The sequence below is a fragment of the Artemia sp. Qi Xiang Cuo genome, chromosome 3, assembly GCF_049724085.1.
Source record: "Artemia sp. Qi Xiang Cuo chromosome 3, ASM4972408v1, whole genome shotgun sequence".
Classification (NCBI taxonomy): Eukaryota; Metazoa; Arthropoda; class Branchiopoda; order Anostraca; family Artemiidae; genus Artemia; species Artemia sp. Qi Xiang Cuo.
In genome coordinates, this window is record NC_142796.1 from 71,957,037 (window position 1) to 72,101,215 (window position 144,179).

At 35.9% G+C, this 144,179-nt stretch overlaps 2 protein-coding genes and 1 pseudogene across 3 annotated transcripts in view; 2 read left to right on the forward strand and 1 right to left on the reverse strand.

The window, feature by feature from the left end:
- Window positions 1-5,804: 5,804 nt before the first annotated feature.
- LOC148954496 (pescadillo homolog) lies at window positions 5,805-87,976 on the forward strand. Its single transcript, XM_089086549.1, has 10 exons — window positions 5,805-5,933; window positions 27,149-27,382; window positions 30,124-30,233; window positions 35,886-36,147; window positions 40,461-40,599; window positions 46,845-46,984; window positions 52,301-52,566; window positions 66,505-66,698; window positions 74,980-75,095; window positions 87,702-87,976. The coding sequence occupies exons 1-10, from the start codon at window positions 5,910-5,912 to the stop codon at window positions 87,939-87,941; spliced, it is 1,725 nt and encodes a 574-aa protein (XP_088942675.1). The 5' UTR covers window positions 5,805-5,909; the 3' UTR covers window positions 87,942-87,976.
- Window positions 87,977-102,624: 14,648 nt separating this feature from the next.
- Window positions 102,625-103,464, forward strand: LOC148954497 (general transcription factor IIE subunit 2 pseudogene; annotated as a pseudogene).
- A 5,867-nt stretch (window positions 103,465-109,331) lies between these two features.
- Window positions 109,332-144,179, reverse strand: part of clu (clustered mitochondria protein homolog) — an 84,988-nt gene continuing 50,140 nt past the window's right edge. For both annotated transcript variants that reach the window (XM_089086551.1, XM_089086550.1), the window contains exons 11-20: window positions 140,855-141,063; window positions 137,137-137,343; window positions 134,568-134,706; window positions 132,102-132,294; window positions 130,827-130,956; window positions 128,178-128,450; window positions 122,224-122,349; window positions 120,000-120,215; window positions 118,709-118,917; window positions 109,332-111,338 (exon numbers count right to left, since the gene is read on the reverse strand). In XM_089086551.1, the coding sequence (XP_088942677.1) occupies window positions 111,200-111,338; window positions 118,709-118,917; window positions 120,000-120,215; window positions 122,224-122,349; window positions 128,178-128,450; window positions 130,827-130,956; window positions 132,102-132,294; window positions 134,568-134,706; window positions 137,137-137,343; window positions 140,855-141,063 (1,841 nt within the window). In that variant the 3' untranslated portion in view covers window positions 109,332-111,199. The remainder of the gene's footprint in view (window positions 111,339-118,708; window positions 118,918-119,999; window positions 120,216-122,223; window positions 122,350-128,177; window positions 128,451-130,826; window positions 130,957-132,101; window positions 132,295-134,567; window positions 134,707-137,136; window positions 137,344-140,854; window positions 141,064-144,179) is intronic.

The window sequence follows — 144,179 nt, forward strand, 5'->3', positions numbered from 1 at the left end:
TTAAGAAAAAAAAGTAAGGGAGGACGTGATCGAGCGAGTGAGAATAGAGGTCCTCATTCGTGCCATGTCCAGTCCCAAATTTTTCTTTTTTGTTTTTGCAGACCCATGCGGCTGCAAAAGACATATTTCTTAAGCGGTATGAACACGCATAGACAATAAAGATTTGCAAATTTATAGTAAATCAAGACCTCTCATACAAACCATATTGCCTACCTCGCAAATAGTAGTATAATAGAAAGGTAAATGTTAAAGTAGATGAGCGTTAATAATATTTAAAATGTATTGAATATTGAATATGTGCCAAATGCACATATATGCGTGAATGCTCATAGTCGCCTAGCATTTTTCTGATGAGTACCTTGCTTACATGATAGTAATCTAATGATTGCGGTAACATGCATGAAAGCATGAAATCTGCCCTTATTTTTTTTAGCGTTGCGTTTAACTGTACCTGTACTAAATTGATGTTATTAATACCACTAATCATGACTATTATTTCAAAACATTGTCAGCGCAGAATATTATGAAAACCGTATGTTGTTGTTATATATGTGTTAACTTATGTAATTTTAAAGAGCATATGATTCTGCCCAGATATTTATATTCTAGGAAGCAAAGTATTCAGTGCAGATTAATTATGGTGTACCAGCATGCAACACGGATACAACCCAGTAGCATCTACTTTCATCATTCATCAACCACCGACAAGTACTCACCAAGGAAATATCTAAAGACGATATCCTGATCACCAACCCAAATCACAAAAACCTTGTACCAGGTAATTTTATCTCAAGCAATGTCGGCAACTAAGGACCCTATACAGATATGCCTGAATTAATAATTACCTAGAGAACCGCCTCGACCTGTCATGTCGTAAAACTGCATAAATAACCGTCAAATCCTTAGACGGCAACGGCCTTAAGATTTAATGTTTAAAACACCAAGAATAAACGTAGAGTCAATCCCTCAAGGACTATATATTTTAAGCCCCATATCAGAGACAATATGCTAACCAAGAAAAAAAAGTTTAAGTTTTGACTATCCAAATATTGTCAGATGTCACAAAACCAAACCATCCTCCATGAGATGAAGAACCAATCATAATCAATTTTGTGGGAAACAAACTGTACGTGCTAAAGTTCTTTTTTTCAAAATGAAGTGTTCAGAGAAGAGAACCAAACAGCTATTACTGTTTTCATCACTGTTCTCCATGTTAAGCCCTCAATAATCATGAATTATTGAACTGAAAAATCAAAGACAATGCGTCGAACAAAGGCACGTATATCAAGTGGCAATCATGCCCAAGTCAATGCAAATATCCTAAGGCAGCCCATAGTTCAAATAAAAAATGGATTGAACGTGAAAAATTTACTGGAATCACAGACTGTACGAGCAGTTGATTTTCCCGGACAAACCGTGTCCAAGAAGAGATACCCAGCTAGCGACCAAGATACCCATTTCATGTAATCGATTCCCCAAGGGTTACGTACCTAGTATACATTTCAACGAATCTACAACATTAACCCCTCATATATGACGTAAGGAACCACGCACGGACAATTTTGTGCATACAGTCATACTTGTGAACAACATAAGCACTTATTCCAGAGAACGAATGACAGAAAGCAAAACACCAAGAAGACAAACCATGAACAATTAGCCAACCTAGTAATTAAGTGAACGGAAGCCTACTGTAAGAGTGAAAACGTATTTGAGTAATATAGACACGTAGAATGATGAAGTAAGTGTGAAATCTTATATATCTAGCTAATAACTTTAATGAACAAAAAGAGTTTTTCATAAAATATGAAAATCAGTGTAAATTACATAAGCTCAGTGTTGCAATCAGACATTAATATCAGAATCTATTAATGTGTCAAACTTTTTCTTGCAAATTATTTTAATTTCAGTGTGTTAAAAATTTAGATGCAGTTAGATGTTTTAGACGTAGTTAGATGTTTTTGAAGTCAAATACCTATCCTACCAATATAGCGTCAGGTGGAAGTATAAACTAGCATTAGAAGTAGCAAACATGTACCACGTTAAATAATCAAGCAATTACAAAAGCGGAACTTAACTAGTTGGAGCCATGTAAAAGTATTAGAACGTCAGGTGAAGGAATTTTAATATTAGGTGAAGGAACAATAATATAATCGTAACTATATAACGTCAGGTGCAAGTATAAATTAGCATTAGAAGTAGCAAGCATGTACCACGTTAAGTAATAGAGCAATTATTAACGCCGAACATAGATTAGTTAAAACTAAGTAGAATTATTAGCACATCAGATTAAGGAATAAAAATTTAATCGTGTCATTATAGCGTAAGGTGAAAGTATAGTCGAGTATTAGAAATACAAAATGTACCAATTCCAGTGATAAGATAATAGTGTCAGGTGAAGGTAAACTTAGTGTTAAGTGGAGGAAATAATATTACCTTTTTAATCATATAACTTAATATAGAAACTCTTTGGCCCCTTCGCCAAATCGAGTGAGTAGCCCATAAACTTTAAAAGTGATGTTGTCACATTTATAGTCTAGTAGATCAATCATGTATATAAAACAAAAAAAAATATATTAATATTATCAAAGTACTAATTCAAGTAATTAGTACAAAATAAATTCTTTTGAATAAAAAAAAAAAAAAAAAAAAATCGAATTCAAAAGTGGGAGAGAGCATACAACGATGAGGACATCGTTAAAAGTGGGATGGATGATATGTAATGGGATCGATTCTCAAACAATAGACATCAAAATTCCCCAATTAAAGTTACCCCAATAAAGTAACATCACCCAAGAATATGAATCCGAAAATTCTAGTAACCTACAAATCAAACAAATATCAATCCTTCAATTTAAAATACTGAAATAAACGTAGCTAATTAAACAAAAAATCTTTCCCACAGAAAATGTAACTGGTAAATCCGACTCCCCGTCTCCAAAGTATCCAATAAATATTAGCTTGACCAAATCTTATACGACAGGTGACTAACACCTGTGTTCGAATAATAAGAGCTTGAAAATACCAAACTGACAAGAAATTAAGATTTACAATACAAAAAAGTAGTCACTCGAGATGCAAAATATATTTGCTTAAGCTAATTGCATTGTTCTGGAGACTAAATTTAAAACCAGGTATCTTAATGCAATTAAATTGTACTATCCTTTACCAATTTTCAAAGAAATAAAATATAAGTCTTCTGAAAATTAAGCGACACCCTGCTGGGAAAATGTTATAATATAAAACTTTGTTCGTTCTAAAAAATTCCAAAGTGATATCTTAAAAGTCATAAATTAAGCGACACCTGCTAGCAAAATATTGCAGTGTAGAATTCTTAATTGTTAGAAAAATTCCAGATTGATATCTTAAAAGTCATAAACTTTAATTAAACCCAAGTAGCTCATTGGTGAAAGCCCGTCCAATAGTAATGTAGGACAAATAGTACAGCCAATAAGGACTGAAAAAATATACTTTTAGCAACGCCTAAACGTAACCTCCGGCAAGATTGCAGAGGATAGATAGTTTAGACTTACCAAATTTGAGTCAGTCTTAGTTTGAGTTCAGTTTGAGTCTTACACCAGTCTTCTAGCAGTTTTTTTTGATCAGTCTTTTACCATGATTGTGTTGTAATAAACTTTTGTAGTGTACAAACTCTGAGTGATTTCGTCTCAGTGCAATTTGTTATTTTGTTGATACAACCAAGAACTCTGCGACTATAATGTAAGTAACAATAAATGAATTACTATTTTATTTTATTCTCTTGCGTTAATATTTCTCAAGCTCGTTAGTCCTCGTGGCTCCACCCGCTCCTAAGGGAAACTGAAACTCATCAATCTGATTTCGACTCAGTATGGTCGTTAATATAAGCTCCCTACACGCATTCCCAGATTAAGCTCCCCACTCTAGAAGATCAGCCTCCACTCAGGTAACCTACTCGCGGACCGCTAACCAAGAGCCTAACTAAATTTACTATTGAATAAATTAATCGGAAACTCTCAATTGAGAAACCTCAAAAAGGGATATCAGACTTAATCGTTTTGAAACCCCCCCCCAATCGAATTTGCTTTAACTAACCAAGCTCTGCGATTGTAATTTTTAAAGGAAACCCCCCAACACACGATGAAATTTCTAACTTAATACCATCTACCGGTCCTCAAGCATTGCTGATACATCCTCTTAATAACCTATATCGGCATAGTGTGTTTCGATTTATTTCAACACAGTTACAATATTTCCCACAAGTTTCGCCTTAATACCCTTAGCAGTAGGAGTACAGTTAATAGTAGTAGTATTAATTTTAAGTAGTAGTAGTAGCAGTAATAGTAGCATTAGTTGTAGGAGTAGGAGCATTAGTATTATGATGCAAATATTGTCTTTTGGTTAGTTCAATATCCCCCACAACAAGCGTGTAAGTTTTAATTTCACACACGAAACTGTTCCTAAGATATTGCTGTTGTTCCCTTTAGCATACGGATAGTAGGCTGTCATCCGTACAGCAGGAATGCTCTCTGAAAATTTCACCTTCATAGGTTGTGGATTTTGATCTGGCCATAACACTGCGTGTATTCATTTAATGCTGGTTCTACAGTTACTGTAACTAATGAATCTAATGGCATTAAGTTTAAACCTTTAGGGAACGTTTAGGAGGAGTTTCAATTAAACGAAAAACCTATATACATGCAGGTATTAAAAAAACATAGGCAGCGGTGCTCTATCATAGCTAGTAGTATGATTGATATTTAAAAGGAGTTAATTTGATTGAAAATTAAAAGTTCTTGTGCCCTCTTAAGAGTCAAACGGGATTGGAGGGTAATCAGCCGTCTTCTTTAGCTCATAGTTTCCCAGACACTTCCAATCAAAATTTTAAGATAGCCATTTTGTTCAGAATAGCTGAATGGTCTGGTAACTATACCTTTAGGATTATTCGGTAGGTCAACCCTCCCCAGTTATGTAATTTGCCCATTATGGTTAAAAACTATATGTTACTGTAAAATTGAATCAAAACACACTTTTGTATGCTGGTTGCCAATAAGACATCTCAGCAATATACCAAGAACGACTCAGGATATTAAGTTCAAATTTTGGGGGCTACTTCTATTACTACTTCTGCTCTTAAAATGTTACTAAATCAAAAGATTGTAGGTGTGTCCAGCAGTGAAAGAGCACAAATATAATTTTTTAGGAATGGTATTAACTTTTATTTATCATTATTTATCATATAGCAAGCCAAACTATGCATTCTTAAAAGAAAACCTGAAAGATTCAAACCGTTATTTTCTTTTTCCCTGAAAAAGACTATGTCATAAAACGAACAGAAACTAATTAAAAAAAACTTTTTCCACCTAATAAGTTTTTTCAAAAAAAGTAAAGAACTCCATTAAACCAAAAAAGAACAGTCGTGTTGCTTGGGAATGCCGCGCTAATCACTAAATCAGGTAGTAAACTCGATCTAAGGTTAAATACGAATGTGAGACCATTAGAAGACAAGTACCGCGAGGGAAAGTTGAAAAGAACTCTGAAGAGCGAGTTAAACATTGCGTGAAATCCCCCAGGGGTTTAAAACGGAAGAGCTCTTGAAGTTCGAGCCATTTTAGGGATCATCGTTGCGGGTGGCGAGTGCTGATGTGATCGCTAAGGGCAGCCTCAGCTGTTCTCTGGTCATGTTGGTCATACACGTTGCTCACGGCATTGAGCTTACAAATAAGCAATGTACGAAAATAACCATAATTATTGCACAAGGGATTATTGATTTTAAAAATAAAAATTTTAAAAAATTAAAAATTTAATTTGCTGCAATTTTTTTAGCTTTGATCACAGTATACATTTTACATAGAGTAGTATTGTATTATTTTTGTATATTTTAAAGATCACTAATTTCAAAATCTTCTAAACCACGTGCAAGCTACAAAATGGGGAACAAAAGGCTTAGGAAGGTAAATATTTATTAGAGAAGAGTTTAGACGTTTGATTAAAGTTTAAACCGGTGAATTTAACATAAGATACTTTTCGTTTCCTTTTGTTCTTAATCATAGGAAAGTATCTTAAACTTGAATTCTGCTGTGCAGGCATAGGCATGCCTACTATAGGCTAAAGGTTATTTTATGACCTGGAAAGCAAAATGAAAATAAATGTGGTAAAATTCTACTTTAGTTACTTTTGGCTATCTTGGAAAGGGGTTGGGTTAGGAAAATGAAACTTTCAGGGATGGGTCTAAACGCTAAATTTCTACCAAATCATATTATTGAGTTAGGAATAAAGTAAATACACCATTTGATGCCTTTTTTATGCTGATTATGAATATAATAATTATTTCTATTGGAAATGAATTTCAGCCCTCCCCCCTATATATGCCAATTCAGGGTTAGGTTAGGTTGTAGAAATAGGATATACTCTGTATTGGCATATATAGGGGGGGCTGAAATTCATTTCCAATAGAAATTATTACTAGCCTATATTTGTAATCAGCATAAAAAAGGCATTGGGTGGTATATTCACTTTATGCATAAGTCAATAATAGCCTATGATTTGGTAGAAATTTACCGGCTAAAGTATGTCCTGGGAAGGTATTTTGAAGGGCCTACCTCTACCTCCTTCTCCCTCTAGAGGGTCTAGAGGCAATTAATGGGTTCTGTCCTATGCTGATGGCTGCAGGAAGCAAAAGCTCAGCTTTTAAATGAACATACATATCACACAGTGATGCCAAAAAACCAGGAACAACACCTCTAAGACCCATATCAAGTATTATACCTTCACATATCAACAAATCAAAGGCAAGTCTGATATCATGGGATGCTAGTGCATGCCAAACTATCATGGGATGATAGTTTATATATTATTGACTTACAAATAAAGTAAACATACCACTTGATGCCTTTTTTATGCTCTTTCCAAATATAGTAATCATTTTGGTCACAAACAAATTTTACTCCCACCCCTATACATACCAATTCAGGATATATATTTGCACATTAAGGGTAGGGTGGGTTAAAGTTAAAACTTGCCTCTCATTTATATCAGAAATAAACTTTACCACCATGCCCCCCCTGTAATGTGCAAATATATATTCTGAATTGGTATATATATATAGGAGGGGGGGGGGGGTAAAATTCATTTGCAACCGGAATGATTACTATATTTGGAAAGAGCATAAAAAAGGCATCAAGTGGTATGTTTACTTTATTTGTAAGTCAATAATATAAACTACCAAATATTTACCCTTTGTGTTACTAAAGTAAAGCCTTGGAACATATATATTCTGCTCAAATAAGGTAGGTCTATATGAAAACAGTTGGCTACCAGTTTATGCTACAGTTAGGCCTATTCAGAAGGAAACACTAACCTACAATTTAGAAAAATCCCAAAATAGCCTACTTATTTAGACTATATCATTCCTAAAAGCACATAACTTTACTTTACCCCTACCTCTTAATATAGCCCAGGTTATAGGCCTATGTTTTCTTTGTATATTGTCATAGGCTACATCACTCTTCCTTAAATAAATTTAGCCTAATGACAAAGAAGGAATATTGACAAAATCCATAATTTAATAAATGCATAGCCTAGAGAGTACATACAATTGCATGTTAAGGAGAGAGAGGTGATGCTAATACAGTAAAGTGAAATTCTTTTAGGAATGATATAAGGTAGTATTTTAAAATTCTTTAAAAGTTATTTTCAGAATTGTATAGTGTTTTCTTTTGAGTAGGCCTAACTATAAACTAGTTGGCTACCTTAAACCTTAAATTACCCTAAACTGCAGCCAGGAGCAATCTAAGGATTTCTCCTTGTAGAGCTCCAGAATGATGACTTGAGCTGTATTCAAAGTTCTTTAGTGACCACATTCTGTTGCATGATAAGTATCATCCCAATTGACTTTACACTCTCTAGAGGACCACTCAGCATAATGCAGGGAGAGTATTAGCCCTCAATAACTTATAGGCTAAATTGGCATCCCCTCTATTTATCCTGTATACAAGTGTAGAGAGATTCAGCTTTGATAGTCTTGCATGGCAGAAAAGCTCCCACATGCTAGATACCACTTTGTTGGCATGTCTATGTACATCTTCAAGAACATATATGCCTTTTTTAAGATATAGGGAGGCAAGAGACATTCCAACTTCAAGCTTAGGATGCACAAGTCCCTTATATAGAAGACTGATGACTTTAGGGGAACAAGTAAAAATAGTATGCTTAAACAGTCCCATAGTTGAACTAGCCCCAGCAGCAGATCTCTTAGCATGAGTGCAGAATTTTAGTAAATTATCAATAGTGACATCAAGATCCTACTTATTATTTACAGAGGAGAGCAGGTGGCCTAAGAAAAAACAAGAGCAAAAGGGATTCAGTTTGATCCTTGTTGCTTGAATGATATGGCACTTGGCAACATTGAGTTCAAGAAGCCAAGCCTCAGCCCATTGACCAAGCAGTTGAAGATTATTTTGTAGAAGAGCATAATCTTCACAGGACAAGGCTGGCCCAAGAAGCTTCAGGTCATCTGCATAAAGAATTGCTTTACTGCTGATAATCAAAGGAGCATCATTGATGAAGATATTAAATATTGTAGGATCCAAAACACTTCCCTGAGGAGCTCTACTCAAAACATGTGTAGAGGAAGAAAGAATATGATTACCAGAGTCATCAAATAACTGAACACATTGAGATTGCAGAATAGAAAATCAAGAATCCAGAGCAGGGGTTTCTCTTTAAGCATGACTGCACATAATTTAATTGCAAATTGCTTGTGATGAACTTTGTCAAAAGCTTTAGAAAAGTCAAGCAGAATCATGTCAGCAGGCACCCCCATATCATACAACTTGGTGGTGTGATCATATAGTTCAAGGAGAATGGTGTCAACAGATCTTCCTGAACAAAAGCCATGTTGTGAACTGTGTAACACATTATTTGCATCAAGTTGTTTAACAACTGCAGAATTAATTATTCTTTCAAGAACCTTAATAACTGCTGATGTCATGCTAATGAATTGATAATTTTCAGTAAGGTCCTTTCTACCTTTTTAAAAAATATTGGAATGATATGTGCAGTTTTCCATTCCAGAGGTAGTCTGGAAAGATTTAATGATAACTTGAACAGCAGGAAAAGAGGTTGACACAAAACTGTTCAATATGCATGTATGATACATGAGTGAATGCTGATTTATTCAGTTTGAGGGATGTAAGTTCCTTTAGAACTAATGTATCAGTAACCAGAATTGGTTCCATCCAATGGTTATGAAATTTCCTTTATTTGTACTTAGGAGTAAAGTTAAGGTCCAAACTGGATCTTTCCTGCTCTGTGTCAAAGATTGTAAAATTTCATCACAGTGTTAAGGCCCAATGATACACTGTTAGAAAGGTCTGCTGGATAAATACAATTTAAGCCCATTTGATAACATTGACCACAAGGTAGATATGGCCCAGGATGACCATGCCCAGTTCTTTAAAGCTGCTACCACCACACAACAGCAACTTCAGATAGAGTGTGCAAGATGGTTGGTATGATAAGGGGCATTAGTGAGCATTTAAATAGGAAGGACAGTCACTTGTGTCTTTGTTACTGGGGTATTCCATTCCTTGTAAGTCTGGACTTGAAGAATGCACATGTGGCAACAATCACCATTTCATCTTAAAGATTATATTTCAATCATGTATGTCAGCTATGCACTTTATGACATTCCTTTGAACTCACTCAATTAGGCTAGTATCAATCCTGTATAAAAAGGAAGTGAGACATGCACCAAAGTCCTAAACAGGCCTGACAACAGCCTTATAGAGCCATAGAAAGTTTTTATAGGAGCTGCTACCTATGGTGATTTGAGGAGACTAAGACTTGAATTTGCTCTTCAGACTGCTTGTTGCCAGTGGCCTTGGAACTTCAGTTGTTCATCTGTCAGCATTCCTAGATCTCTGTCTTCAGGACTTGTCTTTAGTACTGAGTTTGAGAGTGAATTGAGATCAGACATGTTTTACTGGTGATTAGATAAAAAAAAGAAGTTTTGTCAGCTGAAAGCAACATTAAAACTTAAAACAAACAGAAATTATTATGTATATGAGTGGTTGCCCCTTCCTCAACACCTTGCTCTTCAATCTAAGTTTTTTAGTGCTTTTAAAAAGTTTCTTATTGTTCTAATAGAATGCCATAATTAAATGAGTTGTTCTTAAAGAACTGGGACAAAATTTAAACTTTAGCATAAAGAGCAAGGTGTTGAGGAGGGGGCTTCATATACGTAATAATTTCTGTTTGTTTTAAGTTTTAATGTTGTTCCTTACTTTCAGTTGTAAATACCAGTTTTTTCTATTCACTTTCAAATTGATTTTTAAAGAATGCCAGGAAATCTGGCTCCCTCCCCATGGAAATATTCTCTGGACAATTCAATCCCAGTGAAAATTTATCCCAGACAATTACCCTTAACATCTCTATGCATAAAATGGAGTTGGCAAAGAGAAAGCAAGACATATAAAAATAATTTTGTATAGGACTGGAAACTTCCAGTCCCCATGGAATTTTGTATAGGAATGCTCACTCCCTGGAAACTTCCCTCCCCATGGAAAATTCTATTTGTTGAACCCCCCCGCCCCCAACAGAAAATTTAACCTCCCCCACCCAAAAATATATGCAGTCTTTCCAATAACAAATACTATATGTAAAAAATTGGCAAAATTTATGACTTAAAGACCTTTCCCCAGGGGTTGTGGTGGTCATGTTCCAAAGGCATAGTTATTAGGCCTATTATCTATGCTGAACAAAATGGTTATCTCAAAATTTTGATTGGACAATTTTGTGAAAAAAAAGGATGTTAGAGGGGACCTAGTTACCCTCCAGTCTTTTTGTTCACTTAAAAAAGGCTAGACTTTTAATTTCCAGTTGTATGAGCCCTCTCCCAATATTCTAGGACCTCTGGGTAAATACAATCACCTCTGAAAAAAAAGAACAAATTAACAGACATCCATGATCTTTCTTCTGGCAAAAATGCAAAATTCAACATTTTTGCAGATGGAGCTTGTGACAAAACTTTTATTTGCTTACTCACTTTATGGATGTAATTAATCACACATTTTTTTTTGCTTAAGCTTAATGCCTTTTTTCTTGGTTTCTTTGTTAGGTAGACTATTATTGCTCTACTGAAGGGACAGGGCTGGAGGGGTTAAGTGAAGTATTGCAATGTGTGGAATAAGATCAGTCAATATTAATCACATGTTCATGTTTCATTCTATTTAACCAGATATCTGCATTACTTCAAAATGACATGATGCTCTAGACTGTGTTAAGAACAAGATGCTGGTTTAAAAAGGATGCAAAATGAAAAAGAATGGCAAATATATTATTTAAGTCAGTATCTAGCCTTGGTATAGGAGGGGCATAAATATCATGGTAGCAGTCACTGTATTTGGAATGGAATGAATGTTGAATGGGGAATTAAATGGTATTACTATTTTGCTATTGCAGTATTTCCTTAAGGAGACTCCATAGACAAGGTCTTTACCAAATTTGTAAGCTAATAGACAAATATACTACTTGATACACCCTTTAATATCTTTCCAGGAGGCAGAAGATATATGAAATTAGGTGAGATAATAGCCTACTCTTTCATAGTCACCACAATAGTGCTGCCTAAGTAAAGACTGAATTGAGCTCTGTGTATTTTTTTTCACACAGGCACTTTGTATTAATGGAGTTGTTGTATAACTTCAGAGGGGGCTCATTTGAATAGAAATTGAAGTTCTAGAGCCCTTTTGAAGAGTCAAAAAGATTAGAAGAGGAAAGGGGGGCATGTTTGACCCCCTGATGTCCAAAAAGGCAAAGGGTATCAAGGTTAAGCTTTCAAGAAATGTTGGAACTAAATCAAAACACACAATATTTATGATGGCTGTCAAAATGGGTATCTCAGGAGTGGCTTAGGGTATTAAGTTAGAACTTTCAGGGAATGGCAAGGGTGATCAATTGACAAAAAGGCAATACATGCATGCTGTTACTACTACTACTGCTATCACTAGTACTACTTCTAAGGCTTCAGATATCAAGGTAAAAATGTTAGGGAATACTGAGAGTAAAGTTAAACTAAATGAAAATACACTATGTGGTTACAGGTTGTCATCAAGATGTCTCTGCAATATCTTAAGAACAGCTTAAAGTATCAAGTTGAAACTTCCAGGGCCTAATGGGGGGATGTTCAACTGACCAAAAGGCAATATCTAAATACAACTTCTGCTTCTACTGTTACTTCTAAGGCCAAGAATATTAAGATGAAAGATTCAGAGGATATTGAGGGGGAAATTGATGTAAATCAAAACACAGTGTGCATGCAGGCTGTCAAAAGGGTGTTTCAGCAGCATCTAAGGAACAGCTTAGAGTATTAAGTTGAAACTTCCAGGGTATGTTGTGAGGGATGATGAACTAACAAAAAGGAATGTGTATGCTACTACTACTGCTGCTGCTACTACATCTACTACTAAAGCTAAGGGTATTAAGGTCAAAATTTCAGTGAATGTTAAACTAAATTAGAACTCTATATGCATATAGGATGTCAAAAGGATAGATGAGCAATGTCCTAGGAACTGCTTATAGTATTAAGTTGAAACTTTCAGGGTATGTTGAGGGAGATTCTAAAAAACTAAAAGGTTTTATGTATGTCCTGTTATTATAGCTACTACTACTGAGGCTAAGGTTATTAAACTGGAACTTCCAGGGTATGGTAAACTGACCAAAATGCACTATTTGCATGCTACTAAAACTACCACTGCCACAACTACTACCACTACTATTGCTATTACAAAAACTACTACTGCTGCTAATACTACTAAAAGTAAGGGTATTTATGTGAAAATTTTAGGAAATGTTGAGAGGATGCTGAGCTAAATCAAAACACACTATGTGAATGTAAGTTGTCAAAAGGGTGTATTAGCAATATCTTAGGAACAGCTTAGAGGACTAAGTTGATACTTTCATGGTATGTTGAACTAACAAAAAGGCAGTATTTGCATAATGTCACTTCTAAGGCTAATGGTATTAAAAGGAATGTTGAAGGTTAGTTTGAACAAAGTCAAAACACACTGTGTGCATGCATATTGTCCAAAGAATGTATTAGAAATATCTCAGGAAGTGTTTTGAGTAATAAGTTGAAACTTTCAGAACATGTTGAGGGAGATGTTGGACTAACTGAAAGATGTTATTGCATGCTATTATTACTGCTTCCACTGCTAGTCTACTTCTTCTTATTGTAAGGGTATTAAGTTGATATTTTCTGGAATTATTGAAGGGGGTGTTAAAATAAACAAAAGGCAGTGCATGAATTTTTGCTACTACTGCTTCTACTAGTACTAAAACTATTCTGAGGCTAAGGGTATTAAGGTGAAACTTTCAGGAAAATTTAGGGGACTGTTGACCTAAATCCAAATACAATACGAGAATGCAGCTTGTCAAAACTGCATATCAAGGATATCCCAGGAGCAGCTTAGGTTATTAAGTTGGAAGTTACAGGGCATGTTAAGAGGGATGTTGAACTAACCCAAAGGCACTATCTGAATACTACTACTACAACTGCTACTAATTTTATTATTACTGCTACCACTACTGCTGAAGCAGTGGGTATTAAGGTGAAACTTTCAGGTAATCTTGAACTAAATTTATACACATTATGTAGATGCAGGCTATTGAAAGGGCATAAAAGCTATATCCCAGGAACAGCTTAGAGCATTAAGCTGAAACTTTCAGTGCACATTGAGTAGGTTATTGAACCATCTCAGTTTAATTTTCAGGCAATGTCAGGGAGGATATTGAATTAGTTAATTTTCTATTATGTCATTTTGATTTAGTCCTGTGGACTAAATCAAATTGGCAGAGCCAACAAGAAAGATAATTCATTTCATTGTAAAAATGATTTTAATTTTTGCTGATTATTTTGAGGTAGAATTAATGTGAGCTGGAAATGTGCTCAGCTTTTGAATTCAGAACTGATCATTTGGTTTGAAACTTGTGGTGATGAGCTTTATGGCTTGTTTCTTTCAGTTCTTATCTTGCACTAAATGGGTTATTTCTAAAAGAGGTGTGCTATTCTTTACACATGTAAGCACCCTTATGTTGAAAGTGCCATGGTGCTGAGGAGCACCATGTCAGGTTGTCTAGTTGTCTCTTGCTCTATGTCATGGAAGGGATTAGACTGTTGACTGTATCTATTTTGGAGTTTAAGTATATATTAGAGACTAGAGGAAGGGACCAGAGTGGTACCGAGGCTCCTCCTTTACTCTCCAAGTGAAGCAACCTAAATTAATTATGTCTAGTTATGGTTTTGTATGTCTAAAAATAATTATGTCTAATTATGGTTTTGTCCTTATAATCAACCAAATTGTCCTTTATAGGAGAAAAAAAACTTCTCTTTGGAATCTTCCTGAAATGTTTCTCTTTTCACATCACTTCAGATCCCCATGCTCAGGGCTGGATTGGGGAAGAAGGCCTTTGGGTATCACCAAATGATGATTTAATATATACTGGATGAGCTTGCTCAGACCTTTGAGCTGTATATTTAAAATATCTTCTCTTGTAGAAGATACCTCAATAATGTAGGAATTACTTCCTGTACAGAACTTGTACCAGCTTCCAAAATATATAACCTTATCAATAATGATAAATTGTTGGAAATTTGAAGAAGATAAGAAACTTACTATTAAATGCTTGTAGTAACAAAATAGAGCTGAACTTTGAAAATAGAAAAAGACAGCACATGCTGCCTGTGTGGTATGGTTTCTTCTCAAGGTCCTGACCAATAGTCACAATTCATCTATGGTCTCAATTGCAGAAGTCCTAGAATCAATGGACTGGGATTAAAACTGAACTCTAGCCAAACATGCAGTTTGTAACCATCTTGGCTGTCTTGTTGAGTTTTACCCTCACTCTAAATTAGTCATATTTTCAGACAGATTAATACAGTGAATGGAGAAACAAGCTTAAATTAATGCTTAGCTTAAAGTAATGGAAAAGGATATTTAACTGATAGCAGGAGCTAAGGGCTAACAATAACTTCAGGGAGGGAATTAAGTTACGAAAAAGACATTTATCTGATATTTAGGATCACAGACCCAAACACCTTCCCCCTAAAATAAATGGTAGCCATCCCACCACACTGGTCAGGACTAGAGCCCAACTAATATGGGTTTCTGGGATCTAATACTGACACCAATGTATCAATATTGTAGTGATACATTACTAATATAATTTGCCAGTAAATATCCCTCCAAAAAAAAACCTAACCTAAAGTTTAAACCCTGTATTTTCTGCCCATATTCAGACTCACCTGGTTCTCCCTGGTATATTACGCACCAAAGAATAACCTCAATAATAGAATGTAATTTCCAAATAATGCAAAAAAGACTTATTTTAAAAAAAATGAGAAAAACAGTTAAACCAATTAAAGTTTTAGTCTGGACTTAAAACTATTTTAAGCTGGTTTAGTTACATAAATACATGAAAATCTGATTGAAAGAAGTGTAAAATATTTTTTGAAATTGATTTATTTGAAACCCAAATTTCAATAACGAGAATTTGTATTTTAATTGTTCACATATTAATGTGACAACTTTACATTCATATGAAAATAGAGTCTGTTCAAAGGCGTGCAACCAAAGCTGTCAATAGATGCAAGAACCTCGACTATCCATCTCGCCTGAAGAAACTACAGCTCCCAACACTCGTCTACAGACAACAGAGATTTGATGTCATCATGGCTTACAAGCTACTGCATGCTGATTCCACATCTCAGAAACCTTTCCAACTTGACAAATCATCCAGGACAAGAGGGCATAGTAAGAAGCTGCTCCAGAAGAGAGCAGACTCCACAACCACTATTTCTCCAATAGAGTAGTGGCCCCCTGGAACAGTCTTCCCAATGCAGGTGTCACTGCTCCCTCTGTTTATGCATTCAAGATCGCCGTTGATAAGAATTGGTCCACCAGACCATGGAAAAAAGAGTGGTACGGTGCCAAACCAATGGCTCCCCATCATCACTGACCAGCAATTCTACAGGATTTTTTCCTTATTTCGCTGGCTAATGCAATTTAAGGTAATATGATATGGTCTCTTACTAACAAATCCAGGCTAGACATACTGGATACAGGAGCAAGGCTAGGGTTTTAAGTTCAGAGGAGGGATTTAAAGAATGTGTCAACAAAATTGTCCAGTATGCCAACAAATGCAGACACAAGCTAAACTTCCAAGGTAAATAGGCAAACATTCCAAGGTGTGGGCATGTGGTGCCAACATCTTGGAACTCCTACCTCCCCATCTTACAAAAACCCCTCCCCCTTAGCTGCACCCCTGACTGGATATAAAAGTATTGGCCAATATTTGATATTTTTTCCAATGTCCAATAATGACACTGATCCACATATCAGCCCCATAATATTGGCCAGCTGATATATTGGTCAGGCCCTAGTCAAGACCCCCAGTGACATAAAAAAACCCCACAAAACACAAAAATACGAACTCCAAAATCTCAATTAAGACTTCCAACCATCGCCCTCTGGCCAATGTCAATGCTACTGGTCCCATCAGCTTGGCTCAGGATCCATTACCATCAATGTGTCTTTAGAACAATTGGAGGCATTTGCTCCAATTGATATATAGAGCCATTTCAACCAGGTTTTAGATTTTTAAGAAGGGAATCTGCAATAATTAATTGTGCTGTTATAGTGATGAGGTTCTCTGGCACAGCTTGAGAGGAATTTATGTATCCACCAACCCACCAGCACAACAGAAACACCACAAAAGAACAAAAGTCACATGTGTTTTGGGTCATGAATCATCCTGTCCTTGCTGCAAAATTGAATTAGGAATTTTGTTGCTCTCGAATTTACATTTGAGAGAAGCAAAAATAGGCTTCTGGCATATGGGATGATACCTGGTGTCAAGAGGGACTGGCTGAACTAGTCTCTAACCCAGAATGGTGAAAAACAAATCTACGTTTGAATCAAAACAAGAATCACCCATGGAATAGTTTAAAATTTTCCATGGCCAAAAACACAAAGGTTTGCAGTGTTGATATATAGATAGATAGATGGATAGATAGTTTATTTTAGCCCACCATTAAAAAAAAAACATGATGGAGTATAAGACACAAAAAAGAAAAAAAGGAACAATACGAAAAATGCTACTTCAAGACAGTTAAACTATATACACTACACACACTCATAGCTTGTATATTATGTGCAACAGCAGAAAATCATATAGGTGCTCAAGTGCACCTTTTCTAGCATTACTTTCCTGCTCTGCCACAACGTCACGCGGATCTGGAATTTGATGCTTATTCAAGAGGGACGTAGGGACGTATTCCTCCCGAAAAATGGTATACGTACCAAAAACTTTAAATATTTACATAACGTGGACTGAACTCTTAGCTGCTCTGTTTCAGTAAACCATTCCCAAAGCAGGGAAAGGTATGTGGCAATGACACTGCTCTGTATAGCCTCACCAAAATTTGCTCGTTATACAAATACTTCAGCAGGGCCAGTTTACATTAACGCATTTATAAATTTGACACAAGGGTATCGAGGCAAAGAGTTCTTGTTGTATTTTTATCTTGACTTTGCGGAAGACCTAAATGTTTAAGCGAAGAAGATGGCGACAGATGGCACTAGTTCATTTCGTTTTGAAGAGTTGAAAACCAGAAATTCAGATTTTAGGCCATTAACTTGTAGACCAAAAGCACTGTAACCAGATACAAGCTTATTTAAATTATCCTGCAGTACATTTAAAGAGAAACTCAACATAAGTAAATCATCAGCGTAGCTTATCAGACTCAGGTTACAAAGATCAAGGCTTAGCCCACCAGAAACTCGTTTTCATAACCTTAGAAGTCAAAGTGTTAAAACATTTTGGACTTAAAACATAACCTTGTCGGAGTCCTCTCTTTAGTTTAACTGGTGCACTAAGTCTTTCGAGTCCAAGTTTCACTCTTATATAGCTACTGGAGTACCAGTAGCTGTATAAGAGTGTACCAGTTAATGCCAAATGAAGGTGAAAATACTTTGCTAAAGGAAAATGGTTGGAGGGAATAAATGTTGATACCAATACAGGGTAATAATGGGATTTGGGGCTATAAGTAAAGGTTTTGGGGAAATATGTAGTGACTGGTAATGAGAGAGGATGTCTCCCAAGGACCATAGTTTGGAGAGGCTATGCCTTGGTAAAGGAATCACAACTGGCCTAACAGTTGTAGGTTGAGGGAACTGACTATCATCTCTGACTTCCTGAATGGTCTCCTCCCCAAGAAATTTCTTGTGAAGGGGATCATCTCCTTCATCAATGAGGGTCAAATGCCCGAGAAAGGTCATAGAACAGATCCCAAATTCTTTCCCAATTCAACCTGATGATCATTACTTCTTGACTATTCCAAAACCTGTTTTAGCTCATTTAATTCTTCTTCCCAATTATCTCTTGTTTTCCCCAAGAGGAAGAAGACCTCTTCTTTCCCCATAAGCTCTTTTATCCTCCTGCACTCTGGAGCTAACAAACGTAATTTTTCTGAAATATTACTGTCCACCATTGCAGACAGAATTTTCAAATTATGTTCCTTTTTTTCGTTTTTTTTTCCTCAGTTTTCACCAAGCAAAGCAAATCATCATCAAATGCAAATTGGACTGTAGTATTTGTCATCTTAGACTGAGTTTTTGAATTGTAGTTCTGTTTTGTATATGTTTTCTCTCCTTCAGTTCTCCTTACTTTGTCAAAGAATTAAATAAATTGTTGCTGAATGGGAACTGGATTTTCTCATTTTTTTTTTTTTTATTGAACTTGGGTTTCTTGAGGGAACGCATGCAATCTAAACTTATTTTCAACCTTCTTTGGTACACTAAGTGTCTCATTTTTACAACAATTTGAATTTCAACTAATTTCCATTCAATATTCTGTATGTTTTGTGTAGTTTCACAAAAGCATCAACTGTTCCATTATATGGGCCATAGCACAAGCTGCTGTTTAATGAGTTTTTCTTGTCATTTCTATTAGGGCAATTTCTAGCAAAATGACCTGGAGTACCAAAGTTGTAACAAGTTTGTTCTTGTTGCATTTGATGCATCTTGTCTAATTTTGACATAATGGTCTGTTAACTTTCTAATTTTTTTGCTTGTTTTCGGCTGTTTTTCTTTTAGATATATTCTTAACCCACCAGATGTATTTTCTAGAAATTGTTCCATTGCATTTCGTTCATAATTTTCTTATTTCTTTCTTTTAGCTCCTCAACATCATCTGTTATATTATTTTCCTCTTTTTCTTGTCATTTATGGCCTGGATTCTTTAAATTATTTCAGGATTCTTTACAAGATTCTTATTGGTTCATTTCTTAGTTTTTGACTGAAGTGTTCTGGAAATAAATTCAAATCAATAAATTCTTTTTCTTTCAATTTTTGAAAGTTCCTTGCATAATCCTTCAGCAAAGCTGCAAAGGCAGTTTGCGTTTTGTGGTTTAGATAGGATTATTGCTATCCAGTGTTCTTACAGCAAACACTTCAATTTGGTATTTTTCTCAAAATTCAAGATATAAAGATGTATATCCTCTTTTCCTTCATTGGCTGAAGGCCTACAGTACATATTAAATCTCTTGTAGATGATTCCCAAGGCGCTTGGGAAATTCTTTCCACTAGTCTCATCATTTGTTCATCACTCTGATCCCTTTCTATCCTATCTGTATCCTCCTATCATTCCCTAATCTATCTTTCTTCCCTCAGAATTTGTCTATTTTCCTCGCTTTTTTGGGCCATATCATCCATGATTTGCAAAGAATCTTTTTTTTTATCTGCTACTCGATCCTGAGCGATCCTGAGCGATTTGGGTTTTTATTTCCATAAATTTATCTTATTTCATAATCCGAATCTGTGCATTGCAGGTTTCTTTGCTTAGCATATGAGCTTTATCTATCAGGTGGATCACCCTCATTTTGCTTATCATTGGATGGATGAGTTTGCTTCAGTTTTTGCGTATTTTTATCCATTTCTTTATCTTTATTTGTGTCTCCATAAACGCTGACCTCTGTATACTGTCGGTACCCCAGCTTACTGCCAGGTGCGCTATTCTGCAATCGCACCATTTCTGATTCCCAATCTCTTTCCTTATTTGGATTTTCCATTCCCGGAATATTCAAAGAACTCCTTTTGAATTTGAGGCTTATTTTGGTCTCCTCTCTGTTTTTATTGGAGACCTAGCTATTCTTGAACTTGAAGGGAATTTACCTACTGCATATGAATCTGTCATTTGTGTGCTGATTTGAATCTTGTTTTGTTAACTGATGACTTTTTTCTACGCTTTTTGAAGGCGTTTTGAATAAATGTAAATCTGTGATAGATTTATCCTTTGTGTGTATTGAGGGAAGAAAACTTCCTGTTGAAACTATGGTTAATCTATAACTATCCGCGTTTGGCCTGCACAGTTTCTCTGTTCTCCTAAGGGGGCTAGAAAATGTAATTCTTGTTGGTATGTAAGTCATAAATCCAAACCTTTTCTTATATTGTCAATTTCTGAGAATATTGGGACTAAAGTATCGAATCCTGATATAATTCATCTCAACAAAATTCTGACTGCAAAATAAATTTTATGAATTTTCGATGTGTATATTTCACAGGAAAAAGGCACATATACATTTATTAAGACGCAAAGATCTTTTTTCTAAATTAGTTCAAAAAAACTTTTTCCACAAAATAAGTTTTTCAAAGAAAAGTAAAGAACTCCATTAAACCAAAAATGAGCAAAAAAAAAATAAATCAAATAATCTACCAAGCATGAGACTATCACAAATCAGCATTGATAAATAAATGAAACCCAAAACGAACAGAAATTACAATAAATAACAGAATCAAACTCAAAACGAGCAGAAATTAAATTGAGTAGGTCTCAAAACCCCTATGCCTTCCCAAGGCTAGAACAAAATTTGCACTTTACTGAAAAAATATAAATGTTTTTATTTTTATAACTTTAATAAATCAAATAATATTAACGGGAGATCTTTATTTTTCTTTGAAAAACTTATTTTGTGGAATTTTTTTTTTTTTTTTAACTAATTTCTGTTCGTTTTTTATTGACATAGTCTTTTCAGGGAAAAAGAAAATAATAATTTAAATCTTTTCGTTTTTTTTAAAGACTATAGTTTCGCCTGCTATTTGTATGCTGGAGAAAAATTTTCAGCAATTTAAACAACATACACCCTTTTAAAAATCTGGACACAAATAGTAGTGTTTAATTTAGTTTCATACCTCCTCTAGATGACCTAAAAAAGAAAACATGATACCATTCACAAAAAAATCTGTTTACTTTCTTTTATAGCTTGGATACACTTACGCTATTTTGATTTGGTTAAATTTTTAGAGCCGGAGTAGCCCCGAAAGTTTGAACATAATACCGTAAGTCGTTCTTGGTATACTGCTAAGATGCCTTATTGGGAATTAGCATTAACACAGTGCATTTTGGTTTAATCTTAAGGCAACATTTAGTTTTTAAACATAATGGGCAAATGGGAGGGGGATTAGTTGCCCTCCAGTCACTTTTGACTATTAATTAGGGCATTAGCCCTTTCTATTTTCAATCGAATGAGCCCTTTTCGAAGTTTCTATGACAACTCGTTCGGTATGGAGTGCCTGGTCTAAAAAAATAAATAAATAAAAAATAGTACATTGTACCCACATCAATCTTAACTATCAAAATTTCATGCCTTCCCATCACTTTTGACTATTAAAAAGGGCAGTACCCCTTTCAATTTCCAATCAAATGAGCCCTTTTTGAGTTTCTACGTCAACACTTTCTCTAAACATCTTATATGCCCCAAGGGCGTAAATTACAACACTTGCCATGAGGGCTGTGGGGGGATTGTCATCCTCAGACACGTAGTATCTAAAACCTTAAATTATAGTTATCATAATGCCTATCTCAAAAGTATTGTTTGGATGTGTTTGGGGAAAAGGTGGGCGTAAGAGGGACTCTACTTGCTATCCAATCTGTTTCGACTATTAAAAAAGGCACTGGCCCTTTCAATTTCCAATCAAATGAGCCCTTTTGAGGTTTCTATGACAACGCTTTCAATAAAAATCTTGTATGCCCCAGGGCATAACTTGCAGCCCTTGCCCTGATGGTAAGCGTGAGAGGGGGGTTAATTGCCCTCCAATCACTTCCGACTATTAAAAAGGGCACTAGTTCTTTCAATTTCCAATCAAATGAGCCCTTTTTGAAGTCTCTACAACAACTCTTTCTATAAAACCTTATATGCCCCAGGGCATAACTTACAACCCTTGCCCTGAGGGCTGTGAGGGGTTTGTCATCCTCAAAGACAATTTCCGGACCTTTCAACTAAGTTGAAAAAAATCGCTATCTGAAGATTTTGATTTTATGTGTTTGGGGGTATGGTGGGCGTGAGAGGGGGGTTACTTGCCCTCAAATCACTTTCGATTATTAAAAAGGGCACTAGCCATTTCAATTTCCAATCGAATCCGTTTTTATTCCTTTTTGGATTCCTTTCGGTTCCTTTTTGAAGTTTCTGTAACAACGCTTTCTATAGAAAAAAAAGAACCGTATATGCCCCCAGGACATAACTTACAACCCTTGCCCTGAGGGCCTTGAGGAGAGTGTGGTCCTCAAAAACATCATTTCCGGACTTTTTAACTACGTAAAACAAAATGGCTATCACAAAATTTTGATTGGATCTGTTTGGGGAAATGGTGTGGGTGTGAGAGAGGCGTTAGTTACCCTCTAATCACCTTTAACTTTTAAAAAGGGCACTAGCCCTTCCAATTTTTATTTTAACTAGCCCTTTTTGAAGCGCCTACAACATCAGTATCAGTAAGACCCGTATATGCCCCCATGGCGTAATTTACAACCTTTGTGACGGATACTGTGGGAGGACGTTCATCCTTAGAGATATAATTTAGGGACTTTTCATCCATTTTGAGTGGGAAAGCTGCTTCAAAATGCGGATTAGATATGCCTGCATCAATGGTGGGCGTGTAAGGGGTGTTAGTTGCTCTCCAATCACTTTTGACTATTAAAAAGGGCACTAGCCATTTCAATTTACAATCAAATGAGCCCTTTTTACAGTTTCTATGACAACGCTTTCTATAGAAAACTTATATGCCCCCAGGGCATAACTTACCACCCATGCCCTGAGGACTGTCGAGGGGGGGGGGAGTGTCAGCCTCAAAGACCTGATTTCCCGAATGTTCAAATACGTTGAACACAATGTATGTCTCTAAAACTGTGATTATATGTGCTTGGGGAGATGGCGGCCTTGAGAGGGACGCTAGTTGCCCTCTAATCGCTTTTGACTGTTATAAAGGCCACTAACCCTTTGAATCTCTAATCGAATGAGCCCTTTTTGAAATTTCTATGACAAAGCTTTCTATAAAAATCCTTATATGCCCCCAGGGCATAACTTACAACCCTTGCCCTCAGAGCTGTGGGGGAGTGTCCTCCTCAAAAACATAATTTCTATCTGGAAATCAACTATGCTGAACAAAATGGCTATCTCAAAATTTTTATTGGATGTGTTTGGGGAAATTGTGGGCATGGAAGGGACGTTAGACACCTTCCAATACTTTTCGACTATTAAAAAGGGCACTAGCCATTCCAATTTCCAATCAAATGAGCCCTTTTCCAAGTTTCTACAACAACTCCTTTGATGAGAAATGCCCTGGTCTAAAGAAAAAAAGAAAACAAACAATAATGCATTGTGCCATTGGATGTGTTTGGGGAAAGGGTGGGCATGGAAGGGGTGTTAGTTGCCTTCCAATCACTTTCGACTATTAAAAAGGGCACTAGCACTCTCGATTTCCAACCGAATGAGCCATTTTCCAAGTTTCTATGACAACTCCTGTCATACGAAGTGTTCTGGTCTAAAGGGAAAAAAAATAATGCATTGTGCCAACATCGTTCTTTAATTAGGCAGCGTAATCGCGCTGCCTATGATAAGCACCACTACAATAGGTCAAGAGCAAAGCCTCTATGTTTTGACAATTCGCTATTTCGCCAAAGATCTCAATTCTCCACCCTCAACCAGATGATTTTTGCCAAAACCTCTAATGGGCAGGTTTGTAACCTCGTAATTGGCAGGTTGCCTCAAATGGACAGGCTTCACACCTCTCTGCACAAATGATCATGTAATCTCCCATCTGGTGCATTACAGCCAAAAGACTGGTCTCCACACCTTCCTTCTCAAACTCGTGGCAAATTCCAAATCATTCTTCAAAATAGTGTAAAATCTGAAGATTGTATCAATTAGTCAGTTTTTCTGTTTCTGTCTACTTTTAATCTAAAAAAAAAAAAAAAAAAGATGAATCGCATATCTATTAAGTTGATCCCTTTTTGGCTATGTATATAAATCCTAAGTTTTTGATAGAAAATGCTGTAGTTTGTTATAATGCCTGTTTCCTAGGTTTGGCTAAGCCCTCAAAATTTTTTAATTATTAAGATGGTATTTAGTTTCGTGAATATTTGCATGATTTATATATAATTATAGGCTAAATTGGCCCATATTTTCACAAACGCCTGTTTCAATTGCCCCAACATGGGCTTACAGTGCTTCTGGTCCACTGCCACTGGTATTAGAGGCAAGCAGTGCCACCAGCATTAGAGGCTGGGGGAGGAGGTCACAATGGTACTGAGGCTCCTCCTTTACTTCCTAATCAAAACAACTTAAATAAATTACGTCTAGTTTGGTTATGTCCTTATAATAAACCAAACCTTCCTCTGGGGGTGAAAAAACCTCTTGTGGGAATCTCCCTTAAACGTCTCTCATTTCACATCACTTCAGATCTTCACTTTCGGGGCTGGATTAGAGAAGAATCTCTTTGGGTAGTTTAAGTCCTTTTTTATTTTTACTCTGAGAAAGTGGTGAGCAGAGGCCTTGGCCTCTCGCATTGCATTTTCTTTTTCAGTGGCTGTAAATACTCTTGTTTTTTCTTTTTTTCGAGTCTTTTAATATCTTGCTCTTATATTACCGAACGGTGATCTTATATACGGTACTCGATGAGCTGGCTCGGGCCTTTATGCTGCTTTTCCAAAATATTATCTTTTGTAGAAGATGCCTCAATAGTATAGGAATACCCCCCTATTCCAAACATGTGTCTACTTCCCCAAACCTGTAACGTAGGTGAAAAGGATAAATTATAGGCACTCTGAAAAAGGTAAGAAATCTACTAATAAATGCTTATAGTAACAGAATTGAGTTGAACTTCGAGAAAAAGACACAGTGCTTGCTGCTTCTGGGGGTGGGATCTTCTCAAGGTGCTGACCAATGACTACAATTCACCTCAGGTCTTAATTTTATAAGTCTGAGAATCAACTGATTGTCTGATTGAAAGTGAACTCTAGCCAAACATTCAGTTTGCAGTCATCTCAGCTGTCTGGATGAATTGCCGTCTATTTAAATTTTACTCCCATTTTTAGTAGTCATTTTTTGCGACAGATTAATATGGCGATCACAGAAACGAGCTTAAATTTTTACTTAATTTACAGTTATGGAAAAGATGTTTAATTGATAGCAAAAGCCAAGGGTGAACAATAACTTTGGGGGTGAGTTAAGCTAAGGAAAGGACATTTATCTGATAATTAGAGCCAGGGGCCCAACAGTAGCAGTAAATACTAGAAACCGTATAATTTTCTCAGTTAAGATTTGCAGAATACCAGCCTGTTGGTGGCAGGTGGGATACATATATGTATTTGTAATGAACCGTGTTGTTTATTATTACAGTTTTTGATGCAAGGGTTTAGACTAGAACATATTGTTGGGATATGGAGCATCCTGAATGGTCCATTTTCCCACATTTGCTGCTAGAGGGATTTATTTCTGGTAATTTTTTTTAGCATAACAAATTATCCATGACTTTTATTGGAGCTTGACCTTCTAAGGTTTGTTTCTAATTTTTTGTCATTAATGATATATATATCAAGCTGGTTTGTTTTTCATTATAAGCAGAATTGTTTTGCTGGGGATCAGGTTTTCTCTGTTTCTTTGTTGAGTCCAATAAAATATGTAATTGGAAGGTTTCTTTCTGATGAGTCTAATAGTTCAGTTGTGATTTCTTGTTTTGGTCAAAGATAGATCTATTCTGAAAAATTTGGAATTTGTTGTTTTGATTTTGGATGCTGTTAGTCTTCTGGATTGCTGTATCTGCTCCTGCAAGATTTTGAAAGTGGAGCTCTGCTATGCCCAATTTTCGGAAGCTAAGTGTAAAGTTCACCTCAGCTGCTTTTTTATTTACACTGATTCATCTGCCTAGAGGGTACTCCATTTTTCTCTCTGATGGGTAGCCTAAGTATAAATTAGAACTGTAGAAAACGTTGTACATTTTGAGTTTCTGTTTACTTGGCTTACTTCAGTCTGTTGAATAAAGGAGGGTCTCAGGGTTGGTTTTGAAATTTCTCACCTTAATTTATGTTAGCATTTTTGGGGTACAAAATAAAGACTTGGAGGAGACTTGTGCCCAAGGACTTCACTTTTGGCCCTTCTGTTATACAAATAAGTAATCTCTGTGTGAATATGATTTTAGCAAGGTATGATAGGAAAACTTGTCAATCAAAATAAGTTTTAAGTATGAAGCCTCTGTCTTTATGGGTTATTGACTTAGCTACATCCCAATAATACCATGGGAAGGTGTTTGTATGGATCTTCCTGTACCTTTTTCCCCTTCAGGACGTCAGGATGCTTCTCGTGAACTCGAAAATACTGTTTTCTTGGGAAATAACGCCGTGGTAAACCAATATTCAGCGCAAATAGGGGCATAAGAAGAATTTGAACATCATGTCTTCATTCCTTTCCAGCTTGTAAGGTTGGAAAGATTCTAGGAAACTGGTCCGAATTTGAATCACCTTTCAAATTTAGCTTAAAACTAAGTTTATTAACTCTGATGCGATTGCTGAATTAAGTTTGTTTTTCATAATGGTGAGTAATCTACAAGACATCAAAGGTCCAGAAACGAATGAGTTTTGAACAGCAAGAACACCATGTTTATTTAAACTATGGATTTCTGTCGTCAAAACAATTGTAGCGATTATTTTAGTTTCAATGTTTTAGATGATAGTCATTTTTTTCATGGTCAGCTGTATTTTCGGTTAATTTATTTCAAATGAATAAGAAAAATTGATTGATCAAGCAAAATTCTTGGGTGGTTCATTATTTTCCTTTTTCTAGTATTCTAAAGGTGAAGCAGCACGATTTATCACAAGGACACGAGCGCTAAGGAAGCTCCAGTTATCATTAAACGACTTTCGAAAACTCTGCATTTTGAAAGGGATCTACCCCAGAGAACCAAGAAATCGTGTACGCGCACAAAAGGGGCAGCATGGTGCCAAAACTTTGTACTACATTAAAGATATACGTTTTCTCTCACATGAGCCATTGATGTTGAAATTCAGGGAAATGAAGGTTAGTAATTTTTTTTTTTTTTTTTACATTTCGTCCTTTTCAGCCAACCGTCTAGAGATAAACAGAAAGCAGGTCATCCGTGGTTGGGGTGGGAGGAAGTCATAAAGAAAGATTTAAGGGAAATGGGATTCCTGGGAAGGTGTAAAGACGGAGGCTTTGAATAGATTGGGATGGAGGAGAAGCGTGCGTAGCTGTGTTGGCCTCAGGCAGCTAGGTGCTGTGGTGAGTTGTTAGAAGTAGTAGTAGTTTTCTTATTGAATATTCTTCAAAAGATTAGCACAAAGGATCTTTTTCAGTTACCTTTAAGTGTTCAAGTTCTTCCAGGGAATAACTAAACCCAATGTTACTTTTTTTTGAAGGTGAGAATCACAGAAAATTATGCGACCAACACTTTTATTCAAACAAATGGCTTAAAGTTAGTCTGATATATGCCATAACCTGCATAATATTGGAACGTGGTCAAAAGCAGTGCTTTCCTTTTTATTTGTCTAAAAACAAGTAGTTGAAACGTTGATAAATGGCTCTCTTGAGTGTAATACTGAAGTCTTGTACCCTTGTCAGTGATGAAAGAGACTTCAGAGTGCCTACTCCAGTTTTTTGGCCTTCCGGTTCTCGTGTCTTCTGACCAAATTCAAAGATAGAAGATTTTATTAAGCAGTCAGTCGTCCAGTCTAATGAAAATACTAAAAAAGTCCTCAGAAATTCATCTTGGAGGACAGTCCTACCTGCGTCAACCTAGGACAGTGCACTAAATTACAAGTGGTGTTACAAAGTGGCGTAATTTAATAATAGCATTACATTAAGTTATAGTAATTTAAATGGCGTTATATTATATGAATAAAGCCACCTAAAAGTGTGGCTTAACAGCAGCTGCGTCAATTAGGGAGAATGCCTTTGCCCCTTATATATTTTGCCTTTCCCTCCCCCTAGATTTTAGGGAAGTTTTTTAATTGAGAAATACCTTTTTGGTATTTCAGTTTTAAAAAAAGCAAAATTGCTCTCCCCCATAGATATTGAAAAATACGTGCCCCTAATAATTTTCGAAATTTGACACCACTGCTTTAAAGATAGAATCACTAAGAAGGTAAGGATTTTACACCTTGTTGAAATCAAAGCCATGTGATAATTCATAATCTATAGCCTATAGCTTGGTATCAGAATCTGAGGTTGATACCCCTCCCCCAAATCATTCTGTTTTAATGTACCATAACTTCTTGATTATGGATAACTTAAGGAGTCGACCTTGATTGAGCACTTATAATTATACTTCATAGATAAATTTAGTAGAAAAGTGGACATTTTATTCTTTGTTCAAATTGAATTATGTCATTTTTAATGATTGATATAGTGTGGAAGCCCCAGTTGGGGTTTTAGAGCCGAAGAGTCAGGAAGTGAATGACGTTGCATATATTCTTTACTCACACACATTAAATGAAACTTTGCACTCACCTGATCTTTGGATATGTAACTACTAAACTTATATCAGCTTTCAAAGTTTCTTTTCAATATGGATAATTTAAGGAGTGAACTATGTTGGACCTTACTTGTCCTTCACTGCTTCTTCTTATAGCTTATATTGGTAAAAATCTGCTACACAAAACATACCTTGATCACAGGGAATGTCTTTTCTAGAACTTCTGCAAGAGCAATATAAAAAAGTGCATTTGATATTCTTGATAATATTTCCAATGAATGTTCTTCTAGCAGCATGAAAGTAAATGAAAATAAATCTAAAGCTTTCATTTGCAATTACCTGAACAGTTTTCCATCTTTTTTTTTTACAATTCTTGTATAGTTTCATTCGTTTTCGACTTGATTGGCTTTTAATAATGTTGTCCTTGGTCAAAAAACTTTCTTATCGGGTGCTATTAAGTTTGTTATATATTTTGCAGTTTTTTTTTTATATTGACTCACAAAAAATCACTGCCGTTTATTATTTATCTTTTATCAATATTAGTATATTGTTTTCAATTTCTGTGTTAAATTAACTTTTTTGCAGTAAATCCAAGTTTGATTTCTAGTGAGAAGCATTTTGAGAAGAAAACTTTATCTTACTATATTGTTTGTCTACTTTGTACAGGAATCATAGTAAAGAAAACTCGATGTAGTTCAATAAAAGCAGGAAACTCAATATACACGAGAAAGCCCAAGACAGCTGTAGCCTCTACATAAAAAATGAAATAAAATTAATGCAACCCAGATAGTAAACTCAATACATCAAAACTTCAACACAAAAAGTGTAACACATTAAAACTAAACCCATCAAAAAGTCAACTCGTCCACTTAATAACCTCAGTAAAAATATTGCTAGTTGATCTTACCTTGCCTTACATCCAAATATGTAGATTCAGTTTAATCATTTAACTATATGTAATATATAGTCAAATGATTATATATTTCTGGTAATAGTTAAATGGGTCTTTTCTGGTAATAGTTAAATGGTAATATATTTCTCGGAAGTTGCTTGTTGCATTGGGTGAGGGTTAGGTGGGATTTTTCCTCAAGGGCTTAAACAATAATAAAGTATGTATTGTAGTGAAAGAATTTCTCCTAAATTAATATTTTCAAGATTTCAAAATATTTTCTGTAGTCTTTTCTGAAAGAAATAATGTCTGTACTCTGTGTTCCCCTTCCCACTCAATGAAATCCTGGCTAGAAGTTCTCTCTGTTCTGGTATAAGTGCTCTAGTTTCGGTAAATTTTTGGTCCTGGATTTAAGTGGCTTCATTTCTTTTGTTCCAGATTTTCATCCGGAAGCTTCAACATGCTCTTAACAAGAATAACAAAGAAGCTGCTTTACGCATTGAAGGAAATAGGCCAGTTTTCAAATTAGATCATTTGGTAAAAGAAAGGTTAGAATCCAACTCTTATATTCAAGTTCTAGGATATATGGCAAAGCAAGGCCTTACCCAGAGGGGGGTGTAGGGGCCTTGAACCCCTCCCGAAATGTTTTTGACTAGTAAAACGTAACAAAAATGGATATAACAAATTTTTTGCGTTTATTTTTAGTTTGTGTACCCCCCCCCCCAAACAAAATCTTTGAGTAAAACCCCCTCCGAAAAAAATCCTGGGTATGGCCTTGTGGCCAAGAGCTGGCCTAAGGACTAGCTTACAAGTCTTATAGCGAATGAATTTGTTGTAGTGACCCTACAGTGTTTTCTTATTACCACTGAGGAAAAAAAAATTAGCAAATGAGTGCTACCCATAGAAAACATGGTTTTCTTTGTTGTTCAAGGTTGGGGATTTTAAACCCGCACCAATGTTTAATAACCTTGTAGCCCACCATTAATTCTCCTAAGGTAAACAGAAGACACGTGAGTGCCTCATGGGTAGTAGCAAGGTAGCAACAACATGGAAAATAAAAAAAAATATGATTCCTAAAAATCCAATTTTTTTTTCAATCTATTAAGTAAAGCTTGTTTTTACTGTTCCCAAGTCTTGCCCAGGAAAAGATTTTGTGTAAGACCTGATCTGAGTGTAGAGCTCCAAACAGAAATTCAATCGAACGAATAGGAATAATATGTAAAAGCATAATGTTATTAAAATATAACACCAAAGAAAGTTGTAAATGAGATAATGTAAACCGACAATGGGAGAAACAGACAAAGGGCGTTCATATGTTCTTTAAATGAAAGATTTTCATCTAAAACAGTCCCAAGATACTTAACTGAAGTTTTCTTTTTTAAAATTTGATTTCTACCCAAAACTAAATATTTATTATAAGGCTTAAAGACAATTTGGGAAAATGATGAATCAGTCAGTTAGAACATATGTTTAGTGACATATTAGAACACATGTGAAAATAAGCATGTGTTTATTCCCCTCGTATTAGACAACTATTAAAAATAGCAGCTAAAATAAGGGTGGTAAGGTAAGCAATTTCCCTAACAAAGAACTAAGAAAAGCGAAAAGAAGGTATATTATAAGGGAGATTGCTTTCTTTGAAGATAATTTTTAGGCATCATTTTTGGACTGCCTCTTTTCCCTATGGCTTAGTCTTCGTTGAGTTCCTGGGAGGTGGCCAAATTGGAAGCTTCGAAGAAGAGGTTGGAATGGAAGAAAAACTATCTGACAGTCTCTTTCTTATGGAAATTAGTGCTTCGACGAGTTTAGAGTGACATTTATTCATTTTCAAATTTATCACTTCCCTTTTTAGCTTTGAGTTTCAGAATTTGAAAGCTAATTAAAGTTTTCTATTTTTCTCTTATTTTTGCAAATTTCTTCTCTATATTTGCAGCCTTTTATCTCGGAAGGTGTGGTGCATTATGTACTTTAACAAATTATTGTGTGATCTATCTAATATTATACTGAAAGTGAAATAGCCAACCTTTGGATTTAAAAAAAAAAAGTAGCAATTAAAGAGAAATTCCCGTGCCTTTCAAACTTTTAGCTTTTATGCATCCATAGAAATATGAGTTTTCTAAAACATTCCACCTTTTCTTAATTAAAAAAAGAAGAGAAAACGTTTGATCCCAAGACAGGCGACAGTATAACTTGCCGTAAATACGTTCGGAGACCACACTGGCTGTATATGACGTTTGATGAAAGAGAGGCGAAAAAATGTAAAAATGATTAAGAAAAACAAGAGATCGAGGGGGATTTTCAGCCAGTCAAAAAAAAGAAAAGAAAAATGAAAACAAGTCAGAACAAATGAAAGCCTACTCATAAATTAATGAGCGCTGAGGACTTCTTGGCGGAGCTCGTTGCCGAAATATCTGTTTTTGTCTTTTCGTTTCGTTTTTTTTTACTTTAGGAAAATCACCCTGGCTCTTCTGATTTTCTCAATTGCTTTGAATTTTTTATGATTCTCATCAAAAGTATAGCTTGTACATTCTAAGGATCGCTATTATAATTTTAAGAATAAAAATCTGTTGCATCTCCAATTTAAGTTAACTTCCCCAGCAGGGTGCAGATTGAGTTTTTATCGACGCCTCACGAACGTGTAATTTTTGTTTGAATCTTTTTTTTCGTTTATTTATGTTTAAAATTAACATTTAATGTTAATTTTTATTCCATGTTAAAAAAAGAAATATGTGAATTTGCTGTTTGAACGAAATCAGTCTTTTAACTCTTAACCTTGTTCATGATTGTCATTGAAAACTTCTGAAAACTTACTATTCTATGGCGAAAGTATCTAAAACTTGAATCACAAAAGAAAACAACGACAAAGTTAAACCGGAAAGTCAATGAAAACTATTGTAGTAACAGGGTTGCTATCACGGTCGGTTCCTAAAGTGCTACAATTGCCTAAATTTGCATGCTATACAGTGATGTTTGCTGCTACAGTAAAAGAAATTGACTGTAATAGTGCTTAAATAGTACTTTCCGGTTACAGGTGGTAACCTTGAGCAAGTGTTACACATAATGAAATAGTGCTACAATAGCACTTTCCTGCTACAGGTGGCAATCCTGGATAGTAATGACAACCCTAACCCATAAAGCTTTAGAGGGTGCACCACACTAGAATACCAATTAGGGTGGGTAAATATTTAGTAGTTCCACTCTTCATAAGGAAACATGTTAATAAAAAAATTCTCACTTCATAATCAGCATAATCAGTCAATAGATTAAGAAAGTCAATAGATTTTCTATGTGCTTCAAATTCATTCACCTTTTCTTGATTTTTTTTTTAATATATTAATTCTATACCCTAATAATTGTGAAATTCTGTGCCCTCGTGTTTTTATAAAATTGCGTGCCCTCATGTATGAAACATTCACAATAACAACACCATCTGTATTTTCATGTCATGATGGTTATATTTTAAGAATTGGTGAAGATTTCATTTGAAACAAAGCGCAAAGCAGTAATTGTATTCAGGAGATACAGATAGCGTTGTCATCGCGAATAATAGAAACACGAAGGCACGGAATCATAGGCAGCGCGCTAGCGCTTCCTGAGTAAAGAACGATGTGGCCACAATGTGTTTTTTTTTTTTTTTTTTTTTTCGACAGGCACTTATTATCGAAGGAGTGGTAGTATAAACTTCGAAAAGGGCTCCTTTGATTGGAAATTGAAATGGCTAGTGCCCTTTTTAATAGTCGAAAGTGATTGGAGGGCAACTACCACCCCTTCCACTCCCACCATTTCCCCAAACACATCCAATCAAAAATTTGAGATAGCCATTTTGTTCCACGCAGTTTAAAGTTCAGAAAATTATACCTTATGAAACCTTTGTCGTAGAAACTTCAAAAGGGGTTCATTTAATTGGAAGTTCTAAGGGATGGTGCCCTTCTTAATAAGCAAGGGATTGAATGTAGATTAACCCCCCTATCTTCCTAACCATTCTCCAAAACATCTCGAATTAATATTTTGAGGTTTCTATTCTGTTCAAAGCAGTTTAAACCTTCTGAAATACGGTCCTTGAGGATGAAAGCCCCTCGCCCTCAAAGCCCTCATAAAATGGATTGAAGGTTATGACTCGGGAGCATGAAAGGTTTTTATTGAAAGTAATGTCGTAAGAACATCCTAAGGGACTCATTCTTTTTAAAACTTAAGGGGCTAGTGCCCTTTTAATAGTCGAAAGTGGTTGAAGGGCAAATAATCCCCCTCTCACGCCCACCATTTCCTCAAACACATCCAATCAAAATTTTGAGATATCCATTTTGTTCATCGTAGTCGAAAGTTCTAGAAATTAGGTCTTTTAGGATGATAACCCCATCAGAGCCCTCAGTGCAAGGTTGTAAGTTATGCCCTGGGGACATATAAGGTTTTTAATGATAGAGTTGTCGTAAAAACTTCAAAAGGGGCTCATTCAATTGGAAATTGAGAGGAATAGTGCCTTTTTTAATAGTTGAAAGCGTTTGGAGGTAAACTAACCCCCCTCTCACGCCCACCATTCCCCCAAACACATCCAATCAGAATTTTCAGATAGCCATTTTGTTCAACGTAGTGGAAAGTTCTGGAAATTAGGTCTTTGAGGATGACAACCCCTCCCCCCCCAGCCCTCAGGGCGAGCGTTGTTAGTTAGCACCTGGGGGCATATAAGATTTTTATTGAAAGCGTTGTCGTAGAAACTTCAAAAGTGCTCATTTGATTGGAAATTGAAAGGGCTAGTGCCTTTTTTAATAGTTGAAAGTGGTTGGAAAAAGACTAACGCCCCTCTTACGCCCAGCATTTTCCCAGACACATCCAATCAAAATTTTGAGATAGTCATTTAGTTTAACGTAGTTGAAAGTTCTGGAAATTAGGTCTTAGAGGATGACAACCACCCTCACAGCCCTTATGGTAAGAGTTGTAATTTGTGTCCTGGGGCATATAAGGTGTTTAGAGGAAGAGTTGTATGTGAATATCATAAGGGGTTCATTTGATTGGAATTTGAAAGGCCTTGTGCCCCTTTTTAATAGTCGAAAGTTATTGGAAGGCTTGACGTTTTTATAGTAAAGATCGATGTGGGTATAATGTATTATTTTTTTGTTGTTGTTGTTGTTTAGACCAGGGCACTTTGTATCGAAGGAGTTGTAGGAAATAGCATAAGTGTATCCAAGCTATCATAGAAAGTAAACAGATTTTTTTGCGATTGGTATCAAGTTTTCCATTTCAGGTTAACTAGAGGAGGTATGAAACTAAATTAAACACTACTATTTGTGTCGAGATTTTAAGAGGGTGTATGTTGTTGAAAATTGCTGAAAATTTTTTCCAGCATACAAATAGCAGGCCAAACTATAAATTCTTAAAAAAACGAAAAGATTTAAAGTATTATTTTCTTTTTCTCTGAAAAGACTATGTCAATATAAAACGAACAGAAATTAAAAATTAATAAAAAAAACTTTTTCCACAAAATAAGTTTATTACAGAAAAGCAAAGAACTCTATTAAACAAAAAATGAGCAAAAATAAAATCAAATAATCTACCAAGCTTGAAACTACCACAAATCGGCATCTATGAATAAATAAAACCCAAAACGACCAGAAATTACAATAAATAACCGAGTCAAACTCAAAACGAGCAGAAATTAACATACGTTGGGCGCAAAACCCCGATGCCTTCCCAGTTCCCAAGGCCAGAACAAAATTTGCACTTTACTGAAAAAAAATACAAATGAATGTAAATTGTCAGTTTAATAAAAATATACTGATGTTTAGTAGTCAAAATGGTTATATTATTTGATTTATTAAAGTTATAAATGTAAAACATTCATTTTTTTTCAGTAAAGCCGAAATTACATTGTGGCCTTGGGAAGGCATAGGGCTTTTGAGCCCAACTTCTGTTAATTTCTGCTCGTTTTGAGTTTGACTCTGTTATTTATTGTAATTTCTGTTCGTTTTGGGTTTCATTTATTTGTCGATGCTGATTTGTGGTAGTTTCATGCTTGGTAGATTATTTGATTTTATTTTTGCTCATTCTTCGTTTAATGGAGTTCTTTACTTTTCTTTGAAAAACTTATTTTGTGGAAAAAGTTTTTTAATTAATTCCAGAGAAAAAGGAAACAGTGGAGCCACAAAATATTTAAGAAAACTTAAGAATGTAAAAACAGTTTTAAATTTCCAAACAATTATTTTTAGGTATCCCACATTTCTTGATGCTGTACGAGATTTAGACGACTGTCTTTCTCTTTGTTTTCTCTATGCTTCTTTGCCGAAAGGTAAAGGTGCTCCAGTACAGGTGACATCGATGGCGAGACGGCTTACAACTGAGTTTATGCATTATATCATTGAAGCTAAAGCTTTGAGGAAAGTTTTTATCAGCATCAAAGGAATTTATTATCAGGCTGAAGTTAAAGGACAAATTGTAACTTGGGTGGTTCCTCATAGTCTTGGTTATAAGGTAGGTGTAAATTGTCTATTATATGCAAATTGTCCCAGAACGGATTTTGGGATTTAAAGCTTTGACAAAACTTCAAAAGAAAACAGGCATATTATGTGAACATTACAGGACATTTTGCCGAAAATGGCTAAAAAAAATACTGGAAATTTGGAGAGAATTGTGCCAGAAGCTCCCCGTCTCCTTTTGTACGTGTTTAGTAATATGTCTATTTCATCTGTGATATTGTGGTAAAATTTTTATCAGTAGTTCTCGAAATTAGTTTTTCAAGCCTTGAGGAACGATGGATCTTCCCCCCTCCCCCTAAAAATTGGGTACTTTGTTGAAATGCTGTAAACATAAAACAGTATACATTATATCTAATATTTTTTGTATTTGCCCAAAAAGATCTCCAGAGGGGCTTTTTGTTTAGACAGTATGTATATTATTTTGAGCTTACGTATTGTTGTGATAGGTGCATGGAGATGCAAAATCGTGAAACCCATATAGGCGAATGGTGTCTGGTGCAAGAGTCCTGGTTGTTAACAGTATTTTCCATAGATTGCGGATTTCTTATAAAGTAAGTAATGGGAAGACAAAAATCCAGTTAGAACTCAAAAATCGTCCAAACAGGCCTTTGCTGAATTGATCAATTGGTGTGCTCAGTGGTGGATTTAGCTTGGGGGGGGGGGAGTCGGGTATATAACCCTGTCCCCAGGCCTTTTTTGCAGTTAATTCTTATGCAATTTTTACATACGTATATACAAATCTGAAAAAAAGGTCGTCGACATTTTAGGCAGACTCTTTTCTTTATTAAACTTCAGCACTAAATCAACCTATTTGCATTTTTTCCTCTCCAAGAACGGTATAATGTTTTGAGTCTTTCTTCAAAGTTCTTGGCTATTTCCGTCAAGTGGAAGTATTTTGTTATCTGAATAATACAAAAGATTTACTAATCATAAAACATTCCTTTTATTTAAATTTATCTATAAATGAAAATCCAGGATTAATTTTGAGTCTGAAATAATAAATGGCAGCCATTGCTGACTGAGACAGATTGTCCAAAAATCACAAAAGTTAAAAAGCCATCAAATCATTTTTCAATGTAATATTTTTGTTTTTATTACTTTTTTTGTTTTATAGTTTAAGGAACAGATATTGCTTGAAGAAACGTGGTCAAAGTGCTAGATAGATTAGCTAAATAAATTTGAAGATTTGGTCATGTGACCCTCATGGTGGAATTTTAGATGGTAGCATAATTTTGCAAGGTCAATAGAGCTAGATGGCAGAACAAATTACGAACCATGAGCTTTTTTTTATATACGGAAAAGTTACATCCATATCTCATTTTGAAGACAAATTCAATGTGTCATAAGTCGAAGGTCTTCGACCCAGACTTGGAAAAGGGGTGGTGAAATTTAAGAAAAGGTGGATTTCAGCTAGTCCGTTTTACTGTGAGGGACCTTCCCCTAATTTTTTTTTCCTCTGGTAAGGTATTTCATATCGCATGGAGACAAGTTTTCTTACCCACAAATGTATTGGAAATAAAAGAAATATTGATGAATTACTTCAATTAGCCTAAAATATATATCCGGAGTTAATAACAGGTACAGCAACTAGGAAAAGGGGAAAGATGACCACGGTTCAGGAGCTGAATGTTATTTTTAAGCCTTTTAATTGTCTCAGACTTTTAACCTAAATTAATTCTTTCAGGTTGAACATTAAAACTGAAGTAGTTGTCCCTTCGAAAACCTTTTAAATGGTATGTCTCATGGAAAAAACTCAAAACTTACGATGTATCGAGCCTGGTTGGTTCTATAAAGGAACTGAACGCTTATAAATTTTAAAGTTTGGGCTTTTAAGTATTGTAAATAGTTTATCAAACAGTTTGTGGTAAAAAACTGTAAGTAAGGAGCGACCCAGCTCAATAGTAACCGAAACTCTCAACAAAGGAATTTGGATACTAATAGATATATGAAAAGAATCGAATTTGTATGCTGATTTCAAGAATATAAGTCTCATTAAGTTTAGTCTTACCCATCAAAGGTTACGACCCTGAGAAAATTTGCCTTATTTCCTAAAAAAGGGGGAAACACCCCTAAAATTTGCAGAATCTCAATGAAAATCACACCATCAGATTCAGCGTATCAGAGAACTCTGCTGTTGAGGTTTCAAATTCCCATCTGCAAAAATGTGGAATTTTGTATTTTTTGCCAGAAGAAAGATCACGGAAGCGTGTTTATTTGTTATTGTTTTTTACCAGAGGTCCTAGAATATCGGGAGAGGGCTCATTTGAACGGAAATTAACAGTTCGAGTGCCCTTTTTTAGTGATAAAAAAAAATTGGAGGGCAACTAGGCCCCCTTCCACGCCCTCTTTTTTCTCAAGATCGTCCGATCAAAATTTTGAGACAGCCATTTTGTTCATCATAGGTGAAAGGCCGAATAACTATGCCTTTGGAGACATCATGACCCCCACAGCCCCTGGGGTAAGGGGTAAGTTACAAAATTTGCCCATTTTTTACGTATAGTATTTGTTATTGAGAAGTATGCATATATTTTTCGGGTCGGGGGGAAGAAATTTTCTGCTGGTGGGATTCTCTACGGGGATAATTTCCCACGGGGAGGGAAGTTTCCAAATAGTGAATTTTTTCAGGGGAAATTTTACACTGGAGGAATTTGCCAGAATTCCTTTAATTCATTTTATGTCTTTCTTTCTCTTTACCGACTCGACTTTACGCGTAGAGATGTTAAGGGTAGTTGTCCAGGGTAAATTTTCACCAGGATTGAATTGTCTAGAGGATATATCCGTGAGGATGATACTTCTCCGTGGAGGCAGGGCCAGATTTCTTGGGATTATTTAAAAAACAATAAGAAATTAAATAAAAAAACAGGTTTTTTAAACTGAAATTAAGGAGCAACATTCAAACTCAAAACGAACAGAAATTATTACGTATATGAGGGGGGTTGCTATTACTCAACACCTCGCTTTTTGCACTAAAGTTTGAATTATGCCCCAATTTTTTAAGAACGACTCCTGAAACATTATGTTCGTTTAATTAGAACAAGAACAAGGTTTTTTTTTAAGTACAAAAAAATTTTAGCGTAAAGAGCGAGGTGTTAGGTAGGGCAAGCCCCCTCATATACGTAATAATTTATGATCGTTTTAAGTTTTAATGTTGCTCCTTACTTTCAGTTAAAAAAACTTGTTTTTTTATTTAATTATCTTTTCAGATCTTATGTTATTTGTCATATGTACATGAAGTCAGGCCCTAGTTTGAGAATCCTCATATTTACAAAGATGCAAGTGGTGTTAGACATGATTTTAGAGATATAAACTTTGCTAAGGTTTGCCTCAAATGAGGGGACTAAGTTGGTTATGTCGCTTTTCATAATCATTTCAATATAGATAAACATTAATAAAATTAAAAGACTTATTAGCAAATATTGTTGACCCAGATTTGGAAAGATTTGGAAAAAAACGAGAAAATATAGAAAAAATATATAATTTAAAAATAACCAAGGAAAGGGTGATTTTCAGCCAGAAAAACAAGCAAGCCGAAAAGACAAAAGAAGATATTTTGGAAAGGATCCCCAACTAGCCGCCCATAGCGCTAAGTAAAAGAAGAAAAAAACACTTTTTGAAGTGACCATCAACAAAGCAGAAGAAACACTGAAACAAACAAACAAAAACCAAGCCAGAATAAATTAAATAAACAAATGAAATTGGGCAAGAATTCTCTCCCTAGCGATTAATTTAGCTGGTTTACTGTCCAAGGGGCAAGGGTTTGATCCCTGGCGTAGCCAGTTATTTGGTTTGGGACGCGAGTCAGAGGTGTGACTCTGTAAGCTCGGCCAGAGTCGACCCAACTCTACATGGGTACCTGGAGAAACCTGGGAAAGGTAAGCAGGAAGAGTGTACGAAATCAGAGGATGCCTGCCTACCAGTCCCCTATTGCGCTTCCTAGCTGAGGGCCACGAAACGGAGATCAGCACCACCGGTTTGGACCTTAAGGGTTTAGTGGCGTCATACTTACTAACTTACTTTTTACTGACCAAGTTTTATTAATGCAGTCAAATATTCAGGGTTTAAAATGGAAAAAGAATATTACGCGATTCTGTTTGTATTACGTTATCGCTAATTTGGTTTACAGGAATATTTCCAGTATTTTTAGGTTTTAAAGGGGGGGGGGATGGTAAAACTAAGAAGAAAAAAATGGATTTTCACATAGTCATCTTCCTGGGAGGTATCCCCTTCCTCATTTTTACTTTTTTTTAAAAGAATTTCTAAAAGTATGGTCATAGTATCCTTACTTGTATAACCTTCTTTTGATTTCAGGCCCCAGACAGAGGAGAAGTGGATCTTAGAGTTATGAAAACATTCATGGATTTTTATACATACCTTCTTGGCTTTGTTAATTTTCGTCTTTACCATAGTCTGAATCTTATATATCCTCCAAAGCTCGGCCTATCATATGGTAAGCTAATTATGGTAATATAGTAATATAATTATGGCTAATTATGGTAACATAATATACAATAACTTTAATGTTTATGTTTACGTTCTGGAATGTTTTGGTTTTAAATATGCGATTTTATGAACTTCTACTAACAACTCATCACAGCATCAATCCTCCCGAGGCCAAAGTTGTGCACCCTCCTCCGTCTTCCCTCTATTCCAAGTTTCATCTGTTACTCCCTTTGCTTTAGCTGCTTTTTGTTTAAGGATTCTCTCATCATTTCTCTCAGCCCCTCCATATTTGGAGAAATTCTGCTTTTGTTTGATTTCAGTTGGATTGCCAATGACAGGTAACGATGGTGAAATGTCTACATTATTATAGGAAAAGCATGCTAGACCTACAGGTTTCGATTTTGTTTTCTTTGCCATTCAGGATTGCCAAAAAGTTACCAAAAATATCTCCTAAAAGAAAGTTTTCGTTGAAAAATCTATTTTTGTCAAAAAAAGGAAAAATATAAAGATTTTGCCCTGGTCGTCATTCTTGCTACTCCAACTTAATGGAAATTAATGAGACATCCTCCAGTACTTTTCTCAAGGGGATTGCTCCAATGGTATTTTCTGATTCCTTTTTTTTCAAGTCTTTTTTTTCATTGAGTGTCTCCAAATTCACTATTCATTGTCCAGAAACTTGTAGCAGCCTTGTCGATTTAGCTTTTTTTTGTAACATTGTCAGAAGTTTACAAGTTTTAAAAAGGTGATTGTTTTGTCGCTGAATTCATGGCTCATTAAAAACTAGAAATCTATTTAAGGAGTGTTCAAAAATCAGGATTTTTTTTGAAAAAGGGCACATAACTAACCATGTTTATTTACTCTAGTAAATATTAATAGCAAGAAAAAGTAAGCATACTTTACTGTGTGTCTGTTTACTGAACTAGCGAGAACCTAGTCTCATCTGACAACATGTTTTATCTTATAGCGTGGGTCATCCAATATATGGATTACTAATGACTATTTTTTCAGGATTGTAAAATTTATTAGAAGATAGTTCATTCTTATTTAAGAATAAAACACGAAATCATTCAAATGACTGCCACGGGTGGCTTTAAAGTACCTCATTCGATTAACCCATTTTTTAAGTGAATTTTTAAATGTTTTGTCTCTCATAAAGGACAGCTTGCACTTCACGTTTCAGGACATCGATTATCTTTTTTTTTTTTTTTTTTTTTTTTTTTTTTTTATCCCACCTCCTCTCCTCTTGATGACCTTCAAATTGAACTTTTAGGTTCATCCGATATCTCAGGCTGCTCTTCCCACTTAGGGCACTCCTTCCGTCAAGACTTTAAATTACACTTTTCATATCCTTTTTCATCAACCTCTATTTCCCCTGATATATACTTCACTTTTACCCCCGTTCCCCACAATAAGATTATAAAAAAACAATTAAAATTAAAAAAAATTTACAAAAATAAGAAGGAAATGAAATACTCCACCTTTACAAATAAAAACCAATAGGCAGAATCTTTCATGATCCTTACACTTCATTTGCTTTATCCTTATTACTCATCTTTCATTTATCCTTTGGCTGCTGAATCCTCATTAAAACATTATCATTATCCTACTTTCAATACATCGATTTCAAGGACATCGATTATCTATGGATGGTTAGCGTCACGCCTATCTGGAAGGGCTCCCTGCAGAAATATCCAACAGTGTCAAATCGAAGCTCCGAGACGGCCAATTGACATCGACATTTCGCCTGATTATTCGCTTTCCGAAAGTAGTGCATATAAGAACGATGGCTACGTTGGCTATGTGGTAATTGGGTACATCCTGTTACAGCCAAAGGTCATCCATGTCAGATTCTTCAATTTTTGGAATCTTCAATTTTCAATTTTTGGCTGCATGGTGCCGTCCCCTATTGATGGTACCGTTGGATCGTTACTCGTTTTCGAGGATGGATGGCCCGACGATGTCACAGGACAAAAAGCTACACCAAGCAGATACTCATTGTGGATATATAGTGGCTGTCCAATCCCAAAACAGTATATCTGTATTTTTCAAGATTTTACAGGGACTTACCACGCTTGGAAAAAGGTGCCGTCCCCTACTGATGGTACCGTTGGATCGTTGCTCATTTTCGAGGATGGATGACCCGACGATGTCACAGGGCAAAAAGCTACACCAAGCAGTTACTCATTGTGGACATATAGTGGCTGTCCAATCCCAAAACAGTATATCTGTATTTTTCAAGATTTTACAGGGACTTACCACGCGTGGAAAAAGGTGCCGCCCCTATTGATGATACCGTTGGATCGTTACTCATTTTCGAAGATGGATGGCCGACGATGTCACAGGACAAAAATCTACACCAAGCAGTTACTCATTGTGGACATATAGTGGCTGTCCAATCCCAAAACAGTATATCTGTATTTTTCAAGACTTTGCAGGGACTTACCACGCTTGGAAAAAGGGGCCGTCCCCTATTGATGGTACCGTTGGATCGTTACTCATTTTCGAGGATGGATGACCCGACGATGTCACAGGGCAAAAAGCTACACCAAGCAGTTACTCATTGTGGACATATAGTGGCTGTCCAATCCCAAAACAGTATATCTGTATTTTTCAAGATTTTACAGGGACTTACCACGCGTGGAAAAAGGTGCCGCCCCTATTGATGATACCGTTTGATCGTTACTCATTTTCGAAGATGGATGGCCGACGATGTCACAGGACAAAAAGCTACACCAAGCAGTTACTCATTGTGGACATATAGTGGCTGTCCAATCCCAAAACAGTATATCTGTATTTTTCAAGACTTTGCAGGGACTTACCACGCTTGGAAAAAGGTTCCGTCCCCTATTGATGGTACCGTTGGATCGTTGCTCATTTTCGAGGATGGATGACCCGACGATGTCACAGGGCAAAAAGCTACACCAAGCAGTTACTCATTGTGGACATATAGTGGCTGTCCAATCCCAAAACAGTATATCTGTATTTTTCAAGATTTTACAGGGACTTACCACGCTTGGAAAAAGGTTCCGTCCCCTATTGATGATACCGTTGGATCGTTACTCATTTTCGAGGATGGATGGCCCGACGATGTCACAGGGCAAAAAGCTACACCAAGCAGTTACTCATTGTGGACATATAGTGGCTGTCCAATCCCAAAACAGTATATCTGTATTTTTCAAGATTTTACAGGGACTTACCACGCGTGGAAAAAGGTGCCGCCCCTATTGATGATACCGTTTGATCGTTACTCATTTTCGAAGATGGATGGCCGACGATGTCACAGGACAAAAAGCTACACCAAGCAGTTACTCATTGTGGACATATAGTGGCTGTCCAATCCCAAAACAGTATATCTGTATTTTTCAAGACTTTGCAGGGACTTACCACGCTTGGAAAAAGGTGCCGTCCCCTACTGATGGTACCGTTGGATCGTTACTCATTTTCGACGATGGATGGCCTGACGATGTCACAGGGCAAAAAGCTACACCAAGCAGATACTCATTGTGGACATATAGTGGCTGTCCAATCCCAAAACAGTATATCTGTATTTTTCAAGATTTTACAGGGACTTACCACGCTTGGAAAAAGGTTCCGTCCCCTATTGATGATACCGTTGGATCGTTACTCATTTTCGACGATGGATGGCCCGACGATGTCACAGGGCAAAAAGCTACACCAAGCAGTTACTCATTGTGGACATATAGTGGCTGTCCAATCCCAAAACAATATATCTGTATTTTTCAAGATTTTACAGGGACTTAACACGCTTGGAAAAAGGTGCCGTCCCCTACTGATGGTACCGTTGGATCGTTACTCATTTTCGACGATGGATGGCCTGACGATGTCACAGGGCAAAAAGCTACACCAAGCAGTTACTCATTGTGGACATATAGTGGCTGTCCAATCCCAAAACAGTATATCTGTATTTTTCAAGACTTTGCAGGGACTTACCACGCTTGGAAAAAGGGGCCGTCCCCTATTGATGGTACCGTTGGATCGTTACTCATTTTCGAGGATGGATGGCCCGACGATGTCACAGGGCAAAAAGCTACACCAAGCAGTTACTCATTGTGGACATATAGTGGCTGTCCAATCCCAAAACAATATATCTGTATTTTTCAAGATTTTACAGGGACTTACCACGCTTGGAAAAAGGTTCCGTCCCCTATTGATGGTACCGTTGGATCGTTGCTCATTTTCGAGGATGGATGACCCGACGATGTCACAGGGCAAAAAGCTACACCAAGCAGTTACTCATTGTGGACATATAGTGGCTGTCCAATCCCAAAACAGTATATCTGTATTTTTCAAGATTTTACGGGGACTTACCACGCGTGGAAAAAGGTTCCGTCCCCTATTGATGATACCGTTGGATCGTTACTCATTTTCGAAGATGGATGGCCGACGATGTCACAGGACAAAAATCTACACCAAGCAGTTACTCATTGTGGACATATAGTGGCTGTCCAATCCCAAAACAGTATATCTGTATTTTTCAAGACTTTGCAGGGACTTACCACGCTTGGAAAAAGGGGCCGTCCCCTATTGATGGTACCGTTGGATCGTTGCTCATTTTCGAGGATGGATGACCCGACGATGTCACAGGGCAAAAAGCTACACCAAGCAGTTACTCATTGTGGACATATAGTGGCTGTCCAATCCCAAAACAGTATATCTGTATTTTTCAAGATTTTACAGGGACTTACCACGCGTGGAAAAAGGTGCCGCCCCTATTGATGATACCGTTTGATCGTTACTCATTTTCGAAGATGGATGGCCGACGATGTCACAGGACAAAAAGCTACACCAAGCAGTTACTCATTGTGGACATATAGTGGCTGTCCAATCCCAAAACAGTATATCTGTATTTGTCAAGACTTTGCAGGGACTTACCACGCTTGGAAAAAGGTGCCGTCCCCTATTGATGGTACCGTTGGATCGTTACTCATTTTCGAGGATGGATGGCCCGACGATGTCACAGGGCAAAAAGCTACACCAAGCAGATACTCATTGTGGACATATAGTGGTTGTCCAATCCCAAAACAATATATCTGTATTTTTCAAGATTTTACAGGGACTCACCACGCTTGGAAAAAGGTGGAAATGGATAGAACTTTCCGATGAGTTTTTCATGCTGAATCGCGCAGGATTATTTTTTTCTAAAATACTCTTTGGGACTTTTCATGCGGGTACACATGTTCACCATATGAGACGTAGATGTAAACTTCGGCCAGCCCATTTTCTTCAGATACTTGTTTATTTAAAAAATCAATAGACTGAGACATCAATTACTTTGACAAGGCCTGAACTCAAATCACACTCAAGCATTTCCAGCCGATACCGTTGTAAAAAACATGCTTTTAAAAACTCTGTCAAAGGTAAACATTAATGACGGTGATGACGCAGGTGATGAATATGGTGAAAATTCTTGAATGTGATTGGTCTTTCAGATACATCTTGTGGTCTATTGATTCTTTCAAGCCTTTTGATTATTTCGTCTGATGCACTGTTTTGGATTCGGGAATTCAAGTCGAACAGCAGATACAATGTAAAATTGAACTGTCAATCTACGCAACCATAGGAGATACAGCAACTCATATAAATAAATATCAATTTATTTATAAACTGTTACCGGATTAGAGAGCTGATAGTATGGTCAGTAGTTATGTTGGGGTACTCTTAACCCAGAACGTGAAAGTTTCACTTGATGACATAGCCTCCGAGATTGAAATGCGTTCTGTTGGAATATTCAATTTTGTATGAAAATGCTCCTTGTAACTGTCGTCATTCATAAATTTCAAACATAAAACTAAATTCCTGTCAACTCATGAATGTCATTAATATTTCAAAATCACAATAGTTGGTAGTTTATATTCTATACGTTAGATTGCCCTCTGTGTTTTTTTTTTGCCTGTTTTTGGATGTTTTTTATTCGTCTATATTAGGCCCTTCACAGACCAATTACTGGTAGAATGCGTTGATAATGATAATGAGATAATGATAAAAGATAAAAGAGCCTCGGTGAAAAATGATAATAATGATAAATGATAAAAGATAATTATTAATGATAAAATGATAAAAGAGATAATGCATTGTTGTTTAACAGTTTTAATGATGAAGAGTACACTTGTGAGAGCGTAGGCTCATCTCTGAACATATTTAATCTTCTCTCTGATTTTTCTTGTTTTTTGGCTCTTTTTTTGTGAAAACAAGGATATTTTTATTAATAGTATCCTCTTTTTTACGTCTTAGAAACGGAAAGTAGCAAAAGTGAAAGAACTGCTTTAGACCTTGAGAATGAAACGGTTGCGTCATTGAGTCAACCATTGGCTAAAACACCAGGTTCTCATTCTTCAGAAGAAGAAGAAATTGCTATAGATGATTTTAAATTGGTAAGTCCTATAATTTTCCTAACTCGGTCGTCCAAAATCTAAACATATTACGTGTAATTTATTTGGCTCCTACTTTGATTTACGATATATTTGTATTGGTTCTGTTATATAATATAGCCCCCTGGGCGTGAACCCTCTTAATCCACGCAAGGGGACGAGGATTTGAAGCCAAATTCCTATTTTAATTCTGATATTTCCTTTTTTAAGGAGTTTTCTGAATTTTAGAATTCCAGCAAAAATATTTCATCCTACATAAAAAAAAGTTGATAAAGGGGTAAGAACTGTGGCCTCTGCCTAGACATCCGAAGATTTTTTTTTCAGCCTTGATTGGCTATATTGGAGACACGGATGAACATTAAACTTTTTATAAAACCAAAAGTAATGACGGTCGAGTTTACTTCTCTGTATAATCACCGTGACCCTTGAGGCATTTTGTCATCTGTGAACAAGCTGTATCAGACTATACTCATAAAATATCGCCGTTAATGATTTGAAGTGAGTTTTGATGGTTTTGAAAGGCATGGGACCATACCGCTTGTAGATCTTACGCAAGAAGGACCAATGATCAATGTAGATTGGTATTGTGAGACCTTGAGACGCCTAGAGAGAGCTATTCAAAACAGAAGAAAATGAATGTTGACTTGTGAATTTTTTCTGTTTCATGACAATGTCCATCCTCAGAGTTTCGTGTAACACAGCGACTCTTCGAGCAATTTCATTGCGGCATCACCCATCATTGAGCACCTTTGTACTGAGGGACTCTTATCTTCTTACTGATTTGGAAATGTTGCTTGGGGGGGGGGAGGGCAGCACTCACAAATTTAATAAAATCATTTAGGATGATATATGTTACCGTGAATGTCCAAAATTGATGAATGTCGACTTAACAAATACCAAATACGTCAGTGAAAGATCAAATATTTCATTACATTCTTGTGCATTCGAACCCACATCGGTGTATGTCGACAATCACAAATATGCTCCGGTGAATGTCCAAAAGAGAAGAAAAAACCCCAATTTTCGTTTAACATAAAAGTACCGATTAAGTTCAATTATTATTTAATTTAACACTAATGTTAAAAATAATTTAAAAACCAAGCACTAATGCATAAAATTTAATATTTAGCATTATTATATTTTAAGCAGTGTGTGTTTTGCCCATAGGAGTGTAAATAAAAGTGAAAATATAAGGATCAAATAAACATATAATTATATTTGACAATCAAGACACGTCAAGAGCTTATTACTAACAACAACTCTACTAAGAAAAACTCACTGCATCATACAGCGTTTGACCCCCCACCCCTAATTTCTGCTTGAGAAAAGAGAAGAAAAAACCCCAATTCTTAAAACCCAATCCTTATCTCTAATTGAGATATAAGATAGGAAAAAACCAAATCCTTATCTCTGCTTGGATTCAGTGAGCTTTGTCGGTCTCATGCAAAGGTTGTGTCAAGTCATATGTAAAGTTTGATGGTGACAGCAACGTTTGGTTAAAATTTCCCTTATTTATACAGAATGGATACTGCAGTAAATCATGATCTTTTTTTTTGAAAATTAAAATGCATTAAATGCAGGTACACGAGAAGACAATTGTTTTTATTTTCCTCAAGAAAAGTAGTCTAAAACACTTTCTAAAGTTGTTTCTGCTAAAATTAAGTGCAACACGCCTTTGGATTATAGACGATTAAAACGTTTTGACGTAATAAATATTGCAATCAGAATTCTTGAACGTTTTGACGTTATAATATTGCAATCATATAATGGTAGAGAATTCAGCCATCAAGATCATATCCGCAGTTTGCGCTATGTGAAATTTTTACTACTATTATTTTCTTTTCTCACTAAAAGTGTACTTAGTGTTTTAACGTTCTTAGTCATTCCTCCCAGAAAGAGCGGCGAAAAATCTATCGCGACTAATTTATTGAGAAGAAAATAAAAATCTCAGAAATTCTCAACATTCACCATTTGGGCAAGGTGAATGTCGACATTCTCCGGTGAAAGTCAGAAATTAGGACATTTAACATATATTTCAGACGAACACCAAGTGATTATGTTTTTGTTGACATTCACCGGTGAATGTCGGCATTCACCAGATTTCGGACGTTCAACTATGAAGGGTAACGTTCACGGTTAATCTCTGTAGGAGATACAGTGTCTTAACTGTTGACCGAGGATCTCAAGTTTGCTATATTGTCAAAACAGGAAAGATTTGTATCATGTTGTAGCCTAAAAATAAACAAAAATATGCAAAACTCTCTTAATGCAAAAGCTGGCAATATCCTTAACCCCTCTTAGGCGTTCAGTATCGAATTCCAGGGTTGTAGGCCAACTAACAATTGAACAGTATCGTTTTGTAGAACTCAGAGGCCGTACAATGGAAGGAAATGTACCAAGCCAATAGTTACTACAATACAGCATATTTGGATGAATAAGGGAAAAATATAGGAGGTGTAGGAAAAAATAGAGCGAAAAAAGGCTGAAGTTTTCTCATTATGGGCTACGAGACAAAAATTTTGCCAACCAACTACATGGTACTTGAATGACAAAATGAAAATTATTTTTTGAAAAGCATGAGGGCCATTACCCCCCTTCTGCCACCCCATCCCTATTTGTGCTCCTTGTTTGTTTACTAGTTGGCTTGGTTTGAAATTATTGACATTACAAGGGTGTTTTATATTCTGTGTTGTTGTTTGACAGTTCAGTTTACAATCATCTCATCAAAGTTAATAATAACCTGGTGTAAGGTTTGACGCATTTGTCAGCTCGAAAACATTAAAAAAAAAACTATTTCCTGGTTTTTTGTTTATACTATTTCATAGAAAACTACTAGAAATAGAAAATTAAATCTATTTCTTAGTGTGCTAGTTTTCTTGCTCAGCCTGTAATGTGATTTGGATAAAAATAATTTGATTCACATAGCTCGTTTTATACTCTTTCTTTTTGTTTAACAGTTGCTTTTGTAATCACACGATAATAGTTTCTTACCTATTTGTCTGCGCTAAAATAATCAGAAATGCACTATTTATTTCTTGGTATGGTAGCATACCACCACCTGCACCACACACTGCTGGCCTCCTACCCTGGCCGGCAAAAGCACTAAATTGTCAGGGGATAGTATGAACAATAATAAAATGTATAAAGCAACAATCAATGGCACATCAACCAACAATCAAAACAGTGGAACAGCCAATAAAAAATCTTCAGGTTTTACTAGTTTTTGCTGAAGCTACCATGATATTTGTATACTGTTGTTTTCAAGAATACAATTTCTAGGGGGATCTGTTAGTATAACCGTTTCCACCTTCGAACGAGCTCCAATATACATCATTAGATTGATTAATCGAGAATTTCTTTTGTTGCTCGAAATGATTAAACTGCGAAATTATTGCTAAGAATCAAACCAAGGCTCTCTTTGTCTAACTCTTCAGCGTCTGGTTTAAATGAAGTAAACGCATAAACGAACAAATTGCTGTTCTTTTTAATTCTATCCCGCAGATGGTTGCTGCAGGATGGACATTCTAGGCAATAGAAGGTTTTATTGTGGAATAAGCTTTGTTTCATCCTGCTTTATTGAAACAAAGAGAGAATATCTATGCCAGGGATGTCCACTCTTTTATTATAGTGGGCTGTTTTGTGTGGAATGGAAAATGGAAGTGCTGTTTTGAATGGAAAAGCAGAATAATTCAATGGGCCGTAGATCCTATTAAATTTGGAGAAAGATGGGTACATAAAGAAACAATTAAAAGCCATAAATTTCATCTTTGACAAATAGGAATAAATAACGCACACATAGAAAGAAAACAAAATTTCTTTCTACTAAACAAAGTCAATGAGATTTTTGACTTTGTTTTCATGTTATACATTGTTTCATAGTGTATGATCTACGAAGGCTGTTTAAGTGCGGGATAAATATAAAAAAATTATGAGATGAAATAAAATATTTTTAAATGTTAAAATTTTAATTTTCGGCAATTCTGCTAAAAAATACTACTTGGAGTGAAAGTGACTGTCGGGCAGCACAAAAAGCTCAGGCAGGCCGCAGGTTGGACATCCCACTATGCCATCTACTTCACAGGGTATAAAAGAATGTTTTCCTATATTCCTGAATAGCTGCTGTTTTCCCGACAACAAAATAGGAGCCCGTATGTTTTGGCACGGCCACTACAAGATGAAAAAATTAATTAAAACTTTACGTCGAAGACTAAAAGGAACTCACGAGGTTAAAGACTTTTTTCTAAGTGAGGAAGTCTAAATTTCTTGTGGCGTTAGGGTTTTAAGTAGTATTAAAAAAAGGATATTGGGTCACAGTGGCTTGGGCATTTTTAATCGTAGCCACACAGACCATAAATCCGGTTTGAACTACATGGGTTGTCTTATATGCCTCTCTTAGTAAATAGTTAGACCCCTCTTTTTCATTTTTTTAGTCAGTGGCATAAAAGAAGAGAGAGAGAGAGAGAGAAATTCAATTTTATTTAAAGACCAATATTCACAAAAAAAATCATATCAAACAGACCTACCACGTGAAAATCTATATAGATTTGTGTATCCATACAAATCTATACAGACACGAATGGAGATAGCATTGTAGTCTAGTATACTAGCTATAGTTTTATTATTTTTATAGCCTCATGTTCATCATTTTTCAGTTTGCAATAATGCTATCAGTAATTTTTCTGAATTAAAATTTTCAATCAAATTATCTTTGACGAAGTTTAGCCGTTATTGTACATAGCTGGCAGATAGCAATTTTGTAAGTCTGTCATGTATACCTGTTATTACGTATCTTTCAGGTCGTATTTATTTTTGAGAAAATAAACGAATAAAATTGCTAAGTAACTAAAGTAAATAAATAACTAGTCTGTGAAATTACATAAAATAACTAAACTGCTTCATGAAAATAATTAAGTAACTGAAATAAATAAATTGCACATCATGAGAAAGTGAAATAAATTACTGTTCGTCAAGTTTTATAAATTGAGAATTCCGGAGATTTTAGATCTACGAATTGGAAGGTGTAGAAAGGCAGATACTTCTTGTTCCATAGTATGTGCTTTAATGGCATAATCATAAGCGAACCTGAATGTTCCAAAAATTAATTAGTCTCATTTTTCAATTCAGAATAAAATTATCTTGATTTAGTTTATGTTGCTATTAAAATAAATCAGACATTTTATAGTCTGAAATGTTTTCGCTGACATGAATCGTGAGTTTATTCTAGAATGACCTTAAAAAGTTTGAATTTGAGTTATGTTGTATGAATGACATTATGTTCTATTAATTAAACCCTCTGCATAATATTATATGTTATTATAGAACGGAGACACAGCAAAGCTTGAAGAAATGAAGAAAGAAATTGAATTGACAAAGAAACTTCAGCACTTGTTCGACGGTTTGAAATTTTATGCAAATAGAGAAGTTCCAAGAGAGTCGCTTGTATTTATAATTCGCTCATGTGGCGGCCAAGTTTCCTGGGGCAAAAGTATATATGTAGGTGCCACTTTTGATGAAAGTGACGAAACTGTAACCCATCAAATTGTAGATAGACCTCTAGGAATGATTGGAAAACAATTTATGTCCAGGTAACCACCAAGCTCTTTTTTTCTTTCTTCTTCTTTTTTTATTTTTTTCAATAGAGTCTTGGTGACCTGTTTGAATTCAGTATAATACATGACCTTTGTTGCAAGGTCTTTGGGTTTGTTCAAACCTTTATCAAGAAAATCTCTTCACTAGCTGTCACCAGACTTCTGGTGAGCATAAGTATATATTGGAAACCCATATTATTTTAAAATTTGAAAGGAATGCGCTGTTAATTGTTTCTAAATCTAACAATCGCAAACATGCGCTTTTCAGTGCTTTTATAGTAGTTTCTTCCCTAAGTTCACCGTTTCATCACCTATAATGAAAGCAGATATTGAGCTTGCCTAAACAAAAACGTTATTTCTCAGGTGGCTGTTCCCGTGCAGTAGTACAACTAGAGCTTTTATGTATGGATCATGATAGTGATTATTTTATGATATGACTCAACGTGTTTCTTTTCAGACTAAATTTGGCAGGAATACTATCTGAGTCTCCCCTCAGGGTGCTTTTCCCATTGGTAGAAAGAGGAACTAATCTAATTTCTTTCACAACTAATTTGATAGGAGGATGAAATAACTTTTTTCCGTTTTGTGTTGTTCTGCTAATGGGTTAGGTGTGAAAAGTATTAAATTAAAGAGTTTTTACTTTATTAGAGGATCGGTACCTTGATATCGGGTGATGGAAGACGTATCTCTTTGCTTTATACGTTCCCAGTATGATACTTTTTTGGCTAGTACAGTAAGCAGGATGTAAGTTAAAATCCTTTCGCGAGCCTCAGCATTGGCTGGCCGTCTCAAAGACCAAGGGTTCATTAGCAAATTCTCCCTTGGGACTAGCTATCATCGAAAGCTTTCGAGAACTTTTGGTTTGACTGTGAAATTTGACTGAAAAGACAGTGAAATTTTACTTCCCTTTTGTCGGTGAGTTTGTCAATCGAAGCGGGAGGCACTACTGGGAACTCCCAAAGCGGAAATTCTGAAATCAGAGCACATTTTAAGCAATCTAAATTGATTGCAGGAGATGTTGAATATCCTAACTGCGAAGAAGTAGGCGGCAGCATATATCTCTCAGTTTGATGCTATTAAGAACTTCCGCTAATGTGTAAAATTCTCAGTCTTAAATAAGACGTCACTTTTGCAAAAAGTAGTCTCTTAGGATAAACGAACAACCTGACTGGGAAAGATTGCCTAAATTCCCCCTTTTTAGTAAAAGCCCCTATTAAGTTCCATTTTAGCACAAAATTCACATTTCGGACTAATCATAACGCGTTTGGACTTTGGATGCTGATTGGCTGTAATTTGAAATTCGTGGCTGAATTTTTTGAACTAACAATAGCATATGTGCAAAAGATCCTTAAAAAAAGAACCATAAAAAGACATTTCCAAGAAAAAGTACCATACTTTTACCCTGTCACTTCTGATCGCCTTTTCAATCCCCTTAAGTACTATATCACATTGAAAGAAAAACCAAGCTAGTTCTACTTACTCAAACATTTAAACAAATTGGAGTCCGATGATTGAAGTCCGCTGAGCGGACTCCAAAAAAAAATTGGAGTCCGCTGAGCGGATAATGTTATGGGCCAAGAATGCACTAGAATTATAATCAAGGCATATGTGTTATTATTAGGCATAAACGATTTATTGGCGAGGGGTATAAGGGGGGGGGGGAATTTCAGATGCCTCGTCAATTTCGAGGATGAAAATTTGGGTTAATCTTAAATGGAAAAGCTATTCATCTCACTTCGAAATAGGTTTTCATATATTTCTGAATATGGTTTGTTTTATTTATTGTGGTATTTAGAGATAGCTTCAGAAAACAATAGTACCAGTCCAGCCAAAAAATAAACAACAAGGAAAGACTAAATGGACTGGATCTCTCTTGAAGCCAAGACCAGGTGCATAAGTTATATATATTGTTATTTTAGTTCATGCTCTTTTGGTCCTTAGAGCTCTTCGGAATGTTGGCCCGATTAGAAGGATTATTGATATTCATATGTATTAAAGACTGGGACCAGACAATATATGCTAATAACATAAAAACTGGTAGCCGAGGATCATGGGCGTAGCCAGTATCTTGTCTAGAGGTGGGGGCAGCCATTTCTGTGATGGAGGGACAGGCTGTAAATGCTTCCCGAGGTCCTTTGAACATAAGCTCTTAGAAACTCCTCATTCTATATTTCGCCAAAACCTTGCCATTAATATTTTCCATGTTCCATCTTTCTCACAATACTATAATATAATAGACCCACTGTCCTACTTCCAATTTTCAGAAAATTTAAACACCGTAAAAGCGATTTGGCACAAAGCACATCATAGGCAGCGCGGTCGCGCTGCCTAAGTAAAGAACGATGTTGGCACAATGTATTATTTATTTATTTCTTTTTGTTCTAGACCAGGGCACTGTCGTATCGAAGGAGTTGTCTTAGAAACGTCGAAAAGGGCTCATTCGATAGGAAATTGGAGTGACTTGTGCCCTTTTTAATAGTCGAAAGTGATTGGAAGGCAACTAACACCCCTTCCACGCCCACCATTTCCCCAAAAACATCCAATCTAAATTTTGAGATAGCTATTTTGTTCAACATAGTTAAAAGTCTTGGAAATTAGGCCTTTGAGGATGATAACTCCCTCGGAGCCCTCAGGGCCAGGGTTGTAAGCTATGCCCTGGGGGTATGTAAACTTTTTATAGATAGTGATGTTGTACAAACTTAAAAAAGGGTTCATACGAGTTGAAATCTAAAGGGCTATTGCTCTATTTAATAGTCGAAAGTGATTGAAGGCCAACTAACCCCCCCCCGCATCTCACGCCTACCATTTCCCCAAGCACATCCAATAAAAATTTTTAGTTATCCATTTTCTTCAACGCAGTTGAAAGTTTTGGAAATTAGGTCTTTGAGGGTGATAACCCCCCCCCCCTCACAGCCCTCGGAGTAAGGGTTTTAAGTTGTGTCCTGGGGGCATATAAGATTTTATATTAAGAGTTGCCGTAGAAACTTCAAAAAGGGCTCATTCGATTGGAAATTTAATTGTCCAAAATTTCGATTTAATAGTCAAAAGTGATTGGAGGAAACTAACACCCCTCCCACACCCACCATTTCCACGAAAACATTCAATAAAAATTTTGAGATAGCCATTTTGAGTGCCAATCAACGTAGCTGAAAAGTCACGAAATTGTGTCTTTGAGGATAACAAACAGCAAAATTTACGGAAGAGTTGTAAGTTATGACTTGGGGGCATATAAGCTTTTGCTGAAAATGTTGTCGTGGCAACTTCAAAAAGGGCTTGTTCGATAGGAAACTCAAAACGCAACTTCTATATCTAACAGTCATAATTAGTGGGAGTCTGACTGATAACTCTCTCATGTCCAACAGTCCCCCAAACACATGCAATAAAACTTTTGAGATGGACATTTTGTTGAACGTAGTTGAAAGCTCTGGAAATTAGGTCTTTGCCAGCGTTTTCGTAGAAACTTCCAAAAAGGACTCATTCAATTGGGAAGCCAGAGGTCGATCGCCCTTATGAATAGCCGAACGCGATCGGAGGATGAATGCCCCCCCCCCATACACCTCATTTCCCGAAACCCATACGATAAACATTTTGCTGCAGCAAGTTTGTTGTACTTAGTTGAAGGTTCCAGAAAACATGTCTGTAAGTATTACTACCGCCTCACAGCCCTCAGGGCTAAGGTTGTAATTTATACCCTGGGGATATATAATGTCATATAGAAAGTGCTGTCGTAAAAATTTTAAAATGGGCTCTTTCGATTGAAAATTGAGAGGGCTGGTGCCCTTTTTAATAGTCGTAAGTAATCAGAGGGAGAATCGCCTCACCCCCATCATTTCCCCAAACACTTCCGATCAGCATTTTGATATAGCCATTTTGTTCAACGAGATTGAAAGGTTTAGAAAAAATGTTCTTGAGGGTGACAACCCTCCCCCAACAGCCTACGGGACGAGGGTCGTGAACTACGCCCCTGGGAGATGTAACGTTTTTATAGAAAGCTTTTCTTTAGTAGATTCAAAAGGGATCCGTCCGATTTTAAACTGAGAGGAATATTTCCTTATTTGTTAGTCAAATTCATCAGAGGACCAATGCCCCCCTCCACGCCTATCATTTCCAGAAAGGTCTGGAAATAATGTCTCTGAGGATAGCAAAGCCGACCAGCCCTCAGGGCAAGGGTTGTAAGTTATGGCCTGGGGACATATAGGTTTTTTTTTTATAGAAATTGTGGTCATATAAACTTAGAATGTGGCTCAATGGATTGGTAATCAGACGCTCTAGTGCTGTTTTTAAGAGCAAAGTGATCAGAGGGCAGCTACCCTCTCCCCTTTACACACACGTCATATTATCCCGAAATGCGTCTAATAGAAATTTTGAGATACCTATTCTATTCAAAATAGTCTAAATACCATATAACAAGGATTTTTTGGTTGAAAGAAGTCCCAAAGATTAGGGACAAGGGTTGTAACTTATGCCCAGGGAGTATTAAAGGTTCTTATGGAAGGAGTAGCTGTTTAACTTCAGAAGACGTTAAGTATTTTTCCCTGAAAAAGACTATGTCAATATAAAACGAACATAAATTAATAAAAAAAAACTTTTTGTACAAAATAAGTTTTTCAAAGACTTAAAATTAAACCATTAAACCAAAAATGAACAAAAATAGAATCAAATAATCTACCAAGAATACAACTACCACAAATCAGTATCAATAGGCTAAATAAATGAAACCCAAAACAAACAAGAAATTAAAATTAGTCAAACTCAAAATGAGCAGAAATTTATCTGAGTAGGATTCCAAGCCCTATGCTTTCTAAGAGCTAGAATATAATTTGTACTTTACTGAAAAAAATTCTTTTAAATGTTTTCACTTTTATAACTTTATGAAACCAAAAACTAATTAAGATTTTAAGGAATAAATATCAGCATATGTATATTAAACTTACAATGCTCATTTTTTTCATTTGAATTTTGTGCAAAAAGTTACTTTGATTAATTACGGTTAAATAACAGCTTCTTGTTTTAAGAAATGAATTCAAAGTTTACAGTTGGGCAGAATTAAATATCAAAATTGGTATAGAGGAGACCAACCCGCGTTTAGCCAAAGCAAACAATCTCAATATAAAAACCTATGGAGACTTTTGGTGGATTATAGAAGGTCCGACAGATGGCAGTGTATGTTTTCAATATGTCTGGCCTTGATTAATACTTTTCCCGAAAATGTCAGATTGAGTCACGTTTTATGGTGATTAAATCTGGAATTTTGTTCAATTTTTGTCTGAAGGCCTACGCCTAATTATGAATACTTGAAAAGCCGTAAACTCACGTTGAATTCTCGTTTTATTTACCTGTCTTTTAGTAACTTCAGAGACGTACCATCTTCATCGGTTTGCTGTTAGCATTTTTCCATCCTGCGGGATGGCGAACTCCCACATTCGGCCACAATACCCGGAGTAGGTTCGGCATGCTGTACCAAGGTGTCTGAGAGTGTGCTATGCTAGTAAAAGCTGTGTAAACAGCATATCTAAAGGTTGAAGGCAAGCTCAAAACCCCAAACTTGATTAATTCTGGCGTTGTTTTGTCCTGTCAGACCAGTAGGTGAACTGAAATTCTATTTTTTCCTGTTAAATTTCATTCAAGACGAAATGCTTAAATTAAACCAGAAGAGAAAGGAAAGAAAGGTGGTTTGGATCCAGAAGAATAAAAACTGCAGTTTTTTCTGTCTTATTCTACAAGAAGTCAGTTGGATTCTCTGGAAGTACCATGGGTGTCCCTAGAGGAATGCTGCAAGACTACATGAAAAAAGTTGAGAAGCTGAATATCCCTCTAAAAAGTCGGGGGCTGAGTTTCTTTACACCCTATCATAACACATGATGAATATTTGCAGAGGAACAAGAAAAAGAAATAAAAACTTACTTATAACGATAACTGATATGCATTTCGACTGTACTCCCCTAGAAGTACATAAATTTGCATACATTTATGCCATTATTCAGAGCGTTAAAGTACCGGATAACAGGAAATGCAAAGGTATTGGAGGAATTGCAGGTAAAGATTGATACCATGGTCTTATGGATCGTTTTAAAACTCTATCAGCAAGAACACGATAAGTTACAAACTTTTGACGGGCAAACTACTTTTCATCGTCAGTGTAGGAGCTTTCTTTAACACCCTGGAGCGAGGTCTAGATAAACACATGTTCAGACCACAAGACATTTGGAATGTTAATGAGTCGGGTCTGAAAACATCCACGGCTTGGTAAGACCATTGCACAGCGAGGCCAGAAGTAAGCAGGGAAGGTCACGTCAACAGAAAGAGATCAGTTGACCACGATTTGTGCTGGTGTTAATGCATTAGGAACACAGCCCCTCCTCTATTTATTTGCCCAGGGTAACAGAGTCTGGAAATTTTACTGAATGGAGCTTTACAAGGAACCATCATGATTGGCTCAGAAAATACTTCTGGCTGGATGACTGGCTTTCATTCTTTGCTTTACTTGAAGCATTTTATCCGTCAAGTCAAACCCTCCAAATACTCACCTATACTTCTGAAAATTGACGACCAGATCAGCCGATACACCATTGAATTGATTGATCTTGCCAAAAATAATAGTGTTGTACTTTTAACTGTCCTTCCCTACACTACTCACAAACTACAGACTCGAGAGAGGATAGTCAAGGGGTGCCATAAGGCCTACTACAACCATAAAGCCGCAAGTTTTATAATTGCCCATAAATGTAAAACTACATCAGTGTAAAACATTTCTGAGCTGCAGGGGAAAGCATATTCAAAGGCTCTCACACCTGAGAATATAATCAGTGGAATCAGAGCAAGTGGGGTCTACCCTACCAACAGAGATGTCCTCAAGGATTATAAGCTCTTCTCGTCATATGTCTCAGACAGAATGCCTACCACATCTAGTGAAGCACTTACCAGGGAAGTTTCTATACCCAGTGCAAGTCCTGTGCGACATTTATGCTCCGTCTTTACCATAGACCCCGAAACAGACGCAACACAGGTTCTGTCTCTAAATGAGAAGCAAAGGTCAGTAGAGGATTCGTTAAAATAGATCGTCCATGCAAATCCCTTTCCAAAAGACAACACGAAAAACCAACAGAAAAAAATATGAAAAAGTCAGAAGGGCTCCCTGACACCCTTGCGAAAGAACGCATTACTGCTGGGATAAAAGCTGTATCTGCCGCGAAAGCCCTAGTCCTGGATAGGCAGTAAGTCAGAGAAGTGAAAAGGCTAAAAATCAAAAGCCATGTTTCTTGTAAAAAAAGTTGCAGTTCGAGAGACGATTCTGACGTAGATTACCCTCTATACAACAACTCTTGAGACTCCAGTATTGACGTTGAAGACAAGCCCCCTATAAGGAACTTCCAATTTGACCATGAGAAAGTTAAGGCTAGTGATTACATTCTGGTTGAGCTGAAGAGCAAGAAAGGGAATCCTGTTCACTATATTATCATTATCAAAAAAGTATTAACTGAAGAATGTAAGGTCCACTTTCTGAAGGAGATTGGAGCAAAAGACTTTGTGCTAACTGATGAGACGGATAGTGTCTTAAAGACAGAAGTTGAAATAAATGTGCAGCCAGTGACAGGTGGAACACCAAGATTAGCGGAACGACTTACTTTTTTGTTGATCAGTCAATTTTAATTTTATAGCCGAAAAACAAGTTTTAACGTTCCCCTGGCCCCTCTTCTGTTGTTTTTTTTGTCTGGTAGGTGGCCAAACGTAAGCCAGAGACGGCCGAACCAGTACGGAGGTGGTCCAGGTTCGGCACACCTGACCAATTGGATAGAGAGGGACCCAGGTGAAAAGCGGTGGAATATTTCTAATTGTCTTCTTCAAGGTATTGAATGAGTTACCTTTGCATGTGCATACTCGGCAACTGAATCAATCACTTGAATCATTTCCTGGAGAATTAAAGAAATCAAAACCTGCCAATCGTAGGCCAGTCTTCTATCTATATATCGAACCAAAAATCAATATTGAATATCGAAACGTAAATATTGATATCGGAAACGACATTTGGAAATTTCTGTTTATTTCTAGCTTTTTCAACCATCATCCAAGTAACATCCAACAGCAAAATTTCCAACATACGAAAAGTTCTAAATTTGAAGTTCTAGGGGAGGGGCAGCTGCCCTCCCTGCCCCCTTCATTACACCCATACCGAGGATTCCTGCCATAACCTCACTCGACTGATTTGTTTTAAGAGAACAAATTGTTTCCTCACCAGACTGTATCTCCCTTGATTAGAATTGCAATTTAGGTATTAGAGTCTCTGTAAAGGGAGACGTGATTTTGTTGTTTAAGTAACTAATGTCATCGAGTCCTGGTATAGCTGATAATTTTTAGTTGTGTAGATTTTATATAAGCCGTTGAGTCATAATCGTGCCGATTGGTTGGCACGCTAGACTTAGAATCCTTTGACCCTGGGGACAGGAGCTTGAGTCCTTGTGTTGCTGGTTATTTTGTTAGGAACGGAGGTTAGTGGCGTGACTTTGTAAGCTCAGCCAGAGTCGACCCAGCTCTAAATGGATACCTAGAGAAAAATAAGGAAGGTAAATAGGAAAGGTGTGCAAAAGTAGAAGATGACTGCCCCCCCATTGTACTTCCTGGCTGAAGGGCCATGAAACGGAAATCAGCACTGTCGGTAGGGAATGCAAAGTCCAGTGCCATATTCTTTTTTATCATCAACTGGTATACTACTGATGCTTCTCCCTGATAAAAATATTTCGATTCATTGTTATTTATTGGCAATCGAATTTGTTTTTGATTTGTTCTCATTTTTTCTTAAAAACGACAAAATTGTGCATTCATTAGCTTGATTTTCTCTCTTATCAGTCCCCCCCCCTCTTGGTTTGGAATACTTTTCTAGAAATCATGATTTTATATTCGAAAAAAATTACTTTATTTATTTGTTATTAGTGAGTAATAAATGGGTATTTGCTATGATTTGCCTCTTATTGTAAAATAAAAAAAAATACGTTGAAGTATGTATTTGAAAATTTATTGGGAGAAGGAATTCGAAGGACAGTAATCAAAGGCAACGCAATAGCGCTGCCTAAGTAAAGAACGATGTGTGCACAATGTATTTTTTTTTTTTTTTTTTTTTTTTTTTTTTTTTTTTTTTTTTTTTTTGGTTCTTGGTCTTAAACCAGGGTACTTCGTATCAAAGGAGTTGTTGTAGAAACTTGGAAAATGGCTCATTCGATTGGAAATTGGAAGGGCGAGTGCCCTTTTTAATAGTCGAAAGTGATTGGAGGGTAAATAGCCTCCCTCTCACGCCCACCATTTCCCAAAACACATCCAATCAAAATTTTGAGATAGCCATTTTGTTCTACGTTGTTGAAAGTTTTGGAAAGTAGGCCACTGAGGATGACAAACCCGCCACATCCGTCAGGACGAGGGTTGTAAGCTGTGCCCTGGGGGCATATAAAGTTTTTATAAGAAAGCGTTGTCATAAAACTTCAAAAAGGGCTCATTCTATTGGAAATTGAAACGGCTAATGCCCTTTTTGAAAGTCGAAAGTGATTGGAGGGCAAGTAACTTCCCTCTCACGCCCACCATTTCCCCAAACACATGCATCTAAATTTTGGCATGTCCATTTTGTTCAACACAGTTGAAAGTTTTGGAAATTAGGTCTTTGAGGAGGATAACCCCGTCAGAGCCCTCTGGGCAAGGGTTTTAAGTTATGCCCTAGGGACATATAAGATTTTTATAGAAAGCGGTGTCGTAGAAACTTCAAAAAGATAACCTCCCCAAACCCCTCAGGGCAAAGGTTGTAAGTTATGCCCTTGGGGCATAATAGGTTTTTATAGAAAGCGTTATCGTAGAAAACTCAAGAAGGGCTAATTCGATTTGAAATTGAAACGGTTAGCGCCTTTATTATAGTGCCGTAATAGTCGAAAGCGATTGGAGGGCAGCTAACCCCCCTCTCACGCCCAACATTTTCCCAAAGACATTCATCTAAATTTTGAGATAGCCATTTTTTCAACGTAGTTGAGAGTTTTAGAAATTTGGTCTTTAAAGATGAAAACCTCCCACAGCCCTAAGAGCAAGGATTGTGAGTTATTTCCTGGGGGCATATAAGGTTTTTACTAAAAGTGATGTTGTGAGAACTTCAAAAAGGACTCCTTTGATTGAAAATTGAGAGAGCTAGTGCTCTTTTTAATAGCCGAAAGTAAATGAAGGGCAACACGCCCCCCATTTCTCCAAACACATCCAATCAAAATTTGAGATAACCATTTTGTTCAACGTAGTTTAAAGTCTGGAAATTAGGTCTTTGAGAATAAACCCCCCCCCCAAAAACCCTCAGGGCAAGGGTTATAAGTTATGCCCTGGGGACATATAAGGTTTTTATAGAAAGCGTTGTCCTAGAAACTTCAAAAAGGACTCATTCGATTGGAAATTGAAAGGTCTTTTAATAGTGAAATTGCCCTTTTTAATAGTCGAAAGTGATTGGAGGGCAACTAACCACCTCTCGCGCCCACCATTTTCCCGAACATATTCATTCAAAATTTTGGGATAGCCATTTTGTTCGACGTAGTTCAAAGCTCCAGAAACTATGTCTTTGAGGATGACAAACCCCCCAGAGCCCCCAGGGCAAAGGTTGTAAATTATGCTCTGGGGGCATACAAGGCTTTTTGTAGAAAGCGTTGTCGTAGAAACTTCAAAAGGGCTCATTCAATTGGGAATTGAGAGGACTAGTACCCTTATTAATAGTCAGAAGCGATTGGAGGGTGAATGCCCCCCCCCCCCCACGCAGATCATTTTCCTAAACACTTCCGATCAACATTTTTATATAGTCATTTTGTTGAACGTAGTTGAAAGATCTGGAAATTATGTTTTTGAGTATATCAACTCCCCCCCCCCCCCAGAGCCCTCAGGGCTAAGATTGTAAGTTATGCCCTGAGGGCATATAATATTTTTATAGAAAGCGTTTTCGTAAAAATTTCAAAAAGGGGACATTGGATTGGAAATTGAGAGGGCTATTGTCCTTTCTAATAGTCGAAAGTAATCAAAGGGAGAATCACCCCCGCCTCATGCCCATCATTTCCCCAAAATTTCCGATCAATGTTTTGATGTGGACATTTTTTCAACGTAATTGAAAGGTCTGGAAATTATGTCTTTCAGGATGACAACCCTTCCCCCATAGCCCTCAGGACAAGGGTCGTAAGTTGTGCCCTTGGGGCATGTAAGGTTTTTATAGAAAGTTTTGTCATAGAAGCTTTAAAAAGGGCTCATTCGATAGGAAATTGAGAGGACTAGTGCCTTTTTATTAGTCAAAGGTGATCAGATGGCAAATGCCCTCATGCCCATCATTTCCCCAAACACTTACAGTCAAAATTTTGAGATAGCCATTTTGTTCAGCGTATCAGAAAGGTCTGCAAATTAAGTTTTGAGGATAAAAAATCCCCCCAGCCATCAGGGCAAGGGTGTAAGTTATGCCCTGGGGATATACAAGGTTTTTATAGAAAGCGTGGTTACGTAAACTTCGGAGGGGGCTTATTGATTGGTAATCAGACGCTCTAGTGCTCTTTTTAAGAGTCAAAGTGATCGGAGGGTTGCTACCCCCCCCTCCCCCTACACACGTCATATTTTCCCGAAATGCATCTGAGAGAAATTTTGAGATAGCCTTTCTATTCAAAATAGTCTAAATATCATATAACAAGGCTTATGGGGTTGAAACAAAAACGAGATTAGGGGCAAGGGTTGTAATTTATGCCCAGGGGGTATTGAAGGTTATTATGGAAGAGACGGTTGTTTAGCTTTAGAAGAGGCTCAGTCTTTCTCCCTTAAAAAGACTTTGTCAATATAAAACGAACATAAATTAATTAAAAAAAATTTTTACAAAATAAGTTTTCAAAAAAAAGTAAATAACCCCATTAAACCAAAAATGAACAAAAATAGAATAAAATAATCTACAAAGCATACAACTACCCATTAATCAGTATCAATAAATAAATGAAACCCAAAACAAACAGAAATTAAAATAAATAACAGAGTCAAACTCAAAACGAGCATAAATTAATATGAGTACGATTCTAAACCCCTATGCTTTCTAAAAGCCAGAATATAGTTAGTACTTTACTGAAAAAATTCTTTAAATGTTTTCATTTTATAACTTTAAAAAATCAAGGAGCAACTAAGATTTTAAGAAATAAATATCAACAAATGCATATTCAACTGACAGATCACATGTTTTTCAGTTTGAATTTTTTTTAAAACAGTGCAAATTACATTCTGGCTTTTAGAAAGCTTAGGGGTTAAAAGCCAACTGATATGAATTACTGCTCGTTTTGAACTTGACTCTGTTATTTATCTTCATTTCTGTTTGTTTTGGGTTTCATTTGTTTATTGATATTGATTTATGGTAGTTCTATGCTTTGTAGATTATTTGATTCTATTTTTTTCATTTTTGGTTTAATGGAGTTCTTTACTTTTTTTGGATAACTTATTTTGTGGAAAAAGTGCTTTAATTAATAAAAAAAAAGATTGCAATATTTCAATGTTCTACTTTGGCTTCTAGAAATGTTGGCCATGGGTCTGCGAGGGGCAATTTTCCAAGGGGGCAATTATTCGTGGGGTGGAAACTTTCTAGGGGGATTTGCCAGAATTTATATACACTATTATTTTTTTTTTTTTTTTTTTGGTTTATTAGTTTCTCTTTGGCGACTCAATTTACATGTGGAGAAATTCATCTATCAACAAATAAATACTACATAAGTTTGCCTTAATCAGCTATGACTTCGACTGTATAATGAGATGAGTGTTGAATCCAGTCAGATGGAACAGGGACGCTTACCCTGTACCTTATTTATTATAATTAATAATAAATTAATTAATTAATTTATTTACTATTTTACAACCCATCAAAAATACAAAGCATGACAATGACGTATAACAGAAAGAAAGAATTCTTTGTAAGCTGAATCCAAACTGAAAATGAACTTAGATCTATAGCCGTAATTTCGCTTGGAAATGAGAGACCTAGGAACTAGGAAATGAGAGACAAGTATATGGTAGATAGACAAGACAGACAAGGAAATGCTATTTCAGGAGAGACAAATAACTCTGCCAAATAGCTCAAACTGTTTTGAATATTCAGCCAGTGTAAAGAATTAAACGTTTGTGAGTCACAACACTGTCTCTCTTTGGTGGAAGATTATTTAACTTAATTAAAAATCCATTTACAAGACCAAAGGAAAGGACGGAGTGCAGAAAAACCAGGAAAAAAACAAAAAAAGCAATTGCGCTTGCAAACAACGACGACATTAATAAATTGCAACTTAATACGAGATAAGAAAAGGAAACAATTTACAAATTGAAAATAAATCAAGTAAGAATTCTAAAAAAAAATTTTTCGTGCTGCTTCAGAGTTGAAAAGGAGAATTTGACGTGTCAGGGATTGTGATTAAAATCTTATCTTAAAATGGGCATGAGAAGCTATGAAGCAGTTGACTGAAAACGTTTACTCGCATAGCAAATATTAGTAACACCAGGGAAGATACATACAAATATTGTATAATTGGGCCAAGTTGTTACAGTTTACATTTTTTTTCTAGAAATCCAACATAAAATATAGTTTTTTTTAAACTCGTATTCAAAATGGACTAAAAAGTGGAAAAATTTGGTGAAAATGAGAAGTGCAGACGGGATTGGGCTTTGCATAACATGGATATCAAATTGGTCTAAGTTGTAAATGCAGAAATAAAAAAAAAGTTGATGACTTGAGCGAAATGAGTTTTTATATAATAACGTAATTACAGTACAGCATACAGTAAGACATAATTTAGGAAGAATTACACACAAGCAAGAACAATGTTTCCATCATTGACCGCAATAACAATGTTTCCATCATTGACCAGTGCTTTTGAAATTGAAAGTTGATATATTGAATTTAATAGATACAATGGATGACATTTGTTTTAGATATTATATTCAGCCACAATGGGTTTTTGACTGTGTCAACTATCGTCAGCTGCTACCCGTTGAAGACTATTTCCCTGGGGCCACGTTGCCACCACATATTTCACCATTTGTTGTAGAACGTTTGGGCGAATATGTGCCACCAGAAATGAAGACACTGAAGGCGGCAGAAGCTGGGGAGACAGTCCGCCTCTCCGGTAATTTATGTTTTCCTTTGGCTTAAACTATAAAGTATATGTAAACCCAGGGGACAGGGTACAGAGGGACTCATTCCATCTCAATGACGACCCCCCTAAGGAAATTATTAAGGACTTTTTTTCATAGACAGTTTTTAATATAATTTACATTCATTTTAGTCCATTACAAAAAACAAAAAATATGCCGGAATTTGAACTGAGAAGTATTTTCCCTGTAGAACAATAATTGCAGAATATTGTATGTTGTTGACAATGAAAAGAAGTTTAAGTGACATTTTTGACTTAAGTCCCATCCGTCCTTGGATGACGTTTTCAGGCCTCTTCTTTCACCATTCTATTTATGTAACTCCTGTGCGCACTTCTATCATCTGCAAGGCGGAGAATGTGCGGTAAGCTAAGTGACGAGAAGTCGTCCCTCTATCTTTTTCGGGGGCGCCTTATAGATCAAGAATCGTATACCCGGCCTTCAAAGGCTATCTTTGGGAGACGAATGTTATTCATACGTTGTATGCGCCCAAGCCATCTAAGCTGCTACAGGTTTATTCTGTTGAGGATGGTTAGTTTGACATTGAGATTACGGATAAGCTTGATGTTCGAAATTCTATCATATTAAGTGATACCGGCAATGTGTCGCAATGATTTAGTTTCGAAGGCAGCAAGACAATACTTATAATACTTCTCTTTTTAGAGTCCAGGATTCACAGGCATAGATGGCGACACGGGTGATAATCAAGAAAAATAGTGGGTTGTTCCCCACTTATATTCCTCCTTGCATGTACTGTCGTATGAAATAAAAGACATTGTTTTTCGAAATTCTTTCCTAAATAATGATGTTCTTTCCTATGCGCCATTGGTAATGAGACTGTTGTTTGTCTTTTTTCTTTGTCGTTGCAATTTATTTATTAATACCAAAATATGGTAAGCTTTATCAAGCTGGTCGCGCTTGGGTTATGGGTGACCCGGTGTGGTGCCGGATTAAATGATGCCACCAGCATTGCCAACCCCATGTTTGGCTCTGTCAATTATGTAAGATTAATAGAGTCATTATTTTAGATTTGTGAATTTCTGTTATTTCTTTCGTTTTGGACAAAAACCAGGTTCTTGTAAGAATTGTTTTTTTCTGATATTACAGTTAAATCAGAATTACTTCACAGAAAGCTCACAAGTACTGCTTTTGTCTGAATTTCTCCGCATCGCCACCTAACTAGGTTTTTTTTAGTTGTGATTTGTTTTTTCTCTTTCTCCCTCCTTTTATGCTTGTTCTTTTCTTTTTGTTTTTTAATATTTTATATTTTGTTTCTTACTTGTTACTCTTTGGCTATATGTTACTTCGTAGTAACCTGATTCAAAGACTGAACAGGCTTTTCAATATTGATCTGCCTGGTTATTGTTGATTTAGAACATATAGAATTAAGGAAAAACATTAAGAGGCTATTTTGACTATTGGTTCTGATTTGAAAACTGAACAGGGTTTTTTATATTGACCTGCCGGGTTATTGTTAACTTAAAAAATATAGGATTTTGCAAAACTGGTAAGAATAGGCTTATGCACTATTTCTGTTTTTGGCTTAAAAATAAACGCTAGAAAATGGCAGTTAAAAAACCGACCAGAAATAGTGAAAAAAGGACGAAAATTCATTTCCGAAATCCATATTTTAACCCGAAATACGGAAACGCGTTTTTTTGCTTAAAAAATGGTTATTTTAAAAGATATTTACCTTTTTTTTTATCTTAGGCCTATGAGACTAATTTGAACATTCATTTATATGGATTTAAAAAAAAAAATACAAACAAAAAATCGCAAATAATTATCAAGACCGTAAAAAATTAAAGATTTTACTTAAAAACATCCGAAGTTTAAGTAACTTTGCTGTCATTTGCAAGCACTGACTGGACTAAGAAGATGCTCAGCAATATTAAATGCACTGTCACTAGGTACTGATGTTGCAGTGACTGGGAGATGCGTGCATACATTGTTACTTAACTCCGGGTAAGTGTAAGCGTAGTCGCTCCAAAGTTCTACTTGGTCAGAATAATATTTCCCCGAGTTCTGTGTTTTGCTCAAGTAGGAAGGAAAATCTCTTCTCACCTGAGCTGAAGTTATTTTTTGCTTCGTTGGCAATGCTTATATTGTTCGCATTTTGTCTTGAACAGTCCTTGCGTAACCCGCCGTGTCAAGAAATTAAAAAATATGCTGTAGTCTGGATTCGGAGTCTCTGGTGGCTTACTTTGGCAAGCCCTTGCATTAACAGGAGCTAGGTCACTAGGGAAGGATGAGAGGCTCAATTGGATTTCGGCGAGTTCTTCTGTACTTCTCAATCCGGTAATATATATATTTATTTATGCCCGCTTACAATGGAGAAATGGAGAAAAAAAAAGCCGAGTACAAAATGAAACACAAAAAGAAGAAAAACATGTTCAACACTAAAAATTAAATACAGGTACTTCATTCACAGAAACAGTTGAGTCAGCGGTGAGTCGTAGAGTTTACTGAGGGATCGTCTTGAGGCTCTCCGTTCTAGATCAATCACCTTGGTTGATGGATCAAGGATTCCATATATGGATGAGATCTCCGTGTTAGAAAATCTCAGTGGAAGTCTCAGCAAAAATTTTGCAAATCTGTAGTACGTGGTTCGTATTTTTCGACGCTCGGTGAGGTACAACATTTCCCACAAGGGTGATATATACCAGATGGCAGGAGAGACGACGGAGTTGAATATTTTTGACTTAATAAATCGATTAAATGACCAATTGGATTTGACAGCTTTTCCATATGCTGAGCGGATAGATTTACAGACTGATTCAGTCTACAAGCCTCTAGTTGACCTAGGCGTCTGGCCATACGTGATACCAAGGTAATTTAGGAACTGGGACTGCTGGATTCTAGTAGTCCCAGCTGCTGGATTCTGAGGGATACCGTCAAGGACAAGATTGGAATTGGTCGAGTTGGTGCCGCTAAAAACGATAAATTCAGTTTTCTCTATGTTGACTCGAAGTCCTATTCTTCTGTATAGGGTCACTAAGAGACGAAGATTCTCTTGTAGACCCCTCAATGTGCTGCTTAGGAGCAACAAGTCATCTGCATAAGAAATGAAACTTAGATCCAAGCCCTCCAAAAAGAAGGTACCACGAACGAATCTAGTTATAGAGTAAATCGCAGAATTAAAGATGATAGGGCTTAGAGCAGATCCTTGCCGAACTCCTTTGAAGAGCCGAATGGGTTCAGAAAGCTTTTGCTTGCGGTGACCGGCGATTGTTTCCCATCCCAAAGCTAGATGAATATGCGTGTGGGAGTACCAGCCATGGAGAACAAGGACAATGCGGGGGTTGACTCCTGAATCTAAGAGGCACCACAGTGCCTGCGATTGGATGACAGAATCGAACGCAGCGGAAATTTCGACACTGCAGGCAAAGAGTGGCTCTTTAACTAAACATGTAAACCTCATTATTCTTCTTAGTAGCCGATGGGCGTTTCCACAGCCCAACCCATTTCTGAATCCAAGTTGTTTGTCTCCCATTAGAGCGTGTGACGTAATATGGGCAACAGTACCTTCTCAAATAATTTGCTGATAACCGATGAAACTGTGATTGGTCTGTAGCTTTTACAAAGCAAGGGAGCTCGATTCTTTTTCAGAATATTGGATGTGTGGCAACCATGAAAGTTGGCAGGTGTGAGTCCCTGCTCGATGCTCATTTGGAATAGTAAGGCTAAGTACTCATGTAGACGTTCTGTGCCGTGCTGTAAGTGCCTCGGAGTGATCCCATCGAGCCCTGGAGACTTGTTCTTTTTCAATTTTCTCACAATTATCTCAATATGTCATTTGGAAACAATGACATCAGTGCGGCGGAGTTTTGTGCTGATTAATTGCCTATCTAACTCAGATTTATATACGGAGTCCAGCTCGTTGGGTGGTGGCGCAAACACGTCCTTGTAATGGTTTACCCAACTTTCATCGGGAATGGGACTTTGCACATCAGCGTCGGCCCTTTTAGATTGGAATCGCTTCCATATGATGTTTGGTTCACTCCTGCAATCACAAGACAACTTCTCCACTTGCTGGATTTGCATTTTCTCGACAGTACGCTTGAATTCTTTTTTGGCATGTCGAAAGCACTGAAAAACTACTCCAGAGCGGGGTTTGTTGCAGTCCTTCCACAATTCGTACCAGAACTTGGATCTCTTCTTGGCAAACTTGATATTTGGGTTATCCCATCCCTTTTTACAAGTGTTGGGGTACACTTTTGCCACTGGAACAGCGGCAGATTCCGCAAGCTTCATCGAATGAACAATTTCGGAGTAAAAGATGTTCAGGGCTAGTCTGTCTTCATTTTGGCCATGAGTAAGCAGGTGGAACGGTACTTTGATTTTAGCAAGAGTTGAGTCAAGAATATCTTTGTACAAGGACTGATCTATCCTTTGCCGTTCACACTTGATAAACCATGATCGCCCGGGACACCGCTTGTAGGCGGAGAATGGTACCATTAAGCTAATCCCAAGGTGATCGCTACAATTGTGTTCCGAGTCAACAATGGCTTTAATCCCGGTCGGACGTAGGAAATTTACGAAAAAGTGAGCGATATCTGATGTATCCAGGGATGCGCTGTGAACAAACGTGAAGGACCGGGATTTTGGAACCAGGGCCATAGCGTCTGGCAGACACCCCCTTAATATGGTGAAAAAACGATCATCATCCAGAAGCTGACAGTTGAAGTCCCCACAGATAATAATCTTTTCTGACTTGTATTGTTCAGCCAACCTCCCGAGTCTCGCACAAGCCTTCATGTAACGCCTTTCTGAGAGGACATCACGATAATTTGTAGGGAGGTACACTGATATGACTATAAAGCCATTTGGACCAGGAATTCTGATCTCAGAAAAAGAATCGCATGAATCAATTAGCGTGCATTGCAAATTGTAGTCTGCAATGATCAAGATCCCACCACTCGGCCTGCCAACTGAGCTGCTGCGGATAGCAGGCTGTAAAAAATAGTCCTTTCCTGGAAATCGGTCAAGGATTGCTGAATGATCAGATGTTACCAAATGCTCCTGAATGCATATTATGCTATGCTTGGTTACTAGATCACTTAAAAGAGACAGCTTGTGTGGAGCGTGCCCGTATATATTTCTGCTATAAAGCGAGTTAGTTGCATTCATTGCTTACGTTTGTTTGAACTAGCCTCCAATCGTCTTTTATAAACCGGGCATTGCGAGCTATAACATGGATGCTTTCCAGAGCAATTAGCAGATCTAGTATCACGGACAAATGGATTGTCTATAGGGTTTTCGTGATCGCCGGAGCACCTGGAACACTTCGCATTGTTAGGGCAATGTCGTTGCAAGTGGTCAAACTTTTGGCATTTAAAACACCTCGGAGGGGCGGCAACATATGTGTCCACCTTGATATGGCAATAACCGACGTAAACGCCGTATTTCAGTGCTTTTTCAAGAGCATCTTTGTCTCTGAATGTTAGTTTGACTAACTTGCTAGTACCATAGCATTTCGCTTCTTGGATCCCTTCCATAGCAGACTCAATCTCCTCGTTTGTCGTATCTTCAGGGACAAATTTAGCCACTGCCAGGAATGTCGGTTTATGGACTTTAGCTACAGCCGCGGAATCGATTTTATGCTATTAGCTATAGCTTTTGCATCATGCTCGGTTCTAACATACAACACCAGCGTATCGCTTCTCGTAACTACCTTCTGTACTTTTCCGGATGCACCATTGGAATCAAGAAATTCTTTCTGCTTTTTGCACGATTTATAGATTTCAGGTGGTGCTTCTTTTACGTGAAGCGGGATACTTAGAGATTCGCTGGGAGTAGGCCACGTTTTAGTGACAAAACTGGCGTTGCATCGGTCTAGCCATGCATTCATTTTTTCACCACATTCGTTTAGTTTGCACGTTAATGAGGTAAATACATCGTGAGGTATGGAAGGAGTCTCAGATGGATGATAAATAGTGAATTTGAAAGGGAAATCACCCTTAGCGTCCAATTCCTTCATAGCATGAATCGCATCTTCTACAAAAACAGATGCATTTATTGTGTTTCTACGCTCTTTCAAAATGGTTCGATCTTCATCTAATTGATCTCGTATAAATCTTACGGCTTGTGTGATAGATTCCTTGTCAAAAAATCTCACGCCAGTGCTTACAACCGATTCATGGGGAATATCTTCGAAGTTAAGTGAACGCTGGATGAAATTTAAAAAAGGGCTATATAAATACTTGATTTTTGCCATTTTTCTTCGCTTATAATCTATTCAAATTAAGTCCAATCGTACCCAATGATGTCACAAAAATTAACAATCCAAGTCCTTAATCACATCCAAAACCGGTCCAAAAAGTATTCGCAAACATATACGTATCGCCTCTGGCTATTCACTCGTTTCTTTGGTGAATGAATGCTGAATGAACTACGCAGAAAGAATGCTGACGAGATACAGGTAACAAAACCAGTGGGAATTGCGGGTACCCAAATTGTCTTTTCCCAGGAGTTTAAGGACCAATATCCGGCCGATACCGATACGGCTCTTGTGTTTGTTCCCGCTCTCTTCTGCACATGCTGTCACTAATCAGCGAAAAAACAATGAAAATTTGGCTAATAAACTATTTTTATTAGCCAAATAATCCTTTTCTTTCCCTCCTCTTTCCCTTAAAATTTGAACTGTTGTTGCTACCGTATTAATAATCCAAACAAAGCAATTAGTCCATATCAATAAGTTCACCTTAGATTATAATCCGTAGCAGAAATAATCGTGAAATAATCCTCAAGGTCACTGAATATATTATAGCTCAAGGCACTGAATTAATACAATTTCACAGCTGGTTTTAAAGTTCACTAGATCCAAAAAGATGATGTTATCACTCCGGAGACTAAATAGAGACTAGTAATGAATTGCTGAGGAAGTGTGGATATGAACTGAATCTCGGTTAATTTGTTCATAAATTTTAGGGTCAAAAATGTGGCCGAAAATGTCTCCTAAGCCGAACAGTTGGTTGTTCTTACAGGCAATTAAGCAATTGATTCAGTGACAACACTAGTATCTGGAGTCTGATAAAAACCACAATCTTTTAGTCATCAGTACAACTTTGCTTGTCGAAACACAACTGTATCACTAGCAACTGTTGCTTGTTTTTACGGACGACGAATCTAATGACAGTTTTTACGATAAGCCACTTATCGCTGTAAAGTTCGAAACTCTTAACTAGGTATTACGAAGGTTGGGTTGAAGAAAGACACACTGGCTCTTTTCATATTTTTTTCAATGTGTTGTTCCCTCATACATTCATATTCTTTGGAATGGAGGGACAAAGATTATAAGTTTTGCTAATAGCTTTAAAATGATCATGAAACTTAGAAAATACTTTTAGAATTCTAACCAGCTTACGTGTTCTTAGCAGTATTTTTACTTTCTTTTTTATTATTTTGACGGGTTTTTACCAGTACTGGCTCTGGCGCCAATATTTTACTTTCTTTGTCCAGGAACGAGTTCTCAACATCGCTTTGATCAATGAACCCAGTTTTTATCATCTCCTGTAATCAGGTCCGGAAAGCTTAAGGGCATAAGTCATACCGACGGTATGGGTGGTACCTTGTCAATTGGGTTTTGCTGTTCAATTTTACTACAAAGTGTAACACTCTAAATACTAAGTAAAACGTTTAATAGAATGGCGGAATTAATTACTTTCATATATCAACATAGCAGTGGATTTAGAATCGAATAGTATGTTTTTAACCTACTTAAACTCGCAAAAATAAGGAACAAGTTGTCCCTTCAAAGGTCCTTTTAATTTTAGATCAATTTTGATGGTTTCAAGTTTTGCTTCTCAACATAAGACAGGCAAATCACCATTTGGCAAGTATCACAAATCCAACAAAAGTCGTCAGTCTGAGCTACGATGCTAGGCGCAATCAAAACACGAAACAGGAGGTAGAACCAGTTGAAACAAAAACAGGAACGGAAAAAATGCTACTAAAACACGAAAAATATATTCTACTGAAAAAAAACGGCTAGCTGCTTTTTTTTTTTTTTCTCCAAAATAACCAAACAGAAAACTGTGGGAATAAAAACAGAAACAGGCTGATCGTTATTTTATAGGCTTTTTGGGAATGGTTTAGAAAAAGGAGCAAGTAGCTAGGTCACTAAGTCGCTATAGCCTGACTGGTCATAAGTACAAGGAAAATCGTAGTTTGTTTTTATTATTGTATTTGCTCGGTCAGCAATTCTTTGTGTTTTTGCGTTTTGTTTTGGAAAAACACTTTTTCTTCTTTTTTTAGTTCCTGGGATAAAAAAATCTGAAGATGAAAGTGATATTGAAGATGAAGAGATGGAGGACGAAGAAGTTGAAGAGCACGAAAGTGATGTTGACATTTCTGAGGAGGAGGCTTCAAAGGTTATTTTAGTTTCATCTCTCTAGCTCTGTTTTTTTTTTTTTTTTTTTTTTTTTTTTTTTTTACAATCTATCTTAATGTTAATCAAGGCCTTTTGTATAGGGAAAGAGGCTTGAATATCCTGTTCCTCAAGACAAGTGAAATCATTTACGAATAAATCTAGCTAAAGAGCCGGTTCCCAGAACACTTTCAAAAATGTTTGGCACTAGCTAGTGTTGTAAAATTACCATAAAATAAAAACTTGGCAAGTAAAGTTGGTGAAATAAGGTACTTCCTAGGAAATACAGAGTATAATTGGTGTTTTACAGTTGCCCTGCAGATACAAGACCAGTTGAGCACTTCTTTTTCAGCATCACTTTCAGCTTTAAGTAAATTTTTTTAAATGAATTTGATTTTCCTGGGCTTAAAAGGTAACGCCCCTTCATCTAGAGTTTCGTCAATTTAGTTAACTCCCTTTTGTAAAAAAAAAAAAATAAAAAAAAATCAAGTAAAATTAATAAAGCTAAAAAATTCAAATTTACCATTATTTGTGAGTAAAATTATATTAGCAATTTTCTTTATACATTTAAACCTAAGAAATGTTACCCTAACAGCCTTGTTACATGTTTAAATATCCGCATTCAGTCCCATTTCCCATATCATATACATGCTATTTTTTATTAATTATAAAAGCACTAAATTCAAGTAAAGAAACGGTTTTTAACATTGATGAATTTAATTAGGGTCGTTCGATATCTTAAAGAGGTCGATCACCCTATCTCGCCCATTACAAGCTTTTTTAGTTTGTGTGGCCAAACTAGTCAGAATTAGTTGGGCGGTCTTACCATAACGTGCATAGCTAAGATAAGAGATCCGAATAAACGACAGAAAGCTAAAAGTCGAGATCTACTTGCCCAGAAATCTTAGAAAAACCATTTAACTTCTCCAGGTTTGTGCCAGAGATGGAGATATTCAGATTCAACGAAACTAGCATCATTAAAAGCCTAAAATTTGTTTTTCATTGAACAGAGCTGAATTTTCTTTTTAAAGTCGTGGAAAGGGCAGTCCCTAAAAGTGTTCCCCTCTCGTTACCTTTTTGAACTGTTGAAACATCTAAGATCCCTTATCAATTTGTAAATTGCTTTGGAGGCTCCCTGTGCTGCTGAGAAATTTAGCTAATGGGCCCTTTGTCTTTGAGGTAGCCGTATTTGCCAACTAATTTGCATGGTATTGCTATTACAATTACTTCTTTTTTTTACCAACTGAGACCAATCTTGTCCTATTGATTTTACGGCTTTTATTTCCTCCAGCCTATTATTATGATAAAAAGAAATTGAGCCTGTAAAATAGCTGCACCTCTCTCAGGGTAAAGGCCTATCGCTCCTGTATATTTACCCCCTCCCCTAAATTTTAATCCATTTTGGGGGTATTTGTATTAAACAATTCCTCTTTTTGGCTTTTATAGAAAAAATTGGGAAACGACAAATTTGTCACCTTTATTTCTTGCTGTCAATTTTTTAGTGCAACTTTAACATGCTGACCCACTTTTTTTTTTTTTTTTTTTACCTTTTTAAGAAAACTCTAAAGAAAAAAATATGAAAACTACATAAAAGTAAGTGATATAGCCCTCCCTCACCATAAAATGCTGCTCCGATAGTGGATAGTCTGGGTATGCCCCTTCTTTAAACAATAGGAAACATGCTAGTTTCATTGATATTTTCTTAAACTAAACTTTCTTTAATTGGTTGATTGCAAAAAAGCAGTGAGGATCTAACTTCTGTGGTTCTTACAGAAAGTATGGATCTAAGGCTGCATTGTTGGGTATGACAATATATTTAGGAAAGTTGCATAAAATTCTTGCCTGTGGTTAAGAGTTTTAGTCTTCGATTGTGAAGGTTCTTTAGTCCCATTGCCAAAATTCTGCTCTTACAAGCCATTTCAGTTGTTTGCTTTTAGAACTGAAGTGGACCAATGGTATCACATATTTTTTCTTATTTTATAGCTCTTGTTGGTAAAAAAGAAAAAAGAGTTTTCTATTCGCTCATCTCTTAATAGTGAAAATATTTGGTTAGTAAATATGATAATGAGTTGTTGGAAGATGATTCGTTTGCCTTGACCAGGAATTTATAATTAGCTTATTTACAGTAATTGGAGGGTAGATTCTTGGTTTAACTGAATTAGAAAATTATAGAGATTTCTGGCCTGAGTAAGGATCCACCAGCTTCTTTTCGCCTGAGTCATCGAAATGAGGCCAAAATAAGAATCAGAGGCAACGCTGTAGCGTTGCCTATAGTACAGGCCATGCGGTTCCAATGTTTTACTATTTATTATTATTTTTTTTCCAGAGGCACTTCATATGGAAGGGGCCGTCGTAGAAACTTCAAAGGGGGCTCATTCGATTGGAAATCGAGAGTTCTAGTGCCCTTTTTAATAGTGGAAAATGATTGGAGGGCAACTAGCCCCCCACGACCATCATTCCCACAAACATATCCAATCAAAATTTTGAGATAGCCATTTTGTTCAGCGTAGTTGATTTTCAGTTAGAAAATATGTTTTTGAGGAGGACACTCCCCCACAACCCTCAGGGCAAGAGTTTTAAGTTATGCCCTGTGGGCATATAAGGTTTTTATAGAAGGCGTTGTCGTAGAAACTTCAAAACAGGCTCATTCGATTGGAAATTCAAAGGGCTAGTGCCCTTTTTAATAGTCGAAAGTGATTGGAGGGCAACTAGCCCCCCCCCCACCCCACGCCCATCATTTCCCCAAACATATCCAATAAAAATTTTGAGATAGCCATTTTGTTCAGCGTAGTTGATTTCCAGATAGAAAATGTGTTTTTGAGGAGGACACTCCCCCAAACCCTCAAGGCAAGGGTTGTAAGTTAGGCCCTGGGGGCATATAAGGCTTTTATAGAAAGTGTTGTCGTAGAAACTTCAAAAAAGGCTCATTCGATTGGAAATTCAAAGGGATAGTGCCCTTTTTAATAGTCGAAAGTGATTTGAGGGCTACTAGCTCCCCCCCCACGTCCATCATTCCCCCAAAAACATCCTATCAAAATTTTGAGATAGGCATTTTGTTCAGCGTAGTTGATTTTCAGATAGAAAATATGTTTTTGAGGAGGACACTCCCCCACAACCCTCAAGGCAAGTGTTTTAAGCTATACCCTGGGGGCATATAAGGTTTTTATAGAAGGTGTTGTCGTAGAAACTTCAAAAAAGGCTCATTCGATTGGAAATTCAGGGCATATAAGGTTTTTATAGAAGGTGTTGTCGTAGAAACTTCAAAAAAGGCTCATTCGATTGGAAATTCAAATGGATATTGCCCTTTTTAATATTCGAAAGTGATTGGAGGGCAACTAGCTGCCCCCCCCCCCCTCCCATCATTCCCCCAAACACATCCAATCAAAATTTTGAGATAGCCATTTTGTTCAGCGTAGCTGATTTTCAGATAGAAAATATGTTTTGAGGAGGACACTCCCCCACAACCCTCAAGGCAAGGGTTTTAAGTTATACCCTGGGGGCATATATGGTTCTTATAGAAGGCGGGGTCGTAGAAACTTTAAAAAAGGCTCATTCGATTGGAAATTCAAAGGGCTAGTGCCCTTTTTAATAGTCGAAAGTGATTTGAGGGCAACTAACCCCCCTCTCACGCCCGCCTTTTCCCCAAACACATCCAATCAAAATTATGAGACAGCCATTTTATTAAACGTAGTTTCAAGTGCTGGAAACTGGGTCTTCGAGGATGGCAAATCCCCCACAACCCTCAGGGCAAGGGTTGTGAGTTATGTCCTGGGGGCCTATACGGTTTTGTATAGACATCATTGTCGTATAAACTTCAGAGAGGGCTCATTTGATTGGAAATTGAAAGTTCTAGTTTACTTTTTAAGCCTAAAAATATATTGGTGGGTAACCAACTCCCCCCCCCTAAACCATATTTTCCCAAATGCGTCGAGTAAAAATTTTAAGATAGCTATTTTGTTAAAAATAGTTCAAAGATTATATAACAAAATTCGGGTGTTGACACAACCTACCAGGGCCCGAGGGCAGGCGTTATAAGTTATGCCCTGGGGGCATATATGGGTCTTATGGAAGGGATGCTCATATTAAATTTAAAGTGGGGTCATTTTACTGGATTTTGAAAGTTTTATTTCATGTTTTTAGAATCAAAGAGATTGGAGGGCACCTAGCCCCCCCTCCCCACCACGCTCTTTTTTCCTCAAACCCATCCGATAAGAACTTTGAGATAGTTTTTTTTAAACAGTTCAAAGACCATATAACAAAAACTTAGGGGTAAACACAGCCCCCAAGGGCCTGAGGGCAAGTGTTGTAACTTATGCCCTTGGGTACTATAAGGTTCTTATTGAAGGGATGCTCGTAAAAAATTCTGAGGTGATTTATTTGATTCGAAGTTCAAATTTCCAGTTAAATTTTTTCCATTTAAAAGATTTTGGAGGGCAATTAGCCCCCAACGCCCCTTTTTCCCAAATGCATCCAATAAAAATTTATATGTTACCCTTAAGTTAAAAATTGATCTTAAGTTAAAAAGTCGAATATCAAAAACTGACTTGTGCGTCACAACCCCCCAAAGTCTGAGGCCAGGCATTGTAAGCTTTGCCCTGGAGACTATATTGTTCGTATGACAGGGATGCTCGTATAAACATCAGAGAAGGCTCATTTGATTGGATATTGAAATCCAGCCCTTTTTAACAGTCAAAACTGATCAGAGGGCAACTGGCCCCCAAGCCCTTTTCCCCCCAAATACATCTGATAAAAAATTTGAGGTAACCATTTTGTTAAAAATGGTTCAAAGGTCAGACAAGAAAAACTCCTGTGTCGGCACAATTCCCCCTGGGCCGAGGCAGACGTTTTAAGTTCTCCTCTGGCGGCATATATGGTTCTTTTGGCAGGCAAAAATGTATTGGCGTCGAAAATTGTTAAGGTGAAGAAAAATTAAAAGTTATAGTTCATTTCTACATGATAAAACAGCTTGTTCGACAAATAGCACTATCTATATGTTGCACTTGTTAGCATATCAGATGGATAACACCATCCAATATCTATTTCAGGGGACCATTTTATTAAAAATAGTTCAACCGTTAGATATTGAAGCTCCAGGGTCCACACAACCTCCAAGGGCCGAGGGACAGGCGTTGTAAGTTATAATCTGGGAATTTATATGGTTTTTATAAAAGGGGTACTCGTATAAACTTCAGAGTGAGCCCATTTGATTGAAAATAGAAAGTTCTAATTCACTTTTAAAGAGTCAAAGGAGACAGAAGCTTAATCTAGTTCCCTCACGCCCCTTTTCCCCAAATCCATCCAATAAAAAATTCGAGATAACAATTTTGTTAAAAATAGTTCAAACATCAGATAATAAAAACTCCGAGATTGATACAAACCCGTTTTTTCACATTGATGTTGTTATTCTGATACAATGTTTTATACTTTGATGAATATTTGATTTTTTTTTTTAAGTTTGATTTTGAAATGGGGGATTTTTAAAAACTTGAAATTTTTTTGCAATAGAAAACGTACAAAAATTAATTAAAAAAACCGCACGAAAAATCTGTCTTTCAAAGGAAGTTAAAGGCCATTTTAAACTTAAGCTCAGCAGATACAAATACCTTTTAAAATTCAAACTCAAAACGATCAGTAATTACTATCAAAGATTAAATGAAACCTAAAACGAACAGAAATTAAATAAACAATCATAGCAAAAACATACAACAAGTAATCATATAAACGAATAAATAGATCTTAAAGCGAGTAATGCTTGGATTGAATATGAAAATCAAGCTTAAGACGAAAAAAATCTTATCCTATTGAAGTACAAATGAAACGTAAAACGAACAGAAATTAAATAAACAATCAATGCAAACAAACATACAATAGATATTAATGTAAATTGATAAATAAATCTTAAAACGAGTGAAACTTAAATTGAATATGCAAATTAAGCTTGAAACAAACAAAAATCACCACAAACAAGTATTTGGGTATGACCTCCTTCTCTCACTGTAAAAGTCCAAAGCCTACTGCGTCATTGGCGCTTTACTGAAAACTATATGTGTCTTGAACAGTCTTGGAAAGTATTAATAACATCAAATTGAATATTTGATGTATAATCGTATTAATTGTTGAAAGATGCATCAGTTCAAGAATTAATTTCGCTGTAATTGTATTTTTATTTTCAATGCTGTAAGAACTGGAAAAGAAAGTATTTGTAATATAATCCGTTTTCAGTTAAGCGTATGACCGTTTCATGACGCAGTAGGCTTTTGGTTTTTTATTTACAGTTAGGAAAGGAGGCAGTATCCAATCACTTGTTTGTAGGGAAACTATATTCGTCTTTAACAACTTTAACAAGAGCTAATGAATTAAACTGAATATTTGATGTATAATGATATTAATTGCTGAAAGCTCATCAGTTCAAAATGTTACTATAATTTTAATGTTTATTTTCGGAGATAAGTACAAAAGAAAATATTTGTCACAAAGTTGGTTTTCAGTAAAGCGCCAATGACGCAGTAGGTTCAAGACTTTTACACTGAGAGAAGGAGGTCATACCCAAACTCTTGTTTGTGGTGATTTTTGTTTGTTTCAAGCCTAATTTGCATATTCAATTTAAGTTTCACTCGTTTTAAGATTTATTTATTAATTTACGCTAATATCTATTGTATGTTTTTTTGCATTGATTGTTTATTTAATTTCTGTTCGTTTTAAGTTTCATTTGTACTTCAATAGGAAAATATTTTTTTCGTCTTAAGCTTGATTTTCATATTCAATCTAAGAATCACTCGCTTTAAGATCTATTTGTTCATTTATATCTTTACTTGTTGTATGTTTTTGCTATGATTGTTTATTTAATTTCTTTTCCTTTTGGGTTTCATTTATTCTTTAATAGTAATTTCTGGTCGTTTTGAGTTTGAATTTTAAAAGGTATTTGTATCTGCTGAGCTTAAGTTTAAAATGACCTTTACTTTTCTTTGAAAAACTTATTTTTTCGGAAAGTTTCTTTTAATTAATATCTATGAAAGCCAGACTGTCATTCATTTTGAAATCAGTGAATCATTGAAAATTATGAAGAGCTTGCAGACAATAAGAAAAACTATGTTTGTTTACCCACAAAATTGAAATTACATGGTCCGACTAGTTTGAAATGACACTTCCGCATCAGTTTGTAACACTGAAGGTTCTGGCGCCATTTTTGGGATATTTCTGTTCCAAAATAGTGATACTGTTACGTTTGACAAATTAAGTCGCTGATCACGTTTGCCACTCTGAACCAGCTCACATACTCAGGTCACATACCCAAGTCACATACTCAGGAAACGACATGCTTACCTCATGGAATCAAGAATTTGACAATTCCTTGTCAGTACTTAATACTTGGAAAAACGGTCATTAAACAAAAAAAAACACAATGAAATACATTTACTTTATTTTTTTTTTTTTTTTTTTTTTTTAACAATATTTCCAGATACCCCGCTATTCTTCTGTTTAGTGGCTATATACCTAGAAAGAATTAATTTCTGACTTAAAACTGTCCGAATACTTTACTCCCCCGGTAAATATCCCCCCTCCCCCGTGGAAAAGAAGGCTTTCCAAATTTGAGAATTTTATTTGATTTTTATTTTTTTTTAATGTCCGTAGGGGAAAGAAGTTTTGGTACTTGTGTATTATGGGCAATTCACTCAAGTTTACGCTGTGTAAAACTCGAGAACAAACCGGTTTCTTTGTTAGTTTTTTTTTCAGCTTACCGCGAGGCAAGACAAAGACAAGTGACAGAATAGATGGGATATATATATATATATATATATATATATATATATATATATATATATATATATATATATATATATATATATATATATATATATATATATATATATATATATATATATATTATATTTGCACATAAGGAGGGGGGGGTAAATTATTTGGACAATTTGAAGTCAGAAAACAATTCCTTCTAGGTATGGCCACTAAAAAATTACAGAAGAATAGCGAGGTATCTGGAAATTTTGTTAACAAAAAAAAAAAAAATAAATGTAATGTTTCATTTAAGTGTTTTTATCCAAGTGTTAAGTGTTTTTTTTTTCCAATAACCGTTTTTCCAAGTATTAAGTACTATTATTAGGTTAATGTAGTGTTTTGTTTAAGTGTTTTATGATGATCGGCTGATCAAAGCTTATGTTATTTTTATGTTCATGGCCGTATATTCGCCTTTAAAATACACTTCTCTATCTCTCTATCTAATATGCGGAATAATTGTACCAAACAAATTTTGCATGCAGACCCACTATACTTTACCCCTCCCCCCCTAATATGCAAATTTATTTCTAAAGTAACGAAGACCCGGACGAAAAAATGTGGTGTGTTCTCGAATTTTACACAGCGTAAACTTGAGTGAGTTTCGCATAACACACAAGTACCAAAATTCCTTCCCTCTACGGAAATAAAAAAAAACTCAAATAAAATTCTCAAATTTGTAAAGCTTTATTTTCGACGGAGGGGGGGGGGGGTAAACGCCTAGAACCGTTCTAGCCATCCCTACCTTTCTCTCATTATAGCCCTACAAAATGGGGTAGAATCATATTTTGCGTACAGCTTGTTCTTTGACAAACGGTCAGTCAAACGGGTTCCCAAAACTCTCCGTATAAAATTCCTTTGGAAACTTTTAACAAATTTTCTTGTCTTCCGAAACGCCCATTTTTCAAACTTTATTTGACCGCTGCCAGTACCGTAGTTTTAAGTATCCGAGTCTTGCTACACAGACTTATCTTCCTTTTCTATTAAGCTTCTTCTTTTTTCGTCTTCACTACACCCACCGTCTTAACTAATAATACTACACAGGTAACTAAAGCTATCGACTTCATTGATCTTCTCGTTATATCCAATGTCACTTAGCCTTCTTAAGATGGATTTTATAATCATGCACCCGGAACTCTCAAAACCCTAAATACAATTTGAAGATTTGTAAAGGACACTCAAATCATCCGCATGCACTATGTATAGTAAAGTTTTACCTTTGCATTTGAGCCTGTGATCTTCCATGGCCTTTGTAGAATTCAATGAAGAAACATTATCTGTATCCATGCTATCGGAATGACATCTGTAATATATCGGGATTCGTGGGGGGGGGGGGAGGTAAGCTGAATTGAGTTTTTGGAAAAACGGCGGGGGCCTCTAGGTAATATTTTTGGACCAATCATCCTGGTTATAATGGTTGACTTCCACTTGGATCTATCGCCAGTTTTTACAGTTTAATGTTGGAATGACAAAAAAATGCAGTTTTTTTTGAAAAGTAGTATTTTACTTACTCAACAATATTCAAGTTGCCTGTTGGTGCTGCTAAGATAACTGCAAAAACCTAAGCTAAAATATGATCTAAATTTTTTTATGACGGTGGGCTGAAAAGGGTTGTTTGTTTGTTCAGAATTTCAACTAAGACATACAATTCCCCCCCCACCCCTTAGTGCTAATTAGTAGTCCCATGATGAAATCAGTGTTTATGACGTTTTATTTGTTGTAGAACAAATTCATTCATGATTGTACCATTTGGGGAATTTATAGGGACTGACAGTTTTTCTGTTGGGTTAGACTCTTCATAAAAATGACCCTCACTCGGTCCAAAAACCAGCTAAGCTTTTATTTTGCGCAATATCAAGCCAAGTCTTGACTCGTTGCAAGAACGACTCAAGTCCTAACAGTCAGAAACGATCAAATACCTGTTTTACCTTTTTTGCTATTATCATATTTTTTGTCAAGTGCCCTCTCCCGTCCCGAAAGTTTTAAAACACTGTTTTTAGCGTTTCCAAAAAAAGACACAAATCCTTGTTGCTTTGCCATATTTTGCCCTAAGTACTATCATAATTCTGGCTCGTTTAAGGGATAGACCTGAGACTATTGAATCCAACGATGTAAGTATCTCATCCTTGTTGCACTTGACGAATTGCTTGTTTTAGAAGGAACATATACGTTTATGCAAGCGTTCGCTGCAGGCATGCAGTTTTAACAGTTAACGGGCGCCAAGTTTAAAAACAAAGAACGTGCGAAAAAATACCATCATTGAGCTTCATAAAGTGTAAATTTTCTGATTGCTGTAGCAAAGACAAGCCATTAATTGGCAGTAAACTGAGTAAAAAAAAAAAAAACAAGAAAAAACAGTGATTGAATGGTTAAAATTGCGTAAAAATATATCCCTAACCTCTTGTTACCTAAAAGGAATTGAAAAGAATTGTGTGTATCGTTGAACAGCTAAAAACCTAAGCTATGCATTAATATGCTTATTATTAAAATTCTTTAAGATTAAATACTATACACTATTAATTAATTGACTTCCCTACAGGAACATATTTTTTAGAAAGACCAATTAGGCTATCCTAGTTTGTTGTATTTATCCCTTTATTTGTGCATTGACATATCAATAGGATCCTTTTTTCTTCTGATTATAAAAAAAAATGTCACTTTTCTTACTGAATTTAGGCATATACCCACTAGCCTATATTCGCTCAATAGCAAACGGTTGTAGTGCTCTATTAATAATTGAAATGTTTGACTATATAATGCATGTAAATTGGGCGGTATTATCGTTTTTTTTTTTTTTTTTTTTTTTTTTTTTTTTTTTTTGAAAAGGAAACCCGGGTGCGTTTTGGTTCTTTATTTGACAGATCTTGATGAATTCGGCTATTCTTGCCAATGGGCAATGATCCTGCCATATTGAACCTTTTTCTAGGCAATGTAGGATAATAGAGACAACTTTGAAATAGAAAATCTCTGTCTATTATAAACGCAGCTCTGTCTATTTTAAATGAATGGACTATGGACTAAGGCTACCGACACAATTTCTAGCTCCATCTGTATATTGGATTTATATATTTATTTGGATTTATTTGAATTTAGTTCAATAGAAAACGGTTGTAGTGCTCTATTAATAATTGAAATGTTTGACTATATAATGCATGTAAATTGGGCGGTATTATTTTTTTTTTTTTTTTTTTTTGAAAAATTATAGTGTCCTTGGTACTTGACTATTATTGAATTTTGAAGTCTTTATGGTAAATTGCACAGATTAGGTGAATAAGATGTAAAAGACGATGCCAATTTAAAACAGACCACTGACGCTGTCATTTTAAATTTGACATTGTCATTGACACTGACACTGTCACTGACAATTTAAAATGACGATGACACTGTACGTTTTTGTTCATCTATAAGAAACTATATATATCTCTCTATATCTTTTATAATGCACAATACCTGTTGCAGGCTTAGGTTAAAACTATAGACAGATGGTTCGCTCAACGCACAACAGATTTGTTGCATTCTGATGGGGGCAGTTGCCTTACCTCGATTTGTATGTTTAGTTCTACTGTTTGGTATTTAATAGTATCCACTAGCGACTGAAAACACAAATTATTAGAAGTCGTATTACTCCACATAGGCCTATGGACCTAGTCAAGTATTTATGGAGGAATTAATTTTAGGTTTTGTAATTTTGCTCCCAATTGTGTTGTTCAAGTTTTTTTTTTCTACTAGCGCGTCGACACATATCCATGCAAAGCGTATTTAACACTCCTAGTTCTGACTTCGGTGCTGATATTTTCTTGAGTGCAACATTCCAGAAGCGATATTCTTCGAGAGGCGCGATGGCATTCTGGAAGTAGGGGGGAGGCATTCATTCTCAGATAAATTTTATTACACTTATCTTGTATCTATGTTTGTTGTAAAACGATTCGTCTTAAGTCGCATGTTCTGAGAAACCTAGACGATGAACCCATTGAAACAATATTTTGTCCTAAGTTCAATAATGGTGTTAAACCATACTAAAAAAAGCATTAGTAATATCAGACTTGAGGTAAATTTTATTCTGGAATTTCCTTTAGAAAACCGACTTGAAAACTTTACAGTTTGTTAAAGATGCTGCGTCAATCGGCTTAACGATAGACGTTATAGAAATGTATACGATAGAAATATGTTAACGAAAGTTATATATTTGGAATCAGCTTAATAAGCCGATTCTTTTAATATATTCTTTGGTATAAAAATTCCGATTTTAGCGTTACGGTTACTATTGAGCTGGGTAGCTCCTTACTTACAGTTCCTTACCACTAGCTATTTGACAAGGGGACTATGACAGATGTGAACAAGAGGTCGGGGCAGTTCGTTTCCCATACATGCTAGCGTTGCTTAGAATAATTAATGTTAGTTCCTGCAGCTTAAATCTTGCCGCTTTCATTTCAAAACTATTTCAGAATGGAGTAATGACGTAAAAAGCTATTTTAGCATGGCGTAATGACGTAAAAAACTATTTCAGCATTGAGTAATGACGTAAGAACGACTTTTATTGCAACTGATTAAGCGAATAAATGTATCTCTGTGTCATTAGACACCTATGCTGGTATATTCCTCGGACTTCAAAAAATACCTTTCATGTGTAATTGAACAGTATTAGGCTTGGTTATTGCGAATCAGAAACGAATTTCGCACCAAGATTACCAATATTGAATCCATATCCATTTGACACACCCCTAAAAAAAGACAAACTTCTAGATGAATTTCTTACCTGAGCCACCCCATTAGGCAGTTGTCTAATTTAATTGACTTTTCTAATTTTGAAATTTTATAGGTTGCAAAAATGAAGGTTAAACCTGGACAAGTTGAAAGAGTCGATAAAGAAAAAGAAAAATCACAAGAAGACAGAGAGCATAAGAGATTTGGTGAAATGCTAATGAAACGGAAACATAAAAGGCTGTACAGAAATATCATGGAAACAAAGAGGAAACGGGCCAATGAGGCTAGATATTTATCTAGGAAAAGGGAACAAGCTGAAGAAGGAAAACCCAAAAAGAAAAAAAAAGTCCAATAAATTGTTTTGTGACCTTAAATAAAACGTTACTCTAGCTATTTTGTATTGATTGGAAAAAAGATGCTTCACAAAACTTTTTTTTCTTATTTTTAGTGTTGCCAGGAACGTCAAAAGTACCTTTTATTCTAATAGTTCTTTATCTACTTTGATCAGTAGATTTTTTGTTAATTCCTGAATCTGATTGACGAAACCAATAGATGCCTTGGAATGATTTCACACAGTTCTGGTAGCTTTAGGGTATACAAGGGGGACAATCTAAATTCTTGGTGTTTCAGATAAAGACAAAAATAAATAAAAATAGTACATAAAAAGGTGATTGCGAAAAAGTATATTAGGAAAGTTTTCAAAAAATTGTTTATGTTGATGATAAATGCAAACGTCGTCAAAAAAGAAACTAAACAAGTGACAACCATGAAAAAATAGGCAGATTGAGGCGCATGAGCCCAACGTCTACACAGAGGTCCAAAAATATGGTACAATCCCATTCTGCGGACCTCTCGGCTTAATCACTCTAGACTAGGTAATGATAAAACCCGTTTTTCACGTCTTAACTGTTATAGTTGAGTTAATGTCTTAACTGTTAACTGTTATAGTTAATGATAGCAAGGTTTTCATTGCGTATACGATATTAAACTGTGGTTTTTTGGAGTTTAGATGGGGAAAAAGGTACCTAGGTTAGATTATGTATTATTATTCCGTGTAGCGAAATAAAAGCTCGTTACCATAACTTTGAACTCTTAGAGATACGATCTCTCCTCCCCTCCAAAAAAGCATCATTTTTATGAATTTGCATACTTTCTGCGCTTCTGAATTCTAGAAAATACGATTGAAACCTGCAATCGTATGATCTCAGATAAATTAGTTAATTAAGTATCCCACAATTAATTCCCCGCTAGATGTTTGTTTTGGTAGTGTTATCGTTAATCAAGTTTCTGTAATGAAGTATTTGGGCTTTTTTATAGTTAGAAAAAAATGGTTGCTTCACGACCAAATCAAGTCCTAGGAAAGGAGGGGTGCAATTAAGCTTTATTGTTAACGCAAACAAAAAAGTATATCAATTGGAATAAATTAGATCGCTCTCAAAACACATAAACGGTCTTCCCGTTTAACAGGGTTAAACTAAAGGCGGTTGACTGAATAATAACACAGAAAGTGTTAATACAATCCTCAAAGAATCCAACGACCTCTACGGTTTCGAGGGATTGAGGAGCTGCCCTGCAGGCAAATCAGTCCCAATTGAAGAGGGAGGGGCAAAAAAGCATGTTTTTGGGGCAATTGATGGGCGCATGATGTTTTTGTTATCGAATTTTGAGCTATTAATAAATTTAATATTTTATAGTGCATCTAATAGATATTTATTGTTTTATAATAATATATATACCCCCATCCGTAAAATATGGAACGGTGCCATAAAATATGGCATCAATTCGAGGGGCAAAAACATCAAAAAGATGTAGATCTGATCGAATAATTTAGATCCTTTCGCAATACGTAATGACATTTTTAAGAAGCAGTATAACTTTTATGCCAAACGGTATTTCCTTTTGGGAAGGTTAAACTAACGGGTTAATAGGTCAGTTAAATAATAACGCGGAAATACAATTCTAACCGGTCATTCACTCATCTCTAAGATATTAGACCGGATAACTCTTCTCAATTCCAACCAATCACAATTTTTGGCTTCAATATACGACAAACATTCATCCAACAATTCTTAAAGACGTCGAGCCATCCCGAATATTTTCGACAGGATAACACGGATAATTATACAAAACTCCAACCAATTATTCGGTCGTCATAACTTTAAGCTACGTTGTCAAGGGGTTGTGATATGAATAGACGTATCAAAAGAATTGGATTATTATCCTGATTCCGAATATACAAGTTTCATTAAGTTTATGCTTACCCATCAAAGGCTACGAGCCTGAGAAAATTTGCCTGATTTTCGAAAAAAGGAAGAAACATCCCCTAAAAGTCAAAGAATCTTAATGCAGACATCAGATTCAGCGTATCAGAGAATCTTACTGTAGAAGTTTCATGCTCCTACCTGCAAAAACGTGGAATTTTGTATGTTCAAACAGTTTATGGTAACGAACTGTAAGTAAGAAGCGACCCGGCTCAATAGTAACCGAAACTCTAAAAAACGAAAATTGATACCAATAGATATATCAAAAGAAACAGATTTTTATGCTGATTTCAAACAAGCTTCATCAAGTTTAGTCTTACCCATCAAAAGCTACACCCCTGAAAAAATTTGACTTATTTTCGAAAAAAGGGGGAAACACCCCTAACAGTCATAGAAACTTAATGAGAAAACGGTTACAACTTCTTTGGAGTTGTAAGAGACGACCCTAAGAATCAAGCAGCAAACTAAGTCCAATGTATGCAATGGTTCCTTTTTCTAATGATCGTCTTTTAATATAATAACTATCGCATTGCTCTTTTTTAGAAACCCGGCTTACAAAAAGAAAAAAAGCCTATGGCATTTTCTTAGTTGGAATAGTAAGAGACGATCCTCAGTATGGCACCATACCCCAGATAAGCACCTTTTCAAAGATGATTGTATTATCTTATTTTCATTCACTATGTGCTGTAGTTTTTCCTTTACTAGGTTTCAGCTATATTTTAATTGAAACTTACATAGTCCCCATTTATAATGAACTATATCGGTCCAATATGTATGTCTTATATTATCTTGTCGAAAGATAAGCTTGTATAAATATTGCATTCTCTTATTACTTCATATAAGGTTACTACCTACGATTATGACGTCATTCATCAAGATTGGTCATAAAAATGCAGTTCTTAGTGGAAAAATTGATTCTATTTAAAATAAAAAAATTGTAATTACAAATGACACTAGATCTAATAAAACAAAAATCGCGAAGAAAGGAAGAAAACGAGGACAATTAACAGCCAGTGAAAAAATTGAAAAATTATGCAAATATTTTGGTCAAGGCCTCCGCTTGACCGTCCTCAGTGCAGAAGAAAACTGATAAAAAAACAAAAAAACCTTAAAATAAAAACACCAAACTAAAATAGGACCACCCTTCCCTAGTAACGGTGAAAGGGTAACTGATTAGCCAGTGTGGTCTCAGAAATTATTGACACTAGATCTAGTAATTTCCTTTAATGTGAGCCATTGAAAAACTCTACGATGTCCCAGTGCCAAGCTATCTGTGAAAAAAAAGATACAGTTTAGACAGAATGCTGTAGTAGTTGCCACTTTTCTTGATTTTCAAGCCAATATATTTCCCTTGTTGTTCAAGCCAAGGTAAAGTAAGTTTCCTATGTTAAGGTTTCAAACAAGGTGGTTCTGATGGTGTATTTTTTGCTTTGATCTGAGTTTATTTTTAGGACTTAAGGGTTATTATATTCCTTAGCACCGGACGTGATCGTTTTTTAATAGGTTGCTAGCTACCGCTGTAACCCGGAATCACACCATCAGATTCAGCGTACTCAGAGAACCCTACTATAGAAGTTTCAAGCTCCTATCTGCAAAAGTGTGGAATTTTGTATTTTATGTCGGAAGAAAGATCAAGGATGCGTGTTTATTTGTTTGTTTTTTCCCACGGGTCGTATCGACCCAGTAGTCCTAGAAAATCGCGGGAGGACTCATTTGAACAGAAATTAAAAGTTCTAGTGCCCTTTTTAAGCGACCAGAAAAATGGAGGGCAACTAGACCCCCTCCTACGCTCATTTTTTCCTAAAGTCGTCCGATCAAGATTTTGAGATAGCCATTTCAAAAACCATTTTTGGATTAGCAATGGGAGGGCCTTTAAGTCCGTTGTTAGCAAATATTTATGTAGAGTATGTAGAAAATTTAGCTATAGAAACATATTTTTTAAAACCTAAATTTTGGAGCAGATATATGGAAGATATTTTAGTTATTTGGAATTACGGGGAATCACAAATTGAAGGTTTTTTGGAACATTTAAATAATCTGGGAGGAGAATTAATTTTTACAATTGAAAAGGAAACAGAGAATAAGTTACCGTTTCTAGATATTTTGATCCATAGAAATAATAACAAACTAGCGTTTTCAATTTACCGTAAACCGACTAATAACCACCGTTACTTGTCTTTCACATCAAATCATCTGATCCAGGTAAAAAGGGGTGTGGTTATTTCTTTAGTTGATAGGGTATTAAAATTAGCATCACCAGAATAAGCAATGAACATAAGCAATGAACTAATTTTTATTAAGGATATTCTAATAGGTAATGGCTATCCGGAAAATATGATTTCTCAAATAATTAAAAAAGGAAAAAAAAGTTGACGGAACCAAAAATATTAGAAGAAGATGGGTCAAATCAAGAAAAAAATTAAATAGCTTTGCCTTTTATCCCAATATTATCACAAAAATTAAGAAGAGAATTAAAAAAACATAATATAAATACAGCATTTAAATCAGGACATAATATAAGATCGTTGTTAAATAAAGGGAAAGACAAGGTACCGAGAAATTTGCAAAAGGGAGTATACAAAAGTCCATGCTCTTGTGGTAAATTTTATGTGGGAAGAACACAACAGATTTTAGAAAATAGGCTACAGCAACACAAGAATGCAATAGATTGCGCTCTAAAACAAAACAAAACACCAGAAACGTTTGAGTCAGCTGTTGCAGAACATCTTTATAATTTTCCTCATCACAGTATCTTATTTGATCAAACAAACATAGTAGTTACGTCTGTAGAACTTTTACAAAGCTTCAGGGAAATTATAGAAATAAAAAAGATAATATATGGGGGTATTAGTATCAATAGAGATGAAAGGGATTTTAGGATCAATTTGATTTATAATAGTTTAATTAAAAAGCAGGTAAAATTTTTAACCAGTGCTATTTTTGATAATAGTTCGGATACGAATGATGACCTTGCGGACAAAGGTCAGACTGGGTTAAATGCTGGGAAAGGTAAACGAATTGCAGATAAGCTTGCAAGCAAAAGAATCTGTTCAATTTATAATTCAAACATTGGGTGATGAACCTGTGAGATCTATTTAGGGGTTATGGGCCGGGGGTTAGCTGACCTTCTTTGTTTTAGTTTAAGTATAAATATATTCTCATTTTTTGATAGATGTCAATTTATATTCTGTGAGAAGGTTTGTCAATATAAGCATTCGATTGTATACGGCAGGGAATGGAGTTTGTTTATTTGATATGTGAATTTTCTTTTCCTATTTATTTATATTTTTTCTTTTGTTTTGTTTAGTATGTTTTTTATGTTTATGTCAGAATTTTTTTTTTCCGTTGAGAAAGGCTCCCGGATGTGGGGCCGAAATATTCGGAGTATTTGTGTTTAATTAATTGTGTTGTATTCACTGCTTTATAGAAAATAAAAACCCGTTTTTCTTGTTTAATTTTTTTGTAAATGGAAAAGCAGTGTGGTCTAAGAAATTATTTACGTCTAGCCTACGGGTTGCAAAAGACCAATTCAATTTTATTATTTTTGAATTAAGCAAAAAAACATGCTAATATAATTACATAAAAAAAGTTTTTAGAAAAATGCAAAGTAAATAAACTAATTCCAAAATGGTTTTGTTTTAATTATCATTTAAATACATATAATGAGCTGAAGCGCAGGAGAAGATTAAACTTGATAAACTCAAAGCATGTCCTGAAAGATAAACAGTGCCAGAAGTCAAAAGTTTTAAAACAAACTGATTTTTTATAACATAGCCTATGTGATATCTTTAACGAGCAGTATTTACTAGAAATCATGTCAATCGTTAAAAATTCTCTTGAGCATGCTCTAAGAATATCGAGGGAAAGATTAAACCAAAATTTTTTGCAGTTAAAACGTGCAGAAACTATTACGTATATGATTGCTTGCCCCCTAGTCATTACCTCGCTCTTTACGCTAAAGTGTTTTTTTTTACTTTCATCAGAGGTATTTATTCTAATTAACGGCCTTTGTGATTAAGGGGTCATTCTTGAAGAATTGGGACAAAATTTGAACTTTAGCGTAAAGAGTGAAGTATTGACTATGGGGCGAACCCCCTAATCTACGTAATAGAAATATACGAATGTAGAAGTTCGTTACGTAAGTTAATTCGTAAGATATATCAGATCAAAATTTCGAGAAAGCCATTTAGCCAAAAAATAGTAAAATTAATATGCAAATTTCGCTTTAAGTATTCATGTACGGTGAGCCAAAATCAAAGCTGCATTAATTCAAAAACGTTCAAAAATTAAATTAAAAAAACAAGTCTTTTTAACTGAAAGTAAGGAGCAATAATAAAATTTAAAACGAACAGAAATTATTCAGTATATGAAAGGAGCTGTCCCCTCCTCAATGCCTCGCTCTTTACTTACTTACTTACTTTACTTTCGGCGGGAACCAGACGATGAACTGTCCTGCCCGGCCCCAAAGGATCTTGGGATGACTTCCGACGACCACTTGGACATGTCGGCTGCAGCTTCTCCGGCGATCTTCAACCAGTCTTTGTCCCATCTCCGACCGTGTCTCCTGAATCCTCCCCACGGTTCCAGGTCCTCCTTGAATTCTTGCCGCAGGTTCTTCTTTTGTCCTCCTGGTTTACGTTTCCAGGAGGAGGCTGGTTCGCAGACAAGGACGTCTCGACATATCGTGCCTTCGGGACGGCGCAATGTGTTGCCGACGAGCTTCAGGCAACGTCTTTTAATGATACGCGATAGCTCTTCTGATTGGCCACAGCGACTCCTTACTTCACTATTGAAAATCTTGTCCCGTCTCTTAATGCGGAGGATATAACGAAAGCAGTGGTGGTCGAACACAGCCCAAGCTTTCGCGTCTTCAGCCTTGATCGGCATGTTTTGCAGGCATAAAGGAGTACTGCTCGAACAGTTGCACCATATATTCTGAGTTTCGTTTTGGTTGAGATCTCCCGTCTGGTCCATAATGCTTTTTTCAGACTAGTAAAGACTCCCCAGGCTTTTACTATGCGGGCAGAGATATCCCTTTCAGCTCTGCCATCTGCTGTTATGATAGAGCCAAGATACTTGAATTCCTCGACGTTTTCTATTGGCTCACCGTCGAGGGTAACTTGGCAAGAAGCATGTTGGTTGAGAGCCAATACTTTAGTCTTTGCGCCGCTGATGGCCAGTCCGATGCGCTTTGAGACCTCATAGGTATCGTCGATCATGCCTTGTAAGCTGTCGGCGGTAGTTTCCAGCTCAGCAACGTCGTTTGCAAAGTCCAGATCTGTCAGGGGCTGGAGGGAACCAGCTATTTGTCCGAAGACTATTCCGCTGTGGTTTCTCATTGCATTATTAATAATCCAGTCTATCGCGTAGTTGAATAATATAGGCGAAAGGGGGCATCCCTGCTTTACCCCGAACTCCACTGGAAACTTAGGGGTGTCATTGCCGGAAACACGGACGCAAGTCTCAGTGTCCTTATACGCACTTCGGAGTATCTCAATGAGCTCCTGTGGCGCACCGTCTTCAGCCATAATTCTCCATTGCTCCTCTCTGATCAGAGAGTCGAAGGCAGCTGCAAAGTCAATAAAGGTGATGAGAAGGGGTAGATGAAACCTGCTGTACTGCTGAAGGATGAGGCGAATCGTCAATATCTGTTCTGGACAGCCTCTACCTGGTCTGAAGCCTGCTTGTCTAGGACGGGTTAACTTGCGTCTTTGAATTGATTCAAAAGAAGGACACAGAAGATCTTCATGGCATGGTCGATCAGGGAGATACCTCTATAGTTTCCGCAAATGGCCTTATCTCCTTTTTTATATAGCGGAACGAGGACTGATACTTTACAGTCTTTTGGGAAGGTCTTCGTCGTCCATATCTGGACAAACAGGTCGGATAGGAGGCATAGTAGAGTTGGTGAGGCCTTGAACATTTCAGAAGGGATCCTATGCTCTCCTGGTGGTTTATTGTTGTTCATGTACTTTAGTACTTTTTGTATGTCTACAATACTTGTCGGATTGAAGGTTATTGCGTAGGGCTCGCGATCAGCAATCAAGACGGCAGTTGCATTACACAGAGGCTTGAGAGGATATAGTAGCACACAGAAATGTTCTTGCAAGTGTTCCATGCTTCCTTCTTCTCTTCGAATGAGTTCTCCGGACTTATCTTTCAGTGTGTCAACCGGTACAAGAGCTCTTCCTGTCGCTTCTTTCAGGAGTTTTAACATTTTCCTGCTGTTGTGGCTCCTGGACGCTTGTTCCAACTCATTCGCCAGATCTGACCAGTACTGTTCTCTGTCCCGTTTCAGTGACTTTTTAACTGCTTTGCGGGCTACTTTTAAGGGTTCTTTTGCACCTCCCACAAGGGGTTGCTTCTTCTCAACTAGTTCTATGGTATGGTCAGAGATCCAGGCTCGCTGTTTTTGTTTTTGTGGCCAAGCACCTCCTCAGCTACGTCCTGTGTCGCAATTTTTATCCGCGCCCATTCTTCATCGACGAGTGAGAGACGATTCAAGGCTTCGAACCGGTTGCTTAGCTTTAACTCGAAGTCAGCTTTGATTTACGGGCATCTTAGTTTCGAAACATCGAAGCACTTCCCTGCTTTCTGTTGCTTCTGTCTACTAAGGCAGTGACGGACTTTGCAAGTGAGGAGGCAGTGGTCGGATCCATTTAAAGATCCTTTGTCTGCTCCTCTGCATACCCGGGCATCTGTGCAGGAGCTCCTCCATCTTCTGCTAAGATGTGGTCGATCTGGGCTGTTGTTACGCCGTCGTTCGAACGCCATGTAACGAGGTGGAGTCTCTTGTGCTCAAAGAGAGTGTTTGTGACGCATAGGTTGTTGTATCTGGCTAGCTGTAAGAGCCTTTCTCCGTTGATGCATCTGTCACCAATGGTATGGCGGCCAATAGCTGCTGCTGTGTCGGGGTCTACTCTGCCAAGCCGGGCGTTCCAGTCTCCAGCTACAAAGAGCATGTCGCGCCTTGGTGTCTTGTCGATGATTCTTTGTAGGTCTTAATAAAAGGCATCTTTGACCGCGTCACTGCTCTCCCTTATTGGAGCGTACACAGCGATTATGGTTATGTGGCTAATGTGGCTTCTCAGTTTGATCATGGTGATCCTTGGTGACACTGGCTCCCAAGAGGTGACGCATGATGCAGTGGGACCGTCTATTAGGAACCCAACTCCTTGCTGGCCGGAACCATCATTGGGACCCGAGTTGTAGAACTGGAATGAGTCAAATTCGGAAACGGTCAACGTTTTGGACAGAACATCATTAAGTCTGGTTTCTGAAAGACAACAAACGTTGATTTTATACTTCTGCAGCTCTCTTACGCTAAAGTTTGACTCTGTCTCGCAACTTTATTTTTTTAAATAATAAATACTTTAGCGTAAAGAGCGGGGCCTTGAGAAGGGAGGAGCTCCTTTCATATGCAGAATAATTTCTGTTCGTTTCAAGTTTTAATGTCGCTCCTTACTTTCTGTTAAAAAACTTGTCTTTTTTATTTAATTTTTCCAGAAGAAAGAGCACAGATGCGTGTTTATTTGTTTGTTTGTTTTTTCTTGTTTTTCCCAGGTGTGATCGTATCGACCCAGTGGTCCTAGAATATGGGGAGAGAGCTTATTAGAACGGAAATACACATATAGATAATCTAGTGGTAATGAAACAGGGTTCAGTTCCTTATGGCTAAAGTTCGTTCTTTACTATAACCTTGATTTTTCCGGAGCCTGAGGTCATCACCGTCATACTCATTTTCATTACTGCTGTCGTCATTTCTGTCATTGGGGATTATTATTGTCTTCCCTTTACTGAAATCCTTATTGTATTACAAACAGCGAAAAGCCTATGGCTTTTTCTTAATTGATTAAAAAAGGCGCTAGAACTTTTAATTTCTGTTCAAATTAGCCCTCTCAAAAAATTCTAGGACCTCTGGGTCAATACGATCACCCCTAGGGAAAAAGGGTAAATAAACACGCACCCGTGATTTTTCTTCTGGCAAAAAATACAAAATTCTACATTTTTGCAGATAGGAGCTTGAAACCTCTACAGTAAGGTTCTCTGATACGCTGAATCTGATGGTGTGATTTTCGTTAAGATATTATGACCTTGAAGAGGTGTTTTTCGCTTTTTTGAAAATAAGACAAACTTTCTCAGGCTCCTAACTTTGGATGGATATGAGTAAATTTGATGAAACTCATATATCTAAAATCAGCATAAAAATCCAATCCTTTTGATATATATATTGATATTAACATTCCGTTTTTTAGACTCCCGGTTTTTATTGAGACGAGTCGCTCATACTGTACATTTCGATACCACAAACTGTTTGATTGAAATAGTAAGAGATGACCTGGCTACAACCTACGATTATGACATCATTTATCAATCTTTAACATGAAATTATAATATTGTTTTAGTTACTATGGGCTGGAAGTTTGTTCTTTACTGCAATACGATTATGATGTCACTGATCAATCTTTAACATGAAATATGCAGTTTTTCGTAAAAAAAAATTGATTCTATTTTAAAAATAATTTGTTTTAATTACGAAACGTTTTTAACCCTATTAATTTCCTTTAAAATGAGCCATTGAACAACTCTTTACGATGCTCAAGTGCCAAGCTATCTGTGGAAGAAAAAAAAGAAGAAAAAAAAAGATGCCGTTTAGGCAGAATGCTGTAGTAGCTGCCACTTTTCTTTATTTTCAAGCCAAAATATTTCCCTTGCTGTTCAAGCCAAAGAGACAGAAAGTTTCCTATATAGTTGTTTCGGACAAGGCGGTTCTAATGGTGTACTTTTTGTTTTGGTCTGACTTTTTTTTAGGAGTTATGGGTTTTTATATTTCTTAACATTGGACGTGATCGTCTCTTACTAGGTTGCTAGCTACCGCTGCAACCCGGATTAAAAATTCTAATGTCCTTTTTAAAGTGACAAAAAAATATTGGAGGGTAACGAGGCTCCCTCTCCCGCCCCTATTTTCTCAAAATCGTCCGACCAAAATTTTAAGACAGCCAATTTATTAAGTATAGTTGAAAGGCCGAATAACTATTCCTTTGCAGATAACAAGATCCCCCACAGTCCCTGGGGAAAGGTTTTTAATTTATAAAATTTGCCCATTTTTTACGTATAGTGTTTGTTATTGGGAAGTCTGCATACATTTTTCGGGTGGGGGTGGGAGTTGGAATTTTCTGCTGGGAAATTTTCCGAGGGGAATATTTGCCATGGGAAGGAAATTTTCAGAAGATGAATTTTTCAGGGGAAATTCTACAATGGGGTAACCTGCCAGAATTTCTATACGAAATTCTTCTAATGTCTTGCTTTCTCTTTGCCGACACCAATTTTACGCGTGGAGATGTTAATGGTAATTGTCCAGGATAAGTTTTCACCAGGATTGAATTGTCTAGAGAATATATCCGCGAAGAGGAGGGATTTTAACGTGAAGGTGAAGCCAGATTTCCTGCCACTATATAAAAAACGATCAATATCAAGTAAAAAAACAAGTATTTACAACTGAAAGTAAGTAGAAAAATTAAAACTTAAAACGAATAAATTGTTACGTATATGAGGGGGATTACCCCATCTTCAACACCTCCCTCTTTATGCTAAAGTTTAAATTTTTTCTTATTCTTTAAAAACGACTCCTGAAACACAAGTTTGTTTAATTAGAACAAAAAGAAGCTTTTTTAAGAGTACTAAAAAACTGGCGTGAAGAGCGACGTGTTGAGAAGAAGCCCTCTCGAGGATTTTCGACGAGATAACAGGGATAATTATACAAAACTCTAACCAATTATTCACTCATTATAATTTTGAGCGGCATTGTATGGGAAATATCCGTCCACCCATTCCAAACACCATACAGTCATCTCGAGGATTTTACACATAACAAGGATAAATATACACAACTTGAACCAATCATTCATCATTATTTCGTGCTTCTATATACGACAAACATGCATCTTCCAAGTCGGCCCGCCATCCGGTTATCTCAAGAATTTTCGATACATTTTCTGGGTAGTCTAGAAAATAAGGGCCAAAGTTGTACAGACGTAGCCTAAGTGTGAAATAAACTCCTCAACCCATTTTCGGCCATAATATCATAAAATTAAGGGCCAAAGTTGTACAGACGTAAGTGTGAAATAAACTCCTCAACCCATTTTCGGCCATAAAATCATAAAATTAAGGGCCAAAGTTGTACAGACGTAAGCGTGAAATAAACTCCTCAACCCATTTTCGGCCATAAAATCATAAAATTAAGGGCCAAAGTTGTACAGACGTAGCCTAAGTGTGAAATAAACTCCTCAACCCATTTTCGGCCATAATATCTCTTTTTCGGTTAAATTTGAATAGAAAAGGACCAAATAGAAATTTTGAGCTTTATTTACAGCAGTGTCGTCATTTGGGAGGGGCTGGATGAGGCTGTAGTCCCCCTCTGATTTTAGGAGGGGCTCCAAATCAGTAGTCACAATTATATTGATTTGACCTTAAGTGTGAAAAAATTGTGTTTTCGATTAAAACAAATCCGTTTCTAAAAGATCTGTACTAAACAACAATCTATTGTGAGCATCATTCCCAAACATATTTATTATTTCTATTTCATATTTCATGATATATTTTTGTTGTCTTGTTCTAAAAGTCACGGTGCCCGACTTTCATTACAATAAAACAAGGCGACTCAGGATCTGTAAGAAAATTATACATGTCGGTTATGCGATTCTGGGCCAATGATCCCCTCTATATATGCGTATTATGTAATCTTTATTTCTTTGAGTGTGTTCTTGAGTGTGTTCTGAATTGTTTTCTAAATCGTATGTGACTTAGGTCTTCTCTCTTTCTGGACTTTGTAAATAGAACACAATTTTGTAAAACGACAGATTTTTTGCATTCATAGTAGCCATAGACATATTATTGCTAATAGACACCAGACCGCTTGAGATTTTACATGTTCCTTGCGCTTTTCTTACTCCAGTTAACGCTTTAAATTCGAAATTTCATTCAAAATGGTTATTTCATGAATTTTGTTTCTGTGTTTGTCTTGAAATTTATCTTCTTGAATTTTGAGACAATCAAAGTGAGAATTTCAGACCAGTTATTTTTTATGATTTCAGGAAGGATAAAAATGTATTATATAAAAGGACAATTCAAAAAATCGATAAGAAACTTAAAGGACATTACCTATTCTTACATACCCAAGATTATAACAAAATGAAAATATGGAAAAAGCACAATATTTGTTAATAGACTTGGCTTGAACCAACTTACTGCAGCTACGCGAGATAAAATTATTGACATGCAACCTGAAAAAGCTTTTGATGTAATGTTTCATAAAGCAAAAGAATTTTCTCGTGAGTGCGGCCTCACTGGAGACCTTTTGCAAAATTTTCAGAATTCTGGTTCTTCATGAAACAGACCAAAGCGTGCACAGTAAGTAGCTTCCAGCTTACCTGATTTTGTAACCTTTGTCGATTTTGGGAAAAAGCAACCACGCTGTACTGAAAGAATCAACTAAAGATACTATCGACTTTTTAGGCAAAAGACCAGAAGATCTCTTAGAACTTCACAATTTAGTAAAGGTAATGTTGATAGCATATTCTGAAATTTTGAAAATCATACAAATCTTCATTACTCTGCCTATCACAGCGGCGTGTAATGAGATTATTTCCTACATTAATCCTGATTAAAACCTTTTTAAGATCTACAATGGGTGACGAAAGGTTTAGTGATCTGATGTTGGTGTTTAATGAACAACAAAAAAATGTGTGAAATCGTCGGATTTCGAGGCTATGGTTGGTATTTTTGGAAAAATGAGACCTCGCTGATTCCTAGTTTTACAATAAAACTGTTAATTACTTTCCAATTTAAGTTTTCTGTATTCATTAAAAACTTTTAAATTGCTTCTTACTTGTTACTAGTTGATTTTGGCAGAGGTCTGTGTCAACCACTGTGAAGGAAAGTTGCTCTTAAACAACTATGGGCCGGCAACTTTGAGGGGCCTACGGAGGTTGCTTAGCCTCCCCCCCCCTTAGTTCAGAATGAAAGGACACTGATGATTTACAGTCTAGTGGATACACATTAATTGTTTCTAAATTGTAAAGCCACCATCAATTGATAACATCCAATTTCTTCATGTAATACTCATTCTATTTATAATTTATAATGAAAAGTGCCAAAACAGTGACTATAGTTTATACGTAACAAGTATTTTAAGAAAAAATTTTGCTATTATTATTTATAACTGGGATTCTTTGCGATTCACTATTTTGGTTGTCTTCTAACCTAGGATTTTCAAGATTCATTTTCATTGGTATTTCAAACATACAATAGTATTTGAGTTACTCCCGCCGTTTACCCGCGCCGTGAACTCAAACATTATGGAAAATATAGGTTGCCAGTTCGCCTGCGAGTCCAGGGGACTCTTCGGTCATGTGTCAATCCTAAAATTTGGTCGTCCATCTGATACTAAGCGGGCAGGCCTGTTACGTTAAGATCACTTGTTTGCCTGTGAGTCCAGGCGACTTCAATACAAACCTGAAACTGCATTACTACGTCATACCCTTTAATACTTTTGCTGTAAAAATACTTAAACTTTAACATAATTCTTTTTTCAAATAACTTGAGTCACAACTGAAAATTTAATAAATACCAAAATTATTTTGTATGTGCCAAATTTCATAATGTGAATTTGTAAAAAGTGAGATCCATTTTTAACAAAACATTTTATAGAAGAAGTAAAATATGTTGGCAGTTGATATTTTCTAGATATGTTTCAAAACGAATGTTTCAAAGCTCAAAATGGATCCAAGTCTTTTCGAAGAAAGTAAAAGCTTTAAAAGGCGAGCTATTGGGGTTCTTAGTGTGAAAAACAAAAAGAAGAAAGAGATGTCTTTATTAGAAGAGATAAAAATGCAGACTATGTCCTCTTTTGCCACACCAAAATTAAATACTTCGAATGGCCAGCTGTTTGTAGAAACAGCTGGCCATTTGTTCAGTGCCTTAGCCAAAATAGTCAAGTATATGCAAAGGATATATCTGGAGAGAAAATACCACTCACTAAGTCTTGAAGAAATACTGGATGAGACAGGTCAGCTGGATATTAGTTCCAACACAAAAACATGGCTGGTAAAAAAAGGTCTCCCAGAAAATCCAAAATTAGAAATAACGAGTGAGAATAAGTACAGATACAAGCCTGTATATAACATCAGAAGTAAAGATTCGTTTTTGAAACTCTTAAAAACGTATCATTCACAAGGCCTTGGGGGAATCTCACTAAAAGATATTCAGGAATCACTGCCAAATTCTGAAAAGATCTTAAATCGCCTTCAAGAAGAAATCATTTGTCTCCCTGGTGCTGATAAAGACGAAGTGCTATTCTTCCATGATGATGATGATGTTAGTTTCGAAGTGGATGAGGATATTATTAAAGAATGGCGACTAGTGCCCGTTGACATAGATGACGAGAAAATTGAAGAATATTTGCAAAAACAAGGCATGACAAGTATGGAAAATACAAAAAAGCGACAAATGGCCACTATTTCTAAGATGAAACAAAGAACACGGGGAAAAAGAGGGATGAAAAGGACTAGAGATAATGGTCATCTTGATGACATCTTCAATCTAGAAACTGACAGATGAATTTAAAACACCGAGTGAAGTTTTGAACCCTGCGCTAACAGTATTTCTTTTAGGGATCTCACGGAACTTGGACACTAGGGATTTTGTGACAACGTGAAATTTTATTAGTATTGCATGTTTATCTTCTATTTAATTGAATTTCGTTCTGTTGAAGCTTTTTGTAGCCATAGTCATTGAAACTTTTAACCATTAAATATCTATCTATCTATCTATCCATATTTGTATGATAACAATTTAAATTTCTCGTAATGATGGTCTAAGTTTCTTTTAATGCTAAAACAAATGTAAAAGGTGTGTTAGAAAACAAATGTGATAGATTTATACTTTTACATATCGCATCCAAAACAAAGGGTTGTTGTTTTTAATATTTAATGGCATACATAGGAGCCATTTGAAAATGGTAGAAGCTACATTTTAAGTGACAAACTTAGTATCCCAAAGACACGCATATTTAGAGACATGTTAAACTAGTAGAGTGCAAATACGGGTTTGACTTCAACTAGGTAGACCGGAGATACCTGATATTAAAGCACACTTTCTATTGATGTATTGGGTATAGAAAACCTCACACAGCCGTGAGCGTAGTGAAAATTTGTTGTACACGGCCGCAGTTTCAAACGCAAAAAATCTCACCGTTCCTCTGTAAGACTGAGAATACTTAACATATATCCCTGTTGTTGTGTTATAGTTGGCTCGGCTGTTTTGGCCGTATCTTTAAGGTACAGTACTCAGTCTACCAGTAGATATAGCACCAATACAAGTACAATATATTATGACAATAATTCAGAAATATGAAATAGAAATATGTCATTTTCAAATAGAAATTTGTCATAGAAATATGTCATTTCATTACTGTACTGCAAAAGAAATTCACGGAGAAGCCAAACAAATGAGTTTAGTTTAAATATTTGGGGGGTTTTAAAACATTTTTTTGTACTTGATATTTTATGTCGGGATTTATATGAAGAATTTACAGCTTATTAAGGTTGTATGCATCCAAAACAAGTAGATGTACTAATAGAATTCACTTAATATTACGAAAACAGTGCCTCTCCCCACAAAGGAGGGCACAAACGTTGATAATCTAAAAAGATTGAGGAAGTTAAAAGTGAAGTTAATTTTAAGTTGAGAATACTTTCCGGGTTGCAGCGGTAGCTAGCAACCTAGTAAGAGAGGATCACGTCCAATGTTAAGAAATATAATAGCCCATAACCCCCCCCCCCCAAAAAAAAAATTCAGGTCAAAACAAAAAGTACTCCATTAGAACCCGCCTTGTCCGAAACCCCTATATAGAAAACTTTCTGTTCCTTGGCTTGAACAGCAAGGGAAATATTTTGGCTTGAAGATCAAGAAAGGTGACAGCTACTACAGCATTCTGCCTAAACGGCATCTTTTTTTTTCTTTTTTTTCCAAGCAAGATAGCTTGGCACTGGAAAATCGTAGAGTTTTTCAATGGCTCATTTTAAAGGAAATTAAAGGGTTAGAAACCTTTTGTATTTAAACCAAACTATTCTTAAAATAGAATCATTTTTTACGAAAAACTGTATATTTCATGTTAAAGATTGATCAATGACGTCATAATCGTAGGATGTAGCCATGTGGTCTCTCACTATTCCAATTAAGAAAAAGCCATAGGCTTTTCCTGTTTGTAATTTTTTTTATTTAAATATTAATAGGGTTAAAAACCTTTTGTAATTAAAACAAATTTTATATAAAGGATCGATACTGTAAATTAGAATTTCATGGTTTTATTGATAGCTGAATTACAAACTAAAAGAATTCAACCCAAGATAGTCTTGAAATGTCAATGTCATTTAAATGAAAATGTCATCGAAATCTCTGCAAATATGAGTCCACTGACATTGAAATGTGTCAGATACTTTTTTGCAAAATTTCCAAGATGAAAGAAGATTCGTCAATGGATTTCCTTGTTGAATTGATCCGGGTTGCAGCGGTAGCTAGCAACCTAGTAAGAGACGACCACGTCCAATGTTAAGAAATATAAAAACCTATAACTCCTATAAAAAAATTCAGATCAAACCAGGAAGTATACCATTAGAACTGCCTTGTCTCCAAAACCCCTATATAGGAAACTTTCTGTTATTTTACTTTAATTAATTAAAAAATCTTTTTCTACAAAATAAGTTTTTCAAAGGAAAGTAAAGAACTGCATTAAACAAAAAATGAGCAAAAATAAAATAAAATAATCTAGCAAGCTCGAAACTACCACAAATCAGCATCGATAAATAAATGAAACCCAAAACGAACAGAAATTAAAATAAATAACAGAGTCAAACTCAAAACGAGCAGAAATTTAACATAACTTGGGCGCAAAACCCCTATGCCTTCTTAAGGCCAGAACAAAATTTGCACTTTACTGAAAAAATACAAATGAATGTGCATTGTCAGTTTAATAAACATATACTGATATTTAGTAATCAAAATGTTAAAATTATTTGATTTATTAAAGTTATAAAAGTAAAAATCTTTATTTTTTTTTCAGTAAAGTGCAAATTTTGTTCTGGCCTTGGGAAGGCATAAGGGTTTTGCACCCAACTTATGTTAATTTCTGCTCGTTTTGAGTTTGACTCGGTTATTTATTTTAATTTCTGTTCGTTTTGGGTTTCATTTATTTTATGAGTGTCCTCCTCAAAAACATATTTTCTATCTGGAAATCAACTAGCCTACGCTTAACAAAATGGTTATCTCAAAATTTTGATTGGATGTGTTTGTGTGAATGATGGACGTGGGGGGGGGCTAATTGCCCTCCAATCACTTTCAACTATAAAAAAGGGCACTAGCCCTTTTAATTCCAATCAAATGAGCCCCTTTTGAAGTTTCTATGACAACGCCTTCTATAAAAACCTTATATACCCCAGGACATAACTCAAAACCCTTGCACTGAGGGTTGTTGGGGAGTATCCTCCTCAAAAACATATTTTATATCTGGAAATCAATTACGCTGAACAAAATGGCTATCTCAAAACTTAAATTGGATGTGTTTGGGAGAATGATGGGCATGGGCGAGAGGCTAGTTCCCCTCCAATGACTTTTGACTATTAAGAAGGGAACTAGCCCTTTGAATTTCCAATCGAATGAGCCTGTTTTGAAGTTTCTACGACAGCGCCTTCTATAAAAGCCTTATATGCCTTATAACCCTTGCCCTGAGGGCTTTGCGGGGAGTGTCCTGCTCAAAAACATATTTTCTATCAGAAAATCGACTACGCTGAACAAAATGGCTATCTCAAAATTTTAATTGGATGTGTTTGGGGAAATGGTGGGCGTGGAAGGGGTGTTAGTTACCTTCCAATCACTTTCGACTACTAAAAAGGGCACTAGCCATTCAAGTTTGTAATCGAAAAAGCCCTTTTCGAAGTTTGTACAACAACTCCTTCGATACTGAGTGCCCTGGCCAAAACAAGAAAATAAATAATACATTGTCTTAACATCGTTCTTTACTTAGGCATTGATTTTGAGTTAATTACGCAATTTTTAAGTTTTGTTCAGTGCTTGAGGCAAATTATTGAACATTTAAAAGGAAGCTTCAAAGTCTTAGGAGTAATAGGAGTGAAAGATAAAATTGGGCTAAAAATAAAATATAAAATTGACAAGAGGTGAATAGATTGTAGGAGTGGTGTGAGAAGATCTTCGCTTTCGTTGCTGGTTTTAGCATTTATTACTATTAAAATGAAAACTGAACATGAAGGAAAGATGAAAAAAGATTTGAAACAAAATATAATATGTGAATAAGTTGCAAGAATGGTATTTGCAGATCTTTGAACTTCATAATTGACTAGTAAAATTTTATTTTACCTTTTTTTGCCTTTTCTTGTTTTAAGTTACGTATTTGATGTGTATATTGGGAAAAAAACTCAAGTTTTTCTTCTAAATTAGCCTAGCGGTGCGTTTTTTAAATGACACCAATTTACATCTTTCTGTGTCTGAAAATCAGATATGTCTGACTGAATATCTTTTCAAAAAAAAAGGATTCTACACAAACGAGGAAGATTATCTCTAGAAATACTTTTACTTTGTGGAGTTGAGAATGTACTGTGGACACTTGTTGCCTTTTAGTTTCAAAGGGTGCCGCTGTAGATACCTTGGATTATTACCCTGGGTAAAATAGATGTAACTGAGTTTCTCATGCAAAATTAGGCCAAACCAAATGTGAAGCATAATTTCAAGGGAACGACTCGCTGCTGAAAATGGCAGCCTGGAGATTTATTGTCTTCTATTTTCAAAGGTCGCCATTATAGATGGTCTAAAGTTTTACGATTGAGTACATACTGCCACATTTAAAGATCAAATGTATATCGGTGGATTTTTATCATGGTTGCGGCGGTAGCTACAACCTTGTAAAGGACGTTAAAAAGTGATCAGCCGATTTTTAGGTTCCATTGTTTGATATTTCCCTAGCGAGTAAAAACACAAATCAAAAGGTCATACTACTTCGCATAAATATCCGCCGTAACAAAGAATTTGCGACGATTTTATTTTTGCTTAAGTCTCGTATTGCTTAATTACAGGCTCAGCGGCCTGGAATTTTCGTTTACCTGCTATCACGTCTACTCAAAGCAATGCAAAATATATTTTGCATCCCTCATTCTGAGTTTAATATTCCTAAAGCACTGTTTCAGGAGAGACATACCCAAAATTTCAATTTGGGAGCATGGGGGGAGGGGGGTCATTCCTAGAATATTTTTGTTATAGACAATTTCTATATTTGTTGTGATACAATTTTTGTAAATCATAGGTTCTGAGGTACATAGAACTCATAAAAACAATATTTGTGCGAAGCTAATTGATTGTATTCGATCACACAAAAATATCAAAGATGATTTCACAACCGATTAGATTGTGCCGTTGACTTTTCACAAGGTTAAACTGCTTGATCATCTAGTCTTACAAGTTCCTCATAGACGCTCCATCTACCGCATGATTTTCCATTTAAAGTAAATGTTGTCTAATTTCAGTAATTTTCTAAATTTTAAACCCTTAACAGGCCAACGGCGGATCCAGGACTCTTTTTAGGGGGGGGGGGGCAAAATAGTTTGATCCAATAAACTTGGGTTAGGAGCAAGTTTAATTAACGCAAAATTGCGTTAATTAAGTAAATTACACTACTTTAGACTACGTTAGGAAAGGAGGCGCCCCCCCCCCTGGACCCGCCACTATAACAGGCTGCAAAAATGAAGGTTAAATAGTTGGAGATTCCTAAATATGCTCACTGAATCTGGAAAAAAAGGACCGTTCTTGTAGGTCCTTTTACGAAAAAGTGTAATGAGTGCGATTATTCCAAACGTTAGGAAACTTCGGTTTGAAATTGAAACTCGCAATTTAAATAAAAGAAGTTAAATATCTCTATTTTCGAGGAATTTTAACCTTTTCTTAGATCGTCAAGGAGACAACTTTCGCCTGAAAAGAATCTTACCTTTCGTTTTTTATCAAAAACACAGCAGTCAAAAGCATTACATTAAAACTCTCCATTCAAGATTCTCGAGGTTTCATCGACATTACTTTCATTTTTAATATGTATACATTGGTTCATTTTTTTTTAAAAGGGACAGTAGCAGAAGAACCGTAGCGAAAATTCAGTAACTAATTCAGTAACTAAAAATATAGTAACTAATCGAACAGGAAACAGGAAATGTTGGATTAAGTTATATTACATTGGGTATCACTTATCCAGAAATCTACAGCTCAGGACTAAAATCTTTTCCAGATATGGAAAATCCAAAGTAGTGGTAGCCTTGCAATTATTCCAGAGTTCTGAAAAAAAAACTGATACGCCATATGGTGTCGATTACCATATTTTCCTAAAAAGCCACTTTTCTCTTTTAAAAAACAACTTAAGAAGCGCCTTGTTTGGTATGCTTTAATTTCAGAACCAAAGCATGACAAAGTTTTACAACAAAATATAACAAAACTCGATTCTAGAAAAGGAAAATAACACACGAATAATAGCTAAGCTTTGACTACGCGTTCCAAGGTTCGGCGCCCAAAACAGAAAAAAGCAAGCAACTGCAATATTTAAAAAAAGTAGAGAAGCGATTGCATCAACAGTATTCATCATTCGCCTCCACTCCAAACCAAACGTCAGCTGCAAAAACAGTCAATCCGGAAGAGCCTGAAAATCACCTTAAAGGAGATGAAAGAACCACTTCCCCCCTCAAACTATTAAAATTTTTCATGTTTCGGAGTAGGATTAATAATAAATAAAGCAAGGAATACATACTTTTAGAAGGTTGATAGCTACAAAGAGAGTTTATAGTCATGAAGACACAGGGAAGACGAAAAAGAAGAAAAGACAGGATTTTAATGGATAGAAAAAATACTTAAGTCAAAAAATGCAGAATTCATTTTGGCAAGAATGACCTAAATATTATTTTATTTCCTTTTTCAATGAACACTGACTTATTCCAGGTTGGATGTAATATCGTGAAGTTAAGAGAATAACCATAAACTCCGACTGTTTCTTTACAATTTTATATCACCCATTGACAGAGCACAACTTTAAAGTTTTTGGTAAATACTGACAACGATGAACTAGATAAGACTTAAATAGTTTGTCTCACTGATCTCATACCGAAATATATCAGACATTTCCAGGACGCCTCAGAAACTGTTGAAATACCTCGGGCATTACAAACTAGAGCTTGACCCATAATTAATTGAAAAACGCGGTTTTGGCGTTATCAGAGTTAAACTACACGAAATTTATTTTAACACTGTTTAATTAATTTTTGATTATCTATGTCCCTTACTTCTTCTGATGTAATCACAGACTATTTGCATCAGAATAACATACTACGGGATTCGCCAACGAATTCATTTAATTGAAAAAATTACGAATCAAAAGTTAATCAAAAATGTTTTCAACCAGGCTACTCGGTACGGCGAAATTATTTAATACCAATCAAATCCTATTCATTAATATATACTGATAAAAATCCTGATCACAACAGTACCCAAAAAGTATGGGCAACTTGTGAGACGGGAAACTGGCCCAAATCTAAAAAACGGGGCCATCTACTATTTTCCTTGATTTTCCTCAAGAACCTGAGATCAGACACTTATTATTAAAGTATTTCTGCCAGTAACACTAATTTTGTTTTATTATTACATTAAAAATGCTAAGAAACACCAAACGTTGGATGCCGTTTGTGTTTTTTGTCGGCACTAGCGCTAGTTTCCACGCTAATAAGTTACCTATACTCTTTGGCAGCAGTTACAACCAAGTAAAGATCGACTTACTACAGATGGCAGCAAAAAAAACGGGCTTGAAAAAACTATCAAGAGACAAATATTCCTAATGTAAGATTATTTTGAAAATTCAACGGTAATTAACAGTAATTAAGAGAATTTTTTTACACATCAAAATCCTCCCTAAAACAGCATTCAACTGAAATAATATGTACTATTGAAAGAGAAAATATTTGGATGGAGCTGTTTAAAAGAAGCTCATTTTTCTCTTTGACAAGAAAGAGAAGGAAAATTTACTATATAAGGAATTATACTTATTTTGGTGGTTTTTCAACAAATTATGAATTTCAAGCAAATAATTGTACGTCATGATAAAAAACAATGAACTGGGAAGGGTATAGCATTATGCAGAGAAAACCCCACCCAAATTGAAAATAGAATTATTCACAACGGTTGTGATTTTGAGAGACTAAAATTGCAGTTGCTTTGCCAAAAACGAGCAATTTGAACTAAATAAGTCAACATATTCTTATTATCGACCAATCTCTTCTTCAGCCTTGATTTCTATTTTACTTTCGTCAGCTTTGTCTACATTCATTTTCTGTGCTTCTTCACTCGCTTTTAGTTGTCTCTTTTCATATTCGGATTTAAAGTTGTCGATGTCTTGTTGACTGAAAATAAAGGAAATATTAACACAAAAGGGAAATTATTGAAAACACAGAAAAAGATGTCATTTTTTTATTTCTTTCATGAAAACTTATCAAAAACTACCCATTCAACTAATTATCAATAAGGATGTCTCATCTCTTACGTAACAGTAAATTCAAAACTGATCTCCATTTATGACCGAATTCCTAGTGAAAATATTAGTGCCCTAGGCTTGAAATCCTGAAGACAGGGGTTCGAGTCCTCGGGTCACTGATTATTTGGTCTGGGACGGGTGTCAATGGTGTAAGCTCAGCTAGAGTCGAACCAGTCGACCCCCAACCAAGCGTTGCACTCCCGGCCGAAGGCAGAAAATCAGGAGATCAATAGCAGCGCAACGCAGACCATTGGAATTCGAAAGCATGTTGCATAAGATTTCTTTTCTAAGAAAGAAGAAAACACAAAAAACTTAGAAAAAAGAAAAGAAAGAAACACTGTTGTCAAGCAAATGAACCCTCATCAACATTTTTACCATTTATACCAAGCGTTCGCTAATTTATGTCTCCCCTTCATATCTATATAGCTCTCATAAGCTATGACTATTTAATTTTACTTTACGCGAAAATAAGTAAAAAATCTCTTTTCCGGCATTTCATAAAACTAGTCTAAGGCACACATGATATATTGATACTTATTTTCACTAAAAGCATTTATTGGCCATGGTTAATACAAAAATACTCAAAAGCTTTTTGTTCTTTTTATACGCTTAAAATTTCTCAGAAGAACTAATAGGTGGAACTTAGGTTAACCGAGAAACATTTCACACAAAACTCAGAGGACATAAATTGGTACACATGAATTTCCCACGATGTAGTGGTTTAGAGAATATTAAACCTAATGTTCCTAAACCGGTCTTGGGTTCAAGATGGCAGCATTGTTTTCACAAGACGTCAGTTTGGGCGAGTTGTTACAAATAGTACTACCGTACCGTTTCTGGTTACCGTTTACCGTACCGTTTAGGAGCTGTGGTACATATTTGTCCTGAAAAACAAAACTTGAGAAATTTTCTACTATTCTTACGGCATATTGCAAGCGAAGATAGTAAATCTAACTTCCTTTTCAGTATATAGTACGTTTTAAAAGATATGGGAAATTTTATCAACTATGGTGGAACCAACAAATTTGTTTAGGTGATACTTCTCTGTAATAGAAAGTACTAGAATTCCATAGTTGGTTTCTAGGATAGAACAAAGCAAAAGACACAAACTTGGACACCCATCATTCTCCTTATTGATATTACTGAGTCTTCCTTCATTCTTCGAAGCGAAAAGACATGTTTTTGGACATTTCAAAGCACTTCGGAATTTCATTATTTCACTGCCATGAACTTTAATTAATTCAGAAATTATGGAAGTTTCACAATAAGTGAAATAGTAAAGTTCAACAGATTAGTGGAAGTGATAAGCTCACTGTGGGTGATTAAGACTTGATTATTTTCTGTCGAAAGAAGTGCGCAAAAAAGTATGATTTATGGACATTTGGACAGTAAGCCCACCTGAGAAACAGTAAACGTGCAAACAGGGTTCACAAATATGCCCCCATGCGAGTAAGTTTCTGTTTTTTTGCTTTTTATTAGGCTACGAGATGACGGAAGTTATTTTAGCATCGATTCAGGCATTATCCGAAAAGTTATAAGTGATGGATTCGAAGCTAAATAGCCTGCAAAAGGCTGAGAACTCAGCAAGTAGGGCAATACAACATTTGTCAAATGAATTGAGAGTTGAAATGACGGTAATAAAATCGGAAATATCTGCAGTAAAAACTAGAGTCCAAAACACAGAGAAACTAAGTACACTCCAGGACTTCCGTATACGAATTCTCGAGAAGGAAGATCCAAGCGATGATTTGTTGATTTATGTATTGCAGGAAAGCAAAGCCGATATTTCTTTTAAAGAAAAGTTAGCACAATATCGTGCAAGAAGGGTTCCCCCAAGTAATATCCGGCATCAAGATTTACAGGATGTTTCCAGATTGCCAGCAAAATCGGGACCACGTCCTATACTTTTCGGTTTTGAAATGCGTATCAAAGAGACATTGTTTTGCAAAACGGTAGAGTTTTTTGACAGGAACTGGTGTATGTGACACCGTAATATTCACCTGAAGAACAAGCGATTAAAAACAAGATAAAATTAGTATATCAAGAGAGATGCATCAAGAACCTGAAACCTAGGTGGAAGGGAATGAAGTTAATAGTTAATGAAACCACTTACGAGTATAATAGAGAAACTGGCACTATGCGATAATATAATTGACATGATCAAGTTGAAGCCACAAAAAATCCAGACAGAGGAAACGAGATCTCAAACTCGCAGGGAAAGAACAAGCAGTTTTCGGTCTCAATCAGGAGACACAAAAATGCGATCCTTGTCAATAGAGACTGATGTGTCAGAATCTGGATCAAACTTTGAGAGTAAGGGTGAAGATAACAACTACCAAAACTCAAATAAACGAAATCTAGGCCTCAATAGCATTGTAGAACAATAGCCAAGTAAGGCAGCAAGAAGGGAGAATGATTGAAAAACGATGAAAAATAGGAACTGGCGGGCCATGGGAAACAATTTGAACGTTTTTTGTTTGGTCATTGGAATATTCAAGGTCTCACAAGTGAAAAGTTGAAAAGGATTAAACAAACAAACGATTTTGACGTGTTGGGTATTGTAGAGACGTGAAAGTTTGAATATTGAGGGATGTAAAGAGTTCAAAGCAAGCAGGAAAAAAAAAGTAGAAATAATAAAACATACAGGGGCCTATCTGCGTTCGTGAAAGAAAGAATACTTGCTTCAGTTAAAAGACTAGCTAGTAAATCTGAAAATGTCGTGTGGATTATGCTTCGTTTACAGTGCTCAGTAATGTATATTATGTTAGATTCCGTATATTTACCGCCTCAGTCTAGCTCATATTCAAACAAAGATACTTGGAAACTTCTGTCTGAGCAAATGGCTGCTCTACGTTTGAAGTACCCGCGCACGGGATTTATATTGATGGGGGATTATAATGCGTACTCGGCTGATTTTTTAGACCAACGTGAAACTTGTGATGGCTTTAATTTTGCAGATCCTTTAATTCAAGAAGAAGAAAGTTTGGAGAGTTTAAGGGGAAGACATACAAAGGACTAGCGAAGGAGAAAAAAAACTTGGGGAAGTGCGCTTCTACATTTTTGTGGGGAACACAGTTTGATTAGGGTTAATGTGAGGGTTAGAAAGTATAAGCAGATAGGACAATTCAAATTTCTGTTAGCTAAGAACCAAAGTTTAATTGATAATACTTTAGGCTTTGGTTGTCTCTTGTCGTTCTGTCTGGGTTGTGAGGCTATGGAAATAGTTGGCACTAATTAACTGCCATAGCTGTTAGAGACCAAACTGGAAGATCGTCAACGAAAAAATAAGGTTACAGAAAATGTTTTGAAAAATAGGGTACTAGATTTAAGAAAAAATGTAAAAAAAGAGAGAGAGCAGTAGATATTTATAATGAAGAGTTATTTAAGGTTAATGTAGGAAACGAAAATTTAGAGAAAGAGATGGAGAAGAGTATTAAGCTAGTTTAAGTAGGCGAACTAAGTGAAGCAGTATTCAATTTAGTAGAATCGCTAAGGCGGATATGTGAACAAATGAAAGAGAATAAATCGACGAAAACATTTTTTGATTACGAATGTGAAGTCTTCGACTCACTGTACATGAGAGCCTGAGGAAAGTACGCTCATCCTAACCGCAAGGAATAGAGAATAATTAAAAAATTTACAGAGAGAATAGAAAACGATATAAGAAGATGATAAGAGAGAAAAAACAATGGGAAGCAGCGAAGAAAGAAAACGAACTTATTAAACAATTCAGGGAAACAGGATACACATCAATTCTGGAAAGCTGTACATAGTCACTGAAGGGAGAGGCACACGAAACATGTTCTTTGGAACCTGAAGAGTGGGAACAGCACCCCAGGACACAATCGGTAAACGGAAACCAAATAAAAGAAGATCTTTTACATTTTACATTTTACCAGAAATTATACCTTTTGGACTCATGACAGAAGGAGACACGAAATTGATAGCACCAATTCTGGAACAGGAGATATGCGAGGCTATGAAATCAGCTGAAAGAAAAAGCTACAGGTAGAGACGGATTTTCACTACGAGTATGGAAAAAGGCAAAAGAAGTATGCATACCCGTTTTAACTCTCGTTTTCAGCCACCTATTTTTATTGTGCAGCTGGCCAATATCATGGACAATATCTAGAGTTGTACCATTACATAAAAGAGGTAACAACAAAGAATTTTGGAATTGGCGAATGTTCAACATTTCTCCCATAGTTAGCAATATTTTTTGTAAGATAGTAGATAGTCGGCTAAGTAAATGTCCAGAAGAAATAAGGAAATTAATAGAGGAGCAGGGCGGGTTTAGGAAAAAAGGGGGTACAGTAGAGCAGGTTTTTATTTTGCATAGTATAGTTAGAAAAGGAATCATGAAAAGAGGGGGTAGGATTTAAGTAGCGTTCCTGGACATAAGGAGGCTTTTGATAGTGTGATAAAAGCTATGCTAGTTAAGCGACTTTTGGAGATCGGATTACCTGTAAATGTTGCTAGATTAATTGTAGGAATATATAGTTCAGTAGGCCTAGTAGTTAGAATACTAGGTAAGGTATCCGGGAGAATTTTGACGCGAATAGGTTTAAAGTTGATTTCTTCAAGGAGAAAAGCGCTCCGGAAGTACTGATAAGTACTGATAATTGCTCTCATAGCACAATCAGCAAAAGAAATGCAAACATTATTAAACATAATGGAGAAATATTTGGATAAGAAAGGATTAGAATTAAATAAGAAGAAAACGGTAATTGTAGTTTTTAGGAAAGGTGGAAAAGGAAAGCTGATGAATTTAGATGTAAAGTTGATTTTATAGAGATTAAAAAAGAATTTGTGTGTTTAGGAGTTAAGTTTTTATTTAATGGCAAGTATGCACAGGAGGTTAAGCATAGAGTACAAAAGGGAAATATGTGTATGAATTTAATTTTAGAAAGTGAGGTTGGAAAGATTAGGGACTTAGCAATGCATAACTATTTATTTAGGACTAAACTCCTCCCGTTATGCATTACGGGTGTGAGCTGTGGGGTTTTAGAGAAAGTGAGGAGTTGGAGAGAATGCAAAGAAGTTATTTTAAGCGAGTTTTTAGGGCCCATAAATCCACTCGCAGTGTTGTATTGGAGGGGGATTTAGGACTAAGTAGGTTAAGAAAAGATAGGTCAATAAGAATGGTGAAGTTTCGGATAAAAATTTTAAGAAGTAAAAATAGGCTAGCGAAAGAAGCGTATTTTATTTTGTTGGAGGATAAGATAGAGGTAGGTGGCCGCAAGAAATCAAGAAAATTTTAGATGAAGTAGGATATTCGTATTTTTGGAATGAAGGTCAGGGATCGAATTCCGATGCAGTGGTTGATACGGTAAAAGAAAGGCTACACGAGCAAGGAATACAGCACTGGCAGGCTCGGAAGTAGGCCTCGGGATCTCTGAGTCTGTATAGTACAGTGAAGAACACGTGGGGGGGGGGGGGAAGAAGTTTATTTTAAGTTGGGGTTGAAAGGGGAAGAAATAAAATGGATTTTGAATTTAAGTCGAGGGTCGATTGATATTGGGGAAAGGGAGAGGAAATTTAGGGGTCATAGTGTTAACCCATTCCTTTTTCCGATGTGTGGGGATGATGATGAGGATATTCTTAAAATTTTGGAGAACTTTAAGGAATTGGCGGATCTGAGAAATGAGTGTTTTTCGTTAGTATTGGCAGATAGAAGGTGGGTGGAAGGAATTGCAGGATCACGAGTTAAAATGACATTAAGGAATTTGGCTACGTATGTTGATGAAGGGTTGATACACAGTGAAAGATGTATCTCTTTATAAATATTTTCGTGAATATTGATATATAAGCACGTTGTTTCTTTTTAATTTATTTGTGTTTTTTTTATTTATTTGTTTTTTTTGTTGATTTTGTTGTGTTTAAACCAGTCAGTTCGATCTATCTCGTGCCGGCCCCTGGTAACAGATGTCATCCGCCAACGAAGATGGCGTTACTTGGGGCATGTTATCCGTATGACGGAGGATAGACTTCCTAAAACTGTACTGGAATGGCAGCCACAGGGATCCCGTAGAAGAGGACTGCCGAAAAATACAGTTCGTCGCACCTACCAGCTGGAACCTCAAACACATCAATACGACGGTCCAGCCCCAGTGGGAAGATATATGGGCAGCAGAACATATGAGGGATGATTGGCTGCTCTTCCTGGATGCCCTGGGTGCCTTTGGTTGCAGAGGAGGAACTAAGGTAAGGTAAGGTTTGTTATGTTTATGTTCTGTTTTTTTTTCCTATGGCCCGATGGCTTTTTTTTTGGAAATACATACATACATATCATTATAGTATAAGCGGGTGATACACTTCCTTCGGCCACTAGATCAGTAAAACTTAAAGCATACCTATGTTATATAAATATAAGTTTTACCTTAAGTTTGGCACTGAAGTTCTGGAATTCAGACTCTTTTCTTATTTTACAAAATTTGAGAAGAATTCTTGCCAGATTTATAGCCTCCCTTCTGTCACTCTAAAATATAAAATCGAAACACATTCCTTGCAATAAGAATTGTAGTTTTATGTTGAAACTGCATTGCATAAGAAATGATGACTAATATTATTTTTCAGATGAGGACAAGTTAAAAACAAGGTATCAAGCGGTTTCTTAGGCGTTGCCAATTAATATTGCAGAACCAATTGCGGTATGCGTCTCAAAACCTTATTTTGCCGGGAGTGTATTTTGACTTCCTAGGGCCACACTGCTCTATGGATCATTGATACATTGCTTAATATTCTTGAATTAAGGAGACTCAAAGAGATAAAAAACAAATTGAAAGAATTGCAATAAATGCAATTTATATATAAGTAGAATTGGACGCTAACAAGAAACACTCTCAAGGGATGGAGACATATTGCCCTGGTCAATCTAAAAACACCATACTTTGTGAGCATAGGTATATTTTGAGTGAGTTGTCTACACCGAAATCTTAGTTATATGTAGGACCATTCTTAAAATTTCTTCTAGGCCTTTTTTTTCTGATAGTTAGACTGAGAGCATGGGCATTTCTTAATGTAATACTAATTGGAAATAATTGTTAATAAAATTAGAAGCTAATCATATCCTTTTTAGATGCTTTCCAATTAATTAAACGTAGACGCGGGGAGCCGAGAAATACGAATCCAAGGTCAAAGATTGCTGTAAGTTAGAATACCACAAGGGGTTGTCGTGAACACACTTTCGTCAGTTTGCAAACAGGGTATTATGTTGGACCAATCAGAATTTTGACTAACCTTATTTGAACAAAAAGTATCCCATTGATGACATTCAACATATCCAAAACTGATCCCATAGATGGGGGTTGAATCTGAATAGGCGGCAGGGTATTATTGGACTTTCCTTGGTAAAGTTCGTTCATTCGCTTTTGTAACGCAACGGCCTGATGAGTCAAATGACGTAAACATTCAGATGATTCTTTCGTTTTCTCGTGCTCATCGCCCAGCTAAAAAGAGAAACAGCCATATTGGTTGAGAGGCAATTTTGACGAATTGTCACTAAAATTCAGCAAGAGTCAAAAACGTTTTCCTGTGTGCTTTGGCAATACCGTAGTATATTTTAACATTTTGACATAAGTATTGATACTATAACATAAACTAGTTTCTGTGAACCCCCCTAAAAAAATTGTAGATTTTCTTATTACAGGTATCGATAATCTATTCCATAACTTGTAAGAATGACTTCTATGGAAAAAGAAAAACCAAAAAAGAAAAAGTAGGTGTTCAATAGATAGTATTTATGTACCCAATCAATTAACTAATTCCTCAACTGCGATGTTATAATTAAATTCTTATCATATTTTCATTAAGTTTCTTAAAAAAACATAACGATCGAACCAAAATCGTTTCGTCTTCTGCAATTATTTGGTAGTTACCAGAACGGTAAACAAGTAAGCTCCATTGAGTTTCCAGAGGGTTGTCTGGATTTTTCAGAAATCTCTTATTTTCGAATTACATATTACAGTCAGTGAAGAAGGGCCCGTAAAGAATCGTATTGTATGATTTATGATCCTGAAAACCTAGAAGAACTAACTAAGCCTCACTCTACCATGCACACATTTTCACTCTTTTCTCCAGTATATATCTGTGGACTGTACTCACATACTACAGAACAAAACATTCTTTTTCCGGCAAAAGTACCCTGACGAGTTTGCTCGATCAAAACAAGGGGCATGAAAAAGGCAATAAAACGCTCTTTTCTCTAGTATATATCTGTGAACTGTATTCATATACTACTGAACAAAACATTATTTTTCGGCACAAGTACCCTGACAACTTTACTCAAGCAAAACGAGGGCCATGAAACGGGTTCTTTTCTCCAGTATATCTCTGTGTACATCAATTATGTACAATTGAACCAATATTATTTTTCCGGCACAAGCAGCTGATGATTGCGCTCGAGGGAAACGAGGGTCACTAAAAAGATCACAAAGCGTGCTCTTTTATTTTGTATATCCACAATCTTCATGACCTAGACGTACAACTTCTATAGAGCCAAAAAAGATTGACAATTCAATGGGAGCTTTACCTGTTGTTTGTAAATAGTGTAAGTTTCTTTTTCATTTTGGAGAGCACCTCTGAAATCTCCCATACAGCTTTGAGTTCGAGCAACTAGGTGATGAGAAACCGCCACTTTGAGACTCCTCCCTCCATAGTACTTACTATTCAACTTCAATGATTTCTCCAAGAATCGAAGGGAAAGGTCATATTCACCAACGGCATGAAGTATCAATCCTATGTTACTCTGTGAACGAAATTAAAAAAAAACTGTAAATATAGACAATTGCTAGAGAAAAACAATAGAGGCAATAGTAAAACCTAACATGAAGACAATAAGAATACTGTGTTTCATTTACTTAGTTGGAAATGATTTAGAACAGCCTATTCAACAAATTTTCGTGTTACCAGGGTTTTTGAGACGATACCAATAATGCAAAAAACACTAAATCAAATATTTCATTGACAGATTATTCCGTTTTGATTACTTTGCCTTTGTTATAGAAGTTTTGCTAAATTGAATCACTCTGTTTAGCATAATTTTAGGTCTTCTAACATAAAAATAGAAGATGATGTCGTCATTTCAACTTCTTTTCCATATTCACTATTATTTGTAATTGAAAACTCAGATTTTTAAGAATGTTTATAAGTAATAAGATGAAATATGTAAACAAGTAGGTACGAATAGAGAGTACTCTTAAAAGGTCAACTGGCACTATCAATTCTGAGCTAATGATATACAATTTGTAGGCTTTGAGGAGGAAAACTAAAAAGCACCTTTCCTAATTTCTGCCCCATAGCAATAATCTTAGTGTATTTAAAACCAAAAAGAAGAGTTGAATTCAAATTTTTGCTAAGAAATGAAGTTGTTCAACGTTATTTATGTAGTAGTTTGGCTGGTTTTGGAATATCTTCCGGACAGACAAAGACTTAATACTCAGCACAGTTCTAATAAATATTACGGAAAAAAAAGATGATCGCTCCGAATTAAGGCGTGGTAAGGTCACAAAACACTGTTTGATATATAGGTTAAAATGTATTAGTTTAGATGGTTTAAGAAAGCCTTCCGGAAGGACAAAGACTTAATACTCCGCATAGTTTAACTAAATAGCACTAAGAATGCAAGATAAAGGCTGATCGCTTTAAATTAGGCGGACATAAGATCTTAAAAACTATTCAACATTTCTAGGGAGGTAGGAAATGTAGCTTCAGCTAGGTGGAGGAAGATGTGCTCACTAGTGGATAGGTCTCTAGAGGATTAAGACTGTAACCAGGGGCGTCACTTGGGGGTGGCAAGGGGGAGGGGACAGTTGCCCCCCAATAATGTGGAGAAAAAAATATTATACATCCCATGCCCATTCACTATCCAGATATGGACCCCTCTTGCTCCCCCCCCCAATAAAAATGCTAGAGATTCGCCCCTGACTGTAACGAGTCTATAACAGCAACCGAAAACACCGCATGTTTGGTTTTTATGATTGAGAGAAGGAAACCGTTTATTCTTCTTTATATTTTTGTGTCATAGTTGTGTCAACTGGTAAAAATAACTATTTGGCCAGAGTAGGGAAACTGTGGCCAACTGTCTATTCATGTAGTATCCATTTCTTAGAATCAATTTTTGTCCTTTATTGAGCCTTTGCATCAATGAGGACCTTACCAACTGGAAAAATTAAATAAAATACTAAACTTGTTAAGTTGTAAAATTGTTAAGTAGTGACAAAAAAATCTCACATTCTCTGCAGCTGAATCTACCCCCCCCCCCACACACACACACCAAAAAACTAGGGACAGCCCTGTTATCAAAATGGTTTAGAGATAAGAATAGGATAAACTTTTCACTACAGAACACCTCAAATTTAGCACTTTCCCGCAAGACAAAATTTCGCAAAGAAATAATAATTTAATAGTTTTCCATCTTGGATGCATGTATCATCGCTTGTAGCCCATGACATTAATGTATTATCATCCTCTAATTAATTAACACAAGTCTTATGTTTAAGAAGGGGTTAAAGGCTTAGCTAAGAGGTACTGTTAAAAAACATTTATTTTTTATCCAAATCTATCAATTTACATAAATAGACCCCCAAAATACTGAAAAAAAAAAGTTATCCTAGTTGGAAAAGGGGTACTTAACCAATTTTACACGGAAGTTCCTATTTCAATTGTATCTGTTATGTACAAGTGTGATTTTCAAGAGGTTGCAGAAGGAAAATATATATGAATAATAAACATAACACAAATGTAAAAGGACTTACGTCTAGCAAAGCAACTTCGGGATGGTTCTCACCACACACAATCAATGCCAAATACCTGGCTCGGTACAATAGCTTCAACGCAGTACTAATTTGATTATTTGCAAAGCAATACAATGCCAGATGGGCCTAGAAAAAAGAAATTAAAAAGATGCAAGTAAAAAAAGTCAAATAAACAAAGGCATGTTTGTACATACAAAAACACAAAGTAGAAAAGGGGGGGGGGTAACAAACAGTAGGTAAAAAGCGATTCATACCAATAGAGCCGAAAATCTAGAAAAAAAAATTATGGTAAAAAATATAACGGGAAATTTTGTAACGGTAGGCTTCCAGATTACTTTACATATAGACAGAGGACTGACGTTCATTATCACAATAGTCGGACGAGAAACAAAATTGAGGTTCCTGGCCTGGTTCTAAATGGGAGCCGATTATTTACACAAAGCTAGTCCTTGAATAAGATTAGACCAAGCACAAAAGACTTTAAATTTAAATTAAAAAGGTCTAGTTCAGCATAATCAAACTGCCCTTTCAGATTTATTTATTTTTTTCTTTATTGGTTATTATATTATTCGAAAATAAGTAGAAAAAAATTAAAAAGAAAGAAGGAAATGGGCGTGTTATTCTGGGTCATGAAATATAATATTTTGTTTGTGTTTCATTGTGTTGCGGGAGCAACACTACTGCTATCGCAGCTGTGTTTTTTCCTCGTGATCTGCGGTCCATAGCTCAGAAGTGGTAAGAAATGTAAACTTGAAATTTTTCCTGACTATTTGAATCGTAAAACGGGTCAGACAAGTTCCAGTGAAGTTCGTAAAATTTCAAGCATTCCCCCCCCCAAAAAATGAGTTTTTTCCTTATGTTGTACACGGTGCCAAAACAAAACTATCTTAGCTGACAAAGTAAACGTTTTCAGAACAGCTTTATGTCGCACTCCCTAGAACAAATTATCTCTTTGAAAGCCGAAGCATAATATTCCATTCTCTTCTAACTTTGGGGAAATAATACCGTAAATCCTGATTTCGAAACACAGTAATTCCAATTTTTTTTTAAGAATTTTTTATTTTATTTTTTACTGTTTTAAACGTTTACAGTTATAAAAATTAAGCAAGAAGACATGTTGTTTTTAACGTGCGAAAACGAACTGGACATAAAAAAATTCTCAAGTTGTCAAGGCGCATCCATTTCCTTGGCATCCTAGAGGTAAATATTTATCTTGACAACATATATTTGTTTTCTTAATGCGGATTTACCGATTGATCTACTAAAAACTGCAGCTTATCTTGGTTTTGCATAAATAAAATTCCTTCTGTGACTTTTTCTATTTCAAAATTCTAATTCGGCGAATTCCTTGCATTTTATCTAAGCAAAATACCATAGCTTCGAAGTGTAGCTTTTTACAAATCATAAAAGTTTGAATAGTACCAGAACTTCAAATTAACTGTTCGATAACCTTAGCAAAATTCTCGCACCAGTCGTGCATTTTGGAATGTAATTCCAAAAATCTCGACTTCAAGACACAAGTTCCAATCTTTTTCCCTTAAATTTTCGATTTTTATTCAACAGCCTGGTGTTATGATTCCCATCATAAAGAAATCTGAATAAATTTGCATTCCAGCCGCATTATTTAGAGATTAGAACAGCTTGGAAATAAATTTTTGCAATTAACTCAGAGGTATGAATAAGACCTTTAGACGGAACAGCGACGATATTTGTCTATCTACCATGACAAAATGTCCACTCCCCTTGATGATGGCACGGACAGCCATAAATAATATATTTCTCTATTGTTCTCATCACTTCAGTTGTCTTGTTTCTTAGCTAACAGGCATTAATATTCTTAACCTACATACAGCATCAAGTCATAGTGAAAGAATCGAGAACAATCGGATAAATATATTATTTAAAAATGGAAAGAAATATGAAGAGCTGATTATAATAGAAACATGCTCAATAATATAAAGTACACATTTCAGTACTACAGTGTTTCTATTCCATTTTTTGGAATAGAACATACTATGCAAACTTTAGCGACATATATGTTTGACCCTAAAATCTAAAAACACAGTAGGAGTTGATATTCTAAGGTACATACTATACTAGAATACCTACAAACAATGCCAGTATACTTTTAATAGTAAAGGATCTCACTTGGGCAAATGAAAGGTATCATAGTTCCTTTGTGCAGTAGATACTGCACAGCATAGATACTGTGCAGTATCTCACTTGGGCAAATGAAAGGTATCATAGTTCCTTTGTGCAGTATTTTATTATTCAGATTAGCTATTATTTTTATAGCTTGACGTTTTCCATATATCTTGATATTTTACCTATGGATAGTCTTTTTTACTTTATATATTATTAATTATCAAACAGTTCGTGGTATCGAACTGTAAGTAAGGAGCGACCCGGCTCAATGGTAACCGAAACTCTAGAAAACGGGTTTTTGATACCAATAGATATATCAAAAGAATCAGATTTCAATGCTGATTTCAAATATATAACTCATTAAGTTTAGTGCTACCCATAAAAAGTTACGAGCCTGAGAAAATTTGGCTGATTTTCAAAAAAAGGGGGAAACACCCCCTAAAAGTTATAGAACGTTAATGAAAATCACACCATCATATTCAGCGTATCAGAGAACCCTACTGTAGAGGTTTCAATCACCTATCTACAAAAATGTGGAATTTTGCATTTTTTGCCAGAAGAAAGATCACGGATGCGTGTTTATTTTATTTTTTTTTTTCCCAGGGATGATTGTATCGACCCAGGGGTCCTAGAATATCGTGGGAGGGCTCATTCGGACGGAAATTACAAGTTCTAGGTCCCTTTTTAAGTGACCAAAAAAATGGAGGGCAACTAGGCCCCCTCCCACGCTTATTTTTTTCCCAGTCACCCGATCAAAATTTTGAGATAACCATTTTGTTCAGCATGGTCAAAAATATGATAAATATGTCTTTTAGGATGACTTAATCCCCCAAAGTTCCCAGAGGGAGGGCTAAAAGTTATGAACTTTACCCAATGTTAACATATAGTATTGGTTATTGGGAAGTATACAGAAGTTTTCAGGAGGTTTTTTTTCTGGTAGTGGGAGGGAAGGGTTGGTCGGTGGTTATGTTGGAGGATCTGTTCATGATGGAAGTTTTCATGGGGGAAGGGAAATTGCCATGAAGGGGGCGCCGGACTTGCCAGCATTATTTATTGGTTATTGGGAAGTATACAACCATTTTCAGGAAGGATTTTTTCTGGGGGGGGGGCCTCGAGGAGGGGATTACTCGGGAGAATATTTCCGTGGATGATGTTTCTTTGGGGTAAGAAACATTTCTATGAAGGGGGCGCCGGATTTCCGAGCATTAGAAATTAAATCGATCATTAGACGATGAGAAATTAAATAAAAAAAAACAAGTTTTTTCAATTGAAACGTAAGAAGGAATATTAGAACTTAAAACGAACAGAAATTATTACGTATGTGAGGGGGTTCTCCCCCAAGTCAATACCTCGCTGTTTACACTACGGTTTTTTTTATTGCTTTCAAAAGAGCGGTCTGTTCTAATTAAACGGTCTTTTTGATTCAGGGGTTTGTGAATTATAATTTTTTTTAACTGTTAACGTAAAGAGCATGGTATTGACTAAGGGGAGAACCCCTTCATATACGTAATAACATATACGTAATAAAAAAACAATAAAAAAACAAGCGATACGGTTCAATAGTAGTTGAAACTTTTAAAAACGGAATTTTGATGTCAATAAATGTATAAAAGGAATGTGTTTATAATGCTGATCCTAAATATATAGATTTTAGTAAGTTTAGGATTACTTATCAAAAGCTCCAGGTATGAGGAAATTTACTTGATTTTTTAAAGAGGGGGGGAACATCCCCTACAAATGAAAGAATTTTAATGAAAATTACACTATCAGAATTCAGCGTATCAGAAAACTCTCTTACATAGGTTTCAAGCTCATATCTGCAAAAATCTGCAACTTTGTATTTTTTGCCAGAAGAAAAATATACGAATATAGAAGTTAGTTACGTAAGTTAATTTGTAAAGACATCCATTTAGCAAAAGAAAAGTAAAATTTTTATGCAAATAAAAGCTGCATTAACTAAAAAACGATCAGAAATTAAATAAAAAAAAACAAGTTTTTTAACTGAAAGAAAGGAGCGACATTAAAACTTAAAACGAACAGAAATTATTCCGTATATGAAAGGGGCTGTCCCCTCCTCATCGCCTTGCTCTTTACGCTAAAGTTTGACCCTGTCTCACAACTTTATCTTTTAAACAATAAAAAACTTTATCGTAAAGAGCGAGGCGTTGAGGAGGGGACAGCCCTTTCATATACGTAATAATTTCTGTTCGTTTTAAGTTTTAATGTCGCTCCTTACCTTCAGTTAAAAAAACTTGTTTTTTTATTATTTAATTATAAATAGTGCAGGATTATGGCTGCTATTTTTAGTATTTTCCTGCACTATTGAATTCCTTGTTTTTGACAGGTTCATGTCAGCATAAACCTACTGTTGCGAAATATTCTATGCTATACATTCTGAAAAGCCTTTCCATCACTTTTAAAAAGGTAAATGAAAGCGATATAATATAAGAATGCTGCTACGTCCTAACTTATCGACACTCATAAACAAATAGGCAAAAAAGTAAGAAAGTTATACCGATACGCAAGATCGGCATTGCAGCAAATTCGATCCAATTTACTCATGGTATGAAACCACTGCTACTCTGACTTGGTTGACACCTCGACATTAATTGATCAACTTCACTAAGTTCTAACTGGGAGCACTGTAGCACGCATGAACTTATAACTGAAGCACTAGGTATAATTCATATCTTTTAGTAATTCTGGATGGGCTACCAAAATATAGAGCCGTCTCTCATAAACAGAAGGTTTCATCAATAAAACATGCATCAATAAACATATACCATCATCAATAAACATAAAAGTATATATATATACATATCTGGTTTCAAAGTAGTTAACTTGCAGTTAATGAGTATTTCTCTTTTCAACATGAAAATGAACTATTAGAACAACGAGGAAAATATAAGTTTCTGTAGTATATTCAGAAACACGAGTCTCTGAAGGAGGACTAACCCCCTCCCCCTTCGCTGGATACAAACACAAACATAAATGGTAAGTCAGCCTTATACAACCTAATTACCGTTGTGATACCTAAAGATGATAAATATTCGGCTGAGGTGACGTCAATTAGGAGGATAGGCAGCACGACCCACTTTTAGATATAAAAAATAACATGTTATTACTATTTTATTGCTATTTTACATTTCAGCAAAGCGTTATGCTATCAACCCATATGTTATCAACCCATGAGTTATTATTATTTGACTTTTGGATTGTTTTGAGCAAGACAAATATCTCAAAATTTTCACCAGGTGCATTTTGGGAAAAGGGCGTTTGGAGGGGCTGGGTGTGATCTTTGAGTCAAAGGGACATCCAGTTGAATAAAAGTTTTATGAAATTATGTCCTCACCTTGGTTTAAGCATGGTATTCCACACTTATCCCTTTAAATTTGTAATAAGTTTTGCAATTACCACAATAAATAAACTATAAAATATAAAAATATAATTTCATTCTGATTTCATAATAACAGGAGTGCAACGCCGAACGCAAGTTCTTTCAACTGAAAGTAAAAAGCGACATCAAAACTTAAAACGAACAAAAATTATTACGTGTGTGAGGGGGGCTACCCCCTCCTCAATACCCCAGTCTTTACGCTAAAGTTTTGACTTTAACTTATTAATATATACTTATATAAAACCAGATAGAGTGGCTAACTGGCTGTTTGCACTGGATATCCATATGCTTTTCTCACAGCTAAGTGGCAAGTACTTCTGATTTAGGTATGTTTTTTTTTCCTCTTCCGTAAAAAAGCCACCCCACCAACATTTTTGTCAATTGCCAGCACTGTTCAGTAGAGATCACTTACGTATTCTGTAATCGTATATGGATGATCAATGCCATTAACTCGTTCAGCCATCAAAACAGCCTTTTGTTGATAAGCCAATGCCTCGCCATGCTCACCCATTATATAGTTTAATCTGGCCAAAAGTCTCAAGCACTGTGCTATCTCCGGGTGCATAGCTCCATACACATTATTCAACAGGTTAAGGGCTTCTTGTATGAGTTCGTAGCCTTCTTTTAAGAAACCTTGCTGGATCTTTGTCTGGCCAGTTGTATAAAAATTCAAAGCATCTGAAGCCTAGGAAAAGAAAGGGAAAATAAAAATGAGTTGTGAATTTAACACGAGATTGAGAGAGGGAGAAATAGTAAACTGAAAAGGGACGAAATAAGAGGAAAAAAATAAGCGACTTCTACTAGCAGCTCTTGAAATTGCCATTATACTTTGTCAGTGCTAAGAGTACAAAAAAAAAAGTTATAACTCAATAAAAGCTTACTCGAACTAATATAGAGACGTACAAATCAATAAAACTTTCTAACTTATTTTTTAAAAAGCGGACTGAACACTTTCACGCCGAAAGCCACAGCATTATTAATTTGTCTCGATCAGCAATGTAGCATTTACAGAGATGTAAAAAAACAAAAAAAAAGACATTATTCAGCTAGACACTTTAATCACATTGAAATTTGTCTTATTTAAACATCAAAAAAAAAAAAAACCTTTATAGAGAACGGCACCAAATATAAACCCCCTGAAATCCAAAGAGTAATAGAGGGTAGAATTTTTGTAAATACACATAGAAATTACTGTGGACTACGTTCTTTAATTTCAATGCGCCGCTTGGGTTTCCCAGTAAATCACCTGAAAACGGCATATCTAACATACATAGGTCCCATATTAGAATATGCATGTCCCGTTTGGGGGCCCCAGATTCATAAAATTGAATATCTAACTAATGAATCAGAAGGAGTCCAAAAAGAGCAGTTAAAATCACCCATGGAGAAAAATTTGTAGATTATTAAGTCTGCTCTTGAGTCTTTAAAGATTGAAACTCTTAAGAGATCGCTAGTTTCAGTTGATAATGCGTTCCGGGCAATTTCTACTTACTAGCCCCAAGCACCGAAATTTTCTACCCCCCCCCCCCTGCTGCCAACTCAGTAGTTAATACCAGAAAGAAGAACAAATTAGTGCCAATGCCTTGCAGAACTAATGGATTTAACAACTCATTCGTGCCGTTTTTTACCAGTGCCTATAACAAAATGCCTTAGTACTAGGTTTGTAAATGACAGTGACATTTAGTTTGTGATCTTTATCTTGAACTATGAAAACTGTCTTTAAATAAATGATTTCTTATTTCTGAAACTCGTTAATAACACTCCTGTGTTATTACTTTAATAACCTAATAACTATCGTTAATAGCTATAATAACTTAAATAACTATAATAACTATAATAAGTTAAAACTATAATAAACGTTAATAACTATCTTAAAGAAACTGACCAGAAGTCATTATTTTTTTATTCTATTGCCCAAAACTTAAACATTATAATTCTAATGTTGAAAGTTAGTTCTAATTCTAATAGTAAATAATTATAATTCATTCTATTTAAGTGATTCTATTTTATAAAATTAGTTTAATTAATTTTAATATATTAAAATAGTCAATTAAACTCTAACCTTATTCGTTATAACAGACACCAATCAAATCTTGCATCTTAACTATATATTGCACATGAAATGAAAGACCAGCCCCATATGTTGCTCTCCACGTTTAATGATCAAGGGTGAGCCTGTGGTAGCCATGTATTTCGTTTTCTCAGTAGTTCTTTTCAGGCTGATTCGGCGTCCTTTCTCTATCACCTGGTGTAGCTCTAGACTCTAGGAGTCTTTATAAACGATACGTATTTATTACTAAGCCTGAAGTGTTGAAGTTAAAGCACCGGCACCAAAATAAAGACGCCCCCCCCAGGAATCCTCTTAGGTGTATTCATATCTGACAGCCCCAATACTTACTATGTCTTTCTTTCAGTTACTTCAGAATTATCAAATTATTAGGGCTCTCATCATTCTCGTCAGTGTTGCCACGCTAATTCGTCAAAGCAAATAAGCAAAAATAATTCACTGAAGGTGTTTCGTCCGTAGAATTTGGACATTATGAAACATAGAAATATTATTTCCTCTCAAACATGAAAAGAAATAGGCAAACTAATTAGTTTTACTAGACGAGACTTTTCGTGCATACAAATTCAAACATTAACGATCTCTTGATTCCCAAAGACAACTTAAGCCTTCAAAGGAATACTAGGCCCACTTAAGCTATCTGATGCCATTTGTTTTTGGCTTATCATTTACTAATTTTGATCCACTTTTCTTCTCTTTAGTTTGACACTTAATAACTTTCAAAAGACAGTATTGATTCTGTCTTTTTTTTTAAAGTAAAAATACCAAAGAGCCTTTTGGTAAGAGAGCAATATTTTTGCTTAAATGAATATTTTAAAATTTCTTTGTGAATTTTAGGCCCATTTCTCAAGAAAGTGTGCTCAATTAGAATCCCTTTCGATGAAAAACTACTATGACCTCTCTTACCTAGCCAGCAGTGTCATTTTAAATTAGCTGAACATTTTTTCATTAACAATACTAATGCAAAAGAAAGGAAAAAGGTAGAACCAAACATACCCTTGGATTAATGTGTTTCACAACTGGGAAGATGTTCAAAATGTCCTCTTCTGAGAAAGTACCACGATTTTTCATATCAAAATTGTATTCTTTGATAGCAATTTGAATACCCGTACAAACACAGAAAGACCTGGAATCAAAAAATAAGTTTAAAAATATTGAGTGTAGGCCAAGACTTCCCGAGAAACATCCAGATTTATTTTATTTAGGGGACCCCAAACTTTCGACGTCTTTTGGTTTAACATATCTCCATATCACTTTCAACAAGCTCTGGTGGCTGGGTGGAATTATCAAGCTGTAAAAGACTGAACACTTTACTAAGATGCAATAATATCCTTCCATGAAAATGATTACACCATTGTAACGATCTGAACTATATAAAGTTTTCAGAGGACAGGTCTACCAAGTCCACGAAAAAAAAAATCAAAAACTGGGAGAAAGTTCAAAAATAAGATAATTTGTCTCTTTGATATTTAAAGTTAAAAATATTTGGTGTATAAATATTTGAAGGTATTTGAATTCTAAAAGAATTCACCAACAAAATGTCCAGAACTTTTTAATGGCTGTTAATATACTTTGGCATTCAGAATGTTTGTTGATATAGTTTAGAATTAGCTTAGTAATATTGCCTACCATGTCAAAAAAAAAAAAAAAAAAAAAAAATTATATATTCTAAAGCGTATCTATCTATCTGTCTGTACGGTAGTTTGTAAGCTTGACTTGATATTTGAAATATTCTACAAAAAATCCTGAAACCATAGGAATAAAAAAAAACAAAAAAACAATAAAAATAATAAAACGATTTTATTTTCAAACGCCTTACACGGTCATGCCGATCAGCGGCAGTTCTTGAGTTCCGAACATCTTTTTTCCATGGAAAAGAATTACTTTCTCCTCATGACTTCAAAGTGGATCAATATTATTTACTTTGTATTTACATTTATGATTACTTTAGTTGAAATACAGGAGCATACAACATTTTCTTAGTTGAAGTTGAATGAGAATAAAAGATATTAAGAGCAAGAGCACAAAGCGCATGTTCTACTTTTAATTGAAGTTTTTACTATCGTTCATAAAGCCGGCAATAAAAGGATCGAAATTCTCTTTTTCCAAGCTCAATTTGCTTTACAATCCATTGTTTATCAGCCTCTTTGATGTTTGATTTAGCATCAAGATCAGTCGATTACAAACTTGTAGCCTCCAACTTTCTGCTTCCACTTAAAGTTTAGACATTAATATTCTGATTAAAGTCCAAACGGCATCAAATAAACATACCTGAGAAAAGAGACTTTTTGGAGTTCGTATTTCTCAACAAGAGCATCTACGTTTAACTCCGTGCTAAGATCCCAGCCCCAGTAAGATTTTAACTCCTCTTGGATACGGGTCCAAAGTTGCTTCGACGTCAAGAGTGACCATTCCAAGCCTTCTGTATTGGGGCCATTTGGTCCAGACTGAGAGGGCTTATTCCCTAAAATTCGAGCATTACTATAATATTTTATTTTTCACTTCTTGGTTTTTAGACATATGATTCGTTCGCAAATTAAATCGATTGATTGCACTAATATTCTTTTTATTCAATGATGCCAGTCAATGGGTTCTTGACACCCCTTAAAACACTTTCAATAAATTACGTAAACTCAGCAAATTGGAAGATTAAAAGTTTTGGATGTCAGATATAATTTAATATTTTTGTTTTAATTATTACTAACTAAACAAACCTTGTATTTATTCGTGAATCCCACCCCTGTTTTTAACATCAAAGAACTTGAGTAACTCTCAGTTTTGAAGCTAATGAGGATAAATGCCCCAAGACAATGAATCCAGTTCAGGAAACCAGTTACATTGAAAGTTAGCCTTGATTCTCATTTAACCGACTTGACAAGCCAGTTGACAAGCCAATTTCAAATTTATTTAGTTGTTTTGACTGGGAGTTTTAAGCAGGAACTGGATGTGCTATATTTCTTCCTTGGAAGGTATGATGGTTTATACAGCCTAGAGATTTTGAGAATGAGAAACGGTTTCACTAAGGATAGATTTTATCACCCTGAGTTTTGTCGCCTATCTTCATTATTCTTGGTCTAATGAGGAGCCTATCAGAGTGAGTAAGAAGCACAAAGCAATTACAAAGTTTATTTAGCTATTTCAGTAAGTGTGTGGGAAATTATGCCAGGATGATTTCTAGTCAAATGAGAGCTTCATACTAATATGCAATTTGAAACTGGTACAATTTGGTATAAAACTAAAGAATAAATTCGACCGTCTTAGGCCTACCTCCTGCTCTTTAATATTGGACTTTGATGAAAGTTGATGAGGATAAGTACTCCAAGGCAAAAAGGCCAAATCATCATTTTCCATTTTTAAATCAGTTTCTCTAATAGTAGTCAGAAAGTGGTAAAACTTAAAACAAATTGAAATAAAATTGATTTTTGTACCTACAATTTCACCCACCTTTTCACCTTCAAATTTTAGAGAAGGGGCTAAAACTACTCCAAAGAAAAATGTCTTCTATAAGGTTATTAAGGATAGTGGAAAACAAATATGAAGGAATAAATGATCCATAAGCAGGATAACAGGCACACCTTCAGATTCCCCTTTAATGATTGAAGTGACAGGCCCAAAGCCCGAAAAATAACGAAACACTAACGAAAAATTAACGAAGGAAAGGTTTCCTTTCCAGGATTCTGATGGTCATAGATAACAAAAAAGAGAAGAAAAAGACTGATATTTGGCACGTTTCCCTTTTTCTATAACGAAACAACTCATACACTTCTTTGAAAAATAAAAAAAGTAATTCTAAATAGACAAAATTAAGCTAAAGCATGCAGGAAGGCACAGGTAAAAATGTAGCGTAAAACCAATCCCTATAAAGATTAGGAAATAAGGTTGTTCATCATCTTCGCATTGTCAACCATAAAATCAAAGAAAAAACATATAAATCATTGGCATTAAAGGCAGTGCAATTGTCTGCTCGTGGCACTCTAACAACATGCTTCTTAACATTCAGACAGGACATCTCTGTGACTGATTTACATATTACAGAGCCATCAAAACGTGTTTTCTTCCACGACCATCTCATTGAGTCACAGCTGCCCAGCTGACAAAAGCCCCTGTGACTTTAAAGATACAATGGAGCAGAAGACAAAAAGTTATTGTTGGAGCCAACTCTACTTCTTTGTACCTGAATCTCCACCTAAGGGCGTCGGTTTTTACTCCAACAAAGAAGCAAATTTACTCCAATTTACACCCTTTTTATTCCCCATTTATTCGAAAATCCGCTCTAACAGCAGAATAGGAGATAGTATCGATCAATTCATCTCAATGGACAGTTGCGATCTAAAAATACCTATCACAATGGCCCATAATCTTTTTGCCTGGAGGTGAAAAGATGCATCCCTCTCCATACTGACCCAAAAGCAGGAGTATTAAGCGAAGTAAATAAAAGTAGTAAAAATAAGTTGAATCGTTTATTTCAGAATTTAATTATTAGCTAAAATAATAGAAAAACGTTAATAATAATACTAATAAAATAAAACGTATAGTATTAAAACCTTTAACTCAAATAGTTAATTTATATAATAATTTCGTAGTGGAATGAAAATAATTTAAGATTTTTACTTCTCAACATCTAATATATAACATCAGTACATCACGGATAGAAGATAATAGAAAAAAGTGTAACGGGCTCAGGACACATAAGACGTTTTAGCCTCTTCTCAGCCTTGAACCTAAATAAAGACATACCCTTTCGCTTGCTCTTCTTCTTCGATATTTTACTTAATATCTCATCCGTAGCAGTGAGGGCTTGTGGCATGGAGCAAGAAGATAGGAAGCAATTCAAAAAATGACTAATAGCTGCTGAAAGACATATCATGTCCATTCCCTAGAAAGCAGAGAATATACTATTAAATGAAAATATTCTTATTATTCAGATATCTTAAACGGCGTCCTTCCTGGGTCCAACAAAATTATGGCTTGAAATTACCAACAAAGGAGGAATCTTAAACAAAAAAGCGAACTCCAATAAAAGATACTAGCCTACTCGTCCCCGAGTGTCATCTTGGGGAAAACCTAATAATTTTTAATTTGAATGATTATTGTAACAACCAATTATAAACGAGAAAATAATATATGAGCATTCAATTTATCTCAACTAATCAAAGTTTATGAAACTAAGAACGAAATGCCAACCCAGAGATATATTACATCAATATAGAAGAGGATTCATGCAACTTAATTTCACCTTTTCTGATACCAAAGAAATTTGGCAACCGATAGTTAATAACTTTGCGGCAATGAGTTATATCAATCCCTGTTATTGTAGTGAGAAACCCTATAGCTGATGTCCGAATAGTTTTTTGTTCTTCTCATCCAGGACGTTTTTGTGTTGTCCAGTGAACAAACAAAAAACAAAAAAAAGAAAAAGAAAAAAAAGGATTTCGTGACGAAAATGTTCTTGACAATAATAAGATTTATTATCTGATTTTAAATAAAATCCGAAAAATAGAATAGCAAAAACCTTAAGGAGAAACTAATAATAATTAATTAAAACGGCATATATTCCCTCTGAAACAAAATGATTTTGTGGCAAGTCTGGAGCTGTAATTAGCACCAAGGACAGGATACTAATGTCATTTGATTAATTAGTCTCAAATCTATCCATCCACTGGGCCAGAATCATGATATTCTTAAAATTTTTCTTGGGGAAGAATCTAAACTTGCTTAAAAAACAGGGAAAATGTCCCTTTTCTACAATTTTCAATGATTTTTAAACATTCTTTAAATCATAAAAACCCTGGAGACCAAATTTCTAAAATTTAATTCGGTAGATGGATAAAACTGAATCTCGTTAAATCTCGTTAAACCTTAATAAAAGGAATACGTTAAATAATTTCGTGGTTAATCCTCTTCTGAAACCACAAATAAGGGGTCAGTGGGACCGGACTTCATTGTTACATTAAATTTCCAGGCTTCCCCTCAGGAACTTATCCAGATTTTTTTCTGGGGAAAGGGGGAGGGGGGGGGGGTACAGAAAAAACTTTAAAACGCATCAAAAATTTGTTTATATTCATATTTGTTCCGTTTTTACGGGGGGTCAAACTTCCTAACCCTCCTGGACACGGCCTGGCTTCTTTTACTTTTATTTATCATTAAACAATTTTTTTTGACCCAGGGCTAGAGATTTGGGAGGAATACAATTTACAGTAAAAAGTTACTTACACGACCGGATAAACAAGAAATACAATATATTTGGCATTTGAATTTCCTAATTACCAACTCTAAGCTAGTTGAACATTTTAAGTAACATAACATACCTTAAAATGTTGAATAAAATTTGACAGGCAGCGTTGCAACACTCAACCCTACGAATAGCAATTTTAAAGGTAAAAAAAACAACATTAGGGAATTATTTAAAGCAGTATAATCTGTATAATATGTATAATCTAAAATCTCTGACTCAAGTGACTTTCCTGAACGAATATTTACAGATATAATTAAAAATGTGCATATTAATTGAACTTTGTGTTTACAACTTATTTGTTTTTTTTAAGATCCAAAGCACCGTTAATGAATAAACAACGTTATCTTGCTTAGTAAAAAAAGCTTTTAAAATGAAAATAAACAGCAGCATTAGAAATTTAAAATAAAAAAATTACACTGTATATGAATAGGGTGGAGGGGGGGAGATGACTGATGTAACATCACTAGCTACTTAAAAAGAATACTCGAGCCTTCAATTTCTGCTTCAATGAGTCCTCGATTGATGTCCTAAAGGCCACTGATTCGATACAGCTACCCGTAAAAAAAAAGGAAAAAAAGCCACATATAAATGACCACAAAATCTCGAAAAAATCCAAAATTTTGCGTTTTAGTGGGTAGAAGCTAGACCTCTGTAATAGGTTTCCTCAGTATGCAGAATAAAATGTTGTAATGTAATTTGCATCCAGACCACTTCTCTATTTGGGGTTGTTCTCTCACTTTTTATAAAATTAGGCAAAATTCTCAGGATCATGTATTTGGATTAGTAGCATTAAATTTAAAGAAGTGTACATACTTAAAATCACTATAAAAATCGGATTCTTTTATGTATATATTATCATCAAATATTTTTTAGTGTTTCATTGACTATTAGAATGAATTATTCTTTATTCACATTTTATTGCGAAGAACTGTTTGACATCCATCCCGCCTCTAGCTAACAGCCTGATCAACGCAAATCATACAAAAACCCAAATCATATAAAATTTGTAATTTTTTCAGATGTATAGTGACTAATGCACATAAAAAAAGAATACTTAGCTAAGAATATTACCTGCATATAAACAGTGAAAATATGCTTAGCAGCTCTCACAATCAGCTCCGTGACTGACACATTATAGAGGTACTCTAATTGAGGAACTTTTGCAAGCATTTCGGCAACTTTTCCAAGATAGCGTATATTTATGCCACGGGTATGAAGACCTTCTGATAAAGTGGCTCCATCCATCGGAGCGGCTGAATGGTCTAAGCAGTCCCGAATCTAAAAATACAAAATACATATAATTATTTTTGTCGTACCCTGTGGTAGAATAGTGGATTGATACGGGTCGCAGGCAATACGGCAATACGGGGCCTAGGTATCGATCCCCAATATCTCAAGGTTGAGCGACAGGCTTGCTCCTTGTCCCTGTAAAAAAAGATCCAACAACTAAAAGGTCGATTCAATATCATATGCGCCAGCAATGGCGCTGGACAATCTTTATCCTTTTTGTTTTTGTTGTTGTATGCGGTAAGTACTTTACAGTTTGTATATTTGCCAGGACTTGTAGTATTTCGTCAAGCAACACAGATTTCACTATAAAGTGAATTTATTATAGGTTTAGCCTCTAGAGCTAGGGCAAAGGCTAGAACGACAATTTGGCAGAGTTTTATGGACTTGATTTAATTTTGTTTGATATCAAAGGATTATAGTGATATCTCAAGGTTGGGCGACAGGCTTGCTCCTTGCCCCGTACAAAAAGATCCAGCAACTAAAAGGTCGATTTAAGATCATATGTGCCAGCAATGGCGCTGGACGATCTTAACTCCTTTTTTTTATAAAGTCAATTTATTATAAGGTTTAGCTCCTAGAGCTAGAGCAAAGGCTATAACGCCAATTTGGTAGAGTTTTGTGGACTTAATTTCATATTGTTTGACACCAAAGGATTATAGTTATAGATGCTAAGTTCATTTTATAAATAGCGGTTTGATCGATATTCGAAAATCCTTTGGTGATGAAAAAGACGAAAACGATCCCCTCGGCTCACTAACAAAAAGTGCGAGTGTTGATCCTCTTGAATTCAAGAATCATTTTCAATTTTCTCAAACATTTTTAAGCATTCAGTACGAAAATTAATATTTACAGCATTCACTCTTAATTAATTTATTATTAATTTCACACGAATAATTTAATACCTAATATTTTGCAGTTTTGCTGTTTTGTAGGGCTTATAGCTGATTTAATTTGAATTAAATAATTCTTACTCTTTTGAAAACGTCAATAAGTTTCGAAATAGCTGAAACCTTTATAACAGCCTCAGCAAATTGAATGTCAGTATCACAAAATTGTTAATTAAGTGAATTTCAGCGTTTGAGTAGTCACAGTTCCGACATCGTTGCTAGAATGATCAGATAAATATTCTGACTATTCGCAGCAGCTTTATGGCTCTTCTGAGAACAAGGGGAGAGGATACATAGCCCCTTTTGAGGGCGGGAGGAGAGGAGACTAATATATTACTTCCTCTATTTTTTTCAAAGCTAGCTGTGCATAAAATCTCTAAACTGATCAAGGGTGCAGAATTCAAAATCATGCTTAAAAAAGAGAGAAAAAAAGAAACATTGCCTCTGCCATTGAATCAAGAAACTCAGTCGAAACTTACCTCATCGCCTAAATATCTCATCCAAAATTTCCAAGCCTCTAAAATAATTGTCAAAGAAAATTGTCATTTTCTAAGTTGTTTTTAAAAGGAGGATCGACCGGGCAGTGGATGTTCAATCAAACTTTGATCCTTCAGACCTACATTGTGCTTCAAGTTGTACAATCTTGAATAATATTGGATGACTAGCCCCAAAGATTCTTTTTAATCAATGCAGTCTTCAAAATTCAATGTACATAATGTTGATTTTTCGTAATTCTTAGTGACATGCGTTAATATCCATGCACAATGTGGTCTTTAATAGCCAAAAGCTATTTTTTTAAATTACCTGGATCCAAGTCCGTCTACGAAAAAAAAAAAAAAATAAAGAAAAAAACACCAAAGAAAATGTTTTGATTTTTGCCGACCAAATATGACGATAAAACAAAAGCACCAAAGCACCATAAAAACAAAAGCACCAAAGCACCACAAAAAACAAAAGCACCAAAGCACCATAAAAAACAAAAGCACCAAAGCACCATAAAAAACAAAGGCACCAAAGCACCATAAAAATCAAAAGCACCAAAGCACCATAAAAAAAAAAGCACCAAAGCACCATAAAAAACAAAAGAACCATAAAACAAAGAAACCATGTATTGTTGAAAATTCACATATACAACACACATAGTTGCAACAGCCAAATAAGATGTTGCACCACCGACAGAAGATGAAATACTGCGATTTTGTTTACATTTGTTAGTTGCATCAATTCGCACCATCTACTGTTATTTTGCTTGTAATTCTCTATTTTTCATTTCACCCATACTGAGAGAATTGCTAATTTCACTTGTTTTTTTTTTTACTTGTTGCTGTTACTTTCTTTCGTTCAGCTGTTAAACATGTTTTGTTGCATTGTTATTATTTTCTTTTTAAATTGTGTTCATTTTTTTCTTGGATCCGTTTCCTTTGTTTATTCCTTTTTGCATTTGTTACATTGCATGCAGGTTTTCTCGAATGTTAAACGCTTTCTGGTTTTCTCATAAACATTTACAATTCACAGTCACACTGAAACCAGTGTGACTGGTTCCAGTCACACTGGTTTCAAGAAGACTGGAAGCAGTCTTCATGCTGTCAGTGCTGAGAAAAAGTAGATAGCCAATACGGAACACTGTCTGTTATTAAAAAAAGCTAACGCTCACGGAAGAATAAATAAATTATAATATGGACTGGATTCTACTGGGTCTTACTGGATGCATTTTGATGTGGCAGGATCTATTCTGAAAAATACAGGGACTAACATTCCTATTCTGAAAAAAAAGTATTCTAAAAAACGAACTACATGCTAAACTCAACTGTCAGAAGAGCAATACGTTTTCCTAGGTCGTTCTACTCCCACCTCCCTAAAAATATAAAGAAAACGTTTATAATTTTTTTGCATTCAACTCTTTGTATGAGCTAATAGAAATTGACAAGGTTGGCAATAAAAGAATAGGCTGTGCGAAAAACCTGAGTCGATCCCAATTTCAAGGACTATAATTAATGAAAAGTTAAGATGGCTAGGCTTCGTTTTACACATGATAACATATAGCCGAAGATTGTGCTTTTTAGCCACTTCTGGCAAAAACTACCAAATTCCACATTTTGCAGATAGGAGCTTGAAACCTCTACAATAAGATTCTCTGATATGCTGAATCTGATGGTGTGATTTTCATTAAAATTCTATGACTTTTAGGGGGCGTTTTCTCCTTTTTTCGAAAATGGCAAATTTTCTCAGGCTCGCAACTTTTGATGGGTAAGACTAAAATGATGGAACTTATATATTTAAAATAAGAATAAAATTTCGATTCTTTTGATGTATCTGTTGGTATCAAAATACCGTTTTTTAGAGTTTCGGTTACTATTGAGACGAGTCGCTCTTACTATACAGTTCATTACTACGAACTGTTTGATTGTTATGGAGCCAAACGAAAGAGGCCGTCCCCAAATGGGTGAGAAGCGGTTATTAGGAAATATTTAAATGAAAAAGGACTTCATGATTGAGGGTAAGGCAAAAAACTGGATTGAGGTGGAGGAGGAACGTGCCCAGCTATGTTGGCCTCAGACGACTTGGTGCTGCAATGAGTTGTTAGTAGTAGTAGTAGTAGAAATTGAACTTACAAATGAAGGAATTTGAACTGTAACCAAAAATTCAGCAGCGTCTTTGACTAGCTGTCTTTCCTTCTTCAGCTTATCTTCAGCACCTTCAGGATGTTTCAGGCCCGGTGAATAAATATCTGGATTGAAACGAATGTCAAATTCAGTCTCCTTCAGGCTTCCAACAGCAAGGGCTGCTTTTTTCACAATCTCCTTTGTGCTTTCTTCAACAGCTAGAAAGCAAAAACAAAATTCAGAATTACTCAATAATAAACTCGTTAAAAAGTGAGATTAATATTAAAATTAATAGTTGAAATTATAGTCAAAAAAGGCAATATCCTATCTCTGAAAGGAGCAATGTCCACATCTCTACAATGTCAGTAGACGGGCGAGTTGCAACAATTTGCCAGCTTCAATAAGTTGGAAATTTAGGAGATTCCTCTAATAGTCTAGAGGTCTTAACCTATTGATCGCTTTTTCAGAGGCGAGTCTGCTTCATAGAGGGTAGGAACCAAACATGATTGGAACCCAACATATTTCGATATCTCTAACTCAAACACTACATAACCTCATTTTATGCATTAAGTACATAAAAGAAGTCACCTTAGTCACGGGCAAACTGGAAAACTTTCAGGTGTCTTTTCTTCAAAAACAAAATTCTACTTGCGAAAAGCTGAAATATATTTTTCGGTCTCCTATATAATTCTGAAAACTGAAATACACTCAGAAAAATCAGTAATCATAACATTTTGGTCAATTTAGTTTCTTACTTCACAAGGAGTCCATAAAACAGCTGCGATAATTGCAATCTAAACTTGAAGCTAAACAAAATGATCGTACCGTCAACGACTCAGTCGATCTTGCTTTTGTTCAAAGCAGCCATGCAACACTTAGAAATGACACAAAATTACTAATAAATATGACATCTATTAAATAGAAATTACATATAAATTATGTCTTACATGCAAATTAAATTACTTTCAAGATACTGAGAATTTTTTTTCTGTCAAAAAGTGACAATCTACATTTTGCCCATTGAACTCAGCTGCCACAAGGTTAGGAAACGGCCTCGCTGTTTGTCCTTGTAAATAAATAAATAAAAAAATAAAATGAAACGTCGGTACCGAGTTGGGCTGAACAGCCTATACCTGATCTCAAGTACAAGTAAGTAAGTAGTAAGATGTAAAGACTATTTTTGTGCAATTTCCTTCACCACAAATTTCCAGCTACATGTTACTTCTTTATGGTTTGCCAATTTTTTTTTCCACTGAAGACTAGACCTTGGTAAAAATTGACCTCATTTCCCGGAATTATTTGGTTCACATGTAGTGGAAAGGCAGTGTCTTAGAAATTACGTAGATGATATCTAATGGTTTTTCTTTAAGTCAAGCTCTAATTTCTTGAGATGTGCCTCCTCAGCTTGAATTGGTAGTGTATTTAACGACCAAAGACTCAAAACACGACTATATCATTATCGGTTGGGGAAAATAAACAATTAGTGCAGATAAACAACTAATAGTACCAAACGATGTCCTCCAAGGTCAAAAGCACTCCTCATTAAAAGTATCACGTAATCCTGGCAGGAATGCGTTTGACCATCGAGTAGGTTACTTTTGGGACTAATCATAACTTACTAAGTGTGTAACACTTAACTAACATAAACATAGTAGTAAACCTAACTTACTGAACGCATGCTTCTAGTTTTAAACGAGAAGCTTCTCAGATTCCAGTGTTACAGGCTCATACTGTTCACCGGCATAAGTGGTATACTTCTTGCGATTGGAATAAAATTGACACATCTCAGTTCATCGAAAGTTCAGATAGCATCCTAAACAAGATCCGGGTTCCATTTCATCTTCTGCAAAAGTCTTCCAATAAAAACATTAATTAGGTTAGATTTACTCTTGATATCTACTCCACAGAAATCTACCATGCACTTTTGGGTGCTGAAAAACGGACAGTTCCTCTTAAAAAAATCTCTGTTTGTCCTCAAGTTCCCGGGTGGTCAGGAAATATACCGCTGTCTGAAGCACGTGACAGTTCTAAGTTTTGGTACAAATTATGGACAGATTGCGTATGCCCCCGTCAAGGAATAGTCAATGAACTGAGAAAAGTGTCAAAAAAATATTTTGCTAAGGAACTTCCCCTTCATCGATCTAAACTGCAGACGCTTTATTCCGAGAAGATCAGGAATTCATCTGATCTACTGGGGAAGCCATTACCTTGTACTATCTCCTCCAATTTGCCAGACCCGAATGACATTCCTTTGTCCGAATGGATATCCCATTTTTCAAATGAGTTTTCTGAGCCTGATCCTATTTTAGAGTCACAATTTTGTGAAGAGCTCTGCCACTTCATTGATGAATCTCCTGACCTTGATTTTGTTGTTACTTGTGACGCTGTTATAAAAGCCATATCCCAACTTAAAAATAAAGCGTCTTGTGGGATAGATAGGGTGAGCACTCTACACATCATTAATGGAAGTTATCTATTGGTGCATCACCTCAGCCTTCTCATGCAAATGATACTTGTTACAGGTATTGTTCCATCCTCGTTCTGCATTGGTGATCTGACTCCGATTCCCAAAAAAGGGAAATCTGAGCTGCAATGTTCCTCTTTCCGCCCCAGCACCGTCTCTACTACGATATGCAAACTTTTCGAGCTTCTTTTTATTGATGAGTTGACAGAAATGTTACGTTCCCCCATATCAGTTCGGTTTTCAGGCTAATCTTGGCTGTTCTTATGCTCTTACAGCAGTTTTTACTGCTCTCGCTGACGCTGAATCTTCGGGAGAAAGTATGATCCTCGCCGGACATGACTTTAAACGTTTGTTCGATTGCCTAGTTAATTCATTCATGCTTCTTCATATCGCAAGGCGAAGCGTAAATCCAACCGTTTTCCGTGTTCTCAGGGATTGATATAGGAATCTATGCAGATATTTAAAACTCCCATCCCGCTTCTCCTTCCGATTGCCCCTTCCTCTATCTCATTTTAATTGTATTCATTCTCGTGTAAGACCAAACTTAGAATGCCTCGAATATACTTATGATTTCTCTGTCCCCAATCCTCGTTAAGAAAGGGACTAGACAGGGAGCTATCACTTCCCCAACCCTGTTCAACAATAGAGTCCTTAAGCTCAGGCAGTGTCTTCCTTCATGCATTCTTGGGAGAATCGATATGTCTCTTATTTGTTATGTTGATGACATTTTGAATCTCAGCCGTACGATCCAGCGCATTGAGCAGAATTTCAAAATCCTCAAAGATGAATATTCAAAAATCGGTCTGTCTTATAATCCTGAGAAATCCGAAGTTATCCTTTTCAATTGGCGACCTTCCTCTACTCCTTTCC

What these genes read in the sequence shown, in the direction of transcription:
- LOC148954496 (XM_089086549.1), top strand. Translation starts at nt 5,910, where the DNA reads ATGGGGAACAAAAGGCTTAGGAAG. An exon ending in GATCATTTGGTAAAAGAAAG is followed by an intron (nt 30,234 to 35,885) that starts GTTAGAATCCAA and finishes AATTATTTTTAG; the next exon opens with GTATCCCACATTTCTTGATG. An exon ending in GGAGACAGTCCGCCTCTCCG is followed by an intron (nt 66,699 to 74,979) that starts GTAATTTATGTT and finishes TTCTTTTTTTAG; the next exon opens with TTCCTGGGATAAAAAAATCT.